General features: G+C 38.9%; 2 protein-coding genes, 2 long non-coding RNA genes, 1 other non-coding gene and 1 pseudogene across 21 annotated transcripts in view; 4 read left to right on the top strand and 2 right to left on the bottom strand.

Annotated features, from left to right (window-relative positions):
• Positions 1-1,259, top strand: part of MEIS2 (Meis homeobox 2) — a 215,728-nt gene extending 214,469 nt beyond the window's left edge. For 8 of the 11 annotated variants that reach the window (XM_071214097.1, XM_058293877.2, XM_058293876.1 and 5 more), the window contains one exon: positions 1-1,259. This exon is cut by the window's left edge and continues 172 nt beyond it. Coding sequence is in view for 5 of the 11 variants with exons in the window: in XM_058293876.1 (XP_058149859.1) it covers positions 1-115 (115 nt within the window). In the remaining 6 variants the exon portion in view is untranslated. The other 3 variants (XM_071214099.1, XM_058293881.2, XM_058293875.2) reach the window with 1 other exon arrangement.
• A 4,178-nt stretch (positions 1,260-5,437) lies between these two features.
• On the top strand, positions 5,438-6,583 carry LOC139438693 (uncharacterized). Of its 2 annotated transcripts, none has more exons than XR_011648402.1 (3): positions 5,438-5,521; positions 5,990-6,040; positions 6,512-6,583. It is a non-coding gene; the product is annotated as an uncharacterized lncRNA (long non-coding RNA). The 2 variants fall into 2 exon arrangements; XR_011648401.1 differs by having other exon boundaries at positions 6,479-6,542.
• Positions 6,584-9,601: 3,018 nt separating this feature from the next.
• On the top strand, positions 9,602-93,700 carry LOC105745350 (uncharacterized). The gene is made up of 5 exons (XR_011648400.1): positions 9,602-9,884; positions 9,969-10,155; positions 10,769-10,930; positions 91,225-91,294; positions 93,602-93,700. It is a non-coding gene; the product is annotated as an uncharacterized lncRNA (long non-coding RNA).
• Positions 53,748-55,098, bottom strand: LOC131276593 (chromobox protein homolog 1 pseudogene; annotated as a pseudogene).
• A 32,058-nt stretch (positions 93,701-125,758) lies between the features above and the next one.
• The window catches only part of CDIN1 (CDAN1 interacting nuclease 1), a 263,141-nt gene continuing 257,774 nt past the window's right edge, over positions 125,759-131,125 (bottom strand). For 2 of the 6 annotated variants that reach the window (XM_023586384.3, XM_023586385.3), the window contains exons 11-12: positions 129,634-129,774; positions 125,759-128,221 (exon numbers count right to left, since the gene is read on the bottom strand). In XM_023586384.3, the coding sequence (XP_023442152.1) occupies positions 128,086-128,221; positions 129,634-129,774 (277 nt within the window). In that variant the 3' untranslated portion in view covers positions 125,759-128,085. The remainder of the gene's footprint in view (positions 128,222-129,633; positions 129,775-131,125) is intronic. The other 4 variants (XM_004484650.4, XM_023586386.3, XR_011648399.1 and 1 more) reach the window with 3 other exon arrangements.
• On the top strand, positions 130,159-130,261 carry LOC111762217 (U6 spliceosomal RNA). Its single transcript, XR_002795386.1, has one exon. It is a non-coding gene; the product is annotated as a U6 spliceosomal RNA (small nuclear RNA).

The raw sequence follows: 131,125 nt of genomic DNA, 5'->3' as shown, positions 1-131,125 counted from the left end.
GCACGGAGGACCCCCTCCCCACCCTGGAATGACTATGTCAGCACAGAGCCCCACAATGTTAAATTCTGTAGATCCCAGTGTCGGTGGACAGGTTATGGACATTCATGCCCAATAGTAGAAGGGAACTCAAGGGAAAAGGAAACACACGCAAAAACTATTTTAAGACTTTCTGAACTTTGACCAGATGTTGACACTTAATATGAAATTCCAGACAGCTGTGATTATTTTTTACTTTTGTCATTTTTCATCAAGCAACAGAGGACCAATTCGACAAGAACACAAATGTGAAATCATGGGCTCACTGAGACAATTCTGTCCATGTAAAGATCCTCTGGAAAAAGACTCCGAGAGTTATAACTACTGTAGTATAAACATAGGAACTAAGTTAAACTTGTACATTTCTGTTGATCACTCCGTTATGTTGCCTCAAATAGTTTTAGAAGAGAAAAAAAAAAATATATCCTTGTTTTCCACACTATGTGTGTTGTTCCCAAAAGAATGACTGTTTTGGTTCATCAGTGAATTCACTATCCAGGAGAGACTGTGGTATATTTTAAACCTGTTGGGCCAATGAGAAAAGAACCACGCTGGAGACCAGGATGAACGTTTGGCTGAACCTCTTCACTTGGACTCCAGCTTCAAGAATGTGTTTTCATGCCCAGCCTTTGTTCCTCCATAAATGTGTCCTTTAGTTTCAAACAGATCTTTATAGTTTGTGCTTCATAAGCCAATTATTATTATTTTGGGGGACTCTTCTTCCAAGAGCTTGCCAGTGAAGATTTAAAGACAGAGCAGGAGCTTCTTCCAGGAGTTCTGAGCCTTGGCTGTGGACAAAACAATCTAAAGTTGGGCAGCTTTCCTCAACACATACAAAAAAATTATTCATGGTCATGGCACCAAAACTAGGATTTTATCAGAAACTCAAAACTTGGGGGATAAAAAGGAGCAAGAGAATACTGTAACAAACTTCGTACAGAGTTCGGTCTATTAATTGTTTCATGTTAGATATTCTATGTGTTTACCTCAATTGAAAAAAAAAAAGAATGTTTTTGCTAGTATCAGATCTGCTGTGGAATTGGTATTGTATGTCCATGAATTCTTCTTTTCTCAGCACGTGTTCCTCACTAGAAGAAAATGCTGTTATCTTTAAGCTTTGTCAAATTTACATTAAAATACTTGTATGAGGACTGTGACGTTATGTTAAAAAAAAAGGTGTTAAGTCACAAAATGCGGTAATAAATATTTCATTTTTGATTTTTTGTTAGGCTTTTGTGTTTTTAATGGTTTTAAGGCAAGGTTGCACAGTGCAGACTACATATGGTGTTAAAAGTAGATGATGGTCTTTTTTATCCCCATTTGAAATTTAACTTACCAACAATTTTTAAGGCGATCATCTGAAAGTTTTGAATGTATTTTGACTTAAAAGTTCTACAAACAGAAACTTTTAAATTGCATTGCGTGTGTGTGTATGATAAGCCAGGTTGAAAGATCACTTTCAATATGCCTAACCCCTTTTTTAGATGCATGATGTTTTAAAAAAACAACAACAAAAAAAAAACTTTCAGGTAAAGCTTTTCATGCTCATATGCTGCCAAAATAAAAGGCTTTTCAGGGTTAATTCTGCATCATAAGAATAATGTCTGCACTCAAAGATAATTTATCTGCTTGTGTTTTTCCTCCATCTTACTAAAATACTGCTGAATATGTAAATTAAAATTTACAGATAGATACTCATAGACGAGTAAACAACTTCTATGGAGTTTGAAATCCTGAACTTAAAAGATTACTTAATCATTACTATTTAATATAAATTCTAGCATGAGGTCTTTTAATTTCAGACACTAACCTCCATGTGCAGGCATAGCAGTGTGATGATTTGCTGACTAAACTCAAATTTTATTCTAAAAAAACCCAACAGAGCAGACAATATAGCCATTTCCACAATTTTATACAAGATTCCTAGAAGTTCTTGCCACTAATTTGCTGTTGCTGCACAAAATATGCCTGCTAAAGTGTGCAAAAGATTTGTTTTTTTTTAAATAGTGAGGAATTTTTCAAATAAGTATACTATCTTGAGATTTTATTGCTCCTACATCTTTATTCCCCTTTTAGATAGGATAATGTCATTCACTTTGATTACATACATGATGTTAATTTGATTGGAAAGTAGTTCACTATCTCTGCACCCTTAAACTTGAAAGAAAACCATAATTGTAACCATAATTGTATCATAATTGATGTTCTCCATTTTTCCATTCCAGGCAGCATTAGTGGAAGTTCTATATAAATGAGCAAGAAAACAAATTTCTTTTGTTTTGCATTACATTTAGTTAAGGAGAATTTTTATAAATACTTTTACCAGTGTAATTAATGTGCTGCTGCTTAAAGGTAGAAATAACACTTCTGACACAAATTTACTGCTAATGCAGAAATTCTTTGCTACTTGGAAATGAGAGGGAACTTTTCCCTCATTTTACTCTCCCATTTCACTGGAGTCTTCTTCTAAAAGGTTAACATTTGTGTATTTTTACTTTAAATGCTTTTAGGTAAACTCTAACAAGTTCTCTCATTTATAAATTAATTTTCACTTAGGCCGAAAAAAAGTTGCTTTAGCAAAGTTTTTCTTCATTTCCTCTCAGTAAAGTAAATGCTGAGGGTTTACTTGTTAAATGGTTCATGTTTAGGACGTGTTTTTAAGAAATTATTAAGCTATTGCATTGAAAGTCAGAGCTGGGAGCTTTCCCCCTTGCGTTTTAAGGAATAAAATCACCTCAGCCTTAGTTTCTTCACCAGACCCACTTCCTATCATATCATGTTAACCTTAACCCTCTTAAATATTTGGAGACGAAGAAGAATAATCGTAATATAGTATGTGTTTGCATTTCCTTGCCCTCTCCAGCCCTCCTGCTAAGACTGAGAAGTGATGGAGTTGTCCAATTTTATAAGGCTTTTTTATACCACCTCTGAAGGCACTTGCTCTTATCTAGGGTTTACTATTTAGTATAAAGAGTTCCGATTTGGGTATATTTAAGAAAGACTCAGCTGTCAAAAGCAAAGAAACTGGGAATGGTGTTTTGACAACCATATAGTGTTAAAGGAAATACTGTAGTCTGAATAAAATTGCTTATGTTCTCCAAAACAAGAGTAATATAAAAACACTTTATTTATATGGAAAAGCAAAAGCAGAAATAAATTCCAAAGGTTTCCCTCTCTTTAAGAAATTCTGAGAGAACTGCAGTCGCCATCTGTTAAGGGTTGGGAATTGAGCAAGAAACCCACATTTTTAAGGAAAAAAGAAAAGACCAGGAAAGCCTCTCTGTGTCGCCTATCAATTCCTTCTTCTCCGTCTCAAACGCCAGGTCAGCGCCGTCACCCTCCCAGCTCCTCCAACTTAGAGTTTTCCGATGGGAGTCACTCGGGATTCTCCTCGCCTGCTCGCCCCCTCCCGCCCCCGCAGGCCTGTTAACCCGGAGCAGATCTGGGAGGGGAAATGTGGCTAATATCTCTAGCAGCTGTCAGAGGAGGGACCTTCCTTCAAAGGAGCGGGACAGGGAACCTGCACAAGTTCTCTATTAGTCCTGCAGGCCCGCGATTTGATAAGGAGCCGGGACCTCCGCGGCAAGTTACCCCGACGTTGGAAGGCCGGGCGTGCGGCCGTGCGGGCGCGCCGAGGGGCCCTCGCTTCGCAGCCGCTGTGCCCGCCGCCCACCGGGCAGGCTGGAGGCGGACGTGCCTCCGGGAGGCCGGCCCTGGGCCCGGCCGGGGCAGGGCCAGGGCCAGGGAGCGGGGCCGGGGCAGGGCCAGGGCCAGGGCCAGGGGCGCGTGCACACTCGCCGTGGCGCTGCGGCCGCGCGCCCCGCGCCAGGGCGCTCCCCCACCCTCGTCGGGCCTGCCTGGGGCGCGGGCGTGTTAAGACTGGGCTGCACGAGCTGCAGACGACGGGCGGGGGCGCGGCGCGGCGAGGGGCACCCAGCCTTGCGGTCGCCCACCGCGGGCGTCGTGCGCTGTCAGCTCGCCCTCTCCGTCTGGGCCCGGGCCGGGAGGAAGCCGCTGCGCAGGGAAAATGTGGGTCTGATGGGGGAGGCCGGTCAGAATGTGATGAGAATGGAGACCATCCGGGCAGCGTTTGAAGGGAGGCTTTAATATTAATAGTTTCGGTGTAGAGACAGAAGGGAGATTGCGTCTACGGCTCCTCGGGGCAGACTCTGGGTGACAGCGATGATGGATGATCCGGCAGAGCCCAACAGCTCCTCCCCTCCAGCCCCAACAGTGTCAAAGCTACTTTAGTTGAAGCTTTAGAAATAAAATAAATAAACAGCATCCACACCACACACGCACACTCCTTCCTCTTCATCCTCCTCCACCCTGCTTTCTGACATCGATTTATGGATCATTGTGAATCAATTACTGCTCTCAATACTTTCCCATTGGTTTAAATAAAACAGTCGAAAGAGGAAAACGTGGGGTGCAGTGGGGATTTTTATCCCCTGGCGGGAACAATCGCAAAATCCATTATCTCATAATCAGAGGCACTAGGTGAGGAGGTGAAGAGAAAGAAGGGGGCATCCAGTAAATAACTGGGGGAAAGCCCGGGCAGGGGGCGGGCCACCCAGCTGCGGCCTTTGTTTTGTTTCGGATTGGTCTGGTCTGTTTGTTTGTGGTTTGTTTTTGGGGGGGGGGGGGGGGGGGCGGAGGTTGAACGGGGATCCCGCGTGAGAATTAGATGCCTACAGGTTTTGCAACCGAATTATTTAACTCCTTTGGAGAAACCTATTTGTGCGTCTCCCCAAACATCAGATGTTGTTGGTAGTGAGGTCGCACATGGGAAAAGGTGTGGAGGAATGGGTCCGTCTGGAGGGCGGTTTTCACTTTGTTGTAAGCAACTGTGGGGGATTCTGCCTCCCGCAGTCTCCCCCCCCCCCCCACCCCCCCCCCACCCCACCTCCCGTTGGCTGTTTTTGTCGTTCGAACTGGTTTGGATCTGGGACTGGCCGCCCCCATCTGCCCCTACCCCCACCTCGGCCGCCCGAGGCTTTTCTTCGCTCTCCAGCCCCTTCGGCGGCGGGGCTCGAGGTTCTCTAGGTGTTTCTATGACTACATTGTGTGTGTGGGAGGGTCAGCGGTGGGGGTTGCCCGTGAGAGGGCCGTTCCCGGGCGATCATTTATCAATGTCACCCACATAATGATTCTCTCTGCAGCCTCCTATTGATGAGGATAATTACATTAGCTCAGAGTGACTGATCAATGAAAAACCACCACACAAAAACTTCTTTACTCCTCTATAACACCAAAAACCGATACAGAAATAACATAGAAAGCCTGATTTTCTTTCCCTTCCCTATCCACCAATGGATTCTGCGCCCCCACCCCACCCCAAAAAAGGACGGGGGCGTAAAGTAGGAAAATAGAACCAGGTTTGTTTCGTTTAAAGGAGGATGCAGTTTTGCCCGTGAATGCATTTTCTCTAAAAAGTGTTGGCTTCATTTCTCCTTTGGTAAAGAGTATCAACGGATTTGCTAATGTGAGTTGCTTTTAGACTGGTCTGTGGTTTTCCTTCTTTTTTTATGTCTTTCCTCCCCTTTGGGCATTTTTTTTTCCCTGCTTCAAAAAATAACACAATTCTTATATAAATAACTGGAAAAGGGAATTACTCCAGGTCCTCTTTTCTAAGAGCATTTGCCTAAGTCGGGTTTTCTTTTGTCTTTATCACTTCATAAAGTAGCGCAATTAAAGATGATGTTGCATGGAAATAACGGGTGGATCCATAACACGGCGACATAATACGCTATTTTCTCGCCTGAAAGTTTGCAGTTAAATTACGATTTAGCTTTTTCTAGACTTAAAAAATCAATATTTTCTCAATTAAAGAGAATTTTAATGCTTTACGTGAGTTGTTAAAGGCGCTGTAAATTTTACTGCAATGCTTCTTGACTTCGGAATTGATGCAGGAGGAGACCGGTTGATTCTCGTGGTCTTTTTCCTCTCAAAGATCCTAGCCCAGGAACGTCCAGTGCTTTCAGATCAAATCGAGGCAACCAAGGTAAGGAGGATTCCAAGAGGGATGGGACAAGAGTGGGGAGCCTGACAACAGAGCCCTCCAGAGTCAGAGGCCATTGCCGTATATTTTCATCTCTCTGTGTCCCACCTCCTGAAAGTGACAGAAATGCCCATTTTACTCTAATCTTTCTTTAAGGGGAGCACGTTCGACCCCCTTCTGCTCTGTCAGAAAAGAAGCTGCATTTGGGGACCATTCTAGACTCTTACTAAAGCACTCTTTTAAAATCTTTTCCTTAGTTCATCAAATGTTAACTCTAAACTGGCTCTTTCACAAATTCTGCCATCTTTTATGTATTCTGGCCTCTACCTCAGAAATCGTTCCCTACCTTCATGAGCAGGCACTTTTTACAGATGTTTTCTCCTTCCATACGTCCCACCCAGTAAAAGTTCCCGCAGAGAATTAACAGTGGTGTGTTAACAGCCCAGGTCTGCTGCTGCTGCTCTCTCTCTCCAGCAAAGTTGAAATCCAGTCCAGTGGAGCACGGCATTGAACTCACCTTCTGCTGGAGGCCTGCAGAAGCCCGAGGACTTGAGAATTCCAGGCCCTGGGAATTGGTGGGGAGCAAGGTAGTGAAACTTTGAAGAGGTAAGGTAGAGAGGAGGCTAAGAAAACGAGGCCAGACAGGAACCTCATAAGAGAACGAGGACAATTGGGTAAGGCAGAAAAATGAATCTTCGGGACACTTTGTAATTTAAAAAGAAATAATAGTGAAGAAAAATCCAGTCTCTTAAGGTTTTCTATTAAATTTTGCAACCCCAGTGTCTGTTTAGGAACAAGTCCTCAGAGATGCCAGGAAGGGCCTGAATTTCCAAGTGGAACTACTCACAAAGTTCCTTTTTGTACTTCCCTGCTCAGTTAATTTGCTGGGAATGAGAAGACTAAGGAAAAGGCTATGTGTGTGGTGTACCAAGTGCTTAAGTAAGAGTATGACAGAAAGGGGCACCTAGATATAATGAAGCTGCTGTTTTAAGTTGAATAGAAGGGGGGGATAGAGAAAAGGCTACACAACACCTCAATGCACTTAAAAATAATTCTCACCCACCTACCTCCCTTTGTCTCTTTAATCACTCACTGTATTTTGAATGGTACACATAGGTGGGGAGAATTTCTAGTTCATCATCTTTTGTCTGTGGACCCTCCGGATTGATCCCCCTTCCCTTAGATTCCTGACATGTAAGCCTAGACCATGGCCTTTTTTATCAAGTGAGTGGGGCTTTGTTAGTGTATTTGTACTTTTCTGCTTTCAGACTAAGTTTCTCGCTTTGGAGGAGGGAGGGGGTGCAAGAAAGGAGGGGGAGGGGAGTAGAACACAAAGACTTTATCTAGTTCTCACCAAGCAGGTTTCAAAATAGGAATTTAATGGGAAGAAAGACTTAAAAAAGAATTTTAAAAAGAAAAAAAAAAAAGAGGAGAAGGAGAAGGTGAGAATTATTTTATCACAACAGGTTTTCTTGTCCAGAAGAGAGATGATTCTGTAAATATCTTTCCCATTACCGATTCTGCCTCATATTGAAACATTTTCAAATTTTAATCCTTTAGCAGACAAAACCTCAATATAAATATGACAAGGGCCACTGGCAAAAAAAAAAAAAACCCCACAAAAACACGAACTTAAACTCAGTGCTAAGAGGGGAGGGGGGAATGGGGAGGAGAGAGAGAGCCCTTTCTGATTAATAACTAGCAGGGTAATGTTGAGGGCTTTTTCTGCCCGATTGCCTTTTTGAATTAGAGCCGATTTCTTCACACTTCAATAGTGCCTGTCTCCTTTAAAATGACTGGCAGATTTGTTTCTCTTTTTTCTCTCCCAGAGACTTAATGATGTAAATTTTCTAATTAGTTAAATCATATTGCTTAAAGGCCTAATATTTACCGTCTAAGAAATGATCCTCCTGATTTTGACCTCTCGAAATATTCCGAGAAATAGCATTTGGCTTTTAGGTTGAGGGATGAGAAAGGAAGAAGCTCTATTAGGGAAGCAGTTTAGAGGAGAGAAGGCATGAACCCGGGCAACACGTTAAATGAATAGTTGAAGTTGAGCTGGGCTCACACCCCAAGTCCGCTTTTATTTTTTCAATCAGCGAAGATTTAATTGGCAGCCCTCAGGCCCAGCGATCTGATATTTTCTCATTAGTTTCCCATCACTAATCTTGAGTGTTAGATTGGCTTAAAGGTTGTCAACATTTGACCGATTTTATTTAAGGAAAAAAATCACGCATTATGACTCCGGGATGAGATCTGCAAATAAATCCTGCTTGGATCAGCGGAACTAACAGGCGAAAAAAATGTTGACTATTCATCGTCGTATTTAATAAGTTGCATTAATGTGTATTTCAAGGCTGGAGAGAGAGGTTATGTAAGTGCTGCATAGATGCAGATGAAAAGAAAGGGGTTGTGGGAGAAGGGAGTGAACAATAAACCGGGTGAGGAGGTAAAGTGAGACGTAGAAACATTTCGAACCCAGAGTGAATAATCCAAGTGGAAGAGCTATTGAGGGTTTAGGACCTACAATTCCTCCTCCCCTTCCTTTCTTGCAGCTGCGTGAAACTGCAAAGCCAGTATTGCAGCTCAGAGCCGCGGCGGTTTCGTCCAGAGCTAACATTAGAGCGCCCCCTGCTGGTCAGCGGAGCAGACCGCTGCGGGTCCGCCCCTGGCCGAGCCGCCAGGGTTTCTCCGCGCCTCTTCCTACTCGCCTCCGCCTCCCACCCCCCACTTTACGGATTGCTTCCACGGTGCCCCACTTTTGTTCTGCAGTAAAACCCCGCGGCAGGGGAATAATTTGTCAGTAAATGATAAAAAATAAAAATAAAATATGAAAGAGCCCCCACCTTCACTTGGTCGCTGGGGACTAAACTATCAAATGGCTAGGAAACCGACGCGTTTTCTTTTTTAAAATCTATTTTCTGGGTTTTGCTGTAGTTTGTTTGTTTGGGGTGTGTGTGTGTTGTATGTTTCTGCCGTACTGTAGATTCCGAACCCAAGGAAATGTTTTTAATAAATGCTGTAGAAGTTCTTTATAATGGATATCTGATGCGGAAAGAGGTCAATAAAAACAGAATTTTGCATCCTCGCAAAATTAATCTCCCGGAGAATTCGCACCATTTTAGTGAAGTGCTCAGGAATCGCTTTCGGAATCCAGACAATTCCTTGTCACAAATGAACCTTTCCTGAACCACAAAGAAATATCGGCCTCTGCCGATTTTTTTTTTTCTCTCCCAAAAGGGAGAACGGTTTTAAAAGTTGTTACCATACCCCCGGTACACACACACATACTGGTCTTTTCCACGCGTGTACCTGATCTTTTCAGCCCGTTTCCCAATTTTGCTTGAAACGGAAAGGGTAGTTGGAGAACACCAAAATAAGCCTCCAGTGTCTTTGACACTTGATCTTAATATGGTGCTTCACGTCAAATGCAAGGTGCGGGACTGGTCCTATTTGAGGGTGTTTGGGATATTTTGCAACTGTTCCGGCACGTAGCGGAGTTTTCTCGGCTTCCCAATTAATCTTGCCCGGGATTTATGACCTCTATCCAAGGCGAAGGCGCTCAGGTAACGAGGGAGGCACAGCGAGCTCGGGCTAGCAGGCGCGCAGACTCCACCGCCAGCCTCTACTCTTGCGAAAGGCGCTGGTGAAGCAGCCCTGACTCGGGGAAAAAGTCTTCTGACCATAACTAGACCCCACAAAAAGATGCAATGCGGAACGACTTTAGTTTGTGGGGAGTTTTTGTTTTTTGCTTTTTAAAGCACCGGATGGCAGGATTTTGGGAAAACAAATCTCAGAAATGAAGCGCGGGGAAACAACCCCGAGCAGGGAGGACAGCGGGGGAAAGGTGGGTCTCTTGACTTCCATTTCTCGCCAGGGTATGAGGACTTTCAGGTTTAAAAATCCGTTCTCTTCCCCCGCTTCTCCCCAGAACGCTTCGTCGCTCCTCTACCAACACCCCTCTTTTGAAACGCTCCGGGGACGGGGACCCGGGGCTGCAGGGAACGAGCACTCCTAAGGCAAGGCAGAGGCAGGCGACAGCAGCCCCGGTCTTCACGCCACAAATGACGCCTCAGTCGGGTTGGGTGTGGAGAGTCGCTGGGGCTATTGTGACTGAGGTAAAGTGGAGCATTTATCTTTCAAGCTATTGTTATTATTTTTTGTTGTAGTTGTTTTTGTCTGTTTTAAAGTTCAGTGCATCCAAACTTACTTTAAACCTAAATCCTGGCAGCTGGGGAAGCAGAATCTGCTGCCAGACCCTGGGTTGACTTTTTGAAAGGTCCCCATTAAACTCAGAAGTGGAAGAGAGAAGTTATCTGTAGACCATATGGGTCCACTTGAATATAGAGAAACAAGGAAGGCAAGTGTCCCGTTTGCACTTGAACCCAAATAAAAATATTTCTAGAAGGATATTCCCACAGATGAAGAAAAGATGAAGATCTCATTATATTTGTTTCAGTTCATTTTAATGAAATTTGGAGACATTGACAGTTTGGTCAACGTTCTAAGTAAATTAATGTGAAGGTCCTTAGGAAGAGACTGAAAACACCCCCTGCCATTAATCTTAAACCACTTGAAGATTATGATTAAAAGAATGGGATCACTAAGCATTATCATCTCAAATAGCTGTTAACTGAGGCCCCCCCCCCCCTTATTGTGGCAACAAAATAAACTCTCCACTAGGAATGGCATGTCTTCCCTTTTTATGTTTGTTTGTGTTTTGCTTTTAAGGGCGAAGAAGGAAAACAAAAGCAAAGAAAACCCTCTCAAAAAATCTTCGAATTGCCGCTGTTAAAATGCTACTATTCGTTTCTCATTTCATCTTTTGCCACAAAAGGAAAAGAAATCGAGTGATGTGTCTACATCTGATGAGAAGAAAATACTAAAAACAGTGTAGGTGTATTTTTATTATTTTCCCTGAAAAAATATATTTTAAATATCTACCAGTTTGGTGAGTTGAAAGCTGTGAAGATGGTAAAAGATGTTGACTTGTCCACATCTATTCTTTGACTTTTGCAGGCTTTTGTGTCAAAGAGAAATAGCTGGGAAAGAGAATTTGACAATTGCTAAGGAACAACAATGTTTTTCAAGTGTCTCTACCTAATCCCGTACTTGAGTGCTGGTAGGAAGTGGGGTGCTGTTTTCTCCTAATAAACCCCAAAGCCCTCATTAGACCCGAAAGAGAGGGGCAAGAATTCCATCACTGGGCATTTTGACAGAAATGGAAGCAGAGCCTCTCTGTTCTTTGAGCCCTTGGAAAGGACTCCTCCGAAAATATTCAAGAGCCGTTGTGTTTTCCTGTAGAGTCCTGAGTTGGGCGGACCTATCAGGGAAATACACAGTAATTAACACTTTAAAATGCAAGATGCTGAAATGAAGGACGGAGGCTAACAAAAATAAAAAATAAATTAAAAAAACACATGCTTCAAACCCTGCAAATTTCCAGATGCTACAGAAAATCAATGCAAATGCTTTCCCAGCCTAACTGAGCAGGCTCTCTCCTGCCGCGTGAGGATCCCAGTTTAAAGTGGAATAGGAGATCCCGCCTCCTCTAGAGCAGTAGGACCTTAGCCCGAGACTTCAGTGAGGTGCTGGAGGGGTGGTCACGCTTGCCCCGGCCCATGCCTCCCACCTGTGCCCTCGACCCCAAGCAGGCGCGTGGGAGAGGCGGGAACCTGGGCTGCCCCCTTCCCGGAGTCTCTAAGGGGGTGCCTAGAGCAGTGAGGCTCTTACCGAACCCAAGAGTAAACACCTTTGCGTTTACTCTTCTGCCCAAGACCCTGCCAAGCGCCGCAGGATCCCAGTCCTGAGGTGTACTCAACGGCCTGCCCAGCCCCGAGGGCGGCTCCGTGCCCGGGGACGGCGGACTCCTGGGCCACCGGCTTTGGTCCCAGGGAAAGTGTGAAACGCAATGCATGCAAGGGGCCGCCCCTCCCCCCCCCCCCCCCCCCCCCCCCAGGGTGTCGGAGCGTGTGTCTGTGTGTCTGTGTGTGAGAGAGAGAGACAGAGACACGTGCACTCGGCGCGGCCCTATGGCCGCAGATGTCAGCTGGGAATGTTCTTGGTACCGGCTTCCCAGCCCGGAAACCAATCTTCCCCCTCCTCTCTTTCCCCTCTAGTTGAAGTCACCCCAACTGCTCCCCAGATCGGGGCCACTGCCTGGTCAGGTGGGTCTTTAAGTGGCAGTGCCTGGGGAAAGATCCCCCGCAGGAGCAGGAACGGTGGCGGCTGAGCAGAGGGGGCCCCGGGGGACTGGGGGAGCGAGGGAGGAATTGGGAGGAAAGATGGTGCTTCTAGAGCCCAGGCATTCCTGTCTTCGAGTAATCGTCATCACTCTCAATCTCTTCACCCTGACCTGCGGCATCCGAAAAGCAGAGATGGATTCGCGGGAAAATCTCGCTCATGAAAGCGTCGGGATCTGACGCGGGCTCCTGAGACCCGCGCGGGCTTTGCTTCGATTCAAAAGTATGATTTTAATTTTCTTAATGAAGGCGCGCTCTAGAGCTCAGCTGATAATGGCTGTGCTAGTTTAATAGACTTCTGTCGAACAGAAAAAGACGGATAACTATCGGTTATAAGTAATCTGCTCTAATGCAATTATTTTCTCAGGTCCGAATGTCACTGTGCGGAGAGGGCAGGAGTGAATTAGGGCCCCGGGGACAGCAGACGAGGGGCAGGGCGATGGCCTGAAATACGGGCCGAACCTGTTTTGTGAGATGCACTTGGGTTAGGGGCTTGGGGGTCGAAGGCTTCAAAGCCGGTGTTCTGCACATGTGGGAGAGAAAAAACTCTCTCGCTGGCTTTCTGGCTTACTCCATTCCCTCCCTCTCTTTCCCTGCCTCCCTCTCTTTCTCCTTCTCTCTCCTCCTTTCTTGTGTCCCTCCTCCTTGTCGTCCCCCCCCCCCCCCCCCCAGCCAGCTTCTTCTCTTTTTTACTCCCTCTTCCTCTTTACTCTTACTTCTCCCAGGGAAATTTATTAATTTCCTCTTAGCCCCTCTATCTTGTGTGTTTTTGTGTATTTCAAGATAATTCATTAAATCCAAAGTATTTCTCTGAAACACACTGACATAGAAGTAGGCTCTTGGGTTGTGTCAGACCGTTCACATTTTGAAATCCAAAAGAACTGGATGTTTAAGGTATTAATGACCCTGTGTACCCATACCCAGGCAAAATGCCGGGACGATTATTTCTATCTGAATACAGAGCCAATGATGGTCACTTCAGCTGCCTGGGTTCTAATAAAAATGGATACTCGTGGTAATTTTTACTAGAAATTCTCCCAACTCTTCTTAGCTCTCCACTTCACATTTCCTGCCAAACACAATCACAGGCAAACATGATTAAAAAATAAGTAAAAATAATGAACAGGTCTCATATTTTCCCTTCTTAAAGAAAACGAGCAAGATCGATGGAAGGGAGAGCCTTTCATTCTCACCTAGATGAAAGACTGGGAGACAGGCCAGACCCACAGGCCAGAGGAGTGTGCCTCCCGCAGTGGGCCAGGCACCCTGAAGTCCAGCTCTCCAGCCTGAACCTCTGCTCATTGCCACTTCAGCCCCCATTCTGCAGCCTCTTCCCCGGAACAAAGAAACTTCTTCTTGGAATTGAGGCAAGAAAAGGGTTAAATGGTCCGCTGAGCTGTAAGTGACAGCTCCAGACCCTGGAGATGAGGCGAGGGTAGCTGGGCCAGGCGCACCTCTGACTCGAGTTTCATAGTCTAACTCCGTCTACGGTTCCCTCATCTTGTAAATCTTCCTCCCTCCCTCCCTCTCTCTGCCCCTTCCTCCTTCGTTCCCTCTTCCACACGCGCGCGTGTGCACGCAAACATCTAGGAAGCTCTGCAGTACTATCTGCTCTTCCCTGACCCTGCCTATTTCCCCTATCCTTGGCAACCACGCCTGAAAACAGGTAAGGAGGAACATCAAAACAAACAAAAATCCTTTTGCAAAACACCCTCAGATGCCCCTGCGTGGGGAAGAGCACAACTGGTGCCCTGACACGGGAACTTGGGGTGTGGCTGGGAGCGAGGCCCCTTGAAGCTCTGGGCCTCGAGGTGCACTTGCCTCCTGGAGGGTGAGGATGGGGTGAGGTTGGTTGGGGGGTCGCCTCCCACCCTCTCCTTTCCCCACGCTCTTCCCTGGCTACTGGGAAAGGAATTGGGAAGAAACTGTTCTCAGGCCCCAGCTCCCAGGCCTTGCATAGCAGGCGCGCACGGCGGGGCCCTAGGAGTTGCAGTGGTGTGGGGGGTAGCCCAAGGCTCCTGCCTAGAGAGGTTGTGCAACGAGAGCAGCCCGCCCCAGCTCCTTAAAGGCTCAGCCTTAAATGCCTTTTAAAGATAGGGTAGATGTCTTGCAGGGCCAGGCCCAGCCCATTCCAACCACCTCTGCTGAGAGGGAGTCTTTCCAGTCGCTGAGTCACTTCGGGTGGCCCCAGGGACAGAGGGTTTGCTTCTGGCAAAACGAGCGGGTAGACGCCTCCCCCCTACCCCTCTCCTTCCCACCCTCCATTCCTCTCTCCATCAGTCCCTCCCCTCCTCTCTCTTTTTGTCTCTCTCCATCTATCTCAAGGATGAAGTCACTGTCATCCTTAGCTCTATCTCTCTGTCATCTCTTGAGGGGACCTATTTACGGGAACTGCGTGTGGTTTGGCTACTTGGGAAAGGAATACCAGAGACACAGAAAGCGTCCCTCCGCCCCAAGCTCTGGATGGATCCAATTCTGCTTTTGAAAAGTAGGTGGGAAAGAAGACAGAGACTCTTGTCCAACATGAGTTTTTCAGGATCCCCCTCAGCCAAACAAAGTTGAGAAGGGCTGTGTGGAAGGTGAAAAGTCAGTTATCTCCAAAAGGTATCTCCAAGGAGAAACCGTGGTTGGAGCAAGAAAATCACCACTTCTAAACCAGCTCAGAACTTCTTGCAAAGATGTCTCGGGGTCCCACCCTGTGGCATTGTCCAGGTCTCTAGGCTTTCTCAGTTCATTTTCTGAAGCAACTGACTAGATTAGGACTGGGGGAAACGAGAAGGGTCAGTCAGACTTAGCTTTGCTTCTCTCTCATTTACCTTCCATTTTAAAAGTAAGTAGAAGAGCTTTTTTTTTTTTTTAAGTGACTAAAATGCACAATTATATTCACATGGAATTCAGGTGTAAAAAAAATAGCACAGTGTTACAACATAAAGTAAATTCCCTAGAAGTTTGAGGCAAATACCTGGCAGTTTTTTCTGCTCAGTTAATTATTCAGGTCTTTTCATTTTAATACAGATTAAATAAAGTGCACGATATGTACAATATTGCCCCACCACAATTCAGTGAGGGTAGTTTGGTTTATATTTTGAACTTTATCCTTGGGTCTTAGGACTTTTCAACATTGAAGTGAAGTGTAACTAGAATAAGGTCACAGGTGATTGACAAGTTCAAGTAACTTAGTTCAATTATCAAACTTTTATTTCTAAATTGCATTCAATTATATTTTCCTGCTTCACTATAAATAACCTCAGAAAGTCCAGTGGGAGCAGACAATTTACACCAGGCATTATGTACCATTATTTGTAAAAACATCTTGTAATGTATGCCTCTAATTTTTCTGTGGAGACGAAGTCTTTCTAATAAGATTTAGAAATGTTGCTAACTTGCTTGGTCAAAGGCAATAACTTTAAAGATGCAATAATCACTAAATTTTGAAAACTTTCTAAAATAGCTCTAGATTTCTAATCTATTGGCAGAAGCTGAAGACTGTTCAGGGTCTAATTCTCTGGATTTGAACATGCTATATTCAGTGCCCATCTATCTAAATGATAAACAGGAGGGCAATTCTTATACTCTCTCTATACATATACTACATGTGCATATATACTCTACAATTCAATTTCAACATAATATCTCAAAGTTTTTGTATGCATTATTCAGTAGATAACCAAGCTCTTCAGATCAAGGATCATGCTGCCACATCTGGAAATGTTTCTTTTCTTTCCAGCTCTTCCTCCACCCACCGCCACCCATGAAAGAAATAGCTGAATCCTCCCCCTCCACCATTATATGATAGCATCAGCTTTTAATCAGCAAGAGGCACTCCTATTTAAATTTACAGGATGACTCGTTATTTCATTTATCTTTTCTTTTGGAGGAAAGTGAAACAAGAGCACCACCCTTATTAATTATAAGATTGATGGGGTGAAAAAAGCCAAATGAATTTGGCTTGCAAATTATGAGTAGAGATATGAATATTTATAACTGTGCCAGGAACTGCAGTCATGAACCCTGGGTATCACGCTTAGGAGACAGTCAGACCAAGGCATTCAGTGTGGGTTCAGTCTCCCCAAATCTGACATGACATAAATGGGAAACTTCTAAATTAGACCCAGGGTGGGCTCCCATCAAATCAATTTTTTTTTTCCCTAATCTCACTGAACATGAACTTACTTGTAGTGATTTCCAGCATAAGCTTTAAAAGCCTTTTAAGGTAAAGGCAGAAGAGAGTAGAAAGGAAAACAGCAATGAGAGAAAAATAAGAGGAAAAGTTTTCTCCCTGTGTTTGTTTTCCATTTGATACACTAGGCTTACTCATGCTTTCGTCCCAAAGTGTAAAAATGTAAGTGAAAGGTGGAGACAGAAAGGGAGAGGGTCAAAACAAGGATTTAATGATTCAGTAAAAGGTGAGGTATATCCTCTTCTTTTCTTCCTCTTGATTAAACATTTAAGAGTTTCATAGTGTTTTGGAAAAAGGGGTTTTAGGAGCTTGAGATATAATGAGCTCAGTGACTTTCTCACCACCAGCTTCTTTTCTGTAAAAGGATTTTTGAGTGGGAGGCTGACCCAATCCTGTGAAAATGGTTCATTCCGACATCGGAGTCAGCCTAGCACATACATTTTGAAAAGGAAGACAAGTTGCTTTCAAACAGAAATGCTAAGCATTCTAAAAAGCATAAGCAATTTAAAAAGTACTCAAATTTTCTGAAAAAACTCCCAACTACATATATATATATTCACAATTATATGTGGCCATTTGTGCTAAATTGATGCTTTATGTATATCCTGTCTCAATTTGTCTGTTCTTTGTAAGGATATAATTTTTTTTATAGAAGCGATACCACTGACAATTTATGTAAATTCACAAACCTTGAAATTGATGCATTTCCTATCAATCACACTGAGTAGATACAGTAAAACACAGTCAACATTTGTATATCAATAGTGACACACACACAAATCTGTTTTGTTCAATTTAAATGCTCTTCAGTGTGTCATTTCATATTTTTATCGAGCATGTTATGGGTTAGGCATCCTGTTTCAGCTGATTGTTAAATACATAATCTAATGAAAATTCAAAATAGAGTATTTACTTATTGTGGATTTAGAGCTGAAAGGGCTTTGGGGACAAAATGGTCAACCCCTCATATCTTTCTGACAAGGAAATGGAGGTCCAAAGATAGCAACTGACCAATCCAACTCATAGAACTAGTTAGCTACAGGTTTTGACAAAATCCCAAAGCTCTTACTTTAAGGCTTTTTCTTACTCTAGTGTTTTGTCATTTTCTGCCCCTTATATTAGAGCAATATGTATAATATTATATGCAGACTTTTCTACTAATATTTTTCTTCCTAGCATACTGACAATGAAATTCTTATTAAATAATAATAAGATATTGACTGGACTGTTTGCCAATATGAAGATTTGTAGCTCATCTGTGATGTCTGTATTGATTAAAAAAGAATGAGATCTACAGATAACCTGGAGGATAAATAGATCTCAGTACTGACACAAAAACAAACTTTATATTAATAGAAATGCTAACCTACTATAATTTATTGTTCATGCAGCAGCTTATTAAGTCAATCTTGAAATTGATATAAATAACAATAAGTGAGAAGGATGTCTCAAAATCTCCACAAAGTGCTCACCAAGGATATTTAAACTACTACAGAAGTTCCTTGACTTCAACACTAGTAGCTTACTTCTAGGTGACTTTCCCCATCTGGCTCTTCTCTTCACCCCAAATTGAATCCTACGTATGCTCCGTATTTTTTATATTAAGGGGAATCCTATTCATGCCTGAGATGATCTTATATTTATGATGGCCTTTTCTGTCAAATTATTATCTCTGTAGCTTGCTGTCAGAAATGTCACTCAAAATTTTCTTTCCACCTCCCTTTACCCTCTGTCATAATAACTTAGAAGGTCTAATCCAAGTAGAATCTACTTCACCTAAAATGTACAGCTAGGGGAACTTTTTTCTACCTCACTTCATCCCCATTCTTACTCTTTTTAAGGACTGTTCATGCTTCTCTTTGTGGCAAAATTGTCCATCCATGTAGTTTATCTTAAGATTCAAATACCCAACTTTTGTGAGAAAAGTTTGTTTATAATTGTGTTTGGCTTATATTTTCTCAGTCTATGCTACTTAGGTTAATACTTTGGCAAAAATTTCATTGAAACAAAAAAGCCTTCCAATCACAGAAATTTCTGGAGTAAAAATAGCAGATATTTGATTTTCTTTTCTTTTCTTTTCTTTTTTTTAGATACTGGGGATGGGGGACTAAACCCAGGACTTTGTATGTGGGAAGCTGGCACTCAACCACTGAGCCACATTGGCTTTTCTGAATTGGTTTTATCATTTGTTTTGCATGTTGTTAATTTTGTTTTTTTCAGGAGGCACCGGGAATTGAACCTGGGACTTCCCATGTGGGAGGCAGGCATTCAACCACTTGAGCCACATCTGCTCCCCTAGATATTTAATTTTTAAATGCAAAAAGTAAAATAGCAAACTTGTTTGGGTCTAGCTCCTTCCCTTATCAGAGTTGCCACCTTTTTGCTATGTTTCCATTTCATTATTTTTGCATGAATATGATAAATGGTCATGAAATCTAACCATTTTTATTTAATGCTCATAAAAACTAGTAGGTTTTCAAACAGATGTGGCCTGATATGGTTCAGTGAATTTAGTGGACTTCTCATATAAATGGAATAATAACCATAGGGAAGATGAATTTTATATCCATGTTTACCTCTTCCAGAGCTTATCTTATTATAATTACAAATAGTGTTTACTATGTCTTATGCAACATGCATACACCATTTTCTAGACGTTGTACAAAACCTTAACTTGATCACTGCCATCTACAGTTTATAATCTGAGATAACACTGACACCCGAAATACTGAGAGACATGGACAAATAGAAGATATGGCACTGTTATAGATTGTTTTTTTCTATAAAAAGGCACTGGAAAATAAAAAAAAATTTTTTTTTAATGTCCTGGAGCCTAGTTCATGAATGAACAAATATTTATCTTCTCCTAGTTTAAATATTTTTCTTTCAGATCCAAATAGGTGGTTGGGAAAGAAAGTTCATTTCATTTATTTTATATCCACTAGAGATGATTTTGAGGGAGTAAGTGTTCCCCCTTCAAATCTTTTTAAGAGATCAGTAAAAAGATGGAGGTGTCAGTCAGAACTGCCTAAGTGGAGAGGATATAAGGGTTTCACTAACAAAGGCAAGGGAGCACGATGGTTTCAAACATAACTTTACAGTCAGACTATTGGGACCTAAAGGCTGGTTCAGTCACTAATTAGCTATGTGACCTTAGGCAAACTAACATTTCTAAACTTCTCAGCATTTTTACATGCTCATCAAATAAGTTAATGCATGAAGGTATTTATCTCAGTACTTGGTTCATGGTGAGAATTTAATAAATACTAGTTGCTATTATTATAATTATCGTCACTAATGGGTTAGTCAATAACCAACCCTCCCTCAGCTTAGACAGGACCATATGTGAACAATCCATGAAATTTAAACATCTTCTACTTGTAATAATGATGTAGAAACTCAATAACCTTTGTTAGTATAGATTCCCCACTTATTCTGTATCCTTTAGGTCACTTCAATTGGTTATATTTTTGTTCCCATATACTTATCCTTTATTATTCCTTCTTTAATAAGGCCTAAAAGGCACACATATTTGTATGCAAGCCATTTGGTAAATGGTTGATTGGGTTGTTTGGTTTTCAGATAGTGGGAAGACCACTGGACTGGGTGCCATAAAAACCGGATTCTAAATGGTTTTCTGCCGCTGATGAGTGGTAAAGCTGGGCCTTTTTCTGGCTCTAATAGCTGATTATTGCATGGCTCACATAGGAAACTTTTTCTAGCAGAAGTTTGCTCTTTCTCCCCAGGGTGTATTAAGAATACATTAAGTGCCTGGCCCCATTAAAGGCCTTGGGACCCAAAGAGAAATAACTAGAATTCTGTCCTCAAGAAACTTACAGTCTAGTGGAGGAGCAAAGATTACATTAAATCATGTTAAGTGCTATGTTAGAGGTAAATGTAGGGAATTGTAAGAAGCAACATTTAACAGTGGGAGGCAAACATAGCCAATGGAAAAATCAGGGAAAGCTTTATAGAGGAGGTGGCACCTGAACTGAGTCTTGAAGAAGAAAGAAGAGTTAATGAAGATGTGAGGAAAAGGCAATCCAGGACAGAAACATGTGCAAAGAAAGAGAAGGGGGAGAAAGCAAAGGTCATTGAGAGAACTCCAGGTTTTCAGCAATTTGGAGGGCAGAGGGTGGGTAAGTTGGTAGAGATGAGACTTCTTTTCACTCTTCTGTCTCTCCTTAGTCAAACTCACCCACTCCTTTGATTTCAGTCACCCTCTATTTAATATCTTCAGCCCAGAAACTGCTTTTGAACTTTAGACCTAAATATACAACTATCCACTGGACATCTCTACTGGTCTGGAAGCACCTCAAACTCATAATTTTCACACAGTGAAACGCCTCCTGTGTTCACTATTTCAGTAAATGGTATTACAGTTGCTTGCACTGGAAATTTGCATTTTATCCTCAAGACTTCCTTTTCTCGAACCCTCATATCCTCCACATACAAATCATTTCCAAGTCCTAATGATAATACCCCCTAAATGCATTTTTAAAAACTTACATGCTTTTCTCTATTTCTACTGCTATCACCCCTTTGTCTTGATGGCTCAATGCTCTCAAGTCAAATCTGATTCCGTCATAGTCCTATTTTAAATCTTTCAACTGGAATCCATTATTTTTAGGATAAAGTCCAAACCTTAACAGAACTTAAAGCCTTGCTTGATTTCCATTACTGTCTCCCCATCTCTAGTCCATCTGTAAGCCCTCCCTCTCTTTGCTCCAGTCACATTTCCCTTCTTTATGTTTCTTAAATGATCTAACCTTCTTTCCAGCTTAGGGCTTTTGTAAAATTCTGTTTCCTGTTCTCAAAGGTTCCTCCCTCTTCCACTGCACCCCACTCCTAATTTATCTACTTCATTATTAAGATCTCAGTTTAAATGCTATTTCCACAGGAAGGTTCTTCTTGACCATTTCCCCCAGATTAGGTTAGATTATCTGTTTACAGTAAATGTAACATTTACATTTCATTTGTAGCATTATCAAACCTATACTCAATTAATAATTAATCACATAATTCTTTGCTTAATGTCTATTTCCCTTGCTAGGCTATGAGTTTCATGAGGACAGGGTCGCCACAGTAACTGCAATATCTAATAAATATTTTTTGAAGGGAAAAATGATGAAAGAGAGGGAGCAGTTAAATAAGATAAAGCCTGAAAAGTGTCCATTGGATTCAGCAACCAAAAGATCATTGGTGACCTCAGAGAAGGCAGTTACAGTGGAGTGGTGTGGAAAGATGGCACATTGAAGTGTGTTGAAAAGCAAAAGGAAGGTGAGAAAGTGGAGGCAGGGCATAAAAGGTATAAGGTAAAAAGAGAGAAGATACACTAATGGAGAGATTTAAAGATATAGGACAGAGAAAAGATAAATTAATGGAAGAAGGTCCAGATGTTTGTAGTAGAGGCTGAGATCCAAGCATAGGATTAGTTTTGTAAAAGTTACAAGTCACTTCTTCATTGAGAGAAGAAGAAAGAAAGTAGAAGAATGTGTACATATGGATTAAATAGCGGTGTGGAGCCTAGAAGATCATATGGTTCTGCTTGATAGCCTGGATTTGTTCTCACTTGTAGGAGGTAGTCTGAGAAATGGGGTGGTGGAACAGGATATAAAAAGAGAAGTGAAAGTTTAAAATCACTGTTGAGGGAAATGGAAGAGGAAGCTGATCAGGATCTGGTCAAAACATGACTGAACTTTGCCAAGGGAGATTTGTGGTGTCAACCATCCATTTCATTGTATAGTTTTGTCCAGAAGTGCTCAGCAATCTCGGCAAATGAGTGAGATGCTTAGATTCTTCCAAGTCTGAGAGTTTGCAGGGAAAGCATATTTAGAGAGTTGAGAATACATGTTGGAGAGTATTTGAATTAATGAACCATCATGTCTAAGTTAGATAAAGATGGAAATGAAGACACAATATGGGTAACAAACAGGGAATACAGTTAGTGACAAAGGGGGTTGGACATTTACTTGGCGAAAGGAAGCAACAGGTTTTGAGAAGCAGAAAAATGTAGGGTAGTGTAATGAGAGGTTGTTACATCAGAATTTGATATGTAGAGGTGGACGTTTCCTGGGTGATAACTAGATCCAGACTGACCATGGGAATAGATATCATAAGAGGCATTTTCATGTTTGCCCTAAAAGCTGTGACAGCACCCTCCTTTCTTCTCACTTCATGCTATGAATTCCTTTTGGGCTCCTTGGGCCAGATCACTAAAAAAATGGCAAAAGAGAAAATGGGGATATGGGTTGTTCATTAGTTCTTTGTCATTTTAATTTAATTCACTTCAACCAGTGTTTAATGCCTGAATACCAGGTGCCAAAGCATTGCCATGTGGTGGAGAAGGATTCTTTGTTTAAGGAAGAAGAAGATACTTAAGTCGGGCCATGAAAAATGGATTGGGAAGAATTTCAGTCAGAAATAGTAGCATAAATAAGACATACAACAATATGGTGTCTGGGGATACCAGCATGGAATATGGTATGACAAGAGCTTCATATGCTAAAGGAGGTTGAGGTCACAGAAGACCTCATAGACATACTAATGTATGGTGATAAGAAGCTCTGAAGAGTTTCAAGCAGATGAGTGATGAGGTCCCATTTACATTTGCGATATGTCATTCTGTTAACTTCATGGAGAGTAGTTTGGAAAGTGGGGGCAAGACTAGAAGCAGCAACATTAGTGACTTCAACATTTGATAGCTCTATACTTTAGGTTATTTATTTATTCTCTCTGCATCTTTGTTCTTTTATCTGTATAGGTGGAATGATAATAGTATCTATTCTGTAGACTTGTTGGGAAGATTAAAGTTATGTATTTATAAAGCACTTAAAACAATGCCTGGCAGATTCCATGCCTCAGGCAGAAAAGGTAAAATTTAAGCATAGAACATCTTGTAGTGCCAGAAAGTACCAAAGCGTTCACACAAAAAAATGATGGGGCCATGTCAAAAGGAACCCTGAAGCCAGCTTGTGGGAGTTTCCACTGATCAAATTTGGCATGATTTGAGCATAAAAATAAATAAGGACAGTAATGGATTATAATCTATTAAACAAAAGAATCTGTGAGTCTCTAGTGATAATATATAAATAAGATTATAAAGCCCTTCTGTACAGTAGCATGCCAACCAATATAGAAGGAAGAAAAATCACCTTTTGCAGCCATCATAGAAAAGACTGATTCAGGCAAGACTCATCAATGGATGGCTAAATCTAGTGGAGAAAAGTTGATGAAGAGTAGGAAATTAACAGGATACCAAAGTATCTCACCATAAATTACTTATTAATTACCAAAGGAAAAATAGTAACTATACAGTGGAGAAAAAAGACATCTTAACCAAGTGATCAAAACTAACATCACCAATAAGGAGGATGTACCACCAACATGATGCTATGAGAAGAATACATCCTTACTTCTGTGGCATTCCAGTCCCAAATGCACATACTATCTGAGTATAGTCATGATGAAACACACACACAAACCCATATTAAGGAACTTTCTATAAAATAACTGTTTTATATTCTTCAGAACAAAGGCTGAGGGACCATTCCACATTAAAGGAGACCTGACAACTAAAGGAGATCAGTGATCCTGGACTGGATTCTGTACTGGAAAAAAATTGCTGTGAGGGACATTATTGGGGTTATAGATGAAATTGGAAAATGGACTGTAAATTAGATGGATGTATTGTGTCAATATTAAATTGTCTCAAATGATAACTGTACTATGGTTATTTAAGAAAATATACACTGAAATGTAAATGGGTAAAGTAGTATGATGTATGCAACCAACTCAAATTGTTTAGGAAACAAACATGGAAAGGAAAACGGAGAGAGAAAGACTGAGAGTTAACAAAAATGTTGCAAAATGAGTTAAAAATTTGCTAAATTGGGGAAAGGATGCACAAGAGTTCAGCATACTTCTTGTAACTTCTCTATAATTTTGAAATAATTTCAAAAATAAAAAGTTAAAAAAAATGAAAAAAGATGGCTGATCCATTGGAAGCTCACAATAAAAGTTAACTTATGGGCCATGACGTGGACCATTGACCATGAGGGGCAGAGGTGCCCAAAGATGCACTTACCAAATGCAATGGATGTGTCATGATGATGGGAATGAGTGTTGCTGGGGGGGAGAGGTGGGGTGGGGGTGGTGGGGTTAAATGGGACCTCATATATATATATTTTTAATGTAATATTATTACAAAGCCAATAAAAAAAAAGTTAACTATCAGCATGAGTAGGGAAATTCTTGCAGTATTTCAAGTAAGAGGTGAAATACTTGCCTGATTGGTATTGTTAGTAGGAATATAGTAGACATGAAATATTCATGCTAGCTGCACCAGAAATTCTGGCAGTCATGTGGGGAATGCTTTATGCCACAGCATGCCATGTCATTAGATATATGACACATTGCCTCAAGTCATACATCCCATAGCCAATCCTTACCATGCAGCATGAGCATTTGGTGACATACTCTTACTGTGTGCTAAGCAGCATAGCAGTCTATCCAATTTAGTTAAGCTGAGTTTACTGCTGTGCCCTATGAAACCTCTGTAGGCCCAGAAGTGAAGAGAAAAACCTAATTCATTTTTTGATAGACAAAGATCTTCCCCCTTTCTTTCCCTTCTCTTAGGGAGAAAATCAGAAGGAGCAGGTGGTAGAAAAAGGAAAAACATTGAGAATTGTTATGAGAGTGTTCCAGAATGGGCATTCTGGAGGACAACTCCTTTCTTTATTCCTGCAGACTTCCCTTGACTGCCAGCCACTTAGCCTAGAGTTGTTTATGCCTAAGCCTGGATCCCTTTCAAGACTAGAAAAAGATGAGGTTGCTAACCTCCTCTTTCAGGTCTACTTAGGATAGTCCTGTGGTTCAGGATCAACACAGGTGACTCATTTGTGGCTGTAAAGTTGCATGCCAGCTCAGGCAGCACATACGATGGGATGGATTATGTCATTTCAGCAAAGTGTTGATAAGTTGAATAAAGCTTGTTTGAGCAAATAAAGTGAGTTAGATCAGAAATAGTTTTATTTTAAAGCTTTTAGTACTTCCTGTTTGCTGACAGAATAAAGCTCAAGATGACTTTCTACCATCTTGAATTATTCCACCTTACCAAACCCTCCACACAGTAATACTGAAATTCTACTGAACAACTCACCAGGCCAATGATATACCATTTACTTTCCTTCTAGAGCTTTATTCATTCTATTATCTATATCAGGAATCCTTTGGTCTACCACTATCCTATATATCCTTACAGTGTCAACTCAAATGCCACCAACTTCTGGTAATCCTCCAAGGTATATCCAAGCCAAATGGAAACATGTTTCTTCCTTTAGTCTATTTAAAGTATTTCCCCCACATATACATGAATATATTGTCAGACATTTTAACCTAAATAAGTTAAATTTTATTAAAGCCCCTTTCAGTCTTCTCTTTCTATGCTGTCTTAAAAAGACTCGAAGGAATTAACCAGAAATGGAAATATTGCAGGAGTGAGAAAGTTATTGGATATTTGTTAGAGATTAAATCTAATCTATTCCTCAAGGGAAACATGAAATTAGAGACACTGCAAGGCCTGGTATAAACTTTTGTAAGCAAAATATGGAATCTTATATCTTTGATATATGTAAAGTATTTTATTTTTAGATTTTACACTCCTTTGAAGAGCATTAATTTTTTATGTCACGTTAAGTAGAGATATTGCTGTTTTATATATAAAAACCTTATCTTTGGGTTATTTACCTTTTCCTTTTTTCAGAAACTGTTGTGTTTCCAATTCCAACTTCAGGGACAAACAAATGGTCATCTGAGTGACATCATTAATAGAAGCATCAATTTTAGAAGCTTTACTTCTGGAAGTAGAATAAAAAGGAGGTGTAACCTAGAGTTTAAGATACCCACTGGTAATGAGGGTATTTGAGTGATGGTAATTGGCAAGGAGAAAGACTTAAAGATCTATCTAGAGACCAGCCATCACACTCCAGGCATGCTGCCAGATAAAGACTAAAAACAGCATGCAAAATGGCAAGAAAAATATGCTCCTTGGTTTCTTCATTGCCATAAAAGCCACTGGGGGAGGGCTTAAAGAGATATACTACTCCTGAATGTAACCTTTACACTTCTTGTTCCATGACTTGAGTAAAAACGTTTGGTATCAGGGAATAGGGACAGGAATATCATCTTCAACAAGATGTAACCATCTAGTCTATCTCTTCCTTATCAGAAAAAGGTAAAGTAAGAAAGTTCACAGAGTGATCATCTATTTAGATTCAATGATGGTCTTGGAACGAGGTGACTCAACGATACTTTTTCTTTCCTTCAGACTAAAATATGGACTGTCTTTAACCTTGAGGATGACCATTCCATTACCAATGTGATTTTATTTTTGCACATCCACACAAGATTTGGTAGTCTGCAACAAATACCCAGCATGTTACCCCAGCTTCTTAGTCTAGGAAAAGCCTATCACTTTATTTATTTACTTATTTATTTAATTTAAATTTTTTGAAGATTTATTTTATTTATTTCTCCCCTCCCCCCTGTTCCTCCCATTTCCCCCATTGTCTGCTTTCTGTGTCTGTTTGCTGTGTGTTCTTCTGTGTCTGCTTATATTCTCATTAGGCAGCTCTGGGAACTGATCCTGGGACCTCCCGAAGTGGGAGAGAGGTGATTACTATCTTGTGCCATCTCAACTCCCTGTTCTGCTACATCTTCTTATTTTCTCTCCTCTTTGTCTCTTGTTGCGTCATCTTGATGCACAAGCTCTCACCATTGCCCAGCATTCCTGTGCAGGGCGGCTTTCCTGCGCTGGGTGGCATATCCACACAGGGCGGCACTCCTGTGTGGGGCAGCATTCTCACATGGGCTGGCACTCTGTGTGGGCCAGCTTGCCCTCACCAGAGCTCTGGGCATTGAACCCTGGATCTCCAATATGGTAGACGGGAGCCCAATTGGTTGAGCCACATCCATTCCCTGTCAATTTAATTATTAAAGCCAATTCAATTTTTGTGCTTTTGTGAGCAGAATCTTTTAGATGACGTGAGCCAATCCACATGCCATTATTACATTGACATTTGACGTGTTCCTGACAGCTGTCACTGTCAAGCGTGTCTACCCTTGACCTATGTGGTGGTTTGAAAGTATATGTACCCCAAAAGCATGTTCTTAAATCTAATCTGTTCCTCTCTGTGTGGACCCATTTGTAAGGAGGACCTTTTGGCAAGGCTACTCCAGTTAAGGTATAACCCAACTCATTCAGGCTGAGTCTTAATCCTCTTATTGGAGTATCTTGTAAACAGGATGAATACAGAGGAAGACAGTCACAGAAGCAAGAATCTGAAATCAGTGAAACCTGGCAGAGAAGGGAGAGACCAGCAATCTTGCCATGCACCTTGTCATGTGATAGAAGAGTCCAGGATCACCAGCAGTCAGTCTTCAGGAAGAAAGCATTGTCTTAATGATGTTAATGATGACTTTTTCTTTTTTAAAGATTTATTTCTCTCCCCTTCCCGCCCCCCTCTGCCCCTGTTGTCTGCTCTCTGTGTCCACTCACTGTGTGTTCTTCTGTGTCCTTCTGTGTCCACTTGCACCCTCAGCAGCACCGGGAAACTGTGTCTCTTTTTTGTTGCGTCATCTTGCTGCGTCAGCTCTCTGTGTGTGCTGCACCACTCCCAGACAGACTGCGCTTTTTTCACACAGGGCGGCTCTCCTTGCAGGGTGCACTCCTTGCATGTGGGGCACCCCCACACAGTGGCGCCCCTATGTGGCACAGCACTCTTTGCACGTGGCAGTTCTGTGCATGGGCCAGCTCACCACACGGGTCAGGAGGTCCTGGGCTTGAACCCTGGGCCCTCCCTTATGGTAGGTGGACGCTCTATCAGTTGAGCCATGTCCTCTTCCCAATGATGCCTTGATTTGGACATTTTCATGGCCTCAAAACTGTAAGCTTGTAAACTAGTAAATTTCTGTCACAAAAAGCCAACCCATTTTATGGTATCTGCTTTAAGCAGCCTAACAAACTAAAACAACTCGAATCTAAGACAGTTAGTAAATTATACCAGTTCAGTTAGTGAATAAATCAGCTAAAATTGTTGCTTGATTGAACCATATAGTCATTTGACACACTATAAACTGTCACATCGAAGGAAATGAGAAGAAATGAAATTGTGTTGCCTCCTGGGTCATTTTACATCTCTGAATGTGTTTCCTTTTCTGTAAAATGGGTATATTAATATTTTGCCTTGCCTCTGGTAAGGATTAGAAATAACTGATGTAAAGTATCTAACATGTAGCAGATATTCAATAAATAGTTGCTATAATACATTATCTTTATATAATAAAAGTTCAAATTACACTGAAAAAAACTAGGGAATTAATTACTGTTCTGTGTGTGTATTTAAAAAAAACAGTACTGTTTATTATCTTTTTAATGTCCATGGGGTCAGTAATGATGGACCTTCTTTAATTTTTTTTTTAGGAGATACTGGGGCTCAAACCCAGAACCTTATACGTAGGAATCAGGCACTCAACCACTTGAGCTACAGCCTTTCCCTTTAGGTTTTTAGTTTGCTGCTTGTGGAATATTTTTTAGTAAATAGCTAATATAACTGGTATTCTGTAAACTGAGTAAGAGAATAATAGTAATTGAGGAAAGGGGAGGCTACTGTTTCTAGTTCAACATTTTATAAAATGGATTACAAATGAAAATAAGGTCAGTATTCTCATACAGTGGAATCCCCTAGACATTAAGATCATTGACAGAATAAAGGTTGTAAGCAAAACAGTAATACATGCATCAAAAGAAACTTTAAAAAATCTTTTTAAAATTTTTAATTTCTGGAAGGCCAAAAAACTACCATGTAACTTGGAGGCTCTGTACTAGATCATTTGTCTTTCTGACCTTCTGATCTTGGTTGGTTTTTCAATGCTATTAGCATCGCTAAGGTTACAATTTGGTGGAGATTCTGGATTGCAGTTGTGCTGTCAAAGGGTCATTCTTCCTGGTAATAAGGTAGCTAGTGGTCCCAGGGAGAGAGGAGAAAACAATCAGGTTGTAGAAGCTGAAACATACTGAAGTTGAGAGTAGGTTTTGGCAGAAGCCCAGCTCTTCTTTCTCAAAGCATTTATTACCATTGCAAGGAAGAAGAAAATGGTGAGGTTTACACAAATAGCCACACTGCAAGGCCAAGTGACAAAGAAACACTACAATGAAAAAACGTAAACTGGAATATACTTGAGGACTATTTTTGAGAGTACTTTGTTTTTTCATTTACACTATTGAGTCACATGTTAAGGGGTGTGGATCCCATTAAAAAGAAGCATACTGCTTATTTTGAAGCAAATTATTATCAAATGACTATGCTTCAAAACATTTCTTAATTTCAATTTGAAGTGAAGTCATTTGAGTTTGAAGCATATGCCTTTGCTAAATTGTTGCCAACAAAAAGAGAAAAAAAAGAAAGAGAACGAGCACAAGAGACAACTTAATTTTTGCACTCACTGCTTGCAAAACTGTTGATTCAATATGTGACTGAAAGTTCAAGTCCTGACAGTAGAGCTTTATTTACTGAGACCTGGAATGACCCACACTCATTTTCACTAGTGATTTTTCACTTCACAGGTAAAGGTAATCTTCAATAACTGTTGTATTTGGTTCAAATGAAGATTGTGACTAGCCTGTGACTTGTAACTGTAATTTAAACCTAAATGAAGATTTTAATAATTTAGTGGCAAATAAACAATTAAAAAATAGTGGATAGCACTTTTTTAGGTCCCATAAAATATTTGCAAAACAATATTTGAGGACAATTTACCTCTATCCATGTGCAGTTCAACTTCATGGACTACACATGAATTAAAACTTCATCTACATACATTATCTAACCTACACTTTGGGCCTTATGGATAATTTCCTTATTGATTTTTCCCACCTTGGAGGTAAAGTGTGGATTATTTTTCTTAACATTTTATTTTATTATTTTTTGAAATACTGATGCATTAACATTATAAGAAACCCAAACAATATGAAATGATATTCTGTGAAAATAAGACTTCCCGATGCCCAGAGATGTACTCACCAGATGCAACGGATGTGTCATGACGATGGGGGAGAGTGTTACTGTGGGGGGAGTGGTGGGGTGGGGGCGGTGGGGGTGAATGGGGACCTCATATTTTTTGAATGTAATATTTTTTAAAAAAATGAATAAATTGAGTAGAATTTGGAAAAAAGAAAAAGAAAATAAGACTTCCATTCTCATGCGCCAGTGACATTTCCTATCTCTGACAGTTACTACAGCATTTTAAATCTACCATTCTAAATGTATTCTTTGCATATTTGAGTGTATATTTATATATCTCCACCCCTCTTTTTTTTTCTTCTTTTAAACATAGAAACATATTTGGGTCATAATAAGAAAGACAGGCACACACAAATTTGGAAATTAGAGAATAGTTTCTTTACAAAGAGATTATCAACAAATACATGGATTATATAGGGGAACCAAAAGGGATAGTATAGCAGGGGAGCTGTTACTCCCTCTAGGCCCAAAGGAAGAAGGAAAGGGAGTAGTTACCTGGACTTGGAAAGAAGTCATGTAGAGGAGGGGCAGGGATACACCTAGCTCAAGGCAGGGGGTAGCAGTGGGAATAAACACTCTAACCAGATGCTCTCTTCCTCTGATCTTGTGCCAGTGTTCTCCTCTGCCCAAACCCAGCCAGTAGCCAAAGGACCTAGGAGCCTAGTGATGTGCAGTTCATATAGGTTGGAGGAGGGTGGAGAAAACTGAAGGGTATAGCTGGATGAGCAAATGGAAGAAATCTGCCATTCACTCTTTTACTCTTTACTTTTTCCTGTTAATGAGTATGAGAGATTATTCCATTTATCAGTACATATGGATTTCACCCATTCCTTTGAGTGATGTAATCCATTGCACGGACAAAACATAATTTATTTATTTGGTCTTCTATTACTAAATATTTAGATTGATTTCCTGTCTTTTGCTACCACAAACAACTCTGTAACAAATATGCTTGTACATATGTCTTCAGGAACATGTGTGCTATATCTGTTGTATAAATTCCTAAAATGGAAATGCTTCCATGTTAGTTGAGAAAAAAGTTGATTTTTGGTGTGTTTTTCCCAACAGGAAGGAAAAATGACATTACCTTCATGTTTAGGCATAAAGTGATCAAAAATCTGTTGTGTATCTTATTGCTCCCAAGTCTAAATTCCTTATTAGCTAAAAATCCAAATTCCTTTTAATTTATAAAATGGCAGGCTAGTGTAGAAGTTAAGAGAGTACACTTTGGTTCCAGACAGTGTGTGGTCAAATCCTGGCTCTAATGCATGACCTAGGATAGTGCTTGCTTGACAACAAATGCACATCATAACCTAGCCAAGTTGACATAAGAACTTAACCATCACAGTTCACCCCTGGTGACAATGGCACCCATATACATCTCCATAAACCATATTTAATATCTAAGTAGAACAGTATCCGTTATACTTATGCTGAACATAATTCAACTGTCTGGCATACATCCAAAACATACTAACTCTTTCTTAAGAAGAGGACACAAGTCCTTGGATATTCACACTTAAACTTGATATCTTGTAACTTAAATACTATTACATAAAGTTAATAAAAATTATGTTACATGATAGGGAAGAAAACAAAGATATTTATTTTATGCATATATACAAATATATTCATCAAAAGACAAGGAAGAAATATTTATAACCATTATAGTCCCCATAGATGATGTAATTGCTCATGTAGGCATTGTTTGTGTTTGTAAGTACTTTTTCTTTCTACTACCCATTCCATATCTCCTTTACCATCAGCAAGCAACTTATCTGGTCTTGGTTCTTTGCTTGGTGAGGTGAGCCAACTCTTCATTCCTAAAGGGTCTGGGCCATTAGTAGTCCTTCCTGGATTAGTTTGTTGCAGTTTAGCATAGACTTTATTCATATGGCATGGTAGTACTGAGTAAGAGGCACCTTAAGGGAGCTCCTATATTCCAGGCAAACTCTTCTTCACCTCCATCTTGAAGTAGCAGTACTAATGCCCCTTGATAATCAGGATCAATTATGCCAGGCAGTATTGTTTTTGGTTTACTATTAATATTTTGTTAGGTAGAGACAATTCTTTTGATTCCTACTTGGCCTTTCCTGCCATAATAGTCCTCACTTTACAAGTCAGGCAACCAATGGGGGGATTTTGCTAGTTGCTGAATATGCACTCCAGAACTGGGGAAATAACCACAGAATGGGCTTGGGGATCCACTGGACCCTCTCTGAGGATAACCGGAGCTAAACCTCTGTTGATAATCTTACTCCATAGGCCTCTATTCTGACTGGTGGACTGCAGTGAAGTTTTGGGTCTTCAGTAATTAATGTCAGTTCAGAGTCAGTGCCCAGTTATCCCCAGAATGTCTGATCATTTCCTTTTCACCAATGCACAGTCATGCTGGTAACTGTCCATAGGTTCCTCTGGGAAAGGCTGTGAGGTAGATCAACAGTATAAATTTTTGGCAGTATAGCAGGGTCTTTCCCTAGGGGATCCAGACTTTCCTTCAATCAAGGGGTTGGGATCTGTAAACCGTTTCAAGTCCGGGAATTGATTGAGGGACCACAACTCTCTATTTTTGTGATTCAGGCTAGACTTTTGTTCACTTGTCCTGAAATTCTCCTGCTTAAATAGATAAAGTAAGAATTTAGTAGATTGACCATCTGTTTCACTTCTAGGGACCCCATGATCAACTAGCCAAGTCACAGGTCTGTGAGAGACTATTCTAATTACTGCTTTGACTCTGCTTGTCCATTATGATAGCTGCACTCACCTTGCCTTTGATGATTACGTGCTGTTATTTGGCTTCTGCCAACTTGGGATCTGATCATTCCCATTGTGTTTAAGGATCCAAATTCAGTGGAAGCAGTTTTCATGATAATATCTGACCTACAGAGAAGAGTGACCACAAAGCTCTTCATGGATAATGGAGCTGCTCTCAGACATTTATTCATCACATTGCTCGTGAAAGGTTTGTCCTCTGGACATTCCTCAGGTGGGTAAGTAGGCCTTACATGATAAATACCCTCTAGCATTCAAATATCTCCAAGCCTTTGGATTCCCTGTACACATTATACTATGACAGTTCTGGCATTTCAACTTTCGGTAACATAGGCACCTTTTGGTCCATGCTTCAGTCAAGCACCCCATGAGCCACAACATTGAATACATAATCGCTACTTAGTGGGCCCATATTAATAAATTAAGCCTCATCCAATTTTATTTTCCTTTCACCATTTTTCCACACCCTCACTATCCATTCCCACACATATTCCTCTGATTTCTGTCTATATAAAATGCAAAATCCTGCAGTTCTTTTGTAGTGTAATGCATCTCTTCATGGCTCACACTTTGTACCTCATGTTTTGGGGCTTGTTAGGACTTCAGTCTATTTATAGGTCTGGAAGAAAACAGGGTGGTGGGGATGGGTCATAAAAGGAATTAGTAGTGTCTTGCAATTTCATCTGGTGAAATGGAGCTAATTTCTTCAGAGAGAGGTGTCAAGATTGTTTCCTCAGGGGAAGCAGTAACAGTTTATCGGGCATAGCAGGGTTAATCTCTTCAGGGGGAGGGAGGACGGCTGATTCCCCAGGGCAGACCATTACAGGCTTATCTGGCAAAGAAAATTCAGCATAATCTATGGTTTCCATGCTCCTGCAGCCATCATTATCATATGCCCCCATTCCAATTTTCAGGATCTCACTCCCCCTCCCCCAATCAATGACCTTACTTTAACAGCAGACACCCTGTGAGGTTGGAAATTCAATTTATGGTGTAACTTAGTCACTCACACAATGAGACTCTGGATCTGGTTTTCAGAAATCTTAAATCAGCAGCTATAAGATTCAAAAGTTTCTTTCAGTGCACACATAGAAACTTTCATGTCCTTCATGTAGTGCTGGATCCGGGATTTTGAACGCTAAGCTCATCTCTTTCTTTGACAACTGTATCAGCATATTTAGGAACAACCAGCCAATATCATTATACTTTTTAATCCCACAAATTTCTGTTAGCATATCAAATACACTGTCATCCAGGGCCTTGCTTGTTATAAATTTTGGAGTAGCAGTATGCAGTGGTGATATTTTGTGTATCTCTATTGACAATTCAGATTAGGGAGTGTAAGTGCATCTTGATCTTTGAAAATAAAGTCATTAGTTTTTTCCAAAAAAACCTAGAATCTTATCCTCAATATTATATTTCTCAAGAATAATTCTTGGATCAGTTGTAGGAAAATGTGGAGTAAGGAGCTCCAGGGCTCAATCCTTCCAACAAAACAACTATTAAAAAGGCAGGAACAGGGAGTGGAGGTAGCTCAAGCAATTGAGTACCACTCTACCACATAGGAGGTCCCAGGTTCAGTTCCAAGTGTCTCCTAAAGAGAAGATGAGCAGACACAGAGAGCATACAGTGAATGAACACAGAGAACAGACAGTGAGTGCAAACAGTGGGTGGAGGAGGGAATAAATAAACAAATCTTTTTAAAAATTCCAGGAACTTGCTGAAACAACCATTTTGAAACTCCAGAGGCCAGAAGAACACTGTACAGTATCTAGGGAAAAGCAGGAGAAGGAGGTCGATTAATTGCTATAAAGTAAGTCATTATTTCAACCTACCCCAGACAAGGGCAGTGCCTGTAGCAGTGGAGACTTAAGGACATTGTGCTCCTTCTGGGCTGTGGGGGACAGTCAGTTGAAGAGTTGCATTTTCTGGCAGGCCAGGAAAGTTAGTTTTGGGGAACCATGAGAGAAACTCTTGGTGTTCTTCCTTATTCTCTGAGCTGGGCACTGTGGATTTGGTCTGTGCCCCATGCATGAATCCCCGGCCCTGTTTCAGGTGGGACTCCAGGGTGTTTGAAGCTGGCAGGGTGTAGCAGATTGATACGGTTATGAATTCCAAAAATAGATATTGGATTATGTTTGTAATCTGGTCTGTACCTGGGCATGATTAAGTTATGATTAGGGCTTTGATTGGGCCATGTCATTAGAGCATTGAGTCCCAGCCCTTGGTGTGTGGGGACTCAAAGATAAAAGGCATGGCAATGGACAGAATTGGGGGTTCTTAATGTTGGAGTTTTGATGTTGGAGTTTGACTGTGGTCTTAAGCTGGATCCCTGGGGAGAGAGACAGAGTCATTTTCCTGATAGTCTATAGCTGACCTTGTGGAGAAAACAGAAACAATGAGCCCAGAGGAACCCAGGAAGCCTGAACCCTTGCAGATGTCAGCAGCCGTCTTGCTCCAACACATGAAAATAGACTTTGGTGAAGGAAGTAACTTATGCTTTATGGCCTGGTATCTGTAAGCTCCTACCCCAAATAAATACCCTTCATAAAATCCAACCAATTTCTGGTATTTTGCATCAGCACCCCTGTGGTTGACTAATACATAGGCCTTTGCCCCTGGAGGGGAAGTTCTCTCTCCTAGGAAGCAGAAGGGGCAACCAAACTCCTGTAAACAGAGGAACTCCAAAACAATTAATAAGCAAAGTTCAGGACAAGACAGTTGCCCAGAAAGAGAGGGAAAACCCTGCACTAGGCAGTCACCTTGGACAGACCTTTCTGATAGGAAGATTAAAGCTCAAGAATATCTCTGTCTTATCACCAGCTATTTACAAAATCAAGAAACGAACATCTAAGGGAATAAATCCCAGAGTTAACATTTTAAAATATTAAAATATACAGTATGTAACAAAAGAGTAAAGGACAAACAAAAAAACAAGAAATGATGGCCTACCCCAAAAAAGAGGATAAAAATACAGAAAATACCAATAAAGAAGACCAGAGTGTGGACACACTGGACAAAACTTTTTAAAAAATGATCTTAAAAATGCTCAAGGAGATGAAGAAACACAAAGAAAGAACTAAAGGATATCAGGAAAACAATGAATGAGCAAAATGAGAATCTCAATAAAGAGGTAGAGTTTTTTTTTAAAAGAAACAAACAGAACTACAGGAGTTGAAGACTACAATAATTGAAATGAAAAATTCCCAAGAGAATTTCAAGAGCAGAATGGAGCTGGCAGAAGAAAGAATCAGTGAACCTGAAGATAAGACATTTGAAGAGAGTCAGGCTAAAGACTAGAAAAAGAAAAAAATCATTAAAAACAAAAATTACCTAAGACACCTGCAGAGATCATGGAGGCAAGAAGGTAGTGGTTTGAAATCTTAAGTATTGAAAGAAAACAACTTCCAGCCAAGAATTTTATATCTGGTGAGACTTTCTTTCAAAAATGAAGGCAAGATTAAGACATTCTCAAATAAACAAAACTGAGAGACTTCATCACCACTAGACCTGCCCTACCAGCAATGATAAAGGGACTTCTTCAGAGTGAAAGAAAAGGATAATAGACAGTGGTCCAATGCAGCATAAAGAAATAAAGATCTGTGGTAAAAGTAACCATTTGAGTAATTACAAATGCCTGTATGACTGTAGAGTATCATGTGGTATATAACTCCACTTATCATCTTCTGCAGGTGCTAAAAAGCAAATTCAACAAGATGTAGCAATTATAAATATATATACATCTAAAAGCAAAGCCCCAAAATATATGGAGCAAATACTGAGTCTGAAGGGAGAAACTGATGGTTCTACATTAATACTAGAAGACTTAATACACCACTTTCAGTAATAGATAGTACATTTAGTCAGAGATCAATAAGTAAATACAAGACTTTAAAGATACTCTAAACCAACTAGACTTAATAGGCAAATATAGAACACTTTACCCAACAGAAACAGAGTACATATTCTTCTTGACTGCACATGGATCATTCTCCAGGACAGACCACATGTTCGACCACACAACAAATATCAATAATTAAAAAATATTGAAATCATACAAAGTATATTAAATGACCACAATAGAATGAAGCTAGGAAGCAATAACTGAGGGAAAAATGGAAAATTCACAAATATGTGGAAATTAAACAACATTTCTTACAAAACCAATGGGTTAAAGAGGAAATCAGAAGTGAAATTAGGAATTATATTAAGATGAATGAAAATGAAAATAAAACATACCAAAACTTATGGAATACCATAAAGGTAGTGCTGAGACAGACATTTATAGCTCTAAATGCTTACATTTAAAAAAAGGAAATGGGAAACGGACTTTGGCCCAGTGGTTAGGGTGTCCGTCTACCACATGGGAGGTCCGCGGTTCAAACCCCGGACCTCCTTGACCCGTGTGGAGCTGGCCATGCGCAGTGCTGATGCGCGCAAGGAGTGCCGCACCACGCAAGGGTGTCCCCCGCGTGGGGGAGCCCCATGCGCAAGGAGTGCGCCCGTGAGGAAAGCCGCCCAGCGTGAAAAGAAAGAGCAGCCTGCCCAGGAATGGCGCCGCCCACACTTCCCGTGCCACTGACAACAACAGAAGCGGACAAAGAAACAAGACGCAGCAAATAGACACCAAGGACAGACAACAAGGGGAGGGGGGGAAATTAAGTAAATAAATAAATCTTTAAAAAAAAAAAAAAAAAAAAGGAAAGGCTTGAAATCAGTGACCTAACCTCAAAATTGGAAGAACTAGAAACAGAAGACTGAACTAAATCCAAAGCAACCAGAAGAAAGGAAATAATAAAGTTTAGAGCAGAGGTAAACAAAATAGGAAAAAAAGGGGAAATCAGCAAAACCAAAGGTTGATTATTTGAAAAGATCAACAGAAAAGACAAACTTTTAGCTAGGCTGACAAAAAAAGAGAAAGGATACAAATAGATATAATCAGAAATGAAAAGGGGGGCATTACGACCTGAGGGAAGGCTATCTAGGTGAGCTACGGTGGGCTAGGGGAACTGGTAGAACGGAAGGGCTTCCTGCTCTCCGCAGGGGCATGGGCGAGTCCCGCCCTCCCTGTCTGGCGAACCGGCCGCCCGCTCTTCACCGAGGTCCTGGCGAGCCACGCCCTCTCGACCGTTCCTGCGTGACCGCCAAGCCCGACCTACTGCCTCCCCCTCTTCCCCCTCACCAGGGCCATGCCATCCAACGACCACCGGCCAATCCCCGCCGGCCAACTTTCACATCGCCTAACTCCCACCAGCTCCAACTGACCAATGCCCCACACGCCGTCTCCTGCCTGCCCCGTCCCCTCACCCCACAATATATATTGTCCAGCACTTCCTGAATAAAGCAGACTGCACATTGCCACCATTCGCCGTCTCCGCAGCATTCTTCGCGCCCGCTGTGTGTCCACCTGACCCCTCACCTCAAGCAGCCTGGGCAAAGCCAGAGGAACCCCCCAAATGTCAACGACCAACACTGCTGAAACAAAACAAAAAAAGAACAGTAAGAGGATACTATGAACAACTTTATGCCCACAAATTAGATAACCTAGATGAAACAAGCAAATTCTTAGAACCACACAAACTACTTACATTGACTCAAAAAGAAATAGAAAATCTCAACAAAAAAATTACTAGTAAAGAGATTGAATCAGTAATCAAAAACCTCCCCAAAACAAAAAGCTCAGGACCATATGACTTCACAGGGAAATTCTACCAAACATTCCAAAAAGACTAAACTCCAATACTGCTCAAACTCTTCCAAAAAATTGAAGAGGAGGGAACATTCCCTAATTCATTCTATAAGGCCAACATCACCTTCATAACAAAGTCAAATAGAGATACCACAAGAAAACTATGGACCAATATATGAATATAGATGCAGCAATCCTCAACAAAGCACCAGCAAAACAAATCGAACAGTATATTAAAGAATTATACACCATGATCAAGTGAAATTTGTTCTTGACATGCAAAGTTGATTCATCATAAGAAAATCAATCTAAGTGATACATCACATTAACACAATGAAAGAAAAAATCACATGACCATCTTAATTGACACAGAAAAGGCATCTGAAAAAATCCAGTACCCCTTCTTGAAAAAAAAATACTAGAACACTAGAGAATAGAAGGAAATTTCCTAGTATGATAAAAGGTATATATGAAAATTCCACAGCTAACATCCTACTTAATAGAGAAAGCTTTCCCTCTAATATCAGAAATAAGACAAAGGTGCCCACTGTCACCAAAGTTATTTGGCTTTGGACTGGAAGTTCTTCAGAACAATTTGGCAAGAAAGAGAAATAAAAGGCATCTAAATCGAAAAGTGTATTAGTCAGCCAAGGGATGCTGATGCAAAATATCAGAAATTGGTTGGTTTTTATAAAGGGTATTTATTTGGGGTAGGAGCTTACAGATACCAGGTCGTAAGGCATAAGTTACTTCCCTCACCAAAGTCTAATTTCATATGTTGGAGCAAGATGGCTGTTGACATCTGCAAGGGTTCAGGTTTCCTGGGTTCCTCCCTTCCAGAGTCTTGCTTCTCTCTGGGTTTAAGATTCCTTCCTTCCTAGGGCTTGCTTCTTCCTGGGCTCAGGTTTCTTCTCTTCCTGGGGCTGGCTTCTTTTTCCTCTGTGAGCTTACTTCCCAGGGTCCACCTTAAGGCTTCAGCATCAAACTCCAGCAACAAAAACCCTCACCTCAAAAGCTCCAACTCTGTCCTTTGCCATGCCTTTTATCTGTGAGTCCCCACCCACCAAGGGGTGAGGACTCAAACACCCTAATGATGTGGCCCAATCAAAGCCCTAATCATAACTCAATCATGCCCAGTAATAGGCCGGATCACAAACATAATCTAATATTTATATTTGGAGTTCATAACTATGTCAAACTGCTACAGAAAGGAAGAAGTAAAACTTTCCTTATGTGCGGATGATAGGGTCCTATATACAGAAAATTCTTAAAAATCCACAACAAAACTCCTAGAGCTAATAAATGAATTCAGTGGCAGCATACAAAATCAATACTCCAAAATCAGTATTGTTTTTATACAAAAGCAATGAGCTGCTGGAAGAAGAAATCAAGAAAGAATTCCATTTACAATAGCAACTAAAAGAATCAAATATCTAGGAATAAATATAACCAAGTATGTATAGGAATTGTACACAGAAACCTATAAAACATTGCTAAAAGAAATCAAAGAAGAACTAAATAAAAGGAAGGGTATTCTGTATTCATGGCTTGGAAGACTAAATATCATTAAGGTATCAGTCCTACTTAAAGTAATTTATAGATTCAAAGAATTCCAATCAAAATGTCAATAATCTTCACAGAAATGGAAAAGCCAATCATCAAATATATATGGAAGGGTAAGGGGCCCCAAATAGCTAAAATCATCTTGAAAAAGAAGAATGAAGTTGAGGACTCATATTTCCCAATGATAAAATTTATTACAAAGCCACAGTAATGAAAAAACATGGTGCTGGCACAATGACACACATAGACCAATTAATCAAATTGAGACCTCAGAAATCAACATTCATTTCTTCCCCCTGTTTTATATTACCTATTTTTTTTTTGTATTTTTCTTCATTTATTTTTTAATTGTCTTTTTTTTTTTTTAAAGATATATAGATCACAAAAATCAGCATTCATTTTTATGGCCAACTGATTTTTAGCAAAAAGACAAAGACCACTCAATTGGGAAAGAACAGTCTCTTCAACAAATGGTTTTGGGAAAACGGAATATCTATTTATAAAACTAGGGTGGAGGACCCCTACCTCCAACCATATATAAGAATCAACTCAAAATGGATCAAAAACCTAAATGTAAGAGCTAGAAACATCAATCTCCTAGAAGAAAATATAGGGGAACATCTTCAGGACTTTGTGTTAGGCAATGGTATCTTAGACTTTATACTCAAAGCGCAGGCAACAAAAGGAAAAATAGATAAATGGGACATTGTCAAAATAAAAAGCCTTTGCTCCTCAAAGGACTTTATCATGAAAGCAAAATTACAACCCATATAATTGGAGAAAATTTTTGGAAACCACATATCTGGTAAAGGTTTAATATCCAGAATATATAAAGAATTCCTTCATTTCAACAATTAAAAGACAACCAACCCAATGAAAAATGGGCAAAAGACCACTCAATTGGGAAAGAACACATGTGAGAAAATTTTTGAAACCACATGTCATAGTTTGAAGCTTCATGTACCCCAGAAAAACATGTTCCTGAAGTTAATCCATTCCTGTAGTTGTGGACTCATTGTAAGTAGGGCCTCCTTTTGATGAGGTTACTTCAGTTAAGGGGTGACCCACCTCATTCAGGATGGGTTTTAATCCTATTACTGTCCTCTTTTATAAGAGTATGAAATTCAAAGAAAGAGAAAACCACAGAAGCAAGAAGATGAAATCAACAAAACATATAAGGAAAGGAGAGACCAACAAAGAGCACCATGTGCCTTGCCATGTGGCACAGCAGCCAAGGATTGCTGGCAGCCAGTCTTTGGGAAGAAAGTGTTGCTTTGATGATGGCTTGATGTGGACATTTTTCTTGGCCTCAAAACTGTAAGCTAATACATTCCCATTGTTCAAGGTGAACCATTTCATGGTATGTTCTTTGAAACTAAAACATCACACATCTGATAAAAGTTTAATTTACAGTAAATATAAAGAAGTCCTTCAACTTAATGACAAAAAGACAAACAACCCAATTAAAAATGGACTGTTCCAGTTTAAAAATGGGCTAAAGACTTGAACAAACATCTCTTCCAAGAAGATATACAAATGGCCAGAAAGCACATGAAAAGATGCTCAACATCATTAGTCATCAGGGAAGTACCTTTTTACACCCATTAGCATGGCTGCTGTTGACAAAATGGAAAATAACAAGTGTTGGAGAGGATGCCAGAAACAGGAACACTCATTCATTGCTGTTGGTAATGTAAACGGTTTAGCTGATGTGGAAGATAGGTTGGTGGATCCCCAGAAAACAAAGTATGGAACTCTCATGTGAGATAGCAGTATCACTACTAGGTATAAATTCAAAGGAACTGAAAGCAGGGATCCGAACAGACATTTGCACACCAATATTCATAGCAGCATTATTCACAATTGCCAAAAGATAGAAGGAACCCAATTGTCCATATGAATGGTATATACATACAATGTATATACCAATGAATATGGCATCTACATACAATGGGATATTGTTCAGCCATAAAAAGGAATGAAGTCCTGAAACTTGCGGCAACATGGACAAACCTTAAAAGACATCATGTTGAATGAAATAAGCCAGACACAAAGGGATAAATATTGTATGAGCTCACTGATTTGAAACAATTAGAATAAGCAAACTCATAGAGTCAGAATTAAGAATATAGGTTACTGGTGTAGAGCATGGTAGGGATAGGAATGGGAAGTTAAGGCTTAAAATTTACAGGGCTCTTCTTTGGAATGATGGAAATATTTTGGTAATAGATAATGGAGATGTTAGCACAACATTGTGAATATAGTTAGCAGCACTGAAATAAATATCTGAATGTGATTAAAAGGGGAAATGTTAAATTGTATATATGATAGAATAATAATTTTTTAAAAATCCATGTGTGGAAATATACTATACAAACAGTGAACCCTAAGTTAAATCATGGACCATAGGTAATGGTACAATAATACAAATGTGCTATCATGAATTTTTAACAAATATTCCACACCAATGCAAGGTGTTATTAATAGGGTGCTATACGGGAATCCTGTATTTTATGCATGATTGTTTTGTAAACCCACAACTTCTCCAATAAAGAACAAAGAAATAGAACCAGTCTTGGTACCAAAATCTGTATTAGTGAGGGCTCTCTAGAGAAACAGTACTAACAGGATATATGTATTTATAAAATATCATGAGATTTATTATAGGTATTGGCCTATGCATCTGTGGGAATTGGCACGTCCAAATTCTGTAATCCACAAGTTGGGAACTCTTATAAGATTCTGATGAATTCCCTAAGAGAAGCTGGTAAAGAGAGAAATTCTTTCTACTTACAGAAGTCATCAATTCTCCCTTTTAGGCCTTCAGCTGATTGGATGAGAGTTTTCTTACTGCTGAAGACAATTTCTTTTGTTGATTGTAGATAAAATCAGCCATAGATGCAATCCACTGACTAATGATTTAGATAACCTAACAGTAGCAATCAGGTCAGTACTTCTTTCACCAAACAACTGGACATCATAACCTAGCCAAGTTGATACATGAACTTAAACAACACATGATTCATATAAAATTATTTCCTTTTACTTACCTCCAAACTAAATTTTCCAAATTTATTGGATATCTTGTAATTCTGGATTTCCAATTTTGAGTTTTAAAAGTTTTTGTTTTCTCTACCAAGGCTGCATGATTTTGCAAATTTATATCATCTACTATCTCCAGACAATCATTTCCAGATTTATTCTAATAGTAGGACAGAATAGAATTTGGATGGGCAGAGAACATACAGTTTCTTTATTTTTGTTCTTTTAATGCCAACTTCAAGTCTATTCGGGTTTATTTCTTAATATGATCTATAATTGTGAACTACCTTTAGATAGTCCTTAATCCCCAGAGGAAAAAAATGCTCAGTCTCTCTCAGAAATTTCAGGGCCCCATTCTTCTGTACATCTCTCCATGACGGCATCTAAGTTTTTGGGAAAGGATACTCTCGACCATGTGTAGGAGAAGTCCTTTGACTCCATTGATCTTGGAGTGACCCATCTAGGCTGTTCACTTTTGTGGATGAAGCCTGCAAATGGTATAACTCATAGACTGAGTTCTCTCTTCTTTGTTGGAGTGGTGCTTTCCGGCCTTCTTGGCCTACTTTCAGATCTTACTGAATCCTCCCAGGGACTGCCATGCTCTCTTTACAGTCAACCTCTGGGACAGATGATCATTCTTTGTTATGGAGTCACACCATTCATTTTGTTTTTTTCTTTCTCTCCCCTGCCTCCCCCCCAATTGTCTGCTCTCTGTGTTCATTCGCTGTGGGTTCTTCTGTGTCCACTTGTATTCTTGTCAGTGGCACCAGGAATCTGTGTCTCTTTTTGTTGCATCATCTTGCTATGTCAGCTCTCCGTGTGTGCAGCGCCACCTCTCCATGTGTGCAGTGCCACTCCTGGGTAGGCTGTGCTTTTTTTTTTCACACTGGGTGGCTCTCCTTACAGGGTGCACTCCTTGTGTGTGGGGCTCCCCTATGCGGGGGACCCCCGTGTGTGGCACGACACTCCTTGCACGCATCAGCACTGCACATGGGCCAGCTCATCACAAGGGTCAGGAGGCCCTGGGTTTGAACCTTGGACCTCCCATGTGGTAGGTGAATGCCCTATCCATTGGACCAAATCTGCTTCCCACACCATCCATTTTCTTTTCTTTTTTCTTTTCTTTTATTTTTATTTATTTGTTTATTTCTCTCCCCTTCTCCCCCCACCCTGGTTCTCTGTTCTCTGTGTCTATTCGCTGCACCCTCTTCTTTGTCCATGGCACGGAAATCTGTGTCTCTTTTTGTTGCGTCATCTTGCTGCGTCAGCTCTCCATGTGTGCGGCGCCATTCCCAGGCAGGCTGCACTTTCTTTTGCGCTGGGCAGCTCTCCTTACGGGGCACACCCCTTGTGTGTGGGGCTCCCCTATGTGGGGATACCCCTGCATGGCACGGCACACCTTGCGCGCATCAGCACTGCGCATGGGCCAACTCCACACGGGTCAAGGAGGCCCAGGGTTTGATCCGCGGACCCCCCATGTAGTAGACGGACGCCCTAACCACTGGGCCAAAGTCTGCCACCACCATCCATTTTAGACCTTATTCTTGGCAGGCTCACCATATTGCTCAAGCCACAAAGGAACCGAAGGAGACTCAGGAGTGAGAACTAAACTGTCTGGCTTCCCTGCCACACTATTCCATCCTCCTAAGCACAGGGCCATCCTTCCCTTGGTGTTTTCCTCAACTTATCATATGTCTAAAGACACATTTTCCTAAGGCTTCACTTTCGAGTTGAAGGATGGAGAGCAGAGAAAGTAAATACTGAGGTTTCTTCCTTCCCCCTTTACCCCTCTCTCTACATCATTTTTTTTTTTATATTACGCAAAGACTAAGGGAGTAGGTTTACCTTTTTCATAACATCATATCATCCTTTTGTCAGCAAGCCTAATAGGCAGAAGGAATATCCTCTGTATACTATGAATGAAATCCTTGAGCAAGTCCTCTAGGCTTGGTTCTTGAAATACTAAGAGAAGGTAAAATAATTTAGGAATTCTTCTCTCAAGACAATGGCTATTTTATAAGGCATTATAAAACTGTTATACCATTACAAAATTATATTTGATCTGTAAGAATCTGTACATTTTGAGTCCTTTTGTAAAATTTCTAATTTACTTTTTTTCTTTTTCTTAAATTTCAATTTTTATTTTTGTTCTGATTCACTTATTTTATCCCCCCACCTTGTGACTTGCTTGCTGTCTGCTCTGTGTCCATTCTGTGTCTGTATTTTATTTATTTTTAATTTATTCCTCCCCACCCTTGCACCTTTCTTGTTGTCTGTTCTCTGTGTCCATTCGCTGTGTGCTCTTCTGTGTTTTTATTGGCCTCTCTTTTTGTTGCATCATCTTGCTGAGTCAGCAGCACTTGTGGCCGGGCAGCTCTCTGCAGCATGAGGACAAGCCTGCCTTCACAAGGAGGCCCTGGGATGCGAAACCAGGGCCTCCCATATAATAGACGGGAGCCCAACTGATTGAGCCAGAGCCGCTTCTCCCTAATTCACTTTTAAAGCTACCTGACCTCCTTTCTTCCTCCATACCAGGGGTTTTCTTGGGTTAGTCAAAGAGAAGGTCATGAACTTAGAAAGGCACAAGAGAAAAGAAGACTTTATCAGAATATTTCTGATCATTACCTTCAATAAACTTATCTAATTAGTTGATCTTATTAAGCAGTACTTACATTCCTTATAGCAAATTAAGTAGAGACTACCTTCATATTTTCTCATGTAACATTTTAGCGGCCACTTCTGGGCCTTTTTTAAAAACAACAACAATAACAACAACCAAAAAACCCCCCAACATATCTTTCTTATTGAGACACAATGACTGCAATGTAAAAATGTGTTCCTGGTCCAGATGAATTATGATATCATGCTGTGATTCAGAGGATAGATCATGTTTTGACTTTTTCCAGATAATATTTAACATTGTATGCATCTTATTTGCTATGGTTCCCCATTATTGGGGAACATGTTAGAGCTTGAAGTTGACTTGAATTCCCATTGACTTCGCAATTGGAATTCCACTGAATGCATAAGGCAGTACTGGGGATGGTGGTGGGTTTAGAGAAAAGAAGGAATGGTACAGCCTGGCATTAATTTCCACATTTACTCTAAATCTCTCATCAAACTGTAAGAAGCTAGAAAATGTTTAGCAACCCTAAAGATGAAATCAATTCTACACAGAATTTTTATTTGCAGTTTCCTAATGCCGTAGATCATATCATTTCTAGTCTTTACCTTCAGTCTTCAATATAATCGTTATCCTTGAAATTTTTCTTGACTCTTTTTGGTCTTTTGCTCTTTGAATTTTTGGCTTATTTGAGAGAAAATTGACATTCTTATGATATTGAGTCTTCTTATCTATGAACACAGTCTATTTTTACATCTATTTAAGTCTTCCAATATATTCTCAATTATCTTGTAATTTTCTCCATAAAAGTTTGCACGTTTGAACAATTTATTTCTAGTTTCCTTATTTTTAGTTGCTCTAAAATGTGTAAAGTTTCTGTTTAAAATCAAATTTGTTGGGGTATAATTTTTATATAATAAAATGTACCCATTTTAAGCATAAGTTTGACAAGTTTTGACAAATGTATGCATCGACATAATCACTACTCTAATCAATATATAGAGTAATTCCTTCATGCTCATTCAGTCAACACTAACCTCCACACTAGCCCCAGGCAGATACTGGTATTCTTTTGGACATTATAGATTTTTTTCAATCTGTTCTAGTATTTTGTATAAATGGAATCATACAGTACTCATTCTTTTGTGTCTGACTTCTTTGCTTAGAAATTTTTTTAACCCATGTTATTGTGTGCATAGGTACATTTTTCCTTTTATTTAAAATTTGGTGAACATTTAATGAAGTGGAGAAATGTATATAATTTGGAAATGTTTAAAAAGATTTATTTTTAAAAGATACTTAGATTACATAAAATGTTACATAAAAAAAATATAAGGGATTCCCATATGCCCCACTCCCCACATCTCCCACTTTTCCCCACAATAACAACTTCTTTCATTAGTGTGGTACATTCGTTGCAATTGACGAGTACATTTTGAAGCATTGCCACTAAGCATAGATTATAGTTTACATTGTAGTTTACACTCTCTCCCACTCCATTCTGTAGGTTATAGCAGGATACATAATGGCCTGTATCTGTCATTGCAATGCCATTCAGGACAATTCCAAGTCCCATATTATTTGCCTCCTATTACACCTCTTTTTCCCTCTCCCTGCCTTCAGCACTTCCAGTGGCAACTGTTTCTACCTCAATGATATAATTTCCTCTATTGCTGGAATCACAATAAGTCTGTAGTAGAATACCAGTAAGTTCACTCTAGTCCATATTGTATTCCCCAATCCTGAGGATTTCTGGCATGGTGATGCCCACTCTACCTCTCATTGTGAGGGGACTTTGATCCCGTATGACTGCTTGCAGTTGTAGACTCTCTTGGTTCCTTGGTGTGGTGGTTGTCTATCCTCATCTCCTTGTTAGTTGTCCTGGGTGAATCCAATGAACTGGAGATTAGGTTTGCAACTCTGATGAGGCTCAGGGCCCAGCTGGCACATTGACTGCCCAGAGATTCAAGTCTCTTGGATGTACAACTACCAACTCTAGCACCAACTATAGGTTCAAATAATAGGGACAGAGGAGACGTGTAGAGAAGTTACATCTAAGTCCAATTCTGTCACACCCAGGATCACAAACTCCAAAGTAGGGCCCACTGGCAAGGCACCAAATTCAGGAGTTATCTGCTATGACTGTAGGACCTGGGTGTCTCCATAGCAGGAGCCCCACTATTGGGGCAGTATCTACTTTGGCTGTCTATGAGATCCTGCTGAGATATGCATAAGTGTTACCTCTCTGATGACCTACTGACTCACTTTGAAGTCTCTTAGCCATATACACTCATTTGTCTTTACCTTTCCCCCCTTTTATTCAAGGTCTTTTTCCAGTTGCATCACCAGCTTGTGCATGGTAGTAATCCCTTGGTGCCAGGCAGGCTCATCCCTGGAAGTCATGTCCCCCACCAGGGGGAAGACAATGCAGTTACATGCTGAGTTTGGCTTAGAGAGAGGCCACATTTGAATAACATGGGGGGGTCTCAGGAGGTATCTCTTGGGCACCCCACAACACTAGGTTAAGCTGCAATTTCAAGAGCAAAGGCTCATAACTATAGTCATCAATATCAAGTGCCCATCAAGGGACCATCCTTCTTCACTAGTCATTGTCCCTGTACTTGGGGAATTGTTGCTGTTCCATTAGAGAATGTGGCAGAACTTCCCAGGATGAGAATTCAATATTCTTTCAGTTGTCATGTGAATCTCTACCCACTTATTTCCCACCCCCTGTCCCACTGGGGACAATATGAGATGATTCCCATATTGTCCATTCTCTGTGTCTGCTCATCTTCTCTAGGAGGCACTGGGAACCGAGCCTGGGACCTCCCACATGGGAGGCAAGTGCCCAACTGCCTGAACCACATCCTCTCCCCTTCGGCTGCATTGTCTGCTGGTTGCAGCATTTGCTGGTTACAATGTCTGCTGTTTGCAGTGGTTGTGTTATCTGTTGGTTGCATTGTCTGTTCATTGTGGCAACTGTAGCATCTGCACATGGTGGTGGTTGTGGCATTTGCTGGTTGCCATATCAAGTAGTTGTAAGTGTCTACTCATTGTGGCATCTGCTCATGTTTTTTTGGAGGCACCAGGAACTGAACTGGGACCTCCCACGTGGAAGGTGGGTGCCCAACTGCTTGAGTCACATCTATTCCTTAGTTTGTTCCTTTTTATTGCTGAGTAGTAGTCATTGTATGGGTATACCACAATTCATTTACTCTTGATGGAAATTTGAGTGTTTCTAGTAGGCTATTAGAATAAAGCTGCTGTAAACATTGGTGTACAAGTCTTTTGTGGACATCTGGTCCTAGTTTAAGTCCACACAAGGAACATATAAACAATCAATATTGCATAACAGACTCAATTTGACATCATAATGTGTCTTGGTATAGCTTTTTGTGTGTTTATATTACTTGGGTTTATTGAACATTTTGGATCTCTGAGTTTATAGTTTCCAATATAATTTGGAGGGAAGCGGACTTGGCCCAATGGATAGGGTATCTGCCTACCACATGGGAGGTCCATGGATCAAACCCTAGGCCTCCTTGACCCGTGCGAAGCTGGCCCATGCACAGTGCTTATATGGGCAAGAGTGCCCGCATGGGTGTCCTCCGTGTAGGGGAGCCCCACGTGCAAGGAGTGCGCCCCATAAGGAGCACCGCCAAGTGCGAAAGAAAGTGCAGCCTGCCCAAGAATGGTACCGCACACATGGAGAGCTGACACAGCAAGATGACGCAACAAAAAGAGACACAAATTCCCGGCGTTGCTGATAAGGACAGAAGCGGTCACAGAAGAACACACAGTGAATGGACACGGAGAGCAGACAACCTGGGGGGGGGGGCATGGTGGTGGTAGAGGAAATAAATAAAAAATAAATCTTTTAAAAAAAAAGAAAATTAGGAAATTTTTCAGCCAAATATTTCCCCCCAATTTCTTCCCCTCAGGACCTCCCATATGTTAGGCCACTTTTTATTGTATACAGGGCATTGAGACTCTGTTTAGGTTTTTTCCCTTTATATTTTATCCTCAGTGCTTCAGTTTGGATCATTTCTATTCTATTTTTCAGGCCCACTGAAATTTTATTCTAGGGTATGTAATCTGCTGTTAAGTTCATCCAGTGAATTTTTATATTTTATATATTGAATTTTCCATTTCTGGAAGTTTCTATTTGTTTTATAAAATTATCCTCCATCCACTTATTATGTTCAGGTTTTCCTTTAGGTCCTTGAACATATTTATAATACCTGTTTTAAAGTCCTTATTTGCTAATTCCATCATCTTTGTCATTTCTGTTATTTTTCTAAATTGAATTCATTTCTGCCTGGTTTTGTGTCTTTTTCTGATTCTTTACATGTATAGTCATTTAAAAAAATTTGGATGATAGATATTGTGAATGCTACATTGTTGAGTATCTAAATTTTTTTATTTTTTAAAGAATGATGAGTTTATTTTGGCAGGTAGTTAAGTTACTGGTAGATCAGCTTGATCTTCTTAAGCCTTATTTTTAAAGTTTATTGGGTTTGCTCTGGGACATCCCTTATTCTAGAGCTAATTTAATCCTAATAACAAGGAATGACCCTTCTATGGTCTTTACTGAGTGCCCTGGGTGTTTAGAAAGTCTCCCTATATCTGACTGGCCATAATTAAAATGTTTCCCTGCTTTTTTTGAGACCTGAAAGTTGTGAAGCTTATGACTTCCTGGTAGTTGTTTTCTGTCTGGCATTGTGGAGTTTCATCCTATGTATGAACAGCTTTGGCCAGAGTCAAGAGGACTTCTATGCAGATTTCTAGAATTTTATTCTGTTAAATTGGTGAAATATATAAACAGATTTTTAAAAAAATATCTCTCCCCTGCCCCCGCCCCTTGGGTTGTCTGCTCTTTGTGTCCATTCGCTGTGTTTTCTTCTGTGTCCGCTTGTATTCTTGTCAGTGGCACCCAGAATCTGTGTCTCTTTTTGTTGCATCATCTTGCTGTGTCAGCTTTCTATGTGTGCGGCACCATTCCTGGGCAGGCTGCACTTTTTTTTGCACTGGGCAGCTCTTCTTACGGGCACACTGTTGTGTGTGTGGCTCCCCTACACAGGGCACCCCTGTGTGGCACAGCACTCCTTGCGCGCATCAGCACAGCATGAGGCTCAGGGTTTGAACCTTGGACCTCCCGCGTGGTAGGCAGATGTCCTATCCGTTAGGCCAAATCCGCTTCCCCAGATTTTCAATTGTTTAATCTTCCTTGCATTTTTGTTATCAACTCAAGTTGTTCACAATGTCTTTTTCCCCTCTGCATTTAATACACTAAAATTTTATTTAGGATTTTTTCATCTTTGTTAATCAGTGAGATAGGACTATAAACTTTGTTTCCTATACTCTCCTTACATACAAAAATGATATTAGATTCATGAAATAAGCTGTAGAACTTTCTCTCATTTTCTATTTTGCATAGGAATTTGATTGTCTATCTTTGGTAAAATTTTGACCTTGTTTTACCTTGTCAGTAAATTTTAAATAGCTGGTTCAATTTCTTTAATTTTCAAATCTATGTCCTTTTTATATACTTTTTAATTGAGATGTAACACTTCTACATATCCAGGTTCTACTATCCAGATTAAGACATAGAACATTTTTACTACCCAGAAGTTTCCTCTGCACCCTCTCTCAGTTAATACTTTACCCCACAGGAAACTACTGTCTATTCTGGCTTTTGTTACCATATTAGTTTTTGGATCCTTTTGAAATTCTTGTAAGTAGAATCATACAGAATATATATACATATATATGTATATATAATGCAGTAAAAATATGTTGTGTTTGGCTTCTTTTGCTCAACATAATGTTAATGAGATTCATCAGTATTGTTGGGTGTAGCAGTAGTTCATTTTTTTTATTGCTCTATATTATTCTCTTGTATGAATATAGCACAATTCATCCATTCTTCTGTTGATGAACATTTGGGTGTTTCTTGTTTGGAGCTATTATGAATAAAGTTGCTATAAACATTTGTATATGCTTTATGGTGAACATATGCACCAATTTATTTTATAACTGGGAATGGAATCAGTAGGTCATAGGGTAGGCATATGCTTAGTTTTAGTAGATAATGTCCAATAGTTTTCAAAATGGCAGTAACAATTTACACGCCTACCAGCACATATGCGAGAACCAATTTCTCCACATCCTTGCCAATCCTTGATAATGTCAATCTTTTTAATGTTATCTTTTGGGGTATGCATTTGTTTCTTATTGTGGTTTTAATTTGCATTTCCCTCATTATTAATGATGTTGAGTATCTTTTTTTTTTTTTTATAAATCTATAGTTTTATTAAGACAAAAACTGACAGTGTGGTATGAAGTTTACATTTAAACAAAGTTTTCACAGAAACCTAACACATTCCTAAAAAGATTTTACTATGCAGCTCTAGATGCAAATCTAGATGGTGTCAAGAACAGATAGGTCTCATGATTCAAGACAAAGTATTTTGGGTATCATTTAATTCTCCATGATATTTTTTTCTTACGTGGGTTTTTGTTTGTTTGAAGTGAACAATTGCCCCAGTGTAATTTCTCCTGAGACCAGGGCTTCTGAAGTCATTCAACCCTTGAACTGATTCATTGAAACTTGTGCTGTCAGTGACTGAACCCTGCCACCAATGGTTTCAGAGTCCAAAGTTCAAACAGCAGAGAGACTCTAAGAGTTTTCTACCCTTAGAGCACTGGCCTTTGTCTATCCTATTCTCCTGTCTCCTATACCACTCTCTTCCCTTCTCCCAAATACCTCAGCCAGTGGCTTGGATGGACAAGCTGATATTTATAACTTAATTGGAAAAGGGTCATGTCAATTTCAAGAATTAGCACCTCAAAGACAGAATGATCTGCTTGTTTATTCATTCCAATAAAAGGCTTTCCCTTCTCAGTTTCCATCTCCAAATGGCAGCTTTGGTGAGTTACTAACTGGCTTAGTCCTTTGTGGGGGACATTAAGCTCAGGCAGAAAATACCTTGGCTTATAGGTGTTAGGCATTCACAACTTTAAAAGAGTCTCACCATCCTCATTCGTCCTGCCAATGACTTTTTTTTTTTAAAGGTAAAATATTCTGGACACAGAACCAAATCATTAGTTACTTGTTTTTGTCCACTGCTTCACCATTTCCCCAATCAGGCCCCAAATTTCAACAAAAATGATCCTACCCTTCTCCCTTCCTCTCATCCCATCCCTCCCTCCACCCCCCACCCCCCAATATACACCAGTAACAGCCAAAACTACACACATGCTACACTGTAAAAATGCAGAGTTACCACTATTGGGAAGAAGGCTGTGGGTTGTGGAGATGCTCTTTGAAGATCTACGGTATCTTTTTGCTCTCCCACACACCACTCGGCAAGTTTCGTCCTTCACAGAAGGCCCTTTGATTTTCTCAGCAAAGTGTAGAATGGGTTGCCTTGAAACACTTTTCCCCCCTTTCCCCTCCACTGGGATGGGTGTGCAAACTACACAGCATGGAACGGCTTTAAAAGCACTTGAGCTGCTGCAGGGCACAGAAACTATACTGACTCTTCAAAGGACATCTTCTCAAGCCACCTCTATGGTGTCAAGACAAGTAGAACTCCTTCCCTCCCCACTTTAAACCCACCATCAGAAATGACAGGGGCTGGTACTCAGTTGAGTTAATTCTTGTCATCTTTTTTGTCATCATCCTCTGAGGGGTAGGAATGCCACGTCAGCCTTTCCTCATAGAAGCATATGACAATCTGTGGGCACTTGACATTGGCTTCCTTGGCAGGAACCAGATCAGCCTCATCAGAGTTTTTCCATTTCATTAGGAACATGAGTTCTCCACTGGAGTCTGTAGCTCCAATAATCCTCTCCGGCTCCAAACCCCGGGCAAAGCCTCGTGGCTTTTCTGACTCTTCTTTCTTCTTCTTTGGTTTACTCTCCTCTCCCTTACCTTCAGAATCAGAGTCAGCTTTGTGCTTGCCTCCCTCTGACTTATCTGTCTCAGGTGCCGTTTTCTGTGACTGGAGAAGCTCAGCAATGAGGTCAGGACAGTCTAGGTTCTCTTCTGGCTCCCATGTGTTGTCCTCATCTGAGAAACCCTTCCACTTCAGGAGGTACTCCTCTTTGCCTTTCACCACTCGACGGTCGAGAACTTTTTCTACCACATATTCCTCTTCCTCTTCCTCTAGCACCTCTTCCTCTTTCTTCTTGTTTTGTTTTTCCCCCACAGTGCCCGCCAGCTTTCTGGTGTAAAGGGTGATGCTGCTTAAAGCAGCGCCCGAGAGCCCCAGCGGAGTCGGTACCGCGCTACTAGCGCGCTGGGCTGGGCCAGCGGGAGAACGGCGCCCAGAAAAGGCACGATCCGCGCGGCCGCGGGTGAATTCCTCACTGAAGCGGCTACCAAAGGCCCCAGCCAACCGCCCTCCCCTCTGCGGAACCTTGGGTATCTTTTTATACACTTATTGACCATTTGAATATCCTCTTTTTGAAATGACTTAATCTGTAGGAGTTGGTTTTGTTTTTTTTTCCTTGCTCTCCCTCTGCCCCTCCCTGCTGTTTTTGCTGTCTGTGTCCATTCACTGTGTGATCTTCTGTATCCATTTCTCTTTCTGTCTTCTCTTCTCGTCTTTCTCCTCTGGGATTCACTGGGATTCAATCCTGGGAAACTCTGATGTGGAGAGAGTTTCCCTGCTAATTGTACCACCTCAGTTCCTGGTCTCTGCTACACTTCACCTTGACTCTCCCCTTCCTCTCTCTTCTGTTGCATCATCATCTTGCTGCATAACTCACTTGCGTGGGCACTGGCTCACCATGCAGGCGCTCACCTTGCTGCATGGGCACTAGGCTCACCACACAGGCACTGGCTGACCACGTGGACACTCATGCGGGAACTGGGTTCACTGTGCAGGTGCTTGGCTCTCCACGTGGGCATTTGGCTCACCACATAGGCACTCTGCTCAACTCATGGGCACTCGGCTTGCCATGCAGGCACTAGCTCACCGCGCAGGCATGCTTTCTCTTCTTTTTCACCAGCAGGCCCCAGAGATCTAATCCCGGTCCTCCCATATGGTAGGTGGAAGCCATGTCACTTGAGCCACATCCATTTCCCTGTAGGAGTTTTTATTTAGTTTAGTTTTATTTCTTTGTTACTGACTTCCAACTAATGATCAGAGAAGATGCTTTTTTGATACCTATACTTTGATATTTTTTGAAACTTGCTTTATGACACTTTTTGTAAATGTGTGTTTGAAAAGTATACTCTAATTATTGCATTGTTCAAATCTTCTACATTGTAACAAATTTTTGTTTTTTTAATCAATTGCTGAGAGAGGTGTGCTGAAATCTTCCACTATACTTATGAATTTTTCAATTTCTTTTTGTGTCTATCAAGTTTCTCCTTTTTAAGATTATTTGTTAGATATGCAAATACTTTGAATAGTTTTACCTTCCTCATGAGTTTTTCTTTTTATTATTATTATTATTATTTTTTTTTTTTTAAGGAGAGGGAAGCCGTTTTGGCTCAGGCTACCACATGGGAGGTTCCTGGTTCGGATTCCCATGTCTTTTATTTATTTTTTTAAGATTTATTTTTATTTATTTAAATCCCCCCCATCCCCCGGTTGTCGGTTCTCTGTGTCTATTTGCTGCGTCTTGTTTCTTTGTCCGCTTCTTTCTTGTCAGCGGCTCGGGAAGTGTGGGCGGCACCATTCCTGGGCAGGCTGCACTTTCTTTCGCGCTGGGCGGCTCTCCTTACGGGGTGCACTCCTTGCACGTGGGGCTCCCCTACGCGGGGGACACCCCTGCGTGGCAGGGCACTCCTTGCACGCATCAGCACTGCGCATGGGCCAGCTAAATACGGGTCAAGGAGGCCCGGGGTTTGAACCGTGGACCTCCCATGTGGTAGACGGACGCCCTAACCACTGGGCCAAAGTCCGTTTTCCCTTCTTTTTATTATTATTTGGTGATCTTTATTGCTGATAATGCTGTGGATTTGGTGTATTGTAGATATATTCAGTCTATTTTGGATAATATACTGCACATATTTTTATCCTTACACTCATACCTTTTTTGTCCTTTTATTTTAATGGGTCATTTGTAAACAGCAAATAGTTAAATGCTTGTTTTTGTTTTTAAATTCAACCTGCCTATTAGTCTTTTAACTGGAAAGTTCAGACATTTGCATTAGTATGATTACTAATATATTTGGATATATATTTATCATTTGAAACTCCTACAGGAAACAATTGACATCTTAGTAATTTAAGGAAGTGTAATAAAGGATCACTTACAAAGGTGTGATCAGGTATAGGGAAACCAAGAGAAAAGTGAAAAGCCCCAGAGCTAGAAGGGCTGAAGGAAGGAGAGGAAGGAGTGGTTATCAGAATCTAGAGACAGAGGCAGGTGGGTGCAGAAGATGGTGTAACAAGAACAAGACCTTTGTTGAGGAATACAGCCAGCATGATGTAACCCTGCAGTGAGCAAGCTGGGGACATCAATACCCCTACCTCATTTTCTTGCCTTCTGATCTTCTGCTGTTCTTCCATTTGGCTGACCCCAAATAGAAGCCAGAGAGCAAGGGAATCTCTAGATTTTAGGAGAGAAGTCAGGTTCTCAGGGTACACAGCAGAGCAGAAAAGGACAAAGAAGAAAAGAATCTGAAAAGGCAAATAAAGATATCCAGAACATATTTCTACTCTCTTAATTTGTGTTTTCAATTTACCATACTTTAAAAATTTTTTTTAATTTGAAGCAAATAAATGTATATTTAACTATCTCTCCTGCCTGCCCCCTCCCCCCCCCCAGATGGTTCCCTTATCTGTTTGCTTGTGGCTTTATTGCTCATTGTTTACTCCTTGTCTGTTTTTTCTTTAGGAGGACCGGGAATTGAACCCATGTGGGAGATGGGGGCTCAACTGCTTAAGCCACATCAGCTCCCTACCCTACTTTTTAATTTATGTTTTATTTAGGTATAATTGGCATACAATGAATTGCACATAAATAAAATGTACAATATGACAAATTGGACATAAGTATACATCTGTGAAACCAACACCACACAAAATAATGAACATATCTATCACCCCCAAAAGATTCCTCTTGTCCATTGGTAGTCCCTCCTCATGGTCCCCAATCCCTGTTTCCAGGATACCATAATAGTTACATTTTATTTTTATTTTTATTTTTTTATCCCCCCTCCCTTGTGTCTTGCTTGCTGTCTGTTCTCTGTGTCCATTTGCTGTACATTCTTCTGTGTGTCTGTATTTATTATTTTTTTATTTATTCCCCACCCCTTGCACTTTGCTTGTCATTTGCTCTCTGTGTCCATTCGCTGTGTGCTCTTCTGTGTTTTTACTTGTCTCCCTTTTTTTCTTTTCTTTTTTTTTTTTTTTTTTGTTGTCGTGTCACCTTGCTGAGTTAACTTTCCATGGTGCTTGTGGGTCGGTGGCTCTCTGTGGCGTGCGGGCAAGCCTGCCTTCACAAGGATGCCCTGGGACATGAACCCAGGGTTTCCCATATGGTAGGCGGGAGCTCAACTGATTGAGCCACAGCCACGTCCCCATAATAGTTACAGTTTTTAGAAATTTTATATAATTAGGATCATATAATATGCAATTTTTGTCTAGCTTTTTAAATTCAGCACATAGGTTGAAGGTCTATCCTTACTATAATATGTGTTATAGTTTATTACTGTTAAGATTTTGTTTGGATATACCATAATTATTTACCCATTCACTTGTTGATAGACATTTTGGTTGTTTCCAGTTTTTGGCTATTACAAATAAAACTGCTATGAACATTCACTTACAAGTCTTTGTATGGACATATGCTTTCATTTCTCTTTTAAATATCTAGAATAGAATGGGCTATATCATATGGTGGGTGTCTGTCTAACTTATTAGGAAACTGCCATATTTCCCAGCAGCAGTGTTTGAGAGTTTCAGTCCCTTCACATTCTTACCAGCACTAGGTGTGGTCCAACTTTTTTATTTTAGTCATTTTAATAATGGGTAATGCTATCTCATGTGGCTTAATTTGCATTTCGCTAATGTCCAGTGATGCTGATTTGTCATCCGTATATATTCTTTATTTTTTTTTTGTTTTGTGAATCTTATTTACTATATTAATTTATTTATTTTTTACTTTTAAAATATATTTTTATGAAAGTATATCATTCATATATGAACATGCATAACAATATGTGTGTAGTAGAAGTTTTGAACTTACAAAATAAACATGCATAACATCATACATATCATCCTTCCACCAACACCTTGCATAATTGTGAAACATTTGTTACAAACTCTGCAAAAGCACTGTCAAAATATTACTACCAACTATAGTCCCTATCTTACATTTGGTGTTTTTTCTCCCAACCCACCCTATTTAAAAATACATATATTTTTTATTACAGAGATTGTGAACTTACAAAACAATCATACACATGTGTAGAATCTGTATACACCACCCCTTCACCAACACACCACACCATGTTGGAATATTTGTTAGAGATTATGATAATATATCATCAGATTATTACCACCAACTATGGTCCATAGCATATATATGACACATTTCCCCATACCCACTCATTATCAACATTCTACATCTTTGGCATGGATGTAAGAATATTATAGTATTGGTGTTAACCACAGTCCAGAGGTCACACCAACTGTATTTTGCCCATGCTTCTCCACATTCTCTCCACCCTGCAATAGTGATTTATTTTTTAAAGATTTACTTTTATCTTTTATTTAGTCCCCTCCTGCCTCATTGTTTTGTGCTCTCTGTCTGCTCTCTGTGCCCATTCTCTGTGTGCTCTCTATGTTAGAGGCATCCAGGAACCAAACTTTGGACCTCCCATGTGGGAGAGAGGCGCTGAATCACTTGAGCCTCCTCCGCCCCTAGCTTTGTTGTGTCTGTCTTTGTCTTTCCTCTTTGTGTCTCCTTGTTGTGTTATCTTGTGTCAGTTCGCTGTAACTACCCATTGCTCCAGCTCAGTCTCTTGCTCATATTCTCCAGGAGGCTTTAGGAACCAAACTTGGGACATTCCATGTGGTAGGTGGGAGCTCAATTGCTTGACCCACATCTGTTTTTCTCTGAATATATTTTTTGGTGAAGTGTTTATTCAAATATTTTGTCCACTAAAAAACTGGGTTGTTTGTTTTCTTAATATTGATCATTGGTAGTTCTTTATGTATATACATATTTTTCAATATTTATTTATTTATTTCTCTCCCCTTCCCCCTCCCTCCCCCCGGTTGTCTGTCCTCTGTATCTATTTGCTGTGTCTTCTTTGTCCGCATGGGAATTTGTGTTTCTTTTTGTTGCATCATCTTGCTGTGTCAGCTCTCCGTGTGTGCGGCGCTATTCTTGGGCAGGCTGAACTTTCTTTCACGTTGGGCGGCGCTCCTTATGGGGTGCACTCCTTGCGTGTGGGGCTCCCCTACGCGGGGACACCCCTGCATGGCACGGCACTCCTTGCGCACATCAGCACTGCACGTGGGCCAGCTGCACACGGGTCAAGGAGGCCCGGGGTTTGAACCGCAGACCTCCCATGTGGTAGGCGGATGCCCTAACCGCTGGGCCAAGTCTGCTTCCTTTCTTTATATATTATGGACACAAGTCCTTTTATAATATCAGATATATGATGAATATATTTTCTTGTAATCTCTGGCTTGACTTTTTATTCTCTGAACATTAACTTTCAAAGAGAAGAAGTTTTAATTTCCATGAAGACTAATTTGTCAACATTTTTTTAAATGGATTGTGATTTTGGTGTCATATATAAGAAATTGTTTAACCCAAGGTTGCAAAGATTTCCTCCAATATTCTCCTCTAGAAACCTAACAGTTCTGGATTTTATATTTAGATCTATGGTTCAATTTGAGCTAACTTTTTGTATCTGGTAAAAGATTCAGATTAAAATTCATTTTTGGCTATGAATATTAAATTGTTCCAGCACTGTTTGTTGACAAGACTGTTTTTTCTGTGAATTGTGTATGAACGTTTATGGAAAATGTGCGGGTCCTTTTCTGGACTCTCTATTCTGTTCCATTGATTTATCTATTTTGATGCCAATACAAAACTGTCTTGATTATTGTAACTTTATAATAAATCTTGAAATCAGTTACTATTAGTGTGTTTCAACTTTGTTATTCTGTTCTGTTTCAACTATTCTAGTTCCTTTACATTTTTATTTGAATCTTAAAATCATTTTGACAATTTCTACAAAAATGCCTGCTGACATTTTGATCAGATTTACATTGACTCTGTTGATTAATTTGGGGAGCATTGACATCTTCAGATTCTTGAATCTACAAACATTAAAACAACATATGTCTCACCATTTATTTAGGTTTTTTAATTTCTCAGTATTGTTTTGTAATTTCAGTGTTCAGGTTTTGTGAATCTTTGGTCAGATTTATCCCTTAGTATATCATGTTTTTATGCAACTGTTAATGGTATTTCCACCCACCACCACCCCCACCCCCCGTGGCTTTTTGCTTGCTGTCTGCTTTCTGTGTCCATTCACTGTGCATTCTTCTGTGTCTGTATTTATTTTTATTTATTTATTCCCCCCCTTGCAGCTTGCTTGCTGTCTGTTCTCTGTGCCCATTCGCTGTGTGTTCGTCTGCATTTTTGCTTATCTCCCTTTTTGTTGCGTCACCTTGCTGAGTTGGCTCTCTGTGGCACTTATGGATTGGTAGCACCCCGTGGCACTTGCAGGCCGGTGGCTCTCTATAGCATGCAGGTGAGCCTGACTTCACAAGGAGGCCCTGGGATGCGAACCCAGGGCCTCCCATATGGTAGACAGAAGTCCAACTGATTTTGCCACAGCTGCTTCCCGTTAATGGTATTTTTTCATTTTTAAATTTAAATTTCTAAATTTTTTTATTTCAATGCTTGCTTTCAAGTTTATTATATCATTAACTTATCATAATCTATCTTCAAATTGTATTATAGCACTTCATGCATAGTATAAAAATGTTATGATAGGGTATTTCTGTCTCTCTCCTCTTGGTCTTTGTACTTTGTTGATATAAGTTTTACTTTTCATTTGTCATAAATCTTTCACTGTATTGTTATTGATTAAACATTTATCATCTTAAAGATATTTAAATAAGAAAAAAAATTATATTTATCTATGTAGCCACCATTCCAGTGCTATTCATTTCATTGTGAAGATTCATATTTACACCTGGTATTATTTTCCTTCTATCTAAAGCACTTTCTTTTTAATGCAGGTCAGATGGCTTTCCTATGTCTGAAAACACCTTTATTTTACCTTAAATTTGAAATATATATTTCTTGTGTATAGAATTCTAGGTTGATAGTTTTGTTTTCTTTCAGTACTTTAATGATGTTGCTTCACTACGTTTTAACTTGAATTGTTTCCTATGAGAAATTTTCTGTTTCCTTATCTTTGTTCCTCTGAATGTAACCTGTCTTTTTCCTCTGGCTGCTTTAAAGATCTTCTTTTAATAGTTTTGAGCAATTTGACTATGATATGCCTTGGTGCACTTTTTTTGTGTGTGTGTTTCTGGAGCTTGGAGTTCATTGAGCTCAAATTTGAAGGTTTCTAGTTTTCATCATCTTTGGTAAACATTCAACAATTATCACTTCAAACATTTTTTCTGTCTCCCTCCCAACACCTTGAGGACTCCAGTTACATATACTTTAGGCTGCCTGAAGTTGTCTCATGGTTCACTTATTCTCTGTTCATTTTTAAAAATTCTTTTTCTCTCAGTTTCTTATTAGTCTTGACTGCTTTATCTTCAATTTCATTAATCTTATCTTCTGGAATTCCTAATCAGCCATTAATTCCATTCAGTGTATTTTTCATCTCAGACACTGTCGTTTTCTTTTCTATAAGTTTCATTGAGGTATTTTTCATATAACTTCCATGTTTTTCTTAACTTCTTGAACATATAGAATGCAGTTATAATAATTGTTTTTATATCTCTGTCTAGTAATTCTAACACCACTGTCACTTCTGAGATGGTTTCTATTCATTGGTTTTTCTCCTCATTATTAGTCATATTTTCCTGCTTCTTTGTATATCTGGTCTATTGATTGGATGGCAGACATTGTGAATTTTACCTTGTTGGGCTCTGGAGAGATTTGTAGTAATGTAAGTATTCTTGAGCTTTGTTCTGGGACATAGTTAAATTACTTAGGAAAAGTTTGATTCTCTTGGGTCTTGCTTTAAAGATTTGTTAGGTGGGAATATTGCATATTCCCCAACTATGAGAAAAAAATCTTCCAAATAGTCTGTGAAATACCCCAATAATTTTGAATTTTTCCACTCAAATTTTTGGCTATAGTTACTATTTCTGGTTCTTTGTGAGCAATTGATACTGTTTCCTCTAATCACTTTGTATAGTCTTTTTCTTGTCCTCAGCTAGTTTCCTCACATTCATGCATTTATCAAGTACTTTCTTGAATAGTGGAAGGGCACCCTTTGCAGGTCAGCAAAGTCCTCTCTCTGAGCAGCTCTCACTTCTCTGGCATTCTGTCCTGTAACTTGAACTCCTCAGTCTCTTCAGACTCTCATCTCCATTTCCTCAACTCAGCAAGCCTTTTCAGTTCTGAGTACTGCTTACCTGCACTATGATCTGGTAAACTCTCAAGGCAATAAGCTGGAATCATAGTAGTACTCACGTAATTTGTTTCTCATTTCTCAGAGATCACTGTCCTTTATTGCTTCATATTCAGTGAATTAAACATGATTGTTTCATATCTTTGTTTTTTGGTGATTTTAGAAGGAAGGTAAACCCAGTCCTGTTTCTCCATCTTGATTGGAGCAGAAGTCTACTTGCCATGCTTTTTTTTTTTTTTGTATGTCACATAAAGTCTTTTTTATTTGCCTATAATCAGGACTGAATATACAAATATAGCTCTTTAGTCACATTCTGATCTCCTCAGAAGGAAAGAATATTGTGGCTTAGAATCAAAATATTTCAGAAATCAGAGTCAAATTTAATACAAGCACTTGAGAGTAATATCAAGGATGTAATGGATATGTGATCCTTCTGGTGAAATAGTTTAACACTCTAAATTTAATCTATATTAGCAGGGAAACTTGGTGTATATTATTAATTTGAAAGGAAGATTTTATTTTAAAAAGCACATTTAGAATTAAACCCATGATTATAAAAAATTGTCTTAATGTAAACACCCACAAGTCCTAGAGTTTTACTGTGTTTTTCTGTTGTTTTCATGATTTTTTCTTCCACATTGCAGGTAACCACTCTCCTGACTGCATACCTGCCATGCTTTTATATGCTTTTTTTTTTATCTCTTTCCTACCCTAATATAGGATTGCTTGGGTCTTTATTCTATTTCTTCCTTGTATTAATTTTGAAATAGTTCATTTTATTTCAGGGTTTTTTTGGTGTTTAAATTTTTTTAACAGGCAAAAATGAATTAACTAGTTCTAAGATTAATCAGTATCTTTACCCTCATCCCACACAAAGACTTAGTAAAACTTTAATTCCTCTTATTTCACCAGTTATTGTTGTCCAGTATTTAGTCTTTCTTTTTTATTATCGCCCAAATTAATCATTACTTTTTTTTTTTTTAAAGATTTATTTTTATTTATTTAATTCCCCTCCCCTACCCTGGTTGTCTTTTTGCTGCGTCTTGTTTCTTTGTCCACTTCTGTTGTCTTGTTTCTTTGTCCACTTCTGTTGTCGTCAGCAGCATGGGAAGTGTGGGCGGCGCCATTCCTCAGCAGGCAGCTCCCTCCTTCGCGCTGGGCGACTCTCCCTATGGGTGCACTCCTTGCGCGTGGGGCTCCCCTACGCGGGGGACACCTCTTTGTGGCACGGCACTCCTTGTGCGCATCAGCACTGCGCATGGGCCAGCTCCACACAGGTCAAGGAGGCCCAGGGCTTGAACCGCGGACCTCCCATGTGGTAGACGGACGCCCTAACCACTGGGCCAAAGTCCGTTTCCCCAAATTAATCATTACTATTGTTACACTCAGTTGATGTTTATTTAGGATTTCTTGCATATTAAATACTCTATTTGCTCACTATTTTTTCTTGCACCTCATTCCTTCTATGTATCAGTGAGGTTCTATTACTAATGCATTCTCTGTGTTTTGTTTTGTTTATTTCTGAAAAATATCTTTATTTTATCCTTGTTGAATAATTGTTTAGCTGGTTACAGATTTTTAGGTTGATAATTATTTACTCTCAGGACTTTAAAGATATTTTACCATTGTCCTTTGATTTTTATTGCTTTTATGGATAGTTGTGCTGTTAGTCTAATAGGCATTCTCATGAACATGATATGCCATTTTCTCTGGTTTCTTTTAAAATAACTTCTCTGAATTTAGTGTTCTTCACTTCACTATACTATTTATAGGTGACATTAGGTTAATTTATTCTGCTTGGGGCTCACTCTGATTCCTGAATTTAATTCTGCAATTCTAGAATAGTCTTTTCATACTATCATTTTAAATATTGCTTCTCCCATATATTCTCTATTAGGCAATTTTTAAACCTTTACTTTTATCCTCCATGTCTCTCAATTTCTCTTTCATGTTTTCCATCTCTGTATTTCTCTTTTCTTTATTTCAAGTAATTGCTTCAGATCTATTTTCCCTCATTAATCTTCCCTTCATCTGTATCTAATCTGCTGGCTATAAAGTTTCAATGGCTGCTATTTACATTTCTATAGCTTTTATCTCTTCACATCTGCTTGGTATTTCTTGGCAATTCTTTTAACTCAGTTTTTATTCCTTCTTTCATATTTTTAATAATTTCAAATACTTATTTTAAAGTTACTGTGTGAAATTTTTCTGAAATTCCCAGGATCAGATTCTGCTGCTTGTTTGCTAACTTATGCACGGCAGATTGTGTATTTTGTAATTTTGGATTGTGATCTCAAGTCAGCTGGGCTTTATCTGTTTAAAGCCTCTGCATCTTGGTTTGAGGGTGTGTTCTTCCAGGGAGTTTTTGCAGTTATTTCTGCCAGTTGGTCTAGTAGTATCATCAGCACAGAACAAATTATGGTATTACTTTATTGACACAAGATGCCCAGATTTTGCATTTGTAAATCATGTGTGCATGTGTATGTATAATATATATTTGTGTACAACCGAGATCGGAAGAAGCTGGGCTCATAGAGCCTTAAGAGGTAAGAGGAAGGCTGAACCCTTACAGACATCACCAGCTATCTTGCTTCAACACATGACTACAGAGTTTGGTAAGGAAGCAACCTTGAGTTGGACTCTTTAGAGCCTTGTAACCATAAGCTTTAACCCCAAATAAATACCCTATATAAAAGCCAACAGATTTTTGGCTGACTAATACAGAGGGTATACTAATCAGCTATTATTTTGTAACAAACAGAATCTAAATAGCACACGCATTCAACAATAGGATTTTTTCCCCTCACATATCTGTAAGTCTGTTGGACTGGCTCTGCTCCACATGTTTATCCTGGCATGTTTTATGGCTCTCGCAGTTGTCTAAGAGGTTTTTATAATATTACATTTCCCCAGTTAACAATGTAATATGTGTCCCATTTATTCAATTCTTGTTTAATATGTTTCCATATCATTGTTGTTGTTTTTTTTTGGAGGTCTCATTTTTTAAAATAATCGTATTCCTTTTCCATTTTTTACATTCATGTGAATAAAATATGTGCTATTAAATTTGCTATGGAAAACATGTGACACTATTAGGAATAAATAAAGTTGCTACTACCATTAAAACAATAGTGTTGCTCTGAAATTTCAATGTGCACCAGAATTACCAAAGAAGCTTGTTAATTAAATAGATTTCTAGGCCTCACAAAGACCTACTGAATCAAAATCTCTAGGGATGGGGCACTAGAAGCCATGTTTTTAACACAAGCTTCCCAAGATCATACTTCTAGAGGTGAAAGTGTAACAATTGGAACAGGTTGATTTTGGTCAACATTTCCATATACCAAAAATTCTCATGTCTCTAATCTTGCTAATTTATATTTATTTTACTTTAAACAATGTTTTCTCACAATATTTGTCAGAAATATTGCTAAATAATAAGGCTTTTAGAGATCACTTATAATATAGGGTTTAAAATAAAAAAATAATGTGATTTTATTTCCAGTCGATAACCTACAAAATGCTTCAGAAAATGGTGTTCAGGTACTATTTAAGTTCTCAGGAATTTAGATAAATTTAGTGAAACCATTATTCAGTATTTTGAGTCAATCTGGTTAGTGACTAACCACCTTTTCTAATAGAATTCTTGAATTACACACTGGCCAATCTTTCCTCATGCCCAACTATAAAAAGTCTGGTTAATGTGCTAATAATACCAGAGAGCTCTTTCTGTCTTTTCCTGATAAATTGCTTAGCACAGTAAGAGCAGCTCCTTTAAGACTGGCAGCAAGAAATAGAGCTCTCTGTTCCCAGTCTGATGGTTCATTTGGCTTATTATTTTAAATTGGGCATAATAAGCTTCCCAGGATGATTTTCCTTCAGAGTTGACTGGTCTCTGCATTGGCCGATTACACAAATTGATCATATTGTCACTTGTGTTCTGGTTCTTGTGGCTAGAAACTTGATTCAGGATTACACAATGCAAAGGAATATTGTGATCTTTCTAGCTTAAAAGAGGCTTACTTGATTGCTAGCTCAAGAGGGATGTAAACAAAATTATCAAAGATTTTCTTCTCTTTTCTCATGTGTTCTTCATTGTGTAGTATTTTCTTTATTAAAACAATACTATGATAATCAATATTTCTCTGCCTATTGAATTCTTGACATTTTGCTTCTCAAGTTAGTAAATTGTGAGTTTGCTGATACAGTTTGTTTGATCTGTTATGTTTTGTTTGATTTGAAGCAGAGGTGTTTTGAGCAGGTGTGGTTCCTTTTGCAAATCTAGGTTGACATCTACTAATTAATCTGAAATTTTTGGATTTATTTTATAGCACATACTATAAAGCTAATTGTTGGGATTTCTTTAGCTTCCAAGAATCCACGGCGAGCTTTGATGCAACAAATTTGGAACATTTTAATTATTTGCCCTGCTCAATTCTTATATGTACATTTAACTCTGTGAACTTTGTAGCTAAATAATTGGGAGGGTTCATTGAGGGGAGAACATTGAGATGTATTTCCCTTCCCTCTGTCCCTTTTCTAAGAAGATTTTTAAAATTAAGTATGATAGAAAGCAATGTGTAGATAACATACCTTTACTTCAGTCAATTATGTGGAATAGGCAAAGGGGGGTTCCAATGATGTAGATAGCAGACTTGTCCTAAATGTTTTCTGGTCCAGCTACAATGGTGTTTATGATCCCTTTGTCGTACTGTTTTCAACTCCATGTAAGTCAACCTCTACTGAATAAGAAGAGACATCGCAATTGTAGATTTCAAATCATTTACTCATCCAGGCTTTAGCAGTTACTTTTATACACAACTGTTTATAAAAATGGTTAATAATAATTCCTATAAAATATACTTACACATAAGTATGGTTTTTCAGCTCTTGAAATGGTGTCCAATTAGAAATTAATTTTTGGTCATCTGTTAGATAACTTCCATAAAATGTCTTACTCTTGTTACTCTCAATTCATCTGTGGGAGAACATAACAGGAACCACTCCTGACTTAACTTGCAAGTCTTGCTTCCCAAGGTAGCTAGTAACTATCCTTGGAGTAGAAGGAAAAGGAGTACAAACGTAAGATACTTGGATTTACTTTGAAACCTGGCTTTTATCCATGAGGCCCTTATTTGATTATTCATATCAAAGTTCTGATGTTATGAAGTAGTCTAGAGAAAGTAGCTATTACCTTAAAATCTTCATTACTGAACTAATCACTTATATAATTAGTTCCTGTTCTGTGATCTTTTCTGGTTTAGCAGGGCATTTGGGCCAATGCTCTGGTCAGTCTTTCACTGGCTATCAAATAATGTAAAAAGTCAACAGTTTAGATACAATGTAATCAAATTGTTTACAAAGAGAAACTACATATCTTTAAAAAGATGTCAATTTTATGAAATCAAAGTAATGTTGATGAACTTTAAATAGCATTTAAAGTGACTGCTAGACACATACAGATCTGGCAGAGTGAAATTAGTAAACAACTAGAAAAATCAAGGAGGAAGATGACTAAATGGAGAATGTGGCGGCGGACTTGGCCCAGTGGTTAGGGCGTCCGTCTACCACATGCGAGGTCCGCAGTTCAAACCCTGGGCCTCCTTGACCCGTGTGGAGCTGGCCCATGCATAGTGCTGATGCATGCAAGGAGTGCCGTGCCACGCAGGGGTGTCCCCCGCGTAGAGGAGCCCCACGCGCAAGGAGTGCACCCTGTAAGGAGAGCCGCCCAGTGTGAAAGAAAGTGCAGCCTGCCCAGGAATGGCACCGCACACACGGAGAGCTGACACAAGATGACGCAATAGAAAGAAACACAGATTCTGTGCTGCTAACAACAACAGAAGCAGACAAAGAAGAAGCAGCAAATAGACACAGAGAACAGACAACTGGGGTGGGGAGGGGAGAGAAATAAATAAATAAATCTTTAAAAAAATAAATAAATAAATGGAGAATGTGAATATCAAAAGCTTCAGAGTCACTTAGAAAAACCGAAAGGAAAAAAAACCTTTAAATATTTCCCCAAAATGATAGTCAAAAGTGAAATGAAGGTGTATTATACTGTCTTACAATTTTATTGGAAAAATAACAATAAATCAATACTTGTTTCACTCTTCTTGATTCTAAGAAGTTTTATAAACAAAATGTATTTCCTTTCATATTTTTTAGTTTCGTTTTATAAATTGTTCTAAGTAAATCCTTTTGAACTATTTGCTATCAAATTATGGTTCCATTTTTAGTGCATTCACTGGGAGATGCCTCTAATGGGTACCAATTGTCCTTAGGTGATAAGGACCTCCTGTACAATGAAGATATCTGCTTTCTTCCTCTCTTTCCCCTTCCTCCACTCTTCATTCCATACCTTTTTTAACTCCTTGCTTTGTCTATCTCTGTCCTTGGTATAATTTGTTGTTCTTCATTTTCATCCATTATCACTTCTCCTCTGATGAAGCTTAAGCTCCGTGGAAACCAGATGGGTGAGTGTGTATAGTTGGTCCCTTGACTTGCTTGTTGGCCTGTTGACTTCTGTGCAATTTTACTTTATAAAGAAACATAGAAAAAATGTATTTATATGTTTGTATTCCCTCCCTTATTTCTAACATTGCAAAGAAGTTATCATAGCTATGCGTTATTTTTACCTAATTTTCTTAGAGAAGAGAAGAATTGCCACAGAAATATTTACCTCACTTCCCCTTGTGGAGAAGAATTGGGGTAGGTAATTACAGAAGGTGAGAAAGGAAAGTGTTTGCCAGAAGGGGGTTCATTTTTAAAGAAGAATAACTGTAGATTACCTGATTCCTTTTGAGAAGAACCAAACTAGAACTGTTTGTACGTGGTAAATGCTCAATAATGTTTGTAGGTTGATCAGTTGACTAACAAGGAGCCAGTCCCAGGCCCCAGTGTTTTGTTGCATTGTCAGTTGCCCTCTAGAGCCAAGTCACGATAAAGCCCAGGCACAGTGCATGCTCTTACTGCCTTCACTGATCAGTGCTCAGGTTATTTGCTTATAGATCAGTTTTTCAGCTAGACTTTAGAACCATGCAAGGAGTTCTAAAAAAAAAAATCTTGATGCCCAGGATACATCCCAGACCAAACGTCTGCGGTGGGAACAAGTGTTAGTATTTTTAAAGGTCACTTGGTGATTCCAAAGAATAGCCAAATTTAAAAACTATTGTCTTAGATCATGGTACCTCCTTATATTTTCCTTGAGGTGGAATATTCATTGTTCTGAGGCCTCAAATAGTCCTTTTAAAAATTTTTATTGACTTTTTATAGCAGATACCAATATAGGTGATTTGATTCAGATGGGAAGTACAAAATTGTCCCTGGAGTATGGAAATGTAATGTGCTTAGACTAGACGCTATGATTTATAAAATCCAGGGTGGGCATGGGGTGAGGGCTCTCCCATCAAGTGAAAGCTTTTTTTTTCACATTTTTCACATTCTCAGATTGGCCTGACATGACTTCTTTTCCTCTCTATGGCTCCTAATGATGTTCTTTTTAAGCTAGATGACAGTGCTTTTAAAATGTGCCATAGTTTGAGGATAGACCGGGGAATACATCTCTCATGGGGCCACCCTTTTTCTCCTGAATTGTTCTTCATGGTTGTTGTCAGGATCTTTTCTTTGAGATGTGAAGGCTGAAACAGGTCTTTGGTCTTTTCACCCCATGCTTACTTTTTGGGTGATGGGCAGCACAAAATATTCTAGAAGTACCACCCCCAACCCCAACTGTGGTCAAGTATGAGTAGTCTAGAAAATAAATTAAGCATATAAAACTCTTGCCCTGGCAAGAAGCCTATATTTTAAACTGTGCATATTGAAAAAAAAAAAAAAGCGTTGGCTAGGATGTAATGTAAACACTGACTTACAAGCCTTGGTGCACTCCATGTTTGTGTTGTGTAAGTAGCTCGTTGAAACTGAAGGGGAAGGAGATTTATCATTTTACTTACATAAGTCATATAAATTTCTGTGGGGGAAGAGGGACTTTAGGAGCTCTTTAAGTGGGGAGAAAGAGGTATTTGGTTTTAGTAAGCAGTGAAGTGAAAAAAGAGGGTAACATCTGGAGTAAAGAGATTAATCTACTCATGAAAGTTAAATTACTGTATTAAGTAATAGTATAGAGGTGTAAACTATGTTTTATGCCATTACATAAAAAAGAGAGTTGCAAACTCTTCTATATATTAATTTAAAATAATATTTTGAAATTATAATAAATATATATATAAATAGCTAGCATTTATTAGATGCTTAACACATACAAATCCATTTACTCTTCTTTGGCAATTCTAGGTGATAGATAAGCTTGTTATAATCATTTCACAGATGAGGCATTGAAAAGTTATTCAACTTGCTCAAGGTCACATGGCAAATAAGTGGCACAGCCGATTCCGACAGACAATCTGGCTTAATTCGATAGGAAATAGGTTCAACTTGATTTTTCTGTCATTCTATTCACATAACTGCTATAATTGCATATTTTGCTTCCTTGCAACTAAGATAAAAGTTTATGGATTGAGTCAATTAATTCCATTTGATATGAATGATAATTGCAAGTGCCATTTAATGATGTTTATTCTGTTGATCTGATGTAATAAATGGAGAATATCTTGAAAGAAGACAGTAATCATATTTCTTCTGGCTTCCTTAAGTCAAGTTTATGTTCTGGGATTCTATTCCATGTTTGTCTTTTCCTGGCAATCCTTTTTCTTTCAATTTTTAAACTTGATCCTCTTTTTAAAATTGTTTTAAATGCATTCTTCACCGCTAATATCTTTAATTAATTTAATTATCCACCACTGATCACCTATTATAACTTAAAAAAAATTATCTACTTTTTAGTAGAAATAAATTATTTTACTGAGATCCCATCACTCTTTTTCTTCATTTTCCTAGGTTGGCAACCTGGAGTTCAGAGTCTCCAGGTGCTCCTTTCAGGATGCTGTTTTTGATACTGAGATACAAGGGAACCTTCACCAACACCGACCCTCCTATTTAACTCAGTATTTTCCCTGTTCCATGTGATGTGCTTTGAATCCACGTTATCCTTTCAACTTTTTCTACTCAATCTGATTTTGGCGATTGGCTCAAGAAGAAACAAAACAAACAAAAGCGAAGTTGAGTGTCTGGCATCCGTTCACTCCCCTGAGCCAGTGGATGGCGGCGGGGAAATCAGAGGTCACAATTTTTGTGCTCTGGTGTCTGCCTTACCTTGATGGGGATTATGACACTTGCCTGCCAAACCGTTGGTGGACCTCAGGTGAAAGTTATTGTAAGTAATGGCCACACATCCGTATTGTTTTAGCCCAATACCCTGTTGAATTAGAAGCAAAATCCGAAGTGGGAGGGGTGGAGGCAATGACTTTTTCTCAGAAGGGGACCTCAAGTCTAACAGCTGCATTTTCAAGCCTGAAATGAACACTCAGGGCCTGTCTTGCCTGTGCTTTTGGTTGGGGCAAACAGTGCCCTGAAGTTCTGATTTTCAGTCTGTATCTCAAAGGTAATGTCTAGAAATCAATTTTCTGCTTGTCCTCTTGTTTAGTCAAGGGGAGAAATTTGCTGCTTATGAAGGCTTGAGGGCTTGACACCACTTCAAGAGAGCTCTCCAGGATCGCAGGTTAAGGTATCTTCTGCATAAACTCACCCTCCCCACACAGCAGAAAGCCTCAACCTTGACCGAAGGGAATTTCCTTACCAGAGGAGAGCAAGGAAATTCCATTCCCTGTTAACGGAGGGAGGTCTCCCCCTGTCACTGACTGCTGCTGTTAGCTCTGTGGGCTCTGGGAGCCCAATTACATGCGGAGGCATTAAAAAAAAGGAGCCCGTTCAAACTGGCGTTCAGAAGACATGGCCACAGATCCTGTCAACAAATAATAGAACGTGCTGGTGTGTTGGCACACACATTTGTAGTTTGGAAGATTACCTTTCAAAGCGGACTTACTGAGCAGTCGGAAATGAGCTGAGACCCCCATTTCTACACCTTTCCTGCTTGGATGGTCTGGATGCCATCAGCACAGGCGGCAGAGAAAATAACAGCAGGGTTAGCTGTTCATGCAAGTGTAATAATAGTCTTTAACAGAAGAAGAGTAATTACCTTTGTCTAGTTTTTCCTGCTGTAAAATGTAACAAAATAGAGACCAATGTCTACTGCTGAAATGCACCGTGCTTCTCTTCTGAGAGACACACCAATGACTCTGATCACAAGCTAAATTCACCTCTTAATTTTGAAAAAAAAAATCTATTACTGATGGGTAGATTCCCTGAAGGCATATGACAGCTCTCAGGCCAGTGCTATTTGGTGAGAAATCTCGATGCCACGGGAGATTTACAGCCTGGGAGATCATAGAGCGAGAGTGGGTGCAGTCGCATCCCCCATTGATTCCCTAGCATCACGATGACAGGGGGTATCTGTGTAGCAGAAGGAAGAGCTTGCGAGGGGTGGCTACGTTTGGAAATAGAAGCCCCTGGAAGCAGCCGGAAGCAGTGGTGCTGAAAAGCAATCGCTGGTGTCAAGAACTTTCTTAGCGAAGCAGTGCAGCTGGTGGCAATAAATAGCATGCTAATAAAGGAGGATGTTCAATCCATGACATAAGCGCACACTGTTTCGACTACCAAACATAATTCATGTGGCTGCGTATGTCTGAAATGGATTTTTCCTTATACATTTATAAATAAAAATGCAAAGATTTCAATAGGAAGGAAAGATCTGCATTTTAAATCAAAGTAAAATGGGAAGATCAATGAGAAGTGCATTGCTTTTTAGAGTACACCATGATACATACCATTTTAAAGATGCTTTGGGTGTCATAGAGCGCAATTACTTCAATTCCTAAAAAAGATGGATGTTGTTGTCTATGATAGTGAAAGCTGTATTTATGACAAGAGGTCTTATATAAATGCTCCACCTCTTTCTAGAAGCTGCAAAAAGGCAGATGCTTATGTTGAATGCCTTGGACCTTACTTTCAAAGATATGATCAGTGTGTGTTCTTACATAGGCCATTAATGAAACCCAGTCAATTTCATATAATCCTTAAAATGGTTCTGAAGGAATTGTGGAAAACAATGAAACAGAAAACCACGTGTTCTGTTAGTGAGGTTTAAACAACAGGCTCATCTGACCTCTTAACTCACTGACTCTGCATGAGTAAATAAGTTACTAGTTTTGGCATAACCAGTGGTTTATTTTACCATCTACTGCTGTTCTTTGTTACATGTTCTATTCATACCACATTTTATTGCTCTTTATAATTACTGTGGAGCATAGCAATTGCACAGACTGTATCATATCCCACTGGGATAAACATTGTGGATGAGGGACCAGAAGAACTTGCCTTTGAGTTAAAGTTTATCCCTACTGCTTTCTTTACATGAGACAGATTTCTCACTGATGTCAGTCACAAAACTAACTCTATGTTTAAATGACTATGGAGTCACTTTTGAATAATACTTTATCCAGGAACTCCAAAAGCCAATTTATTTTCCACTGTGAGGTGTATGTTCAAGCTTATGAAATGAATAGCTGGTTAATCTTTTAAGCTATTACTCAAGATAAAAATCAACTGAACTTGAAAGCAAAATACTGCATTCACACTGTTCTTCTTTGAAATTCATTTTTCCATACTAGACCTTCATAAAAGTTTATTAATATATTTTTGCCTTTGAAAGAAAGGCTATGGTAAGCTCAGATGTCAATGAGCACCAATATTTTCCTTATCATTTTGTTGCTGTTGAAACTCACTACTTAGTGATAGAGAAGCTGAATATCTATTCTCTTCAGCATGGAAACATTAAAAATCAGTAGTGCCACAGCATAAGGATGATGCTATTTAGATATTACTTTGATGTTGTTTAACTGTAGGTGACAAGCTCAGTCTAAATAAAAGCAAGCATATTTCAAAGCATTATATCATAAGGTAAGAATGACTATAGAATAGTGTGAAAGCTTTGACATTCTATAAGAGAAAAATGCTTTACCGAATAAGAAAATGTAGAAGAATTTTACTTGACTGTGTCCTCTAAACTGTTCAGAACCATATGGTTTCAGAGATTTTATTTATGAAATGAATAAAGATTTGAAACTAGTTGTTGAAGGGGAATTCCAGGTAAATGCCACGTGGATATTCTTAAAAAGTTAAAGAACTGTAAAGAATTCCCTTAAATGCATATCTTAAAATGCATATCAATTCTCCAACTCCATACTCTGATTCTGTATATGAGGCCAATAGCTATAAGTCAAATGGTAATGGAGTTAGTTGAGATTTTAAACCACTTGCATATGTGTCATTTCTCTTAGTCAACAACAGAGAAAATCTGAAAGTGTATCTTACTTTGCAAGGAAGCATAGATGGGCTTATGGTAAACAAAAGTTATCTTTTTTAAAAAAATAAATCTTTAAAAATTTTTTTTTATTTATTTCTCTCCCCTTGGCCCCCCCCCCCCCACTGTTGTCTCCTCTCTGTGTACATTCGCTGTGTGTTCTTCTGTGTTCACTTATATTCTTGTCAGAGGCACCGAGAATCTGTGTCTCTTTTTGTTGCATCATCTTGCTGCATCAGCTCTCCATGTGTGCGGTGCCACTTCTGAGGAGGCTGCATTTTTTTCACGTGGGGCGGCTCTCCTTATGGGGCACACTCCTTGTGCATGGGGCTCCCCTACTCTGGGGACACCCCTGCGTGGCACAACATTCCCTGCACGCATCAGCACTGTGCGTGAGCCAGCTCCACACTGGTCAGGAGGCCTGAGTTTGAACCCTGGACCTCCCACGTGGTAGGCAGACACTCTCTCAGTTGAGCCAAATCTGCTTCCCAGGAGTTATCTTTAAAAAATAAATTTTGGTTATGGTTGAACATTTGTTTTTTCTGAAATTATTAGATCAGGACTGAACTCACTTGGCATGTGTACAATATTAAAGGAAGGGGTGGCAAAAAGCATCTCAGTCATCACGTCACACAATAGGGAACATGCCTTTGCCATTGATTGTGGGTGAGACTTGGATAATTTTAACAGCTGATATGGAGTTACAAGTGTTGCTACTCTGATCTTAATATAGAATTCTACCATACATATTTAGATTTTAGAATCATTTGAAATTCCATTTGGTAAACAGGGCTTGGTGACAATTTAATTGACATAACCTTTCATTGATAGTCTTTGATGTTCTGACTTTTTAAAATAATTTCTTAATTAGAGAAGTTGTAGGTTTACAAAATTAATGCAGAAAATAAATACAAAGTTCTCTTGCATTAGTATGGCACCTTTTTTAAACAACAAATTAAGTTGTAATATTAACTACAGTTCATGATTTGCATTAAGATTCATTGTGTTGTATAGTCCTATGATTTTTTTTAGTCCTATGATTTTTTAAAACAATTTTATTCTAGTAGCATGTGTATAACCTAAAATTCCCTTTTTAACAAAATTCAAATATACTTACTATTCAGTTGTGTTCATTACATTCATAATATTGTGCTATCATTATCACCATCCACTATCAAAACTTTTCCTCTCCCCAAAGATTAACTCTGTAACATTAACTTCCCATTCCCTACCCACATCATGGCCCCTGCTAACCTATAGTCTAGTTTTGGACTCTATGAATTTTTTATTCTAATCATTTCATGTAAGAGAGATCATATAATATTAGTACCTTTGCATCTAGTATTTCACTCAACACAACTGTCTACAAGGCTCATCCATGTTGTCACATGTATGAGAAATTCATTCCTCTTTATAGTTGAATGATACTCCATTATATGTATATGTCACATTTTGTGTGTTTTTTGTTTCTTTTTTTAACATTATATATTTTATTTTATTTTATTTTTTTAATTGATTTTGTAAAAATATTACATTAAAAAAAATATATGAGGTCCCATTCAACCCCACCACCCCCACTCCACCACTCCCCCCCCAGCAACATTCACTCCCATCATCATGACATATCCATTGCATTAGGTAAGTACATCTCTGGGCATCTCTGCACCTCATGGTCAATGGTCCACATCATGGCCCATACTCTCCCCCATTCCATCCAGTGGGCCCTGGGTGGATTTACAATGTCCGGTGATTGCCCCTGAAGCACCGTCCAGGGCAACTCCAAGTCCCAAAGGCACCTCCACATCTCATCTCTTCTTGCCATTCCCCATACCCATCAGTCACCATGTCCACTTTTCCCACTTCAATGCCACCTTTTCTCTGTGGACCTTGGATTGGTTGTGTCCGTTGCACCTCTATGTCAAGAGGAGGCTCAGATTCCACATGGATACTGGATGCAATCCTCCTGCTTTCAGTTATAGGCTCTCTAGGCTCCATGGTGTGGTGGTTGTCCTTCTTCAACTCCATCTTAGCTGAGTGAGGTGAGTCCAATAAATCCGATTGTAGGAGCTGGAGTCTGTTGAGGCTCATGGCCTGGCTATCATATTGTCAGTCCAGAGATTCAAATCCCCTAATTATATCTTAAACCCCAACACCAACTACAATTCCAGTAAAGTAGCATGAAAGTCTTATGAAAAGAGATCCCATCTGAGTCCAGTTTCATCACGCAGAAACACCATCTCCAAAGAAGGGCCATCTGACATGGCAGTGAACCCCTTCTGCCATGACCATAGAACCCATGGGTCTCTTTAGCCCTCCAAGGAACCAATACCTGGGGATTGTATCTACTTCATCTGTCTCTTAGACTCTGCTCAGTTGTGCATAAGGGCAATCCTTCTGACAGCCTCCAGACTCTTTTTTAGAGACTCGTAGCCATATAAACTAATTTCTCCTTTCCTTTTCCCCCTTACATTAGGTCAAACAGCATTTTAAAGTCATGTTATTTTACATAGACAGGGATATTCTGCTGATCCACATCGAACCTTCAATTCAAGGTCATTTTCCAGTTGCATCATCAGTTGGTAGTTGATAGTGATCCCTTGGTGCCAGGGAGGCTCATCCCCGGGTGTCATATCCCATGCTGGGGGGAAGGCAGTGCATTCACATGCTGAGTTTGGCTTCGAGACTGGCCACATTTGAGTAACATGAAGGCTGTCAGGAGGAAATTTCTAGGCACAGTGCTGCTCTAGGCCTTGTTCTTATTTCAGGCATATAGGCTCACAAGCATAGTCATTAGTATCAGGGGCTCACTGTTGGACCCTCATTCCTTCCCGGTCCTTGCCGCTGCACCTGGGGGACTGCCGCTGCTCCCCTAGGAACCACGACAGAGCACCCCCGGCCAGGAACCCTGTACCCTCCCAGCTGTAGTTTTTAATTGTTGCCACTATGAGTATATCCAAACATTACCATGCACCTTGGACATATGCCCTGTATAGCTCCCTGTCAGCCATATATCTCCTGTCAATAGTATCCTATACCAGTATTCCTCCGCTGCCATTGTTGAGCCACTCTGTGAAATGGCATATAGCAATGGGTTTAAAGGTTAGATATAGAATACGTGTTGACTTGGAAAAATTCTACATCTTATCTTTTTCTTTTTTTTTTTTTTTCCCTAATTATTGACCTTCTCTTCACAAGAGCCCTAGACCACAGCAATTCATATATACAATGTACAGCACTCCCACACATCCACCACAAAACCTTTTCCCTTCCACAGCGATACTCTTACAACCTATTCACATCATATTTACTTAAAGTGATGTACAGAGTCTGAGACAATAGCTTTCAAACAAGGTGACATCTGTGCTTACATTGTGGTGCATACTTTAGGATATACAGTTTTCTAAATTGTTAGTTAACCTATGTTTTACATTATCAGTCTGTCGTCCCCTATATGTTTATGGTGTAATATTACATGTTTTATATCTATCCTTGTGTACTCTCGTGAAACTCCTCTCTTACCCCACTTTTACCTTGGTTCCACACATTTAACATCCATTTTCCCATCCCCTTGGTGCCCACAGTGACAGCCAACCTCCTTTTCCCGAGGAGCCACGTCCAGAGATACTTGCAACAGTGTTCAGGGCCTAACTTGCTCAACTGCCCCAATGCCCTGGGAGCCACCCTTTCTCTCGAGAGATACAGTTCCCTCTATTTGATGGCATTAGTCCTCCCCAGGATGTGGGTCCACCCCCACTCTCACTACTTGGGTCTCTACCCAATGGTACCACCCACTCTGGCAAAATGAGCATTCAGACATTCCCCAGGAACCTGTCCCGCATCAGACCATCCCCTCCGAGCATCCTAAACAGGTAACCCTCTTAATTATATTTTGATATGATTTTCTCAGCATTTTACTCTCAACCAACACCTGACACTCTCCTATGTTCGTATGCTACCCCTCCCTCCCCCCACTTTTTGGGCAATATTACCCCTCCGCCCATCCCCAGCCCCCCTCAAACCCGCAAAGCCCCACCCAAAGGCAACCCCTTGCCCCCATTTTATCTCTTCTTTGTGTTTATACTTACCGCCAGCTCATCATAAATTCCACCCCTGCAGACGTTGGCTCACATCCTTCCTCCACCCCCCGACTTTCTGTAAGCCTATTGTTCAGTCTCTAGCTCTCTGAGGCAGCTTGCTTATTTCATATCATTGAGGTCATGTAGTATTTGTCCTTCAATGCCTGGGTTGCTTCACTCAACATAAGGTTCTCAAGATTCATCCATGTTATCACGTGTGTTTGTAGTGTATTTGTTCTTACAGCCGAGTAGTATTCCATTGTGTGTATATACCACATTTTATTGATCCACTCATCTGTTGATGGGCATTTGGGTTGATTCCAACTTTTGGCGATAGTGAACAATGCTGCTGTGAACATTGGTGTACGTATATCGGTTTGTGTCCTTGTTTTCAGTTCTGCTGGGTATATACCCAGCAGTGGTATTGCTGGGTTATATGGCAAATCTATGGTTAGTTTTTTGAGAAACCGCCAAACTGTCCTCCAGAATGGTTGGATCCTTCTGCATTCCCACCAGCAGTGGATGAGTGTTCCCCTTTCTTCACATCCTCTCCAGCATTTGTATTCTTCTGTTTTTTTTCATAGCTGCCAATCTTATGGGAGTAAGATGGTATCTCATTGTAGTTTTGATTTGCATTTCCCTGATAGCTAGAGATTTGGAGCATTTTTTCATGTGCTTTTTAGCCATTTGTATTTCTTCTTCGGAGAAGTGTCTGTTTAAATCTTTTTCCCATTTTTTAAATGGGTTGTTTATCTTTTTATTTTCAAGATATATGAGTTCTTTATATATGCAAGTTATAAGTTTCTTATCAGATATATGGTTGCCAAATATTTTCTCCCACTGTGTGGGCTCCCTTTTTACTTTCTTGACAAACTCCTTTGAGGTGCAGAAGGCTTTAATTTTGAGGAAGTCCCATTTATCTATTAGTTCTTTTGCTGCTCGTGCTTTTGGTGTGATATTCATGAATCCATTTCCTATTATAAGGTCCTGTAGATGTTTCCCTACACTGCTTTCCAAGGTTTTTATGGTGTTGGCTCTTATATTTAGGTCTTTGATCCATTTTGAGTTCATCTTTGTATAAGGTGTGAGATGGTAATCCTCTTTCATTCTTCTACATATGGCTATCCAGTTCTCCAGGCACCATTTGTTGAATAGGCCACTCTCTCCCAGTTGAGAGGGTTTGGTGGCTTTATCGAATATTATATGGCTATATATGTGAGGTTCTATATCAGAGCTTTCAATTCAATTCCATTGGTCTGTGTGTCTCTCCTTATGCCAATACCATGCTGTTTTCACTACTGTAGCTTTGTAGTATGTTTTGAAGTCAGGTAGTGTGATTCCTCCAATTTTGTTTTTCTTTTTCAATATGTCTTTGGCTATTCAGGGTCTCTTTCCTTTCCAAATAAATTTCATAGTTAGTTTTTCTAGTTCCTTAAAGAAGGCTGTGTTGATTTTTATTGGGATTGCATTGAATGTGTAGATCAGTTTTGGTAGGATAGACATCTTAATAATATTCAGTCATCCTATCCATGAACAAGGAATATTCTTCCATTTATTTAGGTCTTCTTTGATTTCCTTGAACAGTCTTGTATAGTTCTCAGTGTATAAGTTTTTTACCTCTTTAGTTAAATTTATTCCTAATTATTTGATTTTTTTATTTACTATTGTGAATGGTATTTGTTTCTTGATTTCCTCCTGATCTTGCTCATTATTGGTGTACAGAAATGCTACTTATTTTTGCGCATTGTCACATTTTGTTTATGCATTCATCTGTTAATGGACACCTGGTTTGCTTCTATCTTTTTTTAAATAGAGAAGTTGTAAATTTATGAAAAATCATGCATGAAATACAGAGTTCCCATATACCATCCTACATTTGTTGCAATGGATGAAAGAACATTTTTATAATGGTTTTATTAACTATCATACCTGGTTTGTTTTAGGGTTTGCTAAATTCTATAGGCCTATAGAATTTAAAAATTTTTATTTTAGTAACATATATACAAGGTAAAATTTCCCCACTGAACCACATTCAAATATATAAGTCAATGTTGTTAATTATGGTCACACAGTTGTGCTATCATTATCACTATCTATTACAAAAACATTTCCATCACCCCAAATAGACACTCTGTACAATTTAGGCATTAACTCCCAATTCTCTATCCGCATCCTATCCCCTGATAAATATCTTCTAGTTTCTGACACTGTGAATGTACTTATTCTAATTATTTCATATGATAGATCATACAATATTTGTCCCTTTGCGTCTGGCTCAACACAATGTCTTCAAGTTTCATCCACATTTTTGCATGTATCATAACTTCACTCCTTTTTATGGCTGAGTAATATTCCATTGCATATACCACATTTTGTTTCTCCATTCAATGATTGACGGACACTTGGGTTTTTTCCATCTTTTGGCAGTAGTGTATAATGACGCTATAAATATCAGTGTGCAAATATCTGTTTGAGTCCTTGCTTTCAATTATTTTGAATATATACCTAGAAGTGGGATTGCCAGGTCTTATAGTAATTCTATAATGAACTTTTTCGGGAACCACTGAACTGTTTTCCACAGTGGCTATGCCATTATATGTTCCTACTAGCAATGAACAAGTGTTCCTATTTCTCCAAAACTTATTATTTTCCATTTTAAAAATAGCCTTTCTAGTGGATGTGAAATGATATCTCATTGTGGTTTTGATTTATGCTTACCTGATGGTTAATGATATTGAGCACCTTTTCATGTGCTTTTTGACAAATTGTATATCTTCTTCGGAAAAATATCTATTCAAGACTTCTGTTCATTTTTGATTGAGTTGTTTTTCTTTTGCTGTTGATGCGTAAGGTTTCCTTTTTATTCAAGACAGTAAACAATATTTCATATATGTGGCTTCCAAATATTCTGTAGGTTGTCTTTTTACTTTCATGAAAAAGTACTTTGATGCACAAAAGTTTTTAATTTTGATGAAGTCCCATTTATCTATTTATTTATTTTTTGTTACTCATGCATTTGGCATAAAGAAATCATTGTATAATGCAAGACCCTGAAGATCATTTCTTATGATTTCTTCTAGGAGTTTTATAGTTTTAATTCTTATATTTAGGTCTTTGATTCATTTTGAGATTTAAGTATATTGTGTGAGGTAGGGGACAACTTTCATTCTTTTGCACATAGATATCCAGTTTTCCCTGAGCCATTTGCTGAAGAGACTTTTCCTTCCCCATTGAGTGGACTTGGCACCTTTGTCAAAAATCAATTGGCCATGGATATGAGAGTTTATTTCTGAACTCTCAGTTAAATTCAGTTGGTCTATATGCATGTCTTTGTGCAAGCACCATGCTGTTTTTCTTTTTTTAAAGATTAATTTCTCTCCCCCCCCCCCCCTGCATTGTCTGCTCTCTGTGTCCACCTGTATTTTTGTTGTTGGCATCAGGAATCTCTGTCCCTTTTTGTTGTGGCACTCCTGGGCAGGCTGCACTTTTTTTTTTTCCATGTGGGGCAGCTCTCTTTGAGGGGCACACTCCTTGTGCAAGGGGCTCCCCTATGCAGGGACACCCCTGCATGGCACAGCACTCCTTGTGCGCATCAGCACTGCATGTGGGCCAGCTCACCACATGGGCCAGGGGGCCCTGGGTTTGAACCCTGGACCTCCTATGTGATAGGCAGATGCTCTATCAGTTGGGCCAAATCCGTTTCCCAACCATGCTGTTTTGATTACTGTAGCTCTGCAATAAGTTTTTAGATCAGGAAGTATGAGACCTCCAACTTTGTTCTTCCTTTTCAAGATAGTTTTGGCTATTTGGGGCCTTTACCCACCTATATAAATTTGATGATTATCTTTTCCATTTCTGCAAAAAAGGCTTTTGGGATTTTGATTGGAATTGCTTGGAATCTGTCAATTGCTTGGGGTAAAACTGACATCTTAACAATACTTAGTGTTCTAGTCCATGAACATGGGATATCCTTTTATTATTTAAGGTCTTCTTTGATTTCTTTATTTTTTTAACATTTTATTTTATTTATTTTTAAAAATTTATTTCTCTACCCTTCCCCCTGCCCCCATTGTCTGCTCTCTGTATCCATTTGCTGTGTTTTCTTCTGTGTCCACTTGTATTCTTGTCAGTGGCACTGGGAAACTGCGTCTCTTTTTTGTTGCATCATCTTGCAGTGTCAACTTTCCATGTGTGCAGCACCACTCCTGGGCAGGCTGCACTTTTTTTCATGCGGGGCTGCTCTCCTTATGGGGTGCACTCTTTGCATTTTGGGCTCCCCTACACAGAGGACACCCCTGCATGGCACGGCACTCCTTGTGCACATCACCAATGCACGTGGGCCAGCTCCACATGGGTCAGGAGGCCCGGGGTTTGAACCCTGGACCTCCCATCTGGTAGGTAGATGCACTATCAAGTGAGCCAAATCCACTTCCCTTCTTTGATTTCCTTTCAACAATGTTTTGCAGTATACGTCCTTTACATACTTGGTTAAATTTATCCCTAGATATTTGATTCTTCTAGTTACTATTGTAAATAGAATTTTTTTCTTGATTTATTATTTATATTTTTTATTACTTTTGTATAGCAACACTGATGATTTTTCCATGTTATCTTGTGCCCTGTCACTTTGTTGAATTCATTTATTAGCTGTAGTAGCTTTTTCATGTGTTTTTTAGGATTTTTCTGTATATGGAGTCATATCTTCTGTAAATAGGAAAAGTTTTACATATTCCTTTCCAACCTGGATACTTTTTTTTCTTCCCTAATTGCTCTGATGTTGAATAACAGTGGTGACAGTGGATCTCTTTGCCCTTTCTTATCTTAGAAGAAAGGCTTTCAGTTTTTCACCACTAATTATGATGTTAGCTGTGATTCTTTTCATATGTGTTTTTTTATCTCGAGGAAGTTTTCTTCTATTCCTAGTTTCCTAAGTGTTTTTATCAAGAAACTGTGCTGGATTTTGTCAAACGCCTTTTCTGCATCAATTGAGACGATCGTGCCATTTTCTTCCTTTGTTCTATTAATGTGGTGAATTACACTAATTGATTTTCTTATGTTGAAATTTACTTGCATATCAGGGACAAATCCCACTTGATCATGGTGTATAATTCTTTTAATGTGTCATTGGATACAATTTGCTAGCATTTTTGTTTTGATTTTTGCATCTTTATACCTAAGGGCTTTTGGTCTATAATTTTCCTTTCTTGTGATATCTTTATCTGCCTTTGCTATTGGGGTGACATTGGCCTCATAGAATGAGTTAGGAAGTGTTCTTACCTCTTCAATTTTTTGGAAGAGTTTGAGCAGGATTGGTATTACCTCTTATTAGAATGTCTGGTAAAATTCAGCAGTGAAGCCATCTGGTCCTGGGCTTTTCTTTGTTGGGTGTAGACAGATTACTGATTCAATCTCTTTACTGTTTGTTATTGGTCTGTTGAGATCTTCAGTATCTTTTTGAGTCAGTCTAGTAGTTTGTGTGTTTCTAGGAATTTGTCCATTTCATCTAGGTTATCTAATTTATTATCATACAGTTGTTAATAGTATTTTCTAATAGTCCTTTTTCTTTCTGTGGGGTTAGTAGAAATGTCTTGCCCTTCATTTCTGATTTTGTATCCTCTCTATTTTTTCCTTGACAGTCTAGCCAAAGCTTTGTCAATTTTATTGATTTTTTTCAAAGAACCAACTTTTGGTTTCATTGATTTAACTCTATTGTTTTTTTTGTTCTATTTCATTTATCTCTGCTCTGATCTTTGTTTTCCCCTTTCTTCTGCTTGCTTTGGATTTAGTTTGCTCTTCACTTAGATCATCCAGTTGTGAGGTTAGGTCTATTATTTGAGATACTTCTTTTTTAATGTAAGCATTTAGAACTATAAATTTCCCTCTCTGCACTGTCTTTGCTATATCCCATACATTTTGGTATGCTATGATTTCATCATCATTTGCCTAGATATTTTCTAGTTTCTCTTGTGGTTTCTTCTTTGACCCATTAGTTATTTAAGAGATTGTTGTTTAATTTCCACATATTTGTGAATTTTCTCCTTCTCCCTGTTGATTTCTACCTTCATTCCATTGTAGTCAGAAAAGATACCTTGTATGTTTTCAAATTTAAACAATTTATTGGTACTTGTTTTGTGACCTCATATATATGGTCTAGCCTAGAGAATGATCCATGTGCACTAGAAAAGACTATGTATTCTGGTGCTGCTGGGTGACGCATTCTATATATGTCTGTCAGGTCTAATTGGTTTATAGCAGTGTTCAAGATTTCTATTTCTTTATTGACCTTCTGTGAAGATGTTCTATCCATTATTGAAAGTGGTGTATTGAAGTATCCTACTATTAATGTAGAGCTATTATTTTCTTCAAATTTGCAAATATGTACTTCATATATTTTGGGACTTAGCCATTAGGAGCATATGTATTTATTATTATTATGGCTTTTTGTTGAATGAATCCTTTATCAGTCTATACTGATCTTCTTTGTCCCTTGTAACAGGTTTTGAGTTAATGTTTGTTTTAAATGATAGTAGTATAGCCACCCCAGCTCTTTTTTGGTTACTGTTTGCATGGTACATATTTTTTCATACTTTCACTTTCATCCTACTTGTGTCTTTGAATTTAAGGTGAGTCTCTTGTAAGCAGCAAATAATTGGGTCATGCTTTTTTATTTCTTTACTAATCTTTGCCTTTGGATTAAAGCATTTAATCCATTTACATTTAAAGTAACTACTAATGCAGGATACTTTTCTGCAATTTTCCTATTTGTTGTTTGTCTTATATCTTTTTGTCCTTCAATTCTTCTGTTAATAGCTACTTTTTTATTTATTTGATTTTTTTTTGTAGTGTACCATTTTGTGTCCCTTCTCATTTCTTTCTGTATACATTTTTCAGATATTTTCTTTGTAGTTACCATGGGACTTAAATTTAGCAGCCTATATCTATAATAATCATATTTGATTTGATACCAACTTAGTTTCAACAGCATACATATACACTATTCTTATGCTTTTTTGCTCACCCCACCTTTTTGTTGTATTTGTTACAAATTATATCTTTAGACATTATATGATCAAGACAACAGCTTTATTATTACTTTAAAAAAAAATTTCTCTCCCCTTCCCCCCTCTGCCCCTGTTATCTGTTCTCTGTGTCCATTTGCTGCATGTTCTTCTTTGTCCGCTTCTGTTGTTGTCAGTGGCACAGAGAATCTGTGTTTCTTTTTGTTGCGTCATCTTGTTGTGTCAGCTCTCCGTGTGTGCGGCGCCATTCCTGGGCAGGCTGAACTTTCTTTTGCGCTGAGTGGCTCTCCTTATGGGGTGCACTACTTGCGCATGGGACTCCCCTACGCGGGGACACCCCTGCATGGCAAGGCACTCCTTGCGTGCATCAGCACTGTGTGTGGACCAGCTCCACATGGGTCAAGGAGGCCTCAGGCTTGAAACGCAGACCTCCCATGTGGTAGATGGATGCCCTATCCACTGGGCCAAGTCCGCTTCCTTATCATTACTTTTTATGCATTTGCCTTTCAGAACCCATAAGAAGTAAAATGTGCAGTTACATAACAAAAAATCATTACAATCGTATTGGCATTTGTAATTATGCAAGTGGTTACATTTATTGGAGGTCTTTATTTCTTCATATAGCTTCAATACACTGCCTAGTGTTCTTCCTTTTCAGTCTGAAGAACTCCCTTTAGCATGGCATGTAGGGCAGGTGTAGAGGTGATGAATGCTCTCAGCTTTAGTTTATCTAGGAATGTCTTAATCTCTCCCTCATTTTTGAAAGACAGTCTTACTAGATAGAAATTTTTTTGGCAATTATTTCCTTTCAGCACTTTAAATATTTCACCCTGCTTCCTTCCCTTTTTTTTTTTAAGATTTATTTATTTATTTAGTCTCTTCTCTTTCTCCCCTGCCCTACTGTTTTTGCTGTGTTCATTTGCTGAATGATCCTCTGTATCTGTTTCTCTTTTTGTCTTCTCTTCTCATCTTTCTCCTCTAGGATTTATCAGTATTCAATCCTGGGGACCTCTGATGTGGAGAGAGGTTCCCTGTCAATTGTGCTATCTCAGTTCCTGGTCTTTGCTGTGCTTTACCTTGACTATTGCTTTTGTTTCTCTTTTGTTGCATCATCATCTTGCAGCATGACTCACACCGTGTGGACACTTGGCCTGCTGTGTGGGCACTTAGCTCACCATGCAGCCACTTGTGCAGGCTCTCAGCTCACTGCATGGGCACTGGCTCACCTCACGGACACTGGCTTACCATGCAGGCACTCATGTGGGCACTCAGCTTGCCATGTGGGCACTTAGCTCACTGCACGGGAACCGAGCTCACCACACGGGCACTTGACTCACTACATGGGCACCCACATGGGCACTTGGTTCGTTGCATGGGCAGTCAGCCCACCCAGTGGGTTCTTGGCTCACTGCATGTGCACTCAGCTCATCTCTCGCAGGTACTTGCTCACCTCACAGGAATGCTTTCTCTTCTTCTTTTTTCATCAGGAAGCCTGAGAGATCGAACCTGGGTCCTCCCATATGGTAAGCAGAGGCCTTATCACTTGAGTCACATCTGCTTCCGCCTGCTTCCTTCTTGCCTTGATGGTTTCTAATGAAAAGTTGACGCAATCTCATTGAGACTCCATTGTACGTAACATGTTGCTTTTCTCTTACAGCTTTCAGAATTTTCTCTTTTCCTTGGCATTTGACAGTTTGACTACTAATATGTTTGGGTGTAGTTCTCTTCAAATTTATTCTGATTGGGGCTTGTTGGGATTCTTGAATATGCATATTCATGTCTTTTTTAAAAATTTGGAACTTATTTGTCATTATTTCTTTGAATATTCCTTCCACTCCATTCTCTTTTTCTTCTCCTTCTGGGACTCTCATAATGTGTATATTGGTATGCTTGATGGTGTCCTACAGGTCTCTTAGACTCTATTCTCTTTTTAAAATTATTTTTTATTTCTGCTCCTAAATTTGGATAATTTTAATTGTCTCTCTCTTTTTTTTTTTTAGTTCATTATTCTTCTGCCAGCTCCAATCTGTTATTGAAACATTTTAGGGAAGCGGACTTGGCCCAATGGATAGGGCATCCGTCTACCACATGGGAGGTCTGTGGTTCAAACCCCCAGCTTCCTTGACCCATGTGGAACTGGTCCACATGTAGTGCTGATGCACACAAGGAGTGCCGTGCCATGCAGGGGTGCCCCCCACCTAGGGAAGTCCCATGCGCAAGAAGTGCGCCCCGTAAGGAGAGCCACCCGGTGCGAAAGAAAGTTCAGCCTGCCTAAGAATGGCACCACACACATGGAGAGCTGACACAGCAAGATGATGCAGCAAAAAGAAACACAGATTCCTGTACTGCTGACAACAAGAGAAGTGGACACAGAAGAACATGCAGCAAATGGACACAGAGAACAGACAACTGGGGGTGGGGGAAAGAGGAGAGAAATAAATTTTAAAAGTTTTAAAAAAAGAAACCCTTTAAGAAATCTTTCATTTCAATTATTGTGGTCTTTGACACCAGTATTTCTGTTTGGTTTGTTTTTAAATTTTTAATTTCTTTATTGATATTTCCATGTTGGCCATTCCCCATTTTCCTGATATTCTTTAGTTCTTTCTCTTTGTTTTCCATGATCTCCTTGGGCATATTGATGGTTACTTTTTAGAAGTCTTTGTCTGTTGTGTCTGGTCTTCTTTGATGATGGTTTCTGAGTTTTTATTTTGTTCCTTTGGTTTGACCATCATTTCCTGTTTCTTTGTGTGTCTTGCCATCTTCTGTTGCACACTGTACATTTTAATATTTTAAGTTTTACCTCTGGGATTTAGTCCCTGAGCTGTCTGCTCCATAAGTTTGTATCCAGGTTTCCTTGAATGCACAGAGGTGACTACAACAAACAAAGGCAATAGAACACCTTTCATAGTCATTGCAAATTTGTTCTTCTTGTGCTGGTACTCTTCTTCAGAGTTTAGCCTATCAAGACAATCAACTCAAGGATCCTTCCTGTCTTACTGGCCTTGTGCCTTGTCCTGGGCTTTTGCTTGCTCATGGTCTTCAGAATTCCCCTGTTCACAGGAATTCAAATGCCCTCTTTACTTCCGATGAAATAGCTTTTCTCCCCTCATTGGTGCTTTGCTGTATCACTTAAAGCATGTGATCCTTTGCCCTGGGCCACTTTGATTTAGTTGTTTTACACTATTTTAGCTGCCTGCAAGCTCTTCTACTTGCAGGACAAGTTATGGGATATTGAAGTAGTGACAATTTTCCTGGCTCAGTCTTTCAGAATGCCACCTGATGGATTGGCACCTACATATAAGTAACCTAATATGTGCCTAGGAAATACTCTGCTTGCTCCAGAACAGGGCCAGTAATCAACTATGATGACATAGTATGGCTCCATTCCATACTAGGGAGATCAGGCCAAGGCTATCAAGGACACTCTAAGCTTCTCCTATCATTTATAAAGATGTTTTTTCTTGATTTGGTCCTTACCTAGTTATTGCAAACCTTTTACTGTGTCCTCGAATTTTGAGGAAGATGACTCTGACAGTTCTTGCTAGTTGTTCAAAAATTCTGTGGGTTAACAGCCCTTGGAAGCATCTTACACCACTATCTTGTTAACTGGAAGCTGCAATCCAATATTCTCAATTTTAGCGTGAAAAACATGTTTTCCACTGCTAATGAAATTCTTATGGTTTGTGTCTGAGGTAGCAATGAAAAATCTGCAGAAAACATTCACCTAATGCCAATAACTGCTAAATCTTGATTGCCAAGTCTAACCTCCTTCTTGAATTCTGCATGCATATTTCATCTATCCACTTGTCTCAATAGCTTTTTTTTAAAAGAGATTTATTTTATTTATTTCTCTCCCCTTTCACCCTGTTGTCTGCTCTCTGTGTCCATTTGCTGTGTGTTCTTCTGCATCTGTGTGCATTATCCAGCAGCACTGGGAAACTGTGTCTCTTTTTTGTTGCATCATCTTGCTGCATTAGCTGTCTGTGTGTGTGGCTCCACTTCTGGGCAGGTTGCGCTTTTTTACGCAGGGTGGCTGTCCTTGTGGGTCACATACCTTGTGCATGGGGCATCCCTACATGGGGCATGGCACACTTTGCTCATGGCATAGCACTCCTTGCACGTGGCAGCACTGCACTGTGGACCAGCTCACCACACAGGTCAGGAGGGTGTGGGGATCAAACCCTGGACCTTCCATATGGTAGATGGATGCTCTATCAGTTGAGCCACGTCCACTTCTCTGTCTCAATAGCTTTTCCAGTTTGATATGCAGTAACTGCTGACCCTTTTCTACAGGAGAAATTTCTTAACCTTGACTTTAACTCATTTCTTCTCACCTCCATTTTTCATTTATTTGTTTTTTAACTTGTATGTTTCTAACCCTGTAAGTCTCCCCCAGATCCATTTATTAAAAAGGAAAAGCATAAATATATTTTCTAAATTTTTAAATGTCACTTTCTTCCCCATATCTTGCCCCACACTTAATGCTTTCAAGTATTTATTGAGTTCTCTCTTTTCTTTAGCCACCTTTTCTATTCATTCTCTTTTTAAAGTTATCTCTTAAAACCATTCCTTTCATTTGTTCTATTGCTATTATATTCACTCAGGTAAACAGTCTGATTGGTCTTCCTCTTTAGGCTCTCATTTTAATCAATGTGTCTCCTACCCTGTGAATATGGTTATGTCCATGTTTTTAAAAAATATGAATATAATTATTACTTCTTTACATAAATACTTTTAACTGGCATTGTAATTCTCACAGGGTAATGACTAAATTTCTGCCATGGTGTAAAAAGCTGTTCATTATTTGACTGTAGATTTTCTTCTAGGCTTTTCTTTTACTCTCCTTCAAAATCCCATGCAACCTACCACTGAATAACATGACCTTGTAATGATGTCCTGAACATGCTATATTATTTTCATCTTCCATATCTTTCTATATCTCTTCCCTTGACCCACAAAATACTAATCTCTGTTCTCTACTCCTTGTCCTCATCTTTCTTAGAGAAAGTCTGCTTCTTCAAGATCCAGCTCAAGTGTCACCATCTCTCAGAAGCATTCCCAGAATCATCCAGGTAAAAGTAGTCACTGTCTTCTCCCTACAATCTTTGAACTTTGAAGAAATCTCTGTGGTGGCACGTTCCATGAGATATTTTATGTATTTGTGCACCTATCTCTTCCCTTTTTGAGTCCTGAGCTCTTCAATAGCAGGTATTTTCATTCTTCTCTGAATTCCCAGTGTCCAGCACAAGGTCTGGCACATTGTTGATGTTCTATAAATGTTTGTCAAGTCATTTAATGGAAGGATGGAAAGAGGATGGATGGATGGATAGATGAATATATGAAAGTATTAATTAATAAATCAGTAGGATATAGAACTGGGTTCTTTTGCCTTGCTGAAAAAAAATTGGGTGAATTAAACATTTTCTAATATCTTCTAAAATCACTTTTAAATGTGAGCACTACATTTTTTTCTATAATTTTAATAATTTGCATAAACTCATTTTATAACTTTGATAAAGTTTCTAAACAAGGTTTCTATCAAAGGTTTTAAAGAAATAATTCAGATATAAAGGTCACTGTTGATCAGTGGTACATTAACTGAAGAGGTGGACTTAAGCAGATCATTATTGAGGAGAGGTTCCTTCTAGCCCTGCACTAGAGAATTAAAGGGTCAGTGATCAGAGTTAGTACCATTACAAAAAAAACCAAAACACTATTGAGGTATAAATTGCATGTAATGAAACACACACATGCTTTTGTGAAATGCCTGTTCAAAACTTTTGCCCATTTAAAAAAATTTGATAGCTTGCCTATTTATTATTTAGTTGTAAGAGTTCTTCATGTACTCTGGATACAAGTTGTTGTCAGATGTAGTATTGCAAATATTTTCTCCCAATCTGTGGATTTCTTTTTCTTTTTCTTAATGCTACTTTACAAATACATAAGTTTTTAATTCTGTTGAAGTCCGATTTATCATTTCTCTCTTTCATGATTCATGCTTATTGTATCCCATCTAAGATGTCTGCGCTAAGGTCACACAAATATTTTCTTTCCTATTTTAAAGTTTTATCTTGTATTTAGTTTCATGATCCATTATGAATTGAATTTTGTCTGTGGTGTGAGGTATAGGTCTTGATTCATTTCTTCCCCTTATGAAGATATAGCTGTTCCAATACCATTTTTTTGAAAAACTATGTTTTCTCCATTGAATTATCTCAGCATCTTTGTGAAAAATCAATTGACATACATATGCAGATCTATTTCTGGACTTTCAAGTCCATTACAATGAGCTATATGTCTATTTAGCATACTGTCTTGATGACTGGAGGTAGATCAGTCTTCCAAATTTGTTTTTCTTTTTTCAAAATTGTCTTGGCTATTCTAGGTCATGTGCATTTTCACATAAATTTCAGAATCAATGTGTCCATTTCTACAAAAAAAATCCTTTTGGGATTTCCATAATATTGCATTGAATCTGTGGATCAATTTAGTGAGAATTAACAATTTAACACAATATTAGGTTTTCTGATCCCATGAATCTGATATATGATATATCACACCCTTCTTTATTTTCTCTTAGTTGGAATTCACATATTTTAAAATAGTTTTGTTAATATTCATTTCTCAAAGAGGAAACATGATTCTTCTCCTAGTAACTTTGAACTTATACCCCAAGCAGGACAATGTATGGACCATTGAAAACCAGGGCAGTACCAAAAAAAATCAAATATTTTGATATTAAGAATAAATAATTTATCTCCCATATTTCATGTGATTATCATGTTCTTTGAGTAAAATTGGATTTTTACATAGTTAAGATGCAGATGATTTAGACAGATTATTTTTCTATTAGTTTGAAAAAAATGGCAATTCACACACCAATAACTAAATAACTCTAGCCCTGTTGGAAACTGAGGCACAGTGGTCTCACAAGTATAGATGTGCTGTCTCCATGGCAACCTAAGGAATGTGGTAATTAAGAGTTCCCGGCAAATGGGATGAAGCTGTTAAAGACTGAAAGAAAAGATGACACATAACTTTTGTAGTGAATAGAACACTTAGACTTTGTACCTTGAGATAAGATTTTTTAAAATTCCTTAGACTATGGGTAATACTGTTTGATGTCACATAGGCTACGTGTTCCTGCTTATTGTCACATAGGCTACGTGTTTCTGCTTGTTGTCACGTACACTGGGGTATATAGAGAGCCCCTTGTAAACAATAAAGTTGTCTGAGGAGTTATTACTCGCAGACCTCCTGATCCCAGCTCTCTCGCTCATTCTTGCTCTTTGTTTCCTTCCCCTTCTTCTCTTTCTTTCATTCCCGATACCCTTCGGGTCCAAATCTCCAACATCTGGTGCCCAACGTGGGGCCTGAAGAAGTTAGTGAGTCTTCCAAATCAGTATCAGGAAAAGCGGAAAAGACCTTGTCAAGGGTCATGTGACGTCCAAAGCAGTGTGACTCAAGTCTTCTTTTAAGTAAGCAACATTTTCTGCAAAGTCATCAGGGTAATGGGTACTCAAACAGGATGTGTGGAAGTATATTCGCAAGTGTTAAAAACTTTACTTTCAGTAAAGTTTCTAGTAGTTATGAATTACTAGAATTGTTTTCTTTAATTTAAAAGCATTGTTGATGAGTCAACGTACATTGTATGTTTGTATTGGTGTATTTTAATTGTTTTGTGTTTGTTCAACGTCAGTGTATATTTTGATACCTCTGGATGGTAATATAAATTAATAAGTAAAAATTTTTAAAAGAGCTCTATTCAAATGGCCAAAAAATTAAATAAGCACTTACATTAATACATAAGTTTAAATGCTAATAAGATCTCTACAATGATAAAAATTTTAAGTCTTGATTATCAAAATTACTATAAGTCTTCATAAAAAGTTGTTCTTGCCTAGATTGAAATGAAGGATGTACAACTTAAATGAATATTAAAGAAGGTTAAAAGTTTGTGGGAATGCTGACTGAAATTTAATAAGTTTTTTCTAAAAGGTGTGTTTTGTCCTAAAGTAGGATAGCTAATTGTCATAAACTCATGGGACTTAAATGCATGTGGCAAACTGTAGAAGGTATTGTGGTAACTTTAAGTAAGGGAATGTTTTCTCTGAAGGTAAAATTTGTCTTTAAAAAGTTTAATGAAGCATTGTTTAAATTAAGGTATTTAAATGGCTAATTCCAAAAAGTCATTATTAAACAAAAACTGAATTAATAATAATAATAAAAGATAATTTTATAACAGGAAAACTTTTTGGCAGCCAGCCTCCCCTGCCAACTTGCTTCTAAAAGGCTGTTTCTGGTATCGCATGCTACTAAATATTTAAAGTGAAGAAAAGTTCATTATTTTAACAAGCTTGTTTAGTGTTGATGGCAATTATATGTTGTAAGAAGTTTGCCTGGTAACTTAGTATGTGGGATATATGGAATGTGTTTTTATTGTTAAGGAAACAGGAGATGATTTTGTCCTAAGATAAAATGATTGATTATTAGGAAAGAGTAAAATGTGGGACAAAACCTGAATGAATATTGAAAGTGTAGAAGGTTCGTTGGAAAGAAATTTTTATGGTTAAAGTTAAGCAAGATTTGATGGGTCTGTCTATAAAGTTTGAAAAACTTTAGTATCGAGTAGTATATATCAAAGTTAAAAATTTTGTCCTTTTTCAAAGTCAAGTCATTGGTCTGTTTTAGTAAGTTTCCTGAATAATCAGTATACAAAGAAAGTCTGTCTATCAAAATAGATTCTTGTGCTTTAACCTCATCATTTCCTCAGTGTTTGAAGAAGAAAGGGTCTTATCTTTTTTAAAGGAACATAATGTTCAAATCTGCTTTCTAAAAAACAAATCCTGAAAAGTAGCTTTTTATTTCAAACTAATTATAAGAGATTTGTTCTTTTACTATGAAAGAAAATTTAAAGTAATAGTTGAGTTCATCTAATATAAGTAGAAGGTGTTTAAAAGTGCTATAAAATTAACAAGATTTTTAACCCCCTGTTAATTAAAGTTGTATGAGTAAAAGTTTCAAATGAGTACTTGAGTGTATAAATTTACCAATATTTCAGCATAATATTAAACAGAAATATAATGTGGTTAATTATGGTTTTAATTATTATAAAAAGGTGTGTGTCATGGAAACAACCTCTTATCATAAATTAAAATAATAACACTGTAGTATGCAGCAGTCCAAATATTGCTAGTTTGTTGCAAAAAATCAAATTTCCAACTATGTCACTATCACTTTGTTTTAAAACATGCTAAGACTTTCTTTAGTATCTTCTTAGACAGGTCAAGCCAGCCTGCATTCCCCTATCTATGGAAAACCCAACAATGGACTTTTGCAGTGCCTCCCCAAGGCTGTGTGCATAGCCCAACCATCTGTCCTGGCATGGTGATAATAATCTAGCTGCATAAAATTGGTGACTGAAACTCTACTGATGACCTTATGTTAACCAGTAATCCTTTTTTCAGAATGAAAAGAAACATCAAGAAACATCAGAGACAATAGTATGTTATCTTAAGAGCCTGAACTAGGCAAACAATTGGGACAGACTGCAAAGTCCCTGCTGCTCTATCAAATTCCTAAATGCGGTTTGGTTGGGTGGGATAAAACTATGCCCTCTGTTGTAACTGATGGAATGCAATGTTTTCTCATGTTAATAGAGTTTGTAATATTGTTGAAGTGCTGAAAATCTTTCATCTCTCACTTAGTCTCAAATATTAAAACCATTGTATTTATTAGTTGGGAAAAGTCCTTCATGGAAGTAGGAAAACCTCCAGCAAGCTGCTTTTAATAATAATAAAAGGAAGGTAAATTGTGGACATTAACTTAGCCTATGAATTGGATGTAGCAAGCACCCATATTGGCTTTGAGTGGAGTTTGTGGCAAAAGCAAAATTCTAAACAAGTACCCCTTGGATTTTAATCACAATTCTGGAAATAGGCCAAAAGTACAATATAAAAAGGCAATTGTGTGCAGCATAGGAGGTCCTGCTAAAAGTGAAAGGCTTAACCCAATAGTGTTTGGTCACTGTAAATACTGCCATTCCTATCCAGGGGTAGATTGCAGATACTAAAAGCAAAACAGAAATGATGGGCTGTTGTAAATCACCCTCAGGTTATGAAAAAACTTCTGAGATACCTGCTAGTAGTAACAGGTGACTGCCATGTCCCTGCCCACTCCACTAATATCCCTTTTAGGACTGTTGACACAAATGCCTTTGTGAAGATCCAGGGCCCCACCACTGAAATCTGAGGAGAGGCAGAGTGGCTCCACCAGAAAGGAAAACATCAAAGTGTGTTGCAGGATGAAGAAACAATAGTGATGGCCAGAAGAAGAAAATGCATCTGGATACCAGTGAGAATGATGCAGGTTTGGCAGTCGTCTTCTGAAAGTCAATTATTGCTACATAAGAATTCTTGAAATGGAATAAATGCTTTATTGGACTGCTTATTATAAGCATTTTGGGACTAATTGGAATCATTACAGCTGCTGTTACTGCTGTGGTAGCTTTACATGAAAGTACAAACACAACAATATGTACATGATTGGCATAAAAATGCTAGTGATTTGTGTCATAGCCAAGAGCACATTGATGAACAGTTAAATAATTGGGCTAATGAGTTAGAATCTGCTGTTTTGCATATTGGAGATCATTGTATAATTAAAACTTGTTAGGGGGATTGAAATATGATTGGAATGAAAGCAACTTTTGTATTACTCCCCTTGCCTATAATTCATCAAATATAGAGTGGAAAAAATTAAGAATCATTTATTAGGCCATAAAAGTAATATCTCTCTGGAAATAATTGAATTACAAAGGAAAATATTAGAAATGTCTCAATCAATTTCATGTAGCAAATGATAAGGATATTTTCTCAGATATGATTTCACATATTACAAAATTTAACCCAGTTAATTGGTGGAAATCAGAGCATTTCCTGTCAGCTTTAGGAATAGGGCTAATCATATTTGTTCTGTTGCTCATGATTCTCGCCTGTGCTGGACAGTGCTTTTGAAGAAAATTGCAAAGTGTAACATCTATGGGACATGCAAATAATCTGGTGCTAGCAAAAGTACTTCAATAATTTCTCCAAGTCAAAGAGCTTGGCTGGTAGTCAATGATGGGTAAGACTCTCAGAGGAGGGCAACCTAAGACAGGCATGGCCACCTCAACTAAAACAGAAGGGGGAGATGTTGGAAACTGAGGCACAGTGGTCTCACAAGTAGAAACGTGCTGTCTCCATGGCTACACTTGCAACCTAAGGAATGTGGTAATTAAGAGTTCCTGGCAAATGGGATGAAGCTGTTAAAGGCTGAAAGAAAAGATGAGCACATACCTTTGTAGTGAATAGAACACTTAGACTTTGTACCTTGAGATAAGATTTTTTAAATACCTTCGACTATAGGTAATGCTGCTTGATGTCACGTAGGCTACATGTTCCTGCTTATTGTCACATAGGCTACGTGTTTCTGCTTGTTGTCATGTACACTGGGGTATATAGAGAGCCCCTTGTAAACAATAAAGTTGTCTGAGGAGTTATTACTCACAGACACCTGATCCCAGCTCTCTCACTCATTCTTGCTCTTTGTTTCCTTCCTCCTCTTCTCTTTCATTCCCAATACCCTTTGGATCCAAATCTCCAACATAGCCCCCTAAATTTTAACCATACATGTATGGATTTATTTAATATGAAGATATTTAACTTTCATTTGAACTATGTATGCCATGAACTTGCCCTTAAATGATATATTTGGAAGAGAACTATTCTTTTTTAGGATTTTATTAATGAACCTAATTTTTCTGAACTCAAGGACATGTAATGACAATTGAAGACCTTATATACTGGCTGTATACTGTTTTATATACTGAGTTTATGCACTAGTTTTAGATTATAGCAAGTTGTAAATTATAGAATTAGAGTTTATATGCTGGCTGCACATTATGATGGAATTACCCAAGATGTTTGATGTTTGGCATAATTTGAATTTATTTAGAATTCATGACTTTGTGAATGTCAGGGAAAGTACTATCCACAGTCCTTTATCCAGAGTTCTAAAATTCAAAAGTTTCTGAAACACTTAAGTCATGGTTTTTAAAAAATAACTCCTTTAATAGCAAAACTGATTTACCTGAACTCATTCAGAACCAAATTCTGACCTCACTGAGAAGAAGCTATTGTTTCTTATCTTTCATATCATTTTCTGTGAATACTCATACCATTCACTCCAAAAATATTTATGTTTTGATTATGGGATGCTATGGCAGGCTCTGTTGGGAGGTGGCATAGTATGTGCTATATACTCTATAGTTTATCTTTCTAAAATATGAAAAATTCTGAGTTGTGAAATACATCTGGCCCCAAAGGCTTTTGTCAGATACCTGGTTTATTTCAGACAAGCTGTGGTAAATTTTCAGAATCAAATTCTTTGATCACACCTGATTTGTAAGCAGCTATGAAATAGAAAATGTAAAGACACTTCATTTTTGGCACCCCATAACCCATTGTCCCTTTCTAATAGCTCCTGGCTTCTTTGGAAGAATGGCCTCTTCCCTGTTGGGGGACTAATCCATGTATCTCCTCCCCATATAGAAGTTGAAAGGAACATAGGAACCTCCCTTTCCCTTTTCTATATCATCAAGAATTGGGCATGTGTGACCTAAACTTGGTCATTCAGATGCCCAATCCTACAACTTTGACTATTGGGTGAAAAACATGATGACAAAATGAAAGATTGGACAGCATACATCTTAGCAGCATGTTTTAACCACCATGATCCTGGATAGTAGCCCTCTGTAGTTACTATTTTCAGCCTTGTCTCTAGCCTCCCATTGATTTTGTGAGTCTCCCTATACCTCGTAAATAAATTCTCTTTTGGGTATGCCAATATGGGATTGTTTCCCTTGTTTGTAGCCAGACTAAGACACTAAGTAATAATATACATACTTGTGTGTGATTTGGGATGTTATAATTTTTAAAAATTCTCAGCTGGAATGTTTAGGGTAAAAAGTTAAAATTCCCTACCTGGAAAACTACAAGTACCAAAGCTAAAAACAAAAAGCAAGGAAATGTAAAAATACAGCTTAGCTAAAGGAAAACATGGACAAAGAGCTAAAGGATATTAGGAAAATGATAAAGAAATACAAAGAGAATAATAATAGAGAGAGGGAATTTATTAGAAGGAACCAAGCAGAACTGAAGAGCACAGTAATAGAAATTAAAAATTCCCTGGATGTATTCAACAAAAGGCTGGAGGTGGAAGAAGAAAGAATCAGTGAATCTGAAAATAAGACAATTGAAATAATCCAGTTTGAGGAGCAGAAAGAATGAAGAACAGTGAACAAAGCCTGAAGAACTCATGGGAAACCATCAAGCATACCATGACAGTTTGAGATTATTTATGAATCCCCAAAAGAAAAAGATTATGTTTGTAAACTTATCTGTTCTTCTGAGTGTGATACCTTTTGATTGTATCTGAATCTCAAAGGATTCAGGTTTACTTGATAAAATAATTTTAGGTCTTTTGATTTGACCATGTCAGTAGGGCATGACTCAGGTTGAGTCCTGACCTCCCTTGGTGGGCTAATATAAATGGACACTCACTCAAGAAGACATATGGAAGAGAAGAGAGCTTTGTCAGTTTTGATCTTGGAGCCATGGGAGGAGAGATTCATCTGATAATTTAAGCCATTCACCTGATAGTTTGCTTCTAAAGAAAACAGAGCAGCTTAGCAGCTGAGAAGACCAGAAAGAAATGAGCCCTATGTCAGAGACTGAAATAGGAAGCCCTGGGAGATCAGGCAGAGATCATCTGCCATCTTGCTTCAACATGTAGCAGCTGACTTTGGTGAGAAAGTATCTCTTATAGTACCTTGGGTTAGACTTTCCACAGCCTTGAGACTGTATACTTTTACCCCAAATAAATATCCTTTTTAAAAACCAACAGATTTCTGGTACTTTGTATCAGCACCCCTTTGGCTGACTAATACACATACAAATATATGCATCGTGGGAATCTCAAAAAAAAGGGCAGAGAGAATATTCAAAGAAATAAAGGCTGGAAACATCCCAAATTTAATGAAAGACATAAATATGTCATCCAAGATGCTCAACAAACTCCAAACAGGATAAACCCAAAGAGACCCACACCATGGGCTATTATAATCAAATTTTCAAATGCCAAAGGTAAGAGAATTCTGAAAGCAGTGAGAGAGAAGCAACATGTCACATAAAAAGGAGCCTCAATAAAATTAAGTGCTAATTGCTTATTAAAAACCATGGAGGCAAAAATGCAGTCGAATGACATATTTAAAATGCTGAAAGCAAAAAATTGCAAACCAGGAATTCTATATCCAGAAAAAATGTCTTTCAAAAATGAGGGAGAGATTAAGACATTCCCAGATAAACAAAAGCTGAGGGAGTTCACTACCACTAGACCATCACTACAAGAGATGCTAAAGAGAATTCTGCAGGTTGAAAGGAATGAACCATAGTCAATCAAGCTGCATGAAGAAATAAAGATCTGGTAAAGGTAATGACATGGGTAAATATAAATGCAGTGCTATTGTATTTTTGGTTTGGGCCTCCACTTTTTTATTTCTTATAGGATTTAAATGGCAAATGCAAAAATATAATGATAAATCAGTGGTTTTGAACTACTGTATAAGCATGTAATTTGTGACAAGAAATATATATATATAAAGAAGGAACATAGTTTGTCTACACTATTGAAGTTAAGTTTGTATCAAAGCAAATGAGATTATTTTAGATCTAGGAAGTAAAATTTAAGCCCCATGGAAACTACAAAGAAAATATTAAAGAATATGCAAGCTCATAGAGACAGAAATTAGAGTACAGGTTCCCAGGGATAGGAGCATGGGGAATGGGGAGTTAAAACATATTGGGTGTAGGGTTTCAGTTTGGGGAGATGGGGACATTTTAGTAATGGAAGGTGGTAAGGGTACCACAATAGTTTGAATGTGATTAATCCCACTGAATGATATGCTTGGGCATGGTTGAGATTGGAAAGATAATTTCACATATATTATCTCACAATTTAAAAACAAACAAACAAATGACTAAAGAGACAATGACAATTGAAGCCCATATGTGATCCTGGATGGGATCTAACAAGGGAGGAGAAAAGACTCAAAAGGACATTATTGGGACATATTAAAAAAAAAAAAAAGAATACAGACTATTATTAGCTTTATGTCAATGTTAAATTTCTTGAACTTGATAACTGCACTTAAGGTGGTTACATCAATAAACCTTTTGTTCACAGGAAATGTATACTGCAGTATTAAGTGTTCAAGGAACTGATGTGTACAATCTACTCTCAAGTGTTCAGAAAATGAATTGATAAATAGACAAATGGATGGATAGATACACGGATTGATATATAAACAGAATAATAAGGCAAATGTGGCAAAACGTTAAAATCAGTGGCTCTGGGTATATGGCAGGTGGGGGTACATTGGAGTTCTCTGTATGGGGTTTATCTTATTATTGTAACTGTCCTGTAAGTTTGAAAATATTTCAAAATAAAAACTTAAAAAAATCAGCCTAGAACTTCAGATACAGCACTACAGAGCTATTAAAATCTTGAAGGTTGCCAAAATAAAATATTATTTTCCTCATAGCAACAAATTAGTGATAGCCATTCAGAGCTGTCCCTTACATAAGAGAAAATCTTCTTTATGCTATCATTGCTTTTCAAGATATATTACATTATGATAAATGATCATGGACATTGTTTTGACAATCAGAGAATTTATGAATGGGAAACTGATTTGCCTACAGTGATGAACTGAGTTGTAAAAAGAGCATTAGCAATGATAATATCTTTTAAAATTTATTTAAGAATTGTGTTATAGTTTTGCTTTCTTTTTAATAGCAAAAAAAAAAAAAGCAGTCAAAAGGCATTTATTTTGTATTAACAAGCATCTGACAGCTCTCATTATGAGAACTAACTCATAAATCCAAAGGTATAAGCTGATTGATTTCTGCTATGTCATATTTATACGAATTCCAGGTTCTAGTATCAAGTATCAAGATCTCCTCCTCAAGGTTTTGACCTTGTGCACAAGGCAATGTCACTGAACTTTTGTGGCTATTTGCTCTTAGGTTCTTCGGGTGAGGGAGTGATAATTTTCACTCGTTTGAAGGGGAGTTTGTAGCAATTGGCAACCTGGGCTCAAGGATCTGCATGTCGGGCATGGAATGCCTACTTAATTTGTAGAAAACAAAACTCAAGATGGAACAGAAATTAAGACCACTTTTCCTCATTCATACCTAAAGAAAAAAAAAGAAAGATAAAAGTTAAACCATCTGCTGAGGAAAAAAATGTGTCATAGGTGAAGGAGCACTAATAACAGGCATGGTAAGATTATCCATACAGAAGTTTTCAAGGAACTCTATTGGGTCTTGAAAGGGAAGCCATGCCATGATTGGGATATCACTTCGGGAGGTTGGCTGCCTGTGTTTGCCAAAGAGCCTCACAACTTGGCCTTTACCTTAATGAATTTAAGGTAGAGCTCTGAAATTTGATTTATTTAGCACTCTGAGATGGAGCTATTCCTTGGGAAGAAATTTACATAACCAAGGTCATGTGAGCCTGATATGTATATTGGAATGCCAATTTATTTAATTAAAAATACAAAACATAACCACAAGACCAGATGGGTTTGTTATCTCATCAGCAAAGGGACACCTAAATGACAATCCAGATTGCAAAGGGAAAGATGTTTGATATGGGTGAACATGAAGGTTGAGTTATATGATTCAAATATTAATGGCCTTGATAACTTGATGCATTTACCTCCATGATCACTGACGGGGCCACATGGTAAACCTAGCTGTCAAGCTCTTGGACAGTGCTGGCCAGCGGTTTAACTTCTGATTTCTGACTCTCCATTCTACAAGTTGTTGTCTGACCACTCTGAAAGACTACTTCCTTCTCTAGATACTTTAAAACCATTGATAAAACAGCTGCTTTTGAGATGTCATCATCACCATCTGATCTTTAGGAAGGGAGAAATGTTTCATTTCTAGTAATACATTCTTATTTATCTGAAAATTAATTTTCTATTATATAGTATTTAAAAGGTTCCCAAGTTAGTAAGTTCTGGTTTGGAGGAAACCTTATTTTTGCCCAATATACTCTAGAAAATCATGTTCTTAAAGCTAATCAATCCCTGAGGGGTGTAGTGTAAACCTATTGTAAGTAGAACCTTTTGATGAAGTTACTTCAGGTAAGGCATGGCTCAGGTTGGGACTTAGTCCTTGATAAGAGAATGAAATCAGATAGAGAGAGAAAGCAGTGGAAGTAAGAAGCTGAAAGCAAGGACACCAGGAAGAAAAGAGAGAGATGAACTGATACTGCCATGTGCCTTGCCATGTGACAGAGGAGTGTGGGATCACCAGCAACTGGTCTTTGGGAAAAAAGCATCACCTGATGATGCCTTGATTTAGATGTTTTTCTCAGCCTCAAAACTATAAGCTTGTAAACTAGTAAATTCCCATTGTTAAAGCCAACACATTTCATGGTATCTGCTTTAAGGAGCTTAGCAAATCAAAATACACTGTGTAGGGAGTCGGACTTGGCCCAATGGATAGGGCATCCATCTACCACATGGGAGTTCTGCGGTTCAAACTCTGGGCCTCCTTGACCCGTGTGGAGCTGGCCCATGCGCAGTGCTGATGCACACAAGGAGTGCCGTGTCACACAGGGGTGTTCCCCATGTATGGGAGCCCCATGTGCAAGGACTGCACCCTGTAAGGAGAGCTGCCCAGCGCGAAAGAAAGTGTAGCCTGCCCAGGAATGGTGCTGCACACACGGAGAGCTGACACAACAAGATGACGCAACAAAAAGAAACACAGATTCCCGCACCGCTGACAACAACAGAAGCGGACAAAGAAGAGAAGACGCAGCAAATAGACACAGAGAACAGACAACTGGGGTAGGGGTGGGGGGGAAGAGGAGGGGAATAAATAAATAAATCTTTAAAAAAAATACACAAGCATTAAGTTACTGAAAATGCCTGTCTCTTCTTATTGCATACAAGGAAATTAGACTATGAACATTGCTCTGGGTTACCTGGGGGACTGAACGTTACCCTTTTTCATCTGTACCTAGTCTATGGCAGCCAATCAGTGAATGTTTGTTGAGTGAATGAGTGTAAGTGATGAATGTTGCTGACCTGCTTTGAATTTGACTTGACATTGAGTTTCAGAGTACATTGATTCATGGAGGTTTTTCTGCCCATCACTGTCTGATCACCAAGGACACTTTTTAAAAACTAAAATAAAAACGGTGCTAGAATAATTTTTCAACCTCTTATAGTGCCAGGCATAATCAGTTCATAGTGAGGAAGTGGCACCGACCTTTTGCATTTGCCATTTCATTTGAATAATTTAGATTTTTTCTTTTTTTTTCCAGGCATTTGAGGCAAATTTTATACTTGTTTCTTGATCATATTGTGAAAAGAAGTTTCTGGACAATGTTTTTGGAACATTTTCTATCTATATTCCAAAGCATATAATATATACATAAAGATGATTTGTTAAATTGGTCCTTAGTCATTTGTATCATTAGACATGAAGCTTGGCAAAAAGCTGGGGAAAAAAAACACATACACAAAATAATTTATTCCCTTTTTTCATATTTGTATAGCCTTCTAGAACCAGAAATATGCTTTTGCATATTCTTTTACTGTTCTGACTTTTTAAGACCTATTTTTTTACATAGGTCAATAAACTAAAAGTATGCTACTGGAAAAAAATTGAGTATGTCCCTGAATAAAATGGTCAATAATTGCAACTATGAGTCAAAATCACATTTCAGTAAATGTCTTATGTGCAAGGGATTACATTAATTGCAGTGGTTGATACAAAACATGTTATACTAGAACATCTTAAATATTAGTTGGAAAGCTGACACCCACATAAGAAAAGTTAGCTGTCATTACGAGAGTATTGATAAGTACAAAATAGGTGGAAGAAACATTAAAAACCATAATCATTTAAAGATACTCACCGGAGTTTGGGGGGTTGGGAAATTCTTCATGGACTTCATGAAAATTTTGTTTTCTTCTCATCCTATGTTGACTTTCTTTTGAATAGCTATTCAAAGCTATTGTACTTTCTTGGATTATTTAAAATAACCTGATCTTTTGAACCAAGTATAATGGAAAGGCCAACTTCCTTACACTCTTTAGGACATTTATACATCCATGGCCTTCAGATTCATATCGCCAGCACTGCCTTCCTTCTGTCAAGCTGGCATTTGCACTTGATTGTATTCTAATAGGCACTCAAAGTTATTATATCCAACGCAGAACACTTTATTTCTAGGCCATCACCATCTCAATTCTTTCTCACCTTGGTGAATGACACCTCCATCTAACCAGCTGCTCAAGTCAAAAAACCAGAAGTCATTCTTGAGTCCCTTTTTCTCACCTTTTCTCCATCCTGCCTGCCCAATCTGTGCACAAGTTCTCCAGATTCTGCCTCCAAATATATCCCTTATGTAGCCACTTTTACCACCCCAGTTCAAGTTTTCATCATTTCTTGCCTTGTCTTTGCTTTCTTTCCTTTCTCCCCAAATCTATTTGTTCAGTGTAATCAGAGTAATCTTTTTTGTTTTGTTTTGTTTGCATAAAAAGCTTTTTGCTTAGAACTGTTTTATGTTTACAGAAAAATTGCACAGAAAGTACAGAGAGATCCTATCAACCCAACCTTTCCCTGCCATAGTTTCCCTATTATAATATTGTGCATTATCGTGGTACATTTGCTATAATTGATGAATCACTATTTTGAAACATGATTAGTAAGTAAAGTCCATTGTTTTCATTAGGGTTCACTCTTTTAATTTTAATTTTTTAAAAAGATTTATTTCCTTTATTTATCACCCCTCCCCTAGATGGTTCTCTCATCTGTTTGCTCATTGTTCGCTCTCCTTCTCCAGGAGGCACTGGGACTGAACCTGGGACCTCCTACATGAGAGCTGAGTGCCCAACACCCTGAGCCACATCCGCTCCCCACGGGCTGCAGCATCTGCTGGCTTGTGGTATCTGCTCATTGTGGTGGGGGTGGTGTCTGCTTGTCTTCTTTAGGAGGAACTGAGGTCTGAACCTAGGATCTCCCATGTAATAGGCAGGCACCCAACTGGTTGAGCCCATCTGCTTCCCTGGTTCACTCTTTTTTTTCCTTTTTATTATTTTTTTAACCTTAAGTTTTAAAAAAGATTTATTTTTAATTTATTTCTCCCCTCCCCACCCAGTTGTCCTGTGTCCATTCGCTGTGTGTTCTTCTGCCCACCCCCCCCCCCAGTTGTCTGTTCTGTGTCCATTCACTGTGTGTCCTTCTGTGTCCACTTGCATCCTTGGCAGCACTGGAATCTGTGTCTCTTTTTGTTGTGTCATCTTGCTGCATCAGCTCTCCGTGTGTACGGTGCCACTGCTAGGCAGGCTGCACTTTTTTTGCACAAAGGCAGGTTTCCTTGTGAGGCACAATCCTTGCATGTGGGGTTTCCCTACTCAGGGGACATCCCTGTGTGGCAGGGTTTTCCTTGCACGCGGCAGCACTGCACGTGAGCCAACTTACCACATGGGTCAGGAGGCCCTGGGTTCGAATCCTGGACCTCCTATATGGTAGGCGGATGCTCTATCAGTTGAGCCACATCCGCTTCCTTGGTTCACTCTTTATATACATACTTTTGAGAAATGTGTAGTGTCATGTCAAAGTAATATTTTAAAAATATTAATCAGTTCATGCCTTTTGTCTGCTTAATATCCTTCAATGGCTTCCAATTGCACTTAGACTAAAATCTAAACTCCTTATTTCTTTATCTGTTTTTATTTATCTTTAACTTCCTTAATTGTTCACAGTGTAGAATTGGAGTATTATTTTTCATTGCTTGCTATATATACTGGGTGGTTTTAGATTCCCTGTTCTTTTAAAAATAAAATATCATTGCTAGCTAAAGAACAAAACAAAACAAAACAAAAACCAAACAAACAACTCTAAACTCCTTCCTAGGATTTACAGAACCATGCAGTCTCGTACCTCTTTATGTCTTTCTCTCCTCTTCCTTGCTCACTATATCCAGTGAAGGCCCTATTTTGTCATTTTCCAACAGAACAGACTCTGTTCCTGTTTTAGGGCCTTCACACATGCTATTCCTCTGCCTGGAAGGGTCATCCCCAATTTTTTCACAAACGGCTCTTCTTCTCATTTAGGTCTTTACTGCATGTCACCTTCTTTGGTCACATAATCTAAAGTGCTCTCCCCACCTCACATTGCTGTCACATTTCCTTGTTCTCTGTTCTTCACAGAACTTATCAAAATTTTAAATTGATGTGTTAATTTATTGGCTTAATGATTTTATTTTCTGTCTCCCCATTTTAGTATGTGCCACCATATCACTACTGAACAATGAACAAGGTAATACCCAATGTGGCTTGTGATTGAGAAGCTGTGGATTAATCAACAACAAAGTCAGCTGGCTTCTTAATTTTACTCTTCTGTAGTGTAATACATTGATTTTCTAAATGTAATACCCGAGACAGTCTCAAAAAGCACAAAACACTTAAACTATTGTATGCTTATGTGATTATGGTACCTAGACTACAATGGTAAATTACTGTCAGCATGAGACCAAACAACTGAAGACTGAGCTTGTCCCTTGGAAGTAGCTAAGGCATAAAAGGGAAACATATTTGGAAAATCAATATGTAATACAATATGTAAATTGTATTGAGTGAGTGTGGACACTCATAGATGATCCTATAGATCCTGGCTGGTTCTGGTCACATACTGCTATCAGGAAAAATGAATTGTGCATACACCCTTCAGGTATGTACACTTACTTAGAAATAACTTACATGTATTAGTAAAGTATCAGGCAATAATGGTAAAATGAGTAATATATATTAGGTATTAGCAAAATAGTTTTTCCTTTTTTAAGAGTAAGAAAAGGGAGGTTCCAATATAATTTTCCCACAGTGTATGAATGCCCCTTGAGGCAACTGGCTAATCCCAGACCATGAAAGTGTGTCAATAGTGAAGTTCTCCAAGTTCTCCTCACTGTCACTGAGTAATCTTCCATTGCTATACCTTGTGGAGGGAAGAGATCATTTCAGCCTCCATTCTTTACAGAATGACAGCTGTCTCTCTCTCCTTGAAATATAGGAAGAGCCCTTTATGGTCTCTGGTATGATGTACTAGTTCTAAGTTGAATGAGGGTTATTAATAGTTTAGATTTAATTTTCTTCCATATCTTCCTGGTGGACATTACAGCCTCTGCTGTTGTATCAAAGAAGCCTTTGTGTTCCAGTATAACACTAGGCAAGGTTTTCATACAACCAATCAGTGATTCAGATATACCCTCCTTGGACAATATGCAGTTTATACTTCCTTTTATCACATACTTTATAAAAAGAAATTCATCCTAATGGTGTTCAGAATCAAAATGTTTCATATTTAAGACAATAGTGGAAAGAGACATATGTTAATTTTGCCTATTGCTTACACATGTATTTTACTTAATATGACCAGCTTTATTTAAGAAATAGGCTTCTATAAAGGGCATCTTCTTATTAAATTGAAGGGTACTGTAAATGGACTATAAGTTGCTGAGTTTTGGTGAAAGTGAAGGTGTTTGGGGGTGCTTGGGACATCACTTCTACAAGGAACTGATTTTCCATTTACGCTCTTTGAACTTTTTCCAGCAAGTTGAAAATTTTATTTTTCCATGAGCTTTTGTAAACGAGTCTCAGCATTTAAAGTGGAGAAAGAGAGGAAAAGGAGAGCAGCATTCACAGGAGGCCAAGTCTATTCTTGGCTTTGCCACTAATTAGTGTGTGGCAGGTCACTTCACCTCTCTGGTCTGGCTATTTTCTTATCTACCAATTGGACACTATAATTCCTGTTTCCCTACATGTTTTTAGGAAGTGCTTTAGCTCTATAGGGTTAATTCACGGGAAGGACTATATAACTGAACAGAGTTTGCTATAAAAATCTGTTCACATGTAAAATATCCTGATGCCAATTCATTTTACATTTAAAAGTCCATTTTCTTTGTTTTATTTCATGTCATTTTTTCATCCTCATTTTTAAATGAAATTTTAATTTTATAATAGTTTTAGGTTTGCAGAAAAGGTACAAATATAATACAGAGTTCCCATATACCCCACACCCCTGGTTGCCAGACAGTGTAGCAGTTTGTACAGCTCATCCAGCTACAACCACAATCAGAAGACTCTTCTTTTGTAATTCTTTTTTTCCCAATATATTTTTTATTATTTTAAAATATACCTAGATTATATGAAATATTATACACAAAAATATGAAGGATTCCCATATGCCCCACTCCCCACACCTACCCCCTTCCCCATGTTAACAACTTCTTTGATTAGTGTGGTACATTCATGGCAATTGATGAACACATTTGGAACATTGCCGTTAAGCATGGATTATAGTTTACATTGTAGTTTACACTCTCTCCCACTCAGTTCTGTAGGTTATGGCAGGATATATATAACGGCCTGTATCTGTCCTTGCTACGTCATTCAGGACAATTCCAAATACCGAAAATGCCCCATATTACATCTCTTTCTCCCTCCCCCGAAGCTCTCCAGCAGGCTTCCTCTCAATTTTCTTTGGCCTAAATTGCATCACATGCCCACGCCTAAGCCAATTACTATTGTGGGAGTGGGCCTGCCTGGAGTGCCTAGAGCGAGCAGGTGTCCCTTGGGGTTGGGGCAGGGGTCCTCCTCCCTTGAGGAAGCACATGGTCACCTGGGGACACAAAACAACAAGGTAACGTTGTGCAGAGAAGAGCTGCTGGCGGTGGAGGCTACTGGTTGTTGGGTAAATGATTAACAAAGACACTACAGCTGAAATGATCTCTCCCCTCCACAGGGTATAGCAATGGAAGATTGATTGTAGGCAGTGAGGAGAACTTGGAGAACTTTGCTATTGACACACTTTCATGGTCCGGGATTAGGCCAGTTGACTCAAGGGCATTCATATAATGTAGGAAAATTATATTGGAACCTCCCTTTTCTTAAACTTAAAAAAGGAAAGACTATTTTACTAATAGTATATATTACTCATTTTACCATTATGCCTGGTATTTTACTAATACATGTAAGTTATTTCTAAACAAGTGCACATACCTTAAGGGTGTATGCACAATTCATTTTTCCTGACAGCAGTATGTGACCAGTACCAGCCAGGATCTATAGGTTATATCTATGAGTGTCCACACTCACTTAATACAATTTACACAAACTTCCATAGTAATGATGAGTTACTAATAAATAAATAACCCTTATTGGTTGCTTACTACATACCAGGTACTATCGTAAAAAAGAAGTTGGATGTTGTACTATCATCAGAGCATTTTTAAATGTATTTCGAAGTGATGAAGACTTAGGGATTCAATATGGCTATTAGGGGTCTTTAAAATGTTTAAATATGCCGAATTTATACGCCTAATAAATATCTGTTGAGTTGCACTGAACGAATATTTTGTCCAAAGCTATGAAGTAAGATATTCCTTTTTGCTTTTTGGGGGAGGACTTGAATATAATTTGCTTATCTAAATTCTGTCTTCAGATTATTTTGCCTTGAAGCACATGTAGAGATTTCAAGTAGAGTTAGTTTAGATTAGATAGGATAGTTAATATTTTATGGGCAATATATTGAAGTAGGCAAAAGCTTAACTCGAAAGCTGTCAGTACATTACCAGAATTTGAAGAGCAAATTCATTTCAAATCTTTATTAATTTATTGTAAACATTTTACACTTATGTGCCTTTTTTCTTTATTGGGATATAATTTACATAGAGTAACGGTCATTGTTTTTGGTCCCTAGTTTTACAAATTTTGACAAATCTGAACAGATATGCATCCACCACCAGAATTAAGATAGAGATTATTTCCAACATACTCTCAAATTCTCTCATGTTCCTTTGTAGTCAGTTTCCCTCCTTCCACCTTGCCCCTGTCAGCCACTGCTCTGACTTCTGTCCGGATAGTTTTGCCTTTATCAGAATGTCATATGAATGGAATCATACAATATATAACTTTTTGAATCTGGCTTCTTTCACTTAGCATAATTCTTTTGAGATTTATCTGTGTTGAGGTTTGTATCTGTGATTCGTTCCTTTTTATCGCTAAGTAGTTTGCCACATAAGGGTGTACCATAGTTTATCTGTCCATAAATTGATGGACATTTGGTTTGTTTTCAGATGTTGGCAATTATAAACAATATTGCTCTAAATAGTCTTGGAGGGGTTTTTGTGAGAACATTTCCTTTGGGTAAATTTCTAAGAGTGGAATTGCTGGGTCATGTTATAAGTATATGTTTAACTTTAAAAGAAATTGCCAAATTGTTTTCTAAAGTTGCTATGCCATTTTGCATCCCCATCAGCAATGTTTAAGAGTTCTAGTTGCTCCACATCCTCACTAAGCATTTAGTGTTATCAGTTTTTTATTTGAACTCTGCTAATACATGTGTAGTAGTATCTCATTGTGTTTGTCACTTGTACTTCCCTAATTATTAATGATGCTGAACATCTTTTCACATGCTTATATGGCATTCATAGCTCTTCACTGTTGAAGTGACTGCTCAAATCTTTTGCCCATTCTTATTTTTTATTTAGTATGTGGTTTTATTTCTGATTTATCTATAGGCTATCTTTACTCCAATATTGCATTATTTAGAATATGTTAGCTTTTTAATAAGCTTGAAAATAAGGTAGGGTTAGTACCCCAACTATGCTTTCCCTTTTCAAAATTGTTTAGGCTATTTTTCGGTCCTTTGCTTTTTCAGGCATTTTTTAAAAAATTTGGTTGCTTGTTTTCTTATTATGGAGGCTCGAGTGTTCTTTATGTGTATGGATACAAATTCTTATGACATATATGATTTGCAAAGTCTGTGTCATGTGCTTTAATTTTCTTAATAGTGTTTTTCGATGATTGCCCTATTTTTGTGATCCATATTTTTACGTTCCAGGTCTGGGGGAAAGAAAAAACAATATTTATGCTTCCTTGAAGACTGTTCACATTCAGGGTTAGCTAAAATGCCTTTCAAAAACTAAAAAGGCCATGATTATTTTTAAAAGATTTTTCTAAAAAAAAATTTTGAAGTAGCAGTAACATTTAGATTTTTAAAATACTAAATTATGAGTTTCTACATTAATTGCAATATTCATCATCATAAATGTTCATCAGATGAACCAAAAAAATACAGAGTGATCTCTGATAAGGCACTGGGACAATGCCATAATAGTTAAGTAGAACTTATGTCAGTACTCTGTCTTTTGTGGAATATGTGGAAATTTTAGTCTATTAGTTGAGATAGTCTAGGTTGATGATATGGTAACACCCCCCAGATCTCAGTGGCTTAATGCATATTTCTTGGTCTTCAAAGGGTGGGGATATGTGAGAGTGGTTTCTTCTGCTTAGGCACTCAGAGACCCGGGATGGTGGGGCCTTACTCTCTCAAACTATGGCTGAATGTTGCAGTGGGGGAAGAGAGAATGGAGAAGCCTACAGGGCTTTTTTTTTTTTTTTTTTTAAGATTTTATTTATTTCTCTCCCCACCCCTACCCCCCAACCCCCAACCCCCAACCCCTGCCCCGGTTGTCTGTTCTCTGTGTCCATTTGCTGCGTGTTCTTTGTTGGCTTCTATTGTTGTCAGCGGTATGGGAATCTGTGTCTCTTTTTTGTTGCGTCATCTTGCTGTGTCAGCTCTCCGTGTGTGTGGCACCCTTCCTGGGCAGGCTGCACTTTCTTTGGTGCTGGACAGCTCTCCTTACGGGGTGCACTCCTTGCACATGGGGCTCCCCTACGTGGGGGACACCCCTGCGTGGCAGGGCACTCCTTGTGCGCATCAGCACTGCGCATGGGCCAGCTCCACACGGGTCAAGGAGGCCCAGGGTTTGAACCGCGGACCTCCCATGAGGTAGACGGACGCCCTAACCACTGGGCCAAGTCCACTTCCCCCTACAGGGCTTTTTACTCCCTCATTTGTACATATCATGTCCGCTCATATTTCATTCCCTAGAATTGAGAACAAGCCCTGACTAATCATGAGGGCACTGGAAAATGGAGTTTCCTGTATGCTCCAGAAGACAAGAATAATGGATATTGGTGAGCACTAGAAATGTCCACCACATTTTCTAAAAGAGCATAAACATTAAATTACAATAACATTATATAAATTGAGAGGCATTTTAGATAGTTTTATTACTTACTAGCTGGGAAACCTTGGACAAGTTACTTAACCTCCCTGGGTGCCAGTGACCTCACTTAGAAAAGGGGTAACATTTAGCAAGTGTTTATTAGGTGCCAGGTCCTGTTACAAGTACTCCCTCTATATTAAGTCCTTTAATCTTTACAATGACTTATATGTGGGACGTTACAGATGAGACAATTGTGGCACAAGAAGGCTAAGTAACTTGCTAAATCCAAACAGCTCACGAGAGTTGGATCTGGGATCGGAACCCCTGTGTCTGGCGTCAGTGCTCTGAGGCTTCCTGACCTGCTCGGTGGCCTCTTTTGTAGATAAACATGCCTGCTTGTAAGAACTGCTGTGAGGATGGAATTAGATGCGCTCTAAGCACCTAGCATAGTAGGCATAGTCCTTGTCATTGTAACATTTTTAGATGTGCTGGCAAAGATAGAAAGGGAAAATTGGCTAAAGTGTTCCACTGAATAATTCCCTGAGGAACGGTGTTCTTTCGTGGGTGTGGGGATTGGAAAGGAAGGAGGGATTATTCCGAAGTGATTATTTATTTGGCTAAGGGTTTCTATCCATAGTCATTTACGGACTTTTGCTCTCTAGAGCTCATTTTTCATTCTGATCTAAATGTTAATAATTATGCCCCTGGAGGCTTCAGTTCTGGCAAGGACACTTGGCAGACTTTTGAAGAATGCTCTATATAATGCATTTGATGGTGGTGGGGGTGAGGTTGCTGCATGATAATAAATTGTTAGGCTCCTTCCCTCTCCAAGAGGAATTAGTTTCCATCCTAGCCCTCTCAGAGATTCAGAGCTCAGGGATCAGCATTTCTGGGTATGTCTTGAGCAATCAGAAACTTTATTAGACATTTCAACCAAATCTCTCAGAAACCACTGAGAGCCCTGTTCTAGGAATTCATAGCATTCCTTTGTTAGGAATGCTCTCAGGTGCAAGTAACAGAAAAACTAACTGATAAGTTTAAATAAGAGGAGTTACGTATCTCATACAGAAAAGGGTGCTCTGGTGGTCTTAGCCTTTCCCTCATGGCCACAAGATGGCTACTAGAGCTCATCATATCAAAAGGAATGGGTGGCAGAAAAAGGGGCTTTCCTTGTATTAGAGAAGAAAAGCTCTCTCTGACACCTCACATCTTGCTGGCTAGAATGGAATTACATGCTCATCATGGACTTGCCCACCTGTTGTGATAAAGTATCTTCTTTTAATTTCTGATTAAAATTGTGTTGTTAGAAAGGATGAAGGTGTGTGCACATGTGTGTGTAATGAAATGTGTTTGCCACAAATCCTTTCTTTCTATGGTAGGCATTCAGGAATAGATCACTTCCTACAGGAGTTTCATTTTGAGGGTCTATAGCTGCTCTAGAACTGTCCTCAGGGCCCACCTAAGTGGGAATTCTGCCTCCCACTCCTGGTTGGGAGGGCCTATCCAGCTGTCCCTGGTGAGCCTCCAATGCTAGCATACAGGAGATCATGGTTCTCTCAGCAGTTTAGATGTACCTCTTCATCACATCTCCACCTAAATCAACAAATGCCTGTGGGAGAGAAGAATGAATGAAATTAATATTTTGGTGACTCATGCTGTAAACTCAGATCAATTTTAGGTAATAAAGGATTGGATAAAGTAATTTCAGGACTGTTTGTGTAAGACTTCAGATTTTTAACAATGATATGATGCCAGGTTAAGTCTGATGCAAATTAATTTGAAATGTTCAAATTCATTCTGGATTATCTCTCGTCTACATGGTCTACTAAGCTAAAATGGGTCAATTCTGTAGCTATTCTCCAAAGCTATTCTGCTGAGTTTTTACTATTTATAAGTAAAAAGAGATAGTACTTTCTCCTCTTCAAGTTTTCCTTTGATAAATGTGGGGGCACCACAGAACTTTCCAGTCCACTCTACCGGCTTCCTCTGAATTGTACTGTTCTCACAAGTCAGCCTTGAGGGTCACATATCAGGTGAACTTACAGATATGCAACTTAAGACCTTTGTCCTCCAGGGTTCCATGAAATAGTACCACAAACTAAGAAAACACATTCTCTAGGTGTTGATTGTAGGCAAGTCTGGGCAATTTATAGTAAAATTTAAGTTGTGTGATTGGGTGGACACACATTTTAATATATATTTTATTACTTTTCAGTTTTTTGATAACATTATGGAAAGAGAAAGAATGCTCTTTAAAATGAGCATTTTTTCAAGTGTACTGTTGTAAAATAAATAAATTTGCGACTCTTGAAAGAAGTAAAGTTAGTTAACTCCTTGGTAAACGGATATAAAAGCATGTATCTATTAGGCAGTGGGGCTGCAAAGATTAGTTACTTGTTTGCAAAGAGCCATGCTTGCCGTGGCCTTGCATTATGGTTACAGGATTTTCGCTTCCAAGGTGATTGTGATCCAGAATTTGCTTCCAACAACTGAGATTGGCCCTTTTTTTGGTGGGGGGGAGGAACATCAGTACTTGTTCAATTGTTTAAAAATTGTTCCGCTTTCCTGTGATCTAATGAGGCTTATGTTTAGGGGTGGCACACTGGCAAAAGACATCTTTAAAAAGGCAGCCAAATAGGGTCACAGTTATCAGGCATCAGTAGGGGAAGAACCCAGGAAGAAACCAGGGATTTCCCCCAACTCCATCTGCTTTGCCTTTTTGTTTTCTCAAAGATCAAATTCAAATACCATTTTATGCTCTCTTTCACTGAATTTTCAATGGCCCAGAGAAGTTATTTCAATCCCCTTAAAGAAAGCTTTTATATTATGACAAACCCATGCACCTTTAGTGGGCTCGTCTGGTTGCTGTGGACTTGGGCCGTCAATCAGATGCGTGAGTACTTGCTGGTTCCTGTGCTGTGCAGCCGCCCAAGTTGTATTTATGGCAATGGCTAGGGTCACTATCAAAAGAAACACGGGCTCGCTGTCTCCTAGCGCCTCCTCCCAGCAGAGGAATGTTAAACTAGACGTCTGTCTGTGAAAACAATCAGCTAACGCTTATTCCCACTCTCAAAGGAGCGTCTTGTTTTGCTTGTCTCTGAACTTTTGGAAAATGGCTTTTTCGAAATGAGCTTTAGAAAACCAATAATAAGCCAAGCTATCTACTTTATAGTGATTTCTACATTAATGTAGAAAATACACATTTTGAATGGTGTGTATCTTTGTTAAATGGATAATTTTATGGTATTAGTAATATTATTAACATTAATAATTGTGTATATGGAATACAACTCTAATATATAAGAGTTTTTAAGACTTCTGATGTATTGAGCACTAATCTCATTCATTCATTCATTCATTCATTTATTCATTTTTGAGGTGCAGGGGACCAGGGAATGAACCCGGGACCTCGAATGTGGGAAGCTGGCGCTCAACCAATGAGCCACATTGGCTTCCCTGAGTTGGTTTTTTGGTTTGTTATGTTGGTTATTGGTTTTTGTTTTTTCAGGAGGCACTGGGAACTTAACTGGGACCTCCCATGTGGGAGGTGGGAACTCAGTTGCTTGAGCCACATCTGCTCCCACACTAATCTTATTTAATCCTCAAAACAGTCCTGTGTGATAGGTATTATTCTATTTTACAAATGAAGAAACAAGTTTTCAGAAAGTTTTGATTATCTGATGGAGAACAAGGGATTCCAGACTGTTGTCAAAGCCTTTGTCTTACTAAGCTTTTACGGCTGTAGAATATTATATGAGAGATACCTGATCCTGATCAATGAAAGTTCATGAATTATTCTTGGTTTAAATAGTATTTTATCTTTCCAGGAAGGAAGAGAAGATGGTAAATATAATATCTCTGGAAGGAAAGTCAAATTAATATGTAAATTGGTCAGAGGAAAAGGTGTCTTAAGTGTTTCCAAATTCATTCTTATGGTATATCCTTAGGCTAAATGCAAGAGAGAAACTGATTGTCACCAAATAGTTTAAGATTTTCAGGATACTGAAGCACAAATAAAAATTGAGACTTAGTTTTGTCAAGGCACCAGCTTATTTTACTAGTGAGATTAGCAGGTTGGGGGGCCAGGGCCAAAGCAGTAAGTTCAGAATGTTCACTAGAAAACATGCCATGACACTTTCTCTCAAAATACTAAACATACTTAAAGGTACTGGAAATTCCTTCAGAAAAAAATGATTAACCTGTGGCAGAAAGGACAGCGGACAGGAAGTTAGGCAGTATAGATTCTTGTCCTGTCTCTCATTAGCTAGTTAGCTAGGTGACCTTGGAAGAGTCACTTGACCCCTCCAGACTCCAATTTTCTCATCTGTAAAATGAGGCCTCTGGTCCCTTCCAATTCTAAAATTCTTAGTCTGAGTCAAATTTACCTCCTCTTTGCTAATGGTTCAATTCTATTTTCCACATACCTCTTAGGAAATTGTCAAGGAACCATGTGAAAATGCAATTCAATTCTCACATGAATTCTTTTGTTCATTCCACACCCCATTTTGCTCTTTTTAACCACTTTGTTATTGGGAAACACTTTTGAGGGCAGTAGGGGAGAAAGTTGGATAAAACTAATTCAGCAAAAGACCAAATTTAACATTTACATGTAGTGGATTCATGTCCATTTCACTGAATTGCTTTTGTTGTTCTGCTTTTCAATTATCCTCTGTTATGTCGAATGGTTATTTATCATTTATTGCAAAACTATTTTTTAAAGTTTTGCTAGTAGATGGTGGTGATGGTAGCAAAACACTGTGAATGTAATTAACACCACTGAATTGTATATTTGAAAGTGGTTAAAACAGGAAATTTTAGGTTGTATATATTACCTGAATAAAAATTTTAAAAATCCACAGAATTGTACAACACAATGACCTATTGTAAAATATGGACTATAGTTAATGTTATAATTATAATAATATTGTTTCATCAATTTTAACAAAAGTACCACAGTTATGCAAAGTGCTAATAATAGGGAAAACTGTATATATGAAGGGGGTATATGGGAACTCTGTGCCTTCTGCATTTTTTGCAAACCTACAACTTCTCTAATTAAAAAAACAAAACTGTAACTGAAAACCAAGATTGAGGCTTCTATTCATTTTAGCAAAAAGAATTCTTTTTAGATTGTTACCTACTAATTTTCCATGTGCAATGCATGTCATTATTTTATCTGCCAGGAGTAATGAACTGATACAATTAAAAGGCTTTAGGAAAATTATTTATGGCCTAATGGTAAGTATATTAACAAAATCTGCAATAACACGTAAAGCATACCAATCTCCTTCATCCAGGAAAATATTTTAACACGTCTGTTTCAGAAGTATATTTTAAAGTCGACATTACAAATACATAATCACTGTTGAAATAAGCCCTACAGAATGTACTGTACTAAATAGAAAATCATATACCCAGATGATATAAACATCATAGAGAAAATAAAAGGAGAATCTGCAGCTGACCTTGAAACTTCAGCCTGGTTTAACTGGGAAAATAAAGAAATAAAAAACAAAAACACAAAAACAAAACAAAACAAAAAAACAAAACTAAGGATTGTGTAAAACTACCTAATACAAGACAAACCTGTAATCTCAATATGGTTATGCAAAGCTAAAGGCTTGACAAAATTATAGAGACCCATGTTTTTCATCAATAGCATTGTTTAACTTTAGGCATTTACTTTACTGAGAGTAATAATTATCTGCGGCCTTCTAGTGCTTCTCTTGGGCTTTAAAATCATATTCCTATTGACATATTTAGCTTATATGAATTACTAAATGGATTTTAGCCATGGACAGATACTTCACTTGATGTTACAGAACCACTGGAAAATGCTGCTGTTTTATTATGCTAAGGCCCTTGAACAAGGTTATGAGCTCAGTTCAAAATGCTTAGAATTTTATACTTGCACCAAATGTGAATGGCCTAGGGCAGGAATGGAAAATATGTGGCATCCTTGTAATCACTGCCCACTCTAAAGACTAGTGCCCATAAATGATTATAAGCCTGCTTTCTGCTGAGCCTGAATTCTGCCTCAGAATCTTTCTCAACAGCAGAAAAGGTGGCCAGAAGAAACAAAGAGAAAACTATTTGCTGTCCCTAGTCTAGGGTTAAAATCGCTTGTTGAAAGCCTTATAGGCTTCCTTTTTTCCTTATTATACTGGTTGCTTTTTCTGAAATTTTATGCCAAGTATACTAAATTAGGTTGTGAAAGGACATCTTTTTTTTTTTGTCTTCATTTTTTTAATATTACATTCAAAAAATGAGGTACCCATATGCCCCCCACCCCCCTCACCCCACTCCTCCCCCCATAACAACAACCTCCTCCATCATCATGAGACATTCATTGCATTTAGTGAATACATCTCTGAGCACCGCTGCACCTCATGGTCAATGGTCCACACCATAGCCCACACTTCCACGTTCCATCCAGTGGGCCATGGTAGGACATACAATGTTCGATAACTGTCCCTGCAGCACCACCCAGGACAACTCCAAGTCCCGAAAACGCCTCCACATCTCATCTCTTCCTCCCATTCCCCGCACCCAGCAGCCACCATGCCACATTCTCCACACCAATGCCACATTTTCTTCAATTACTAATCATACTAGTTCATGAATAGGATATCAGTAAGTTCACTCTAATCCATACTCTATTCCTCCATCCTGTGGACCTTGGAATGGTTGTATTGAAAGGACATCTTTTAGGCTGTTTTTATTTTGATAATTAATGATTTATCTTTCTTCAAGAGAAATTTTATTACATTTTTTATGAATCCCCCCATTGTACTTCAAATACTTCTAAACAACATTAGGGACTAAATATTTGTGTCTTGACTATTTAAGTGCTAGAAATGTAAGATAAAATATCACATGAAACAAGGCGGACCCGGTTTCAATGATACCTGTACTGGGTATCAGTTCTCCCCAGTTATTTCATGGAAGGAGTTACCCACCAAATGGCCCCAACACATTAAGTCTGGGAAAGTTGAAGAGCAAAGAAGAAATGTGGAAGTTCCAGTCCTTTCTGTGTTACAAGTTTCCAAAATATGAGGAAATATGACAAATGCTTTTGGCTTTCAAGTGATAATATACTCTGAATTAATGACTAATGAGGAAACGCCCACTGAGCAGTTCATGGACAGTATCTTTGCAAAGGTCAGATCCTGTTGGCAAATGACCAAAGAACTACTCTCTCTTGAGGCAGCCAGCAACTTCTCTGGCCAGGAAGCACTTTGCAATCAACCCAGCATTATAAAAGTGAGCAATTTAAAGTATCATCTGTAGTTAACTGGATAACACTACTGAATATCCTAAAACTTGTGTGTGGAACACATTTGATCTGGGGCCCTGACTTGATTTTTGGGAAAACTGTTTCTTAAATAGAAATGTCAAGATATAGATAAGCTGTCCCCACCCCCACTCCTTTTATTTAGAAAAACAAAGATATAATGTTCTAGTTTATTCAGCAATATGGTAGATGAACAATTAAGCACTAAGGCAAATGCAATGAAATTACATGAATTCCCCTTAAAACTTGGAATGTATCCTAAATACGTTCAGATGAATCTGCTTGTGTTTCAGATTTTGAAGGTTTCTACAGTAATTAATTCTTTTATTAACATCAACATATATAACGAGTTCTCTGATTCCAGTAAATATACCCATTTTTCAGCTGAGGATAATGAGATATAATTAAAAGATTTCAATTATTTGCTTGATGCCGTTTTTACAAAGTTGGTGAAAACATTTAATATAAATTTACCATCCATGCATCCTTTCATTTACCATCATGCATCCTTACCTTACCATTCATTTGTCCTTTCAATATTTATTGAACACTTGTTCTGTGCCAGGAGCACTGTTAAGCATTAGGTGGATAGAGGAGTGAACAAATAGTCTCTGCTCTCATGAAGCTTACAATCTAGTTGAAAATCTTGCCGTTAAATAACAAGGTATGGACACAAATTGGTCAATGATTAAGGTGATGCAAGGGATAAGGTGATCCCATAAAGAGTATTTACCTTACAGTTTATTTACATAACTATGAAGCAAGATGTAGTTTGATTATCTAAATTTTGATTGGCCCTATGAAAGAATTTCAATTACAATAAAGAAATATAGAAAATCTATTGACACAATTGCCATTTCTGAACACATCTGTGTTGAATATAAAAATGACAAAGGCACTTCTTTTTTTAAAAGCTACTTATTCTAGAAATACTCTTAACCAAGGTGATTTCCAGGGGAATTAATGACTGCTTTAGGTTAATGGTCATTGGCTTCATGTTCAGCCCTCAATTAAACTCTGAACTTCAATTGTTATTGCTTAATTGACTTGGTTGTATTTCATGTCAGCATTTCAAAATGACCTTCCTTTTAAAAGATAAAAATCACCCTGACATAGCACCATGGTCCTTTAGGTAAACCTGGCATTGCTGCAGCAGCCCCACACTATCTTTATACGTGGGTGAGTCTAGAGCTGTTTTGCCGTCGCTAGGCTACTTCTACCACCCTTGCCTTAGACATGAAACAACTTCAAGATAAATCCAAGTGATGAGGGAAAAGGGATGAAAGACTAAATATACCTGTTGCCAAGATTATTATTGAAATACCAAATAAATCCACTGAGATTCATTTTATTCTAAGGCACAGGGAGTTATACAGGCTTAACACATACCTGGAGTATCGTAAGTAAATACTGCGAGGTTATACTTGTTTTCCCCTTATGCTACAAGTATGACTCCAAATGTTTCCTTTTTTAATAAATTTCTCTCCTCTTCCACCATCCTGCCCGCCCCGCCCCCCCCCCCCAGTTGTCTGTTCTCTGTGTCTATTTGCTGCGTGTTCTTCTTTGTTTCTGTTGTTGTCAGTGGCTGGGGAATCTGTGTTTCTTTTTGTTGCGTCATCTTGCTGCATCAGCTCTCAGTGTGTGCGGCACAATTCTTGGGCAGGCTGAATTTTCTTTCGTGCTGGGTGGCTCTTCTTACGGGGCGCACTCCTTGTGCATGGGGCTCCCCTATGTGGAGACACCCCTGCGTGGCAGGGCACTCCTTGAGTGTATCAGCACTGCATGTGGGCCACTTCCACACGGGTCAAGGAGGCCCAAGGTTTGAACTGCAGACCTCCCATGTGGTAGGCAGACGCCCTAACCACTGGGCCAAGTCGGCTTCCCCCAAATGTTTCCTCGATCCAGTTGAACTAGATGAAAATGTGAATCTTTTTTATATATGGAACGACAATTAGAATAAGTTGGATTTATTTAACTAGAGTCGGATTTTATATAAAATAGATACGACGCCAAGGTCAAACTTTGCTATACTAACTGAAATAAGGCATCAAATGAGCATTTCCCCTCTCTCTGTATTGTGGAAAAGTTTTAAAAGTCTTTTGAAGGACTTTGATCAAGCTTTGAAATCATTTTGGTGGATAACTATTGTATGAAAACTAATTTATAGTGCTTGACCTAAGCAGCTCTTTGTCTCAAAGCCACATTCAAAACAATAGCAGGAAAGTGAGAAACACAAGGGGTTACCCAAACTGTTCTGCTTATTAATTCATAATTCCATCTTTCTTATTTAACTTTGAAACTTTGGCATGTTCTTGATAAGACAGGTTCAGACCATGTTTACTGTACACAAGGAGGTTAGTTTTGAGTTTAGGTGATCCAAACGTCATGTCACATGCCATCCTTGCTTAACCTAGGAATGACTACACTAAACGTTTAGCAGGTGCTGCTCAGTAAATGATGCTGGTGACAAATTCCTATTGTTTACCTTTTATTTCCTTTTCTTGTTAAGCCTGCTTTGTTCCTTAAACCTAACCAAGAATGTGCCAATCCGGGAGATTTTCCTTTCCCACCCATGTCACAAAATAGGTATACTTTGAGGCAACTTGCTCCCATTAGATCCCAAGAAAAATGCAAGCTGCCCCAAGGTGAATCAACTGGGAGTGATTCTCCAATTAAATCATGCAGATATTTTGCTGTTTTAATTCATAATTTTAATCAACTGGACAACACTTAAGCTGAGAGTAGCTGTAATTCTTACATGTTTTTTGGCTCTTTTTGCCAAAACATTTGCCAAAGGCACACACCTCATACTACATTTGACCCTGCAAAAACTTATCATCTTAGTTGAAAGTTTTATGATACGTCAGATACCACACATGCACTTGAATTTTTTGGCATGGGTAGGATGTTTGGGATATGCTTTGCCCCAAAGAGATGAGGCCAACTGCTTCCTTCCTGTAGTCATGTGGATCAGGACCTAGCTGGGATACATTGTAGTCTTAGGAACATTATCTAGAGAGAAAAAGAGCCAAGGAGCAGGGAGAAAGAATGAAATATACGTGCATGTGGAAGGAAACTGGCAAAGGCAAGTGAAGGAGACTAAAGACGACCAGAAAGAGGTGAAAGGTGAAGGGAACTAGCACATCAAAGCATTAAAAGATGTAATTCAGTTGAACCATCAAATCTAGAGATGGGAGCAGGATAAAAAGAGCATAAGTCGGTTTCAAACAGGAAAGGAAATAACGGGTGTAGCTCCCTAGTGAGAAGCGAGTGAATTAACTGTTCACTTCAGAGCTGTGCATTAATTAGTGTGGCCAAGAGGGACCATTTAGTAGATTACCTCATCCAGGGCTCTAAACAATCCCCTGGTGGCTCCAATAGTTAATGCACCCCCTAAAGACAAATAATTTATCTTCTTTTCTGGGGTGGAATCAAGCCTTGCAGATAATGAGTAGGTATACACACCTATAGTTTAAAGAAAATGACTTCCCTTGGAGACCTCAACTTTCTACATCGTATTCCTGAGTCTTTCCTTCTCTATATGATTTTAGGAATATTTTGGAGAGTTGACAGAGACCTCACCAGAACGCAAAAAGAAAAAAGGGCTTCCCACTGTTTATTATTTTGGGGGGTAAGGATGAGGGGTGAAATTGACTTAAATATTCTTAGTGCTGGATCAGCCTTACTCTGAGCTGATCCCTCTACCTGCTTCAAATACATAGGTCTCATTTGTTTGGGAGCAGATGCTTGGCAAGTCTATATGTGCCAGAGAGAACATCATTTAGTTTTACGTTTTACACACACTCCTGCTTTCTGGCTTGGCATAACTCATCAGCACAGTTTGCAGAATGCCCCATAAAACAAGATTTGGCTTTAACGTTAATGTTCTAATGATGACAGCCATAAAAAAAAAATTGTCACCCCCACGCCTATTTTCCAGGGCTCAGGTTCGTCTTGTCTAAACTAAAAAACAAATAACACACACACATACAGGCACACACAGACAGATGGGTATTTTTAAACTAAAAAGAAAAAGAACAAAGAGGCTCTAAGCTCCCCCAATAGCCCTCCAGACCCAAAGGAGTAGATAGAAAAATTATATTAGTTTTTGAGTGGAGGCAAAAGCTTGACTTTAAATAACTTGTGACTGTATTGTGGTGTGTACAGTTTAATGCTGGCCCACTTTCACTGGCCAAATGTTAAGGCTCCATTCTGGGGAAAGCCAAGTACCACCTTCTCACAACACATGATGTCATAGCACCAGGGAGAGAACAAATACAATGCAAGCATGTTTCATTTTTTAAAAAAAGTATTTGTGCACCCTCATCATAAATTTGTTTAATGTAAAACAAACAAATCCTTGACTAGGGTTTAACAGAAATATCAACATCTGTGCCGATAAACATAATTTATTCCCAAAGAAGAAAAAGCAGTTTAGAGCATGCCATACAAACTGCTTTTTAACAAGTTTTACTTTTAAAAATTTGTGTTTGTGTTTAAACAAAACCATCCATATAAATAAATATATTTTTTGATCACAGCAATAGAAGTGGTTTTAAGCATTTTATTTTACTCACCAAACTTGCATGATGAATTTTACTCTGAAACAAATTTGCCTGACACTTTTACCATTTCAGCAGCATCTTCCTCTCTTTTGTTTAATGCAGCCCACAACAGAATTAAAATCCCCACAGCCAGAGGAACTGGCAGGTTTGTGTCCTTTGAAAGGAAAGGCTGTCAGCAGCCTTTTGCAAACCTTCTTAGGTACAAAATGAGCCAAATACAAATGACATGTTTAGTCTCTTCAGAGAACTAATCTATATAACTTAGAGGTGATTGTAAAAGTTACACTTTAATAATATTTCCAAATCACCTATTCAACATTATAAAAACTATGATGCTTTGCTCACTTGGGGAGAAAGCATTCTGCTGAACACATTTTTGCATTACAAATTAACTTGTAACTTCCAAATAGGTAGGTTTATAATTAATTTTTTGACTGTTTGCTTTAGACTGAAATCTGGTTTGCAGTATAAAAAAAAAGAATAAATTAAAGTGAACAAATACAAAATCTTTTATTTTGCTTTTTAAAAAATTACACTAGGTTTATTTCTGGCACACTTTATTAAAGCTCAACATTCCTAATGCCTAAAATTATTTGAGTGTTACAGAATTTTGGGATACAACATGCAGGTACCAAGCAGGGTACAAAATGTGCTTTTAAAAAATATTACTCGTAAAAGTACTGGGTAACATATATACTGACAATTGGTCATGTTTAAAAATCAACTCTTGTCAATGCTGGCACTGAGCCTCAATATCTGCCCTTAGCACCCAATCTAAAGAATTAGTATGGTTACCAGACACAATGTAACTAATACTTTTAAATTAGATAAATGTAAAATGTTTGGTGTTTGTATAAGTATTATAAAAAGAAGAAATTCTCATAAAAATACATCTTCGTACAACTTGGCTTAATGCCACAGAAGTCAGGAAACCGTAAATATTGGACAAAATAAGCATACAGCATATGCTACCAACTAGGGCTCTTGGGGCCCTGCAGGTGAGAGCAAAAATTTAGTTCCAGACTTCATGTGTTCAGCTTCTCTAGGTTAGTGCTAGAATAAAATAACTGTAATATTTTTTTTTCTTTTTTTTTTTCTTTTTTTTTCTTTTTTTTAATTGACTTTGTAATAATATTACATTAAAAATATATATGTGAGGTCCCATTCAACCCCACCCCCCACCCCCCTCTCCCCCCACCAACAACATTCGTTCCCATCATCATGACACATCCATTGGATTTGGTAAGTACATCTTTGGGCACCTCTGCACCTCATAGACAATGGTCCACATCATGGCCCATACTCTCCTCCATTCCATCCAGTGGGCCCTGTGAGGATTTATAATGTCCGGTGATTACCTCTGAAGCACCATCCAGGGCAGCTCCATGTCCCAAAGACGCCTCCACCTCTCATCTCTTCCTGCCTATCCCCATACCCATCGTCCACCATGTCCACTTTTCCCAATCCAATGCCACCTCTTCTATGTGGACATTGGATTGGTTGTGTCCATTGCACCTCTATGTCAAGAGGAGGCTCAGATTCCACATGGATGCTGGATGCAATCCTCCCATTTTCAGTTGTAATCACTCTAGGCTCCATGGTGTGGTGGTTGTCCTTCTTCAACTCCATCTTAGCTGAGTGTGGTAAGTCCAATAAATCAGATTGTAGGTGCTGGAGTCTATTGAGGCTCAGGACCTGGCTATCACATTGTCAGTCCAGAGATTCAAATCCCCTAAATATATCTTAAACCCCAACATTAACTGCACCTCCAGCACATTAGCATGAAAGTCTTATGAAGGGAGATCCCATATGAGTCCAGATTCATCACACATAAACACCATTTCCAAAGAGGGGCCATCTGCCCTGGTAGTTAACCCCATCGGCCATGACCATAACTCCCATGGGTCTCTTTAGCCCTCAAAGGAACCAATATCTGGGGGTTGTATTTGCTTTATCTGTCTCTCTGACTCTGCTCAGTTGTGCATGAGGGCAATCCTTCTGCCAGCCTCCAGACTCTTTTTTAGAAACTCGTAGCCATATAAACTCATTTCTCCTTTCCATTTCCCCCTTACTTTAGGTCAAACAGCATTTTAAAGTCATGTTATTTTATGTAGACATGGATATTCTGCTGATCCGCATTGAACCTTTCGTATAAGGTCATTTTCCAGTTGCATCATCAGTTGGTAGTTGATAGTGGTCCCTCGTTGCCAGGGAGGCTCATCCCCGGGTGTCATGTCCCATGCTGGGGGGAAGGCATTGCATTTACATGCTGAGTTTGGCTTCGAGACTGGCCACATTTGAGTAACATGAAGGCTGACAGGAGGAAATTCCCAGGCACAATGAAAATAACTGTAATATAACACTAAGTATCTGTGAGTGTACATGAAGAGAAAGAGGGAGGGAAAGATAATGAATGGAGGCTTACAAAAAAAATAAGAGGGTGATTCGGTAACTGGGAGGAGAACTGAAAAATCACACCTTTCAGTCTCCACATTTTTTTCTTTTGTTCAGGATACAAGGAGAAACCATCCGGAAGGAAGAAAGATTATGACTATCTATAAACTAACTGTTTGACAGAGACAGAAATGCTGATAATGAATGGGTTGTGTCTGTAGTTCTTGGCTATTCACATCAGCAAGGGATGAAGGAAAACAGAAACTCTTGATATGTTTGTCTAAAGAGGTAGTGGTGTGACCACGGGCAGCAAGAGTTCAGCTGAAGTTCAGGGCAGATGTTGCCAGGAGTTTACACTGCAGAAAAGGAAAATTGCTTCCGGATTCACCTTTGTCTCCTAGCTCTTCTTCCAGGATCATCAGGGTGAAGCTAAGCTATGGCACAAGGTGACAATGTCCGTGGGGAAACAGGCTTTGAGCAGGATGCCCCTCTCCCGATTACAGTCCAGCTCCTGGATAAATCCATACCAATAGATGACCAAGCCAGGCCCAAATCTGCAGAAAACACAAGAAAAGACCATGTATACGTAGTATCAACACAGCTCCAGAAAGAAGCTTTGAGACATTGATAAGTCTTTTTCCAGGTCATTAACTGCATTGCACAAAGTTTTTGTCTTAGTTGCTATGATTATGACAGAAAGTAGTCCAACTTATACCCTAAAGCTCATTTAATATAAGTGCGACCACGTTGGCTGGATTTCTTACCTTACTTTCAAGGAAACTGAAATATTTCAGATCTAAGAAATGTCCTAATTCCATTTCAGTAAAAGTGAGTGGGGCTGATAGGGCTACTTAGCTGATAAAGGAAAATACCAAGTAGATAAAGTCAGTGATGAACTTAAGGTTGCTTAAGTCAGAAAGCACCAGGCTTGGGATTTGAGTGTCCTAACATTTAGCGTACTGTTTTAAACATTAAATGTGCCTATTTTTAACTAAAAAAAGGGGGGAGTGGATGCTTGAAAAATAATTTATAAAATGTAACATCTTTAGGTCCTCTTCTGGCTTTCATGGCCCATTCCCACACTTAGGTGGCCAGAAGTTCCTCCTGTTGTCCATTCTTTCCAGGCTTAAAAAAATTAATCCATATGATACATTGGGGTCCCTCCAAGAGATCTCCCTGACCCTTCAGTCTCCACTTTACAACCTCTCTAAATTGGACACAGCATGAAATTTGATCATAGGGTCTTATCATGAAAATGAGGAAAAATGACACATAGACCTGTGACAAAGTATGACAGATGCAGGTTTAAAACCTCAATCTTTCTAAGTTGTGCCTCCGAATTATCTCAGATTTTGTTAGCAGTGACTGATCCCCACCAAGCAGACTCAGGAAGTGGCCCTCTAGACTACTTCACCCATCAGGAAGTTGAGACCTTTAGGCTGGGTTCATAAAGATGTAATCACTATCAATCACCATGCACAGAGAGATGTTTTGCACATCAGTTTCACGTTTTGCCTACTGAGAGCACTTAATTAAAGGGTAGCACTACTTTTGGTGTAGTGTTGCAGGAATTTTACAGTGAAATCATAAATTATGAATGTTGGGTTAGTAAAAGGATGTCTAAAAACAGAACTGCTTTCTGTATTCTAACATTACAGAAGGCTGAACCATGCTAGGCCAAAAAGCTTTTTCCTCCCATGATTTATTATATGCTGTAGCGTACTTGCCAAAACTAACAGTACAGGAGGGGCTGCGAGATACCGTATGGACAGCAACAAGTTCAGTTGGATGTCATGTAATAGTTTATTTGGGAATTCACATCAGTAGGGTAGCCAAGTTGTATTTGAGATTAATTAAAACTTTCTGAGTTCCCTCTGTGCAGGTTCTGAACCACACGATGGTAACTCCTCACCTGACCTTGTTCTAGAGGACACAGTAGGTGGGTGCCAGAAACTGTAAGACTGACCTGAATTCAGGACTAGCTGCAGATGCTTTCTTTTTCCTCTGCATATCTGAGGAAGAGTTCCCTTTGAGGTCAGAAGAATCAGGTGGCCTGTGGCACAGGATGTGTTGGCCCCAGTGCCCACAGGCAGAGAGAGGCTCACACCTAGACAAGAACTAGTTTTCATTTATCCCACAGCTTATAGTAATTTATAATCACAAACAGTTATCTGCAACTGGAGCAGACACCATTTGGTACCTTTATTTTAAGAGCTCTGTGATTAGTATCAAATGATCCAGATTTGTCAAAACAACTCTGGCAAGAGCAGGAAGATTTGTGATTTTTCTAGACCATGTCTGAGAAGGCTCAACACATTAGTCCATTTTATTATGCAGCCATTCTAGAGACCATGATGTCCTTTAGAAAAGCACTAATATTTTTACAAAGGGAGAGGGGAAAAGCGATCTAACCAGTCACTGAGAACTAAGGAATATATGGGAATCATAAACAACAAGCCCAGAACTTTAAAGATTTAATAAAACAAAATCAGTGCTCATTTTGGCAGCACATATACTAAAATTGGAGTGATACAGAGAAGATTAGCATGGCCCCTGTGCATGCTATGCAAATTCGTGAAGTGCTCCGTATTTTTCCAAACAAAAAAAATAAAAACAAAAACAAAAACACATATCACTAAGCACTTAGAGAGCAGGAGTGGCCTGCACTTTCCCTGAACAGCTAAATCATAAGCCAAAGGACACAAAATTTGATAGTTCTCTATGAAAATGGCATTTTCTACACAGAAAAACCAGGCTGGGAAACACCTCAACATTCAAGAAAATGAACTTGTTTCACTTGTGAGGCAGTTGATGAAATCTGCAACCCAGAAAAGTTTTGCCGAGACTGTGAATCTGAACGTTTTGTGTAATGCATCACAATATCACCAGGACTTCCTGCACGAAGGCAGACACATAGATCTTTGAATTATTGTCAGTCGTGACTCATAATAAGGCTCTACCACCTACCCAAGCCCTTATGTTTCTTGGCTTTTGGGTGAAATTACATTAACTTAGGTACATAGCAGTAGCTCTCTCATGCAGCTCAAAGCTCTGGTGGAAAACACATGTTTAATTAAAAATGAGGAGGGGGGAAGGATGGGACTCAAGCAGTTGGGTGCCTATCTCCCACATGGGAGATCCTGGGTTTGATTCTCGGTGTTTCCTAAAGAAGATGAGCAGACAGTGAGTGGATACAACGAGCAGACACTGTGAGCAGACAATAAGCAGAGAAATGAGGGAGGCATCTCAGGGGAAAAAAAAGAATAAAATAGTTTCTCTTTTAAAAAAAAATAAAAGAGGACTGGAGCAGATGTGGCTCAAGCAGTTGAACACCTGCCTCCCACATGGAAGTCCACGGTTCAGTTCCTGGTGCCTCTTGAAAAAAACAATAAGTAAAACAAACAAAAAAACAACTCAGGGAAGCTGATGGGACTCAGTGGTTGAGCACAAGCTTCCTA

This window comes from Dasypus novemcinctus, chromosome 3 (genome assembly GCF_030445035.2).
Source record: "Dasypus novemcinctus isolate mDasNov1 chromosome 3, mDasNov1.1.hap2, whole genome shotgun sequence".
Taxonomy (NCBI): domain Eukaryota; kingdom Metazoa; phylum Chordata; class Mammalia; order Cingulata; family Dasypodidae; genus Dasypus; species Dasypus novemcinctus.
The sequence above is the reverse complement of the archived record's forward strand: the minus strand, read 5'-3'. Positions and strand labels throughout refer to the sequence as shown.